This window comes from Pan troglodytes, chromosome X, assembly GCF_028858775.2.
Source record: "Pan troglodytes isolate AG18354 chromosome X, NHGRI_mPanTro3-v2.0_pri, whole genome shotgun sequence".
In the NCBI taxonomy this organism is placed as follows: domain Eukaryota; kingdom Metazoa; phylum Chordata; class Mammalia; order Primates; family Hominidae; genus Pan; species Pan troglodytes.
The window spans coordinates 23,908,541-24,052,719 of NC_072421.2; the positions used below are offsets into that span (position 1 = coordinate 23,908,541).

A 144,179-nucleotide genomic window follows, 5' to 3' on the forward strand; every position below is an offset into this window, starting at 1 on the left:
CTCCCCAGAGAGGCCTTGCCTGACCATCATGGCTAAAAGAGACCCCCTTCCTCTCCTTGCTAGTCATGTGCTAGACATTCAATAATTACTTGCTTACTGGTAGGCATGCTTTTTTAAAAGTGTAACTAACTGCATCCATGGCCAGAAGGATTGTGATTCTTTAGTTGGAAATTCTATTCATCACACCCTGACATGCTCTTCAGCCTTGAACCCATGGCTAGTTCTCTTTTCTGTTCGCAAAATGAGAATAATGATTAACATGAGTCTTGAGGCGACCTTCTGACTGAGGGCTCGATGTGGGTTAGTAATTAGACTCCCAGTGCCATATCCAGAAAGAGGGAGAACCCAGAGCCAAATCCTTTTCTTGCGCCTTTTCCTTTGCATTTGATGTTGGCTTTTCATTTAGCACATTCAGGGAGGAGGCAAATAAATATTACATTGGCTGACACTGTGTGAATGCTCATCACATCCAGTCAGGGCAGAAAGGCTGGAAGCAAACCATTACGAGAAACCCTCATAGGCTTGGACCAGACTCTAAGTCCATTAATCTCCTGCAAGATAACCAAGTCCACTGTCAATAAAAAATTAACAACACCATTTCCTGAGCTTGGCACTATCTAAGAGCCCAAACAGACGCAGGAAATGGAGTGTAGCTTCTACTCCAGATCCTTCATTAAAAAAAGGGATATTGCCCAGGACAAATGACAGAGCTGCCTCCATGGTGAGTGTCTAGTCTTCTGCCTGCCCTCCCTAATTGCAACACTGATCTGCTGTTATATAGTCCCCTCTTTTCTCCTCTCTGTAGCCAGAAGCTCTAAACTTGTAGACCCTCATGAGGCCTGTGCGTAGAATTCAGGAGTCTCTAACTTGGATGGGAAACTTTTACTTTTGTTCCCTCTAATCTCTAACTGAAATTTGGCATTTCCTTTAAATCAACGTAGGTAACAAACTGCAGCACTACTAGCAGTGCCTGTGACTTTGTCGCCAATAAAATTCAGTTATTTTCATATCACATTTCAGTTGTTGCAGATATCTCAAAATCCTGTTAACACTCACACTACTTCAAAAGTACTGAAGTTATTACAACTGTTGTTAGATCATGTTATTAACATGTTAATAAAGAAGCACCTGTATTACTGTTTCACAAACCTGTTTTTAAAATATATTTTGGTAGCTGTATTTTGATATGATTGATTTCCTTTGTTATCCAGTATATTTTATATTATGCTTTTAAAAACACTTTATGAGAGGGAATTCATAGGCTTCACTAGCCTTCCAAAGCTGTGCATGGCACCAGAAAGACTAAGAATACCTGCCCTAGTTCCCACCTTTGGTCACATGGTGAAGTGGCCAAGTCTTCTCACTGATGTACAAGAGAAGTTTCCATCTGAGGCAACTTGCAATTCAGACAAGGTTTGTCGTCTAACCTGTCTCCACGTGACGCCCCACTCTGCCCTGCCTCACTGTCCCTAGCAGTGTTTCTTAGCTTTTGTAGGCCATGCTGCCCTTTAATAAACATTTATGCCCACCTTTAATGCTCTCTGAAATGCAAAATCAACACTGTGATTAAAAACCACTCAATAGTCAGAAAGAATGAATAAGACCTACTATTTGATAACACAACACGGTGACTATACTCAACACTAACTGTACATTTTAAAATAACTTAAAGAGTGTAATTGGATTGTTGGCAACTCAATGGATAAATGCTTGAGGGGATGGATACCCCATTTTTCATGATGTGCTTATTTCACATAGCGTGCCTGTATCAAAACATCTCCTGTACTCCATAAATATATATACCTACTATGTACCCACAAATTTTTCTTTTAATTTTTAAAAAACCACTAAGTAGGGCAAAGTATTTCTTTATGTTAAATCCCCACATGTCAACTTCACCAGAAATTTCGATTCCCCAATCTCACTAGCAACTGTGGCTGAGAATCACTTCTGAATGAATCACTTTTTTTTTTTTTGAGATGGAGTTTCACTCTTGTTACCAGGTTGGAGTGCAATGGCGCGATCTCAGCTCACCGCAAACTCTGCCTCCTGGGTTCAAGTGATTCTCCTGCTTCAGCCTCCCGAGTAGCTGGGATTACAGACATGCGCCACCACGCCCGGCTAATTTTGTATTCTTAGTAGAGACGGGGTTTCTCAATGTTGATCAGGCTGGTCTCGAACTCCCGACCTCAGGTGATCCCACCCGTCTCAGCCTCCGAAAGTGCTGGGATTACAGGCATGAGCCACCGCGCCCGGCCTGAATGAATCACTTCTAAATGAATTCTACTGAGAGGACAGTAGAAACCACTCGTGTTCTTGGTTACCTCTAAGGTATTTACCTGACTAACTGTCCCATTCCTACCAGTATCCCAGGCTAGGATGGGTTGACTTCTATTCCTAGACTGAGATGTAAGGATGAGGGTCTAGATTGGCATGGGGCGGGCAATTTCCCTTTCTCTTTTAGTTCTGAGATAACAAGCATGGCGTTTCTGGAAAACAAGTCTACCAAGACACTAAAGGGAAAGGCAGAAACCATGTAGAAAATACAGAAGTCTGAAATCAAGCTTGTCTTCAGAGAACAGATTTCTTATCCCAGGGTGACTCCAGTCTGGCTTAACACTGGCCTGGCACTCATCACTGGGCACTCAAGCACCTGTTATTTTCTTCCTCTCTAACTGGGATGTGAGACTTGGCAACTCTAAACCCTATCCAGAGGGAGTTCACGGTTGGCACAGCTGCTAGGCCTGGCAGGAATCTCAGGCCCTTCCAATGTCAGCTTCCTGAATTCTCTCCAGGTGTGGGCAGGGTGAGAAGAAAAGAGGCCAATGGTAAAATCCGAGAAAAAGCTAACATATGAGAGGCAGGGAGAGGATATGGATCCATGGAAGGGATAGAGAAAGAATGATAGTGGAGAAGAGCTACCCCAAAGAATCATGAAATGAGCACCGTGTGTGGGCCCAGCTGAGTGGCCTTCTCTTTGGCTCCCCCTTGAGGGCAGCTCCTGGTACTGCACCTAGCCCCGGACTCCCAGCCTAGGCCACAAGTAACCCTGGCACCCCTACGAGACAAACATACACAAACACACATACGCGCACACACATTCCTGCCTGGTCCTCCAAACACTCATTTCCAACCTCCTTCTCCCTTCTCTGAGAAGCTGAAAAAGCTAATCTTCTCCCAATGTCTCTTGAGTGTAGGAGTGGCCATGTGCTACCAGTCTGACCACTCAGATATAAAAGGAAATTTACTGGAGTGGTACTGGAGAAAATATTACGTTTCCTTATTAAAGGAATAGACACAACTTTCCCCTTCCCTCATGTCTTAAATACAGACCTGATGTGTCTAGAACTGTAACAGTTATATTTTGAACAGAGGCAATGATCGTGGTGGGAAGGCCACAGGGATGGCAGGGATGCCAGCCCTGACATTTTTGAGCCATTGAACCAATACCACCAGACATTGGGCTATGCAGGAAAAAGCAATCCTTTTTTGTTAAAGCAATTCTTAGTTAGGTTTCATTACTTGCAGACAAAATCGTTCCTAACTCATATACCAGAATAGTCCTTTCATACCAATATCCCTTCATCAACTCAAAGTAGCCAACTACCCGCTTCCCATACCCATCTTCTATGAGATACCTCTCCATAGCAACCCCTTAACACACACATATACTGCTGACTCAGGTGACACCATTTAGACAGCAATACTAACTATCAGATTCAATGTCAAGCCCTTCTCTTCTGGCTAATTATATCTTGCTCTGACCATACTAGACCCCAAGCTTGTCTCATAACCAGAACTCCCTACAGAGAGTATCCACAATGCACAGGCACCACGCAGCAAGGTCTGTGAAGTTTCTGACATCAACTTTCACAGTGTATCTCAAGTCCCACTCCTCCATGAAGTCCCCCTTCATCACCCCGACATGAGGTGACCTCCCCCATCTTTGAATGCCACTTATGCCTGCACCCCTCTGTCAGAGATGAACACTTATGGCACTGGCATACATTGGTCTTAGTTATCTTCCACCTCCAGGCAGCCTCCATGTTCCCTCTCAGTCTGAGTTACATACCCCTAATACCAACTCTTATAATGCCCTGTGCTTCCCTCTACTAAAGTCTTTACCAAACTTTTGCCACCTTCTGTCAACTTCTCTACATCCTCCAGTAAACTATAACCTTCTTGAGATAAGGATGGATGATGGCTTACTTAGCATGTATATCAGTCCTGAAGTTGGGCCTGGAACGTATTAGTTGCTTTAAAAATATATTTGTTAAATGAATGAAGAATATTAACTCCCCACCAAGATATCAAGCTCCTTGAGAACAGGAATCTGGACTTGTGCCTCCTTGCATCCCCTAAGTGATGCACACAGTGGGCTTATAATAAATATTTAGTCAGTGATTTGTATAAAGAGGAAACCATGTTTTACTTCAATAACTTTCACTCGACACCTAAGGAACATGATTTTGTTTGTATATACCATATAAAAACATCTAATCATTAAATATGTATTTATAAACATATACAACACGTAGTCAAGAGTGTCAAATGGAAGCTTGGCCTGACAATTTTCTCCCACCAAATTGCTCGATGGTTTGACTTGACCCTACAATTGGTCCTGCATCACACAGACATAGCCTCTATTATTTTCTTATTAGATCGTTGCAACAAAAATCAGCAGTAATTAAAAGGAGTCACTTCTGAAGAAGCTGTTAAATGAAGGAGAGCAAGATGGAGGTGGTCATTACCACAGGTAAGAGCAAGGTGCCTTTTGAGGATAGCGTAATACTGATACATATATCCTGTGACATTACTCGCAAAAAGTCTACAGTCTACCAGGACACTGCTGGTGATTTTCTCAAGAAAGAGAGAGCCTTGCAAAGTGCAATCCATCACTTACAGCAAAGGCTGATCACTCAGACATGATGATGCTAACTAACCTAGGTGTTTAGGATACTTAAAAGGATGACTTGGGTCTCCTTTTTTCCAGGTGGGAAACAATAGCCAAGTGATTCTCCCAAATCCAGATACAAAGTCACGTTAGGGTAAGGATGGGATGGAGATGGCCATAGTGCTGGTGGGGCAAAAGGATGTGGCAGTTAAGCTGGGAAACTAGGGCACAGTTTTCAAATAAAGGAGAAGGGAAGATTCTGAGAGGGCATCTGTTAAGTTAAGAAAATGAAAATTCTTGCGAGGTGGGGAAAATACCTCCTGTAGCACAGAGCAGTTTTATACAAAGCAAAAGAAAATACCTGTGGGTCTTCTGGCACAAAACTTCAAGTTGGACTGGAAAATACGTGAACACCCGAAGTACGAATATTATCATATTATAATCTTCAAGCCTAGAAGAGACCTAAAGCACCCTCAAAAAACTGTGACAGTTTTGCCAAAGTTTGAGTTTCTCTCAGACCCCAAATATTAAAGCAACTTTTAGTCCCATTCCTCTGAAATGTGGAGAAGAGGTATCAGAGGGCATTAAGTAAAAAAATAGAATTATATGTTCCTGGCATACACTTGACAGCAGATTTATACAAAACTGATTAGTCTTTCTGCTTTGCCCTTATCTCCACCCCAAAACATCCAATCAAAAGTGACTTTTGCCAGAGATCACGGAGACTGCTGGGCCTCTGTGAAGGTGTTATTGATCTCTTACCCGATGTTATGGGTTGAATTACATTAAAAATTTATATTTATAAATTTATGTCCCCCCCAAAAATTTCTATATTGAACTCCTTACCCCCAGTACCTCAGAATATGACTTTATTTGGAAATATGACCTTATTTGGTTCATCACAGATGTAATTAGTTAACATGAGGTCATACTGCAGTAGGGTGGGCCCCTAATCCAATATGACTGGTGTCCTCAAAAAAAAAGGGTAAATTTGGACATAGACAGGCACACAGGGAGAACCTCATGTGAACATCAAGGCAGAGATCAGGATAATGAATCTACAAGCCAGGGAAAGCCAAAGCTCGCCAACAAACCACAAGAAGATAAGCAAGTAGCATGGAACAGATTCTTCCTCTCAGTCCTCAGAAAGAACCAACCCTACCCACACCTTGATCTCGGACTTCCAGCCTCCAGTACTGTGAGATGATCAATTTCCTTTTTTTTTTTTTTTTAAGCCACCTAGTTTTTGGTATTTTGTTATGGCAGTCCTAGGAAACTAGCACAACAGATTAACAACGAAGATCTCCAATGTTTGTATTGCCACGGGCTCTGTACCACAGGTAATTTTACCACCGCTGAAGAATTACCACTGCCCTGGTTTCCAGAGTTATCTTCTTTAAGTTACCTTCTCATAACATCATGTTGGAAATTTCAAGTATGTATAATCAAATTTATTTTAACAAAAGCTGCTTTTTGCTTATAGCCCCTTCTTATGTATGTACTTCTGTTCCATGGTTGGGAAAATCTGTGTTTACTAATTTCTAAGATGAGATTGATACGAAGCCATCTGTTAAATGGGAAATATTCCTGTATGTATGAGATAGTCAACAAATATGGTTCCAATTAATGATTTTTAATTAGTATTTAAATATTTACTTGGACTGTGCCCATATGATGTCAAAATAACTGATTTGCATGTGAATATTCCATTCAAATAGCTGTTTGTCTACATAACACTAAATAATGTGGCTGATTGTTGTTCTATTAAAAGACTGACTGGATTGACCAGTGGTTTTTGGCATCATAAAGCATAGCCTAGATTCCATTATGAATACCAGGAGACCAAGCCAGAGAAATAAAAAGGTTTTTCTTTTCTTGAAACTCCCAAGGACTATTAATAATGAAATATTACAGTGGAGGAGATGTTTCACTTAGGAAGTATCACTTAATAATATTAGTTAATAGTCCTTCCTGTGGGATTTTGTCACTACCTTATTTCATCTTTATTGTTCCATAGGGAAGTTCATTTCCGTGGCTTAGGTGATACTAACTGCTTTATAGAGACGAAAGTGTTATCTCTCCAGATAAGGCAAACTAAACAGTATGCCTACCAGACTGATAATAAATAGGGAGGCAAAGAGGTAGGGAAAGGGTCATGAACACGTTTGTTCTCATTTTCCTCTTTTTCCCACTCCCTACTTTTTCTCATCATGCACTGCCCACAGTGATGGGGACTGGATGGATAGATGTAGGGTGAAACCAAAAGAAGTAAATTGGGAAGAGTAGTTGGAACTGCAGAAAGAGGATGACATGAATTGGACAAGCTTCCAAGGGGGTCCAAACCAGACCCATGATTGTAACTCAGACATTGGCCTTCTGCCTACATCAAAGCCATAACAGTGGGCGTGTTATGTCTTTGTGGTCTTCTCACAACTTTCTCTGAGTCTTCCACTTCCTTTTTGCCTCCACCTCCTTTCTTTCCCCTTCTGACTATGAGTGGTCCCTAGAATCCAACTTTACTCCTTCATTAGAGATTCTATAGATGTGAGGTGCCACAGCAAGATGTGGACACGTGAATCTGAAATTCAGGATCCCTAAACAAATAGCTTCTCATATCTATCTAAGTAATACACTGGTCTAATCCAATACATTTTCTAGACAATCTCACTAATTCTTATTAGGATAGTATGGGGATTTTCAAGTAACATTTTAAGATATTTTTAAATGTTTTTTACAAGAAAGAGAATTTAAAGATATATCAAGAATGAGATTGCAAAGGTTTGTGAAATTAACATCTAGTAATAAGTAGAGAAAAATTTAGAATATATAATGATATAACAGCAAAAACATAGCTAGTGGGAATGTATGATGGTTCAGGTACTTTTGAAAACAGTTTGGCAGTTTCTTAAGATGTTAAGCATGGAGTTATGAAATGACCCAGCAATTCCACTCCTAGGTATATATCCAAAAGAAATGTGGACTTATGTCCACATAAAATGTTATTCACAAATGTTCATACCAGCATCATTTCTAATAGGACGAAAAATACGTCATTAAAATGGTCTCATATTTATAGTGCCCTGGCAAGGGGGCAATGAAACAATGAGTGTCTAATACTATAAAATGTTGGTCCTATTTTCTTCAATGTGATTGCTAACTGTGTAAATTAAAGCAAGCAAGCGTGTGTGTGTGTGTGTGTGTGTGTGTGTTTCCTAACAGAAGTATAAGCTGCCATCAGGTAATAATAGGGGCCTTGTGTATGGAGTGCATGGTGTTTGGTCACCTTCAGGGATGGATTCTAGCAGGTGATCAGAATGAAAATCCCCAATCCCCAGCTCAGCATTATAAAGATAAAAAGAATTGAGATGAACCAAAGACAGGAGGTTTTCCAGAGACTCTCACCCACGAAAGCCAATCATTTCCTCCCCCTCCTCCTTCTTCTTCTTCCAGATTTACCTCCTTTCCTTCTTCAGATGAAGTTGTCTCACGCAAGCAACTGGTCCTAAAATCTAACTCAATTCTTTGAGAAGGAAGGACATTAATTAACCCACATGAATCTCTACACTGTGGATTTGATCTAATGGATTGTAGCCTCTACCTTGTGGACTCTCCAGACCATTTTCCAGGATGCTGGTCCCCATTGTCCAGCTCTCATGCCCAAAATATCATAATCACCCTCTATTCGTCATAGTCTAGAGCTTAACACAGTCCACCTTTTTTCCTTCCTCACTCTGATAAGAAATTCTGTTCTTCAGTGGAATTTGGTAAAAATAAAAAATAAACTAATACTTCTGGGGTTGGATATGGTTTGGCATGGCTATTTGGAATGACATTATGTCATCAGAAATCATGATGCAGTATCTTAGCTCCATTCTTCAATAATCCAAGTCCTGCCAATTCTATCTCCCTAAAAACATATCAACTCTTCCCTTTCTCTCCATCCCACTGGCCTCTAGCTTGCTTCAGGCCCTAATCCTTTCTTGTCATAGCTATTATCATGACCTCCTAATTGGTCTCTTAGCCTCTAGTCTTGTTTTCCCTTATCCACCTCCTATGTGGCCACCAGATTTGTAAAACATAAACAAACATAAACCCGGCCATAAACACTCTTTAAAGCCCTGAAATGGCTCCCTGTCATCTCCAGAATAAAAACCCAGCTCTTTATTTGAACTTATAAGTTCCTTTTTAACCTAGTTCCTGTATACTTTTCCAAACTATTGCCTATCCATCCTGAGCTATTCATATTTCTGAAAACAAGCTAAGCCCTTTATCCCATCCTTATAATTTCGAATGTTATTCCCGCTGCCTGGAATATTCCTTCTCTCCATAGGTGGGTTAGCTAACTCTTTTACTTAACAGCTTTACTGAAATATAGTTTACATACCAGCACATTTATTAGGCTTAACTAACTGCTAACCTTTGAGACTCCATTTGGATGTCATCTCCTGTGTTTGGTTGGGTTCCACTAAAGACAGATCCTGAAATAAATATGTGGAAGCAAGAGGTTTATTTCAGAGAAGATTCCCAGAAAGCAGAGTAACGGAATGGAGAAAGGAGACAGAGAAGAGAGAAAAGTTTATAAAGGGTGTGTTAATGAGCATGAGTGTGTTATTGCTGTGGACAATGAGGGCTCCACTCCATTGGAATTCTTGGAGAGCCTGTGAGAAACACATCTCTGAGTTGTCCCACTGCAAGGCAAAGAAGCCTGGGTATTTATCCTATCCCTCATTAATTTAAGGTCATTTCTAGAGGTGTTAGCTCTCTGGCATTTCTAGTGTGTCTCATGGCCAGGAAACAGTTCAGACAGAGAGAGGCAGGAAGACTTCGGTGTAAATGGAAACTACCTAGAATGAACTTTTGGGGGTGGGGGGAGGGGATAAGGATGGAGCACCAGATGGCATCTGTGCACATCTTCTTTAAAACTTTTCCAACCCCGCCGCCCCACCCTGCCCGACTCTGCTTTTCAGGCTAGGTTAGAGGAACCTTCTCACTGATCGCATAGCACGACAAAGTCCTTGCCACACTACACAACTTTCTTGTTTCACTTGTTGGCCACACTCCACTGCACTGTGGACACCTTGAAGGCAAGGTCTTTACATCTCTTCATGCTCCGCATTTAGCAAAGCGTCCTGGACCTAGAAGGCCCAATAATGTATGTGTTTGTTTCAAAGCATTTTACATTTATCATCAACTTTTGCATCTGAAACCCTGCTTAGGAGGGAGATAGCATAATCATCATCTTCATTATTCTCATTTTAAGGATAGAAATCTTAACTGCAGTGATGTAACAGAGCAGATGAAGGACCTTATCTGTTGATGACTAGGCCAGTACCCAAACTACTTTAGTTCCTGTTGCTTAGCACACTGCAGGAGGTAATGGCATTCACCTGAGGCTAAACCTTTCAACCCATGGCAGAACAGAGCTTTCCATGTCCAGAATAATCCCCTTTACAATATTCAGAAGATGCCTGAAGGTGGAAGCAGGGCAGCCCTAGAAATGCCAAGTTCTGTGCTTTGTCTAAAAATGGAAGCTTTGATTTTTTTTTGGTCTTCCCTCACTTAGCCTCTCCTTGGAGCTGCCTCCTGATTTAACTTTTCTACAATTCTAATATTTGTGAATATGTAAATCAGATTTTACTATTAATTAATTCACCAACATAATGCCATTTATGAGAAGGAAGTGATCAGCCACGGGGAACAGAATGCCTTGTAGCTCTGTCATTTTTAAAAGTCAAAGCAAGAAGTACACAGTTCTAATAACAGAAAGGATGAAGTGCTTTGTTCTTAGGTTATGCTCTGGAGTACGAGTTTTAAAAGGATTAAATATATAAACATCAAAGAAAGACTGCCCCGAAGCTAAGAGTTGTATGAGGAAACCCCCTGCTTTCCTATGTCCCCTATGTTCAAACGTAAGACAATGGATCTGGTGATTAGAATGGTCTCTGTTCACTTTACACAGTAAAGGAAGAGAATTAAAGAAGCTTTCCCTTAGCAATATCACGACTACTGGTGAACAACTAAAAAATGGAAACATTTTAACATGCATAAGGTCAGAGTCTATTCAGTTCCTTTTTCTGTTATGTATTTTGGAACCACTTGACAGTTTTCCGTTTTAACATTTTGAGGGATTTTTCTTGGTAGAATTCAGACAAGGACTGCAGAAGTTTTGCCATCTGCAAAAAGAGTGGGTTGGATTAGATTAGCAAACACTTTGGGTTCCATACAATATTTTTGTTGGTCCACAAAACTCCTCTGAAGAATACCAACATTAGAAATGAATCCAAACACTGAAAACCCGATTAATGGATAGGCCACAATATTGCCATTTTACAGTACTATTAAATGAATAGCAAATGCAGAAATAACATTAAATTGTTTATAATATTCATGGCATATTATGTTTTCTGATTAGAACGATTTTAAATCTAGTCAAGGCATTTTAGAAATGGAATCAAGTAATTTTTTGCTTAACAGCAGAATGAGTGAATGGAAAAACATGGATTTTGATATCAGATAGTCCTGCACTCTATTTATACTTCCATTATGGTGTAACCCTGCACAAGACATTTAATCTCCTTAATCCTCAATTTCCTCTCTTTAAAATGGGTTTGACAATGCTTAATAGCCCACAGAGTGATTTTGCAAATTATATAGGCTAGATACTTGAAAGTGCCTAGGGCTAACCTTGGCACATGAAATGCATAAAAATATTCTTTTCCCATTTTCTAGCATTCCTGTAAATGTTCAGCATGATTACTCCTTAACTGCAAGAGATTATATTTTAGAGTCATTTCTAACATTTCTCTTTAAATGTCTCCCTCCTCATACAAACATCACAAGGGTATAAAAGTAATGGACACAATTTGAAATATGATCATATTGGATTAGTGGCCCACCAATTTAAATTTATTTTCATCTTAATTGGCCTGGCTTAGAAAAAGATGATCAACTCCTGTATTATATTACTTTATAGAATCTCTTTAGCTCTAAAATGTTTCTAAAACCAATTTACAAGTGATGGAAGTTGGAAAGGGTAGGGGTAGCTAGGTTATATCAGATCTGTCCCTGGTGCTGAAAGTGAGCAATGTACCTAAACTCTCCTCATATAGATGCAGTAGAGGGGAAACTAACGCGACTTAATGAAAATCCTGAATTGTGCCTTGTTTGCTATTAAGAAAGTGACATTACTCAGGCATCTCCAGAATACAGTGATCATCCTCTTTGACCAAGTTAAAACTTTAGGACCACCCCAAGGGAAGAAAGAGAAAGTAGACACCAGCCCAGCCCACTGATGGATGCAGGCTGATGCATGCTGAAACACAATTACGTGCCCATCCACTTGAGTTATAGATTAGTCTTTAAATGCATATACACTTTGCTGCTTTCAATGTCCCAAGCGCCTCTAAGTGTTCCTTGTAAAATGTGTCTGAACCAGTATCCCATTCAGCACAGTTTAGCAAAAAGATACTCATTTATAGTTAGCAACATTCCTTTGCATATTAAAATATGCACATCCAATTTAAAGGGTTTCTCTTAAATAAGCACTCCCCATCCATCTTATTTACAGCTCGAATTTCTCATGTGGACTAACAAATATTTCACTATGTGAAATCAGAATTGTGAACTACTTTTTAAAAAATAACTGATCATTGGTTCTAACAAAATGATTTTAAAAATCATTTGTCTGAATGTGGCAGCATCCTTATCTTCCTTGAGTGATTTGTGTATTTTACTCTAATAAGCCACTAACATGCATTTACTCAAGCCTGCTCTGTGCTCAATCCTAGCACCAAAGTTCTGAAGGTGAAATCAAAAGGTAAGGTTCTTGGCCTGTAGGAAATTAAAACATTGCTAAGAGAATAGGAAAAATATATAATATATATAGATATATATATGAAACATCAGACAACAAAGAAGCTCAAAACAGCAAGCAAGATGCTAACTCTAGGGCTAAAGGTATTCTAAGACCAGGGACCAGCCAGATATCATTTATGATTTCTATGAATCCCACACACTGATGGGACAGGACTTCTCTGAAATTTACCTTATATAAGTTCATATTTTAATCCTCTGTATTTTCATTCAACCATATTAGACTACAGATTTCTTGAGAGCAGGGAATTCTTTGCTCAATTTCTCCTAGTTGCCAACCACAGTAGGAACTTGCTCACTGAAATAATTCAAATAAAATTGCTCAGAGTTAATAGAGTTAAATTAATCAATGTTAGTTGTGGCAATCAGAGGTTTATTGGATGCGTGAGCTGGGATTTTGAGAGAACCTTGAAGGAAGGGAGGATTTTGAAAGGTAGAGAGAAGGTATGGCCATGCTTCCTGTTAGGAGAAAAAAGCAAAGCAAAGGTTTAGAGCTGGCCATCTCAACTCACCAGTGGCATTGTGAGCACAGACATCCAGAGAGTGTGTGCCAAAGTGTTTTCCCCTAAATCAGAACATGAAATACCTCTCTTTTGGCCCTGAGTCCTGTGTTTATTCAGGAAGATAATTTTGCATGACTTTTTTCCTTACATCATCACGGATCATTCTTCTAAAAGACTCATGATGCTTTTAAGAGCCTGCTGAGTTGGCAGAACATCCTGGAAGACATAACAATTAGCCCACTTTTCAGCAGGGATCATCTACACACAGCAGTGTGTCTCTTTATCTTAAGCAAACAATTAAGGCTTGCCACACGTTTTCTCTTTTCGATTTCAAGTTTAAACTATCTTTAGAAATCTCTTTGGGTACCATTTCAAGGAGTGCAGTGTTGCTGTGTGTAAAACAGCTTCTTGGTCAAAACATGGCTGAGACCCAGTAGATACTTGATGGAGACATCCCTACTCAAGGGAGCTCTGATGTTTGCCAGAGGAGCTTCCCTGCTTTGAAAGGACAATTCTTGTTATACTTTTACCTTCTCTGCATGCGATTCCATTCTCCAAGAAATCTTACGTAGATCTTTTAGGATAGCAGAAACACCCACCACTTGGCAATATGTCAGAACTATTGAGATTGGGATGGTATAAAATAATAAGCACACTACACTAAGTGCCAGCTTCAATTGCAGCCTCCCAAATATCCTTTGTATTATATCACTTGCTATGCATAGTGATTTCATGATTGACATAGAACTGTTTAGATTTAAGATATATGCATGAAAATATTTTGTTGTTTCTCAGGCAGAAAATGGTGATGTGATTAAAAGCTAATGCTTGAAACATTTGCTAGACAAGAGCAGGCCTTTTTTTTTTTATAACCTTATCAAACCAAATAATCTTTTCTTTGGAATCCCTACTCCCCATTATGATCAATCTCTCTGGCATATCTGAGCAGGACTGAGCCAAGAAAATGATTCCAAATGTAGCAAAGGATAGAAATCCCTGTAAAGTAGGACTAAGTCAGTATTTCATCAAAGAATTTAATCCCTGTGAAGGAATGCCCTTGTCCCTTCCAATTTAAAAATTATTAGAAAGGCATTTGTTAGGAGCTGTCTACTTAACATGTAGTGGCAGATATTTGATCCTAAGAAAATAGAGATACAGCCAGAGATTTATGTACAGGATGTTCATCTCAGTGTTACTTATAGTAGCAAAATTTCTAAAAACTAAATGACCAACAACATGGCATAAGTTAAATTAAGGTTCAGCCGTATGATGGAATTCTATGCAGCCATAAAATCTTTTATAGCAATAATAATTGAAATGAGAAACTGTTCATGGGAAATATTTAATGGGAAAAAATGGTTATCAAACAGAATTTTTACTATGATCCTCAATTTTAGAAAATAAAGTAAACATTGTATATACATTGTCAGTGTCCTCTTGCCAAACACCACCAGGACCACACCAAGTAGTTGGCCAAACTGGGTTTCCTTCGTGTTGCAGTGAGGAACACACACCATGGAGAACTAAGAGGTGTCTCAAGAAGGGGGTGTTAGAAAGCACTTATAGGATTTGGGCTTGTGTTAAGTAATTTGGGGGAAGGTTGTGGGTTGTGTATATGGGGGGCTTACACCAGATTGGGTGCCATTAGGAAGCAGGGGTAGTTTTATGTCTGAGTGTCTTAATCTTTTTTCTAGAGGGAGAAAAGACTAGAATGAGGCTAAAGGCTAAAGCTGTAATTTTTTTTTTTTTTTTGAGACAGAATTTTGCTGTTGTTGCCCAGGCTGGAGTGCGGTGGCGCAATCTCGGCTCACTGCAACCTCTGCCTTCTGGTTTCAAGCGAGTCTCCTGCCTCAGCCTCGCGAGTAGCTGGGATTATAGGCACTGGCCACCATGCCTGGCTAATTTTTGTATTTTTAGTAGAAACGGGGTTTCACCATGTTGGCCAGGTTGTTCTCGAACTCCTGACCTCATGACCCGCCTGCCTCAGCCTCCCAAAGTGCTGGGATTACAGGCATGAGCCACCGCGCCCAGCCGTAATTCGTTTTTAAAAGACCACAACTGTCCTCATATTAGCCAGGATAACATGCTTCGTCATTTTTTGTGGTTTGGACAGGGTTCATGTTTTGTCTGTTTTCACATATGATTATGGAGTGGTCCTAATTTTATCTTAAACCATCACAGTTACAGAATGCTCTTATCTGACATTAGTGTTTCAGGAAATGGTTTATGTTCGGTGGGAGAACACCAAACTCAGTTGTGAGTGCCAGGCTAGCTTCTGAATACCAGGGAATGCTTTTCTTTTCACACTTATGTATAGAATAAGATTATAACAAATATCATTTATTATATGTCTGTGATATTTCAGGCACTGTTTTAAGTGTGTTAATCTATTTAATCCTCATAGCAATTCTATGGGGTTGGTACTATTGTTATTCCCATTTTCCAGAAGAGAAAAATTGTGCCATAAAGAAGTAAAGTTACCCACTGCATTTTAGCTAATAAATAGTGGAGCAAGGATTCAACTCAGTGGCTACAGAACCAAAAGCCTCAACTTCTACATTATATTGCCTATGTGTACAATAAATGATCGACAAAGATTGAAAGGTAGTGTGAGTACACCGATACAGGTGTTTTTGTTTCCTTCTTTTTCTTGTTCTTACTTTCCAAATTGTCTAAAATTAATATGTATTAATTTTAAATCAGAAAAGGTAATAATTTGTTAACGTACTGGTGAAAGCTCTGATCACAAAGTCATTGGCCCAAATGCAAACCCAGGTCGTTGGTGGAGGCAATGCTCCCCAGAACTTCTACAAAAAGAGAAGAAAAATCGGGGGGAGGCAACACCCTTCCTGCACTCTTACGTGTGGGGTCTCTTTCTCTCTCTCTCGCCCCTCTCTCTCTCCCCTCTCTCCCCTCTCTCTCTCCCCTCTCTTTCGCCTCTCTCTTCCCCCTCTCTCGCCTCTCTCTTTCCTCTCTCCTCACTCTCACTCTCTCTGCTGCTCCAATTCAATTTAGACAACACTAACGGGATTGCCTGCAGTAAAAGGTGGCCCAAGGTCCACACTTAGTTGGTTCTGTCTCCAAATTGAAACATACAGGTTAGAAGCTCCTCCAAATATACATAAGGACAGTTAGGAATACAGTTGGGAGGACTAGAAACAAATGCCTTGGTCCCAAAGGAAAGGCCTTTTCTGTGTGGGAGGACAACACTCTCGCCCTGGCCAGCTGAGCAATGCAGTTTCTCCCGCTCTAAGATTCAGCCCAGGCACTGAGGGAGGGCACTCTGTTCTTCAGCCCTTGTGAGGGCTGACATTAAAAGGCCGGAAATTCTAGGGACGAGGGCGAACCGAGGTTGGAAGGGAGCCAATCGGAGGGTCAAAGACTTCAGAATGAAAACAGCTTCGCCAAAATGTTAAAGGCGCCTAAGCAGACCTGTCGGCTGGTTTTCCTTCTCTTACTTTTATCCCTGCGCTGGCATCGGGGCACATGAAACAGCTCTGTTCATTCCCTGTGCAGCGACCGATTTTAGGCCTCCTGAGAAGTGCCCACCCACTAGCTGCCGCTGGCTCAGTCGCAAAGAGCTGGGTTCGCAGTATTTCCCACCGCCACCCCCCCTCCCCGCCCTTCCATCTTTCCGTCTGCCCGGGCTGAGAGCCACGCAGGGCATCCACCCTGTCATTTAGCACCTCGGCTACGCAATGGTGGGTGGTTTCCCAAAGCGCGTGCCCTCGCAGCCACTCGCGCTCGCCTCGCCGCTTGCAGGGGCACAAGTCAATGAGGCTTTTCCCTCCGCGATCATGGTGAATCAGCAAAGCGCTGCAGAGCAGCGGCACCTCCACGAGCAGAAATTAAGATGCTGGGGGAATGGCACGAGTGGAGTGTGGCAGGGGAATTTCTAGCCCCTTCCAATGTGTCCCTCCCAGGGACGGCGGTACTGGGGGAGGGGAGTCAGCTGGAAGCTGCTGGACTTAGGCGTCGCGGGGAGCCTCTGGAAACAGAGCAGTGTAGGGAATAACGAAGATGAGCACAGAAAGTGGACGAGAAATGGGTGGAAGGATCTAGGGAGCACAAGCAGAGCAGGGCAGGTGCGCCCCCGGGGTGGGCAGCGCAGCAGGAGCAGGTGTTGCTGAGGAAAGGTAGGAAGGAAGTCCGGTATGGGGGAAGGGAGGACATCATCAAATAAGGAGGATTTCCCAAACCGCGACTTGCTGTTTCCAACGTGCAAGTTCCCAAGTTGAGTTTGAGAAGTGAAGGGCCACTAGGTGTAGGGGAGTCTGGAATGGGAACGTTAGGGAAATGCCTCCCCGAGGCGCATTCTCCTACCCATTCTCCTCTTTCTTCCCCCACCACTCCCCTTCCTCCTCCTGTCCCTATTCGTCTTCCTTCAGCTTCGATTAATATGCATGTCTATGCTCCGTAGTGCGGGCCACCGCCTCCCGTTCGACCCCTGGCACTGGGAGGCTGAGCTGTAGCGACCAAAGGCTTGGGATGGGGAGGCTGAGCGCTCAGAGCGCGGAGCCTGAGGACCCCTCGCCGCGCCCTGTATCCCACCCCCCTGGCTGGAGAGAGCGCCTCAGTGACCCAGACTCCGAGATCCCGCTCGGTCTGCGTTGCAGTGGACAGACCCAGGAGCTTGGAGCGCGAAATGAAACGCGCTAAATTGTACCTGTGCGTGGCCGTTCCCGCCGCCGCCGCAGGTCTATCCCGGGGCCGAAGCCGGCGCCCGCCTTCTCGGGGAATTCTCCGGAGGGGGAGTGCGAGGGGAACCACGGTGACTGCCTGCTAGCTCACGGCTGGCGCGCACACGCACACGCCCAACTTTGCCAAGCCGTCGGCGCCCCGCGGGCTCCCCCGCGCCCCCTGCGGCTCAACACGCTCGGAGACCTGTATCTCTCCTGCTCTGAGATAAGGTTCCCTCCACTCTCACACCTTCGCATGTAGGGGAGGAGAGGGCGGAGTGAGGCAGAGAAGGGGGTTAATGCTACTGACTCCCTGGCCAGCCTTTCTCAAACACTCTACGCCCGCAGGGGCGCCCGCGCCAGCCACGCCGCACCAGGTCCCCCAGACCTGCTGGTGACGACAGAGAGAGGAGGAGGAAGAGAAGGCAGGGCGAAGAACCGGGAGCCGGGGAGCCCCGGAGCTCGGGAGCCCGGGAGCCCAGGCGACGGACAGTTCCATCGACTGACCGTCATTATCAGCACTTTTATTACTAAAGGACTGGGTGGGAGGTTGGGGGGTGTGCAACAGAGCTGGCCAGCCCCAATCCACTCTGGAGCGACCCTAAATTAGAGCCAGAGAGAAAGATTCTCCACGGATACCTTTTGAGTGGACGTGCTCCAGACACACACCCGGACCCCGTGGTCCCGCCGAAGCTGCAGTGTTGGGGGTATTTTAAACGGTTCTTATTTGGAAGGAGGCGTGATTTCCACGTTCGAGCGTCTTCGCTCCCCACCCCCTCTCGGCACCAGCCAGTGCGCGCCACCACCTGAGCCTGGCGAGAGCCGGGACGCACGCAGTCTTCAGCCTGCTCCTTTCAGCCTCTGGAGAGACTCGGCTCTGAGCGGGTCCGCCCGACACCCGCCCCCTCCCCCCCTCCTGAGAACTCTTTACTTTTTGTTTGGAAAATCGGGGCCATTTCTTTATTTATCTCTGGGTCTTCCCGGAGGAGGGCAGAGAAGGGGAGAGCGAGCTCGGCGGGCCGGACCGGGGGAGGGGAGCGAAGGGAGGGGAGGGGACTGGGTGTAGCCTGGAATTCTCCGTCCTCGTGTTCCTGGGCGGGCGCGCAGAGTCTCCTGGCGATAGCGCCGTCGCCGCTCCCCGCGCCACCCCGTCGTTGGCCTTGGGGGTCGGGTGAGTGGGGTCATGACGAGCCGCGGGGGCTGCCCCGGGCCCCGCCCGCGCTGAGAGGGGACGCGGCCGCGCGGCGCGGAGCCCCCCGGGCGGGGAGGCCGCGGGGGGTGGGGAGGGCGCACGCGGTAGGGCGGAGTGGGGGCGGCGCAGAGGCCGCCAAGCTGGGGGGCTCTCCGGGAGGGCGCGGCCGCGGGCAGGAGGGCGTGTCTCCGGCTCGAGGGGACCCTCCCGAGGCGCGGCGCGGGACTCCCCGATGGTGGTGCCGCGGCTCCGGGAGAGCTCAGGGTCTCGCCGCCGCCGCCGCCGTCGCCGCCGCAGCGGGCGCCGCTGCCGCCGCCGCCGCCGCCGCCGCCGCCCGAACCCGCGCCGAGCGTGCGCCTCGCCCTCCTCCCGCGCCCGCTCTGCTCTAGGATGCTGCGGCAGGTTCTGCACAGGGGCTTGAGGACGTGTTTCTCCCGGCTCGGCCACTTCATTGCCAGTCACCCTGTCTTCTTCGCCTCGGCGCCGGTGCTCATCTCCATCCTGCTCGGCGCCAGCTTCAGCCGCTACCAGGTCGAGGAGAGCGTGGAGCACCTGCTGGCGCCCCAGCACAGCCTGGCCAAGATCGAGCGCAACCTGGTTAACAGCCTCTTCCCGGTCAACCGCTCCAAGCACCGTCTCTACTCGGACCTGCAGACCCCCGGGCGCTACGGCCGGGTCATCGTCACCTCCTTCCAGAAAGCCAACATGCTGGACCAGCATCACACCGACCTGATCTTAAAGGTGAGAGGGGACGGGTGCGGGCAGACTCCGCCAGCGCCGCGGCCGCGGTCGGGCTGGCTCTGCGCTGGGGTCCCGGCTGAGAGCGCCACCTCTCCTAGCCCAGGCAGCTGCCGCAGGGACTCTCCTGCACCGCGCGCCCCAGGGCGGCCGACTGGAGCCTCCCAGCCTCCTGGACAAGGAGCGTCGGGGTCCGGGTCCGGCCCTGCCCACGTCGCCTCTACCGCCACCCCGCAGCTGCTGCAACAGTTGGGGCGGCGGCGGCCACAGTGCTGTGGTCGGTGCGCTTGTTTTGGTCGCAGTGGGCTTGGGGGTGGGGAGGCTTTGGGGTAACTGGGCCAGGAAGGAGCAGAACGAGAGAAGACATTCTGGAAAGTCCTAGTACTTGAGAACAAAATACTGTGCTTGGAGGGGATTCCGAGATACCCCTCCCTGTCCTCAGTTTTGTTTCTCCCTTTTTCTGGCCCCCCGCAGTGTTTGGGGAACGGTTGTTGGTGTGGGATGTTGGGAAAGGACAAAAGAATGTGAGGCGGGATGGTGATGAAGATGCCTCCCACCCACCCAGAAAGAAGTGTGGTCTCTGGCGAGGACAGGGGGCTGCCCTGCTGCTCTCTTCTCCGGAGCGAGGTAGCCATCTCTATCTTCTAGGGTATGAAATTATGTTTGTAATTCGCAGTTACTTCGTCTTTCACAGTAGCTCCTCAAGAAACGCCAAAACTTTGGGAAAAGAGGGAACCGATCAATCCACTTTTATTTGGGTGCATCTGAGCATGGGGGTGAGGGGCAGAGCCCGAAGGGTGAGAACAGAAGCCAGGCTGTGTGGCCCCGAGAAGAGCACAGGAAACCGAGCAGCTGGTTAGAGGGTGACACTCGCAGAAACCGGTTGTGCCATCAGCTTGAGGTGGGAATTTGATGTGGAAAGTGAGGTTAATGGTGGTAACTTTCAGGAACTTCCTAAGAGAAGCAGAGGAGTGAGGACTAGAGATGGAAAAGTGGAGCCCTCAGGAGAGAAAAGTAAAAATAGGTGAGAATGTTCCATCTGAATCCCTGATGGGGACTGTGGGGCTTGTTTACTTAAGGTTCTCCTTTGGGGAGGGCAGACAAGAACCAGTCCCAGCTGGGACTCTGGTGCAGAGGGATGGAAGGTGATGGTTTTGTGTGAGTCTCTAGTCCAGATCTGGTACTAGAGGCTGGTTAGATTTCTAGTCTACTTATCCCAAGGGGAGTCTGCCGGGAAACCTGGGGAACTCTTTCCTCTTCTTTTCCTCTACAGGTAACAGTTTATCCCTAGAGACAAGCTAATTTTCATTATTTTCCTATGTCCGTTTGTTGACATGTTATCAATTAGCAATTAGTAATGAGGGGAATCTGACTAGGGGCTCAATGGAATTAGGATCTTCCCACATGGAGTGGCTCATGATATTTTTAATGGCACACAAATCACACATTTACTCATCAAAGAACCTTAATAACATTAATCCCGAGATGTTTGTTTTTCTCATGATTAGACTTCCAGCATCAAAGTGGTTTTCTTTTTTCTCTCAATACTTTAGTGACTATATTTTGGGACACAGATAAATACTGCTCCAAAAGCTTTCCCAAGAAAACACGTAGTAGATTCATCATGGGCATAAGGAAACTGTAATTTAACCCGTTCTGACAGTTGGAAATGCCCCGTCTTTTGATTGATGATCTACTAAATGATATTTCTCTTTTTGTGTTTTTTCAAGGTGACGTTTCCATTGCCTTTTCCCCCCCCCCTCACAAACCATCACACCACTGTGACAGGCAGTCACCAGTTACAGTCACTCTCAAGGTTAATGAGACATCAACAAGCATTATCAGATCTCTTTTCAACTGGATTACTTCTTCCCTATTTGATTTTGATCAGTTCAGGACAGAAAACAGCGCTATAGGAGAAGGTTGAGACTGGAGAGACGGAGGCTTGGTTTGCCTCCATATCTAAAGGGCAACTTTAAAGGACAATGGTCAAATCAGTGGATTGTTTTAAGAACAGGGATGGTTTTTCATCTTCTAGGTGTCTGAGTAAAATCAAAACCAAGCCTAACAGTGGTCCGAACTTATTTCTAGCTGATGACTCTCTGGTCAAATGAGTTCATACAGCTTATAAAAATCCGGACTTACGGAACCAAGGAATTAACTGTCTTCAATTTTAAATTATATGTTTAATTTTTTCTTTCTGCATCCAGCCCCTACTTTTGGTAGATATGGAGCCAGGGGACAGGAAGATGGACCTTCATTAGTCATGGTAATGTAAAGTGTGGGAGTGAGGACTTTTTTTTTTTTTTTTTTTTTCATTTAGAGACATGACCACTTGTCCTTTAGGAAAGGTGTCAGGAGTGAAAGAATCACTGTTATTGCTGTTACTAGTGTTATTCTGATACTTCGTTACTGGCATCAAGGATAGCATTGACAGTTAACACTACACAACACCGAACAGTCCCTGCCGGTTTTATGGCGTCACATTTGAAATGAAGTGAAGTGGACAGAGCATAAGCAGGTCTGAGGCTTTTTCAGACCCCAGTACAGAACTGAGGAGGTGACTTGTAGGGCTGTGTAAGGTGTTGCTTCAAGCATGAAGAGTAGACCCATTCTCTCCTCTTAATGTTTTGGGATTGTACCTGTGCAGTGAAGGAGATCCTTCTTGGGATATTGGTCCCACTATTTGCTGACAAAAAAAAATAGACTGGGAGGGAGTGATGACAGAAAACGAAAAGCCAGGTTGACGTTTTTAAATGTAATTGAGAGTATTACAGAAAAATATCTGTATTTCAAAAATCCAGCTGATCTGGTTTGGAGGAGCTTTCTCGAATATGCGCAAGTGATATGATTACCATACTCTGAACACTGTAGCGTAGAAGTTGACCCCACACTGTGAGGCATGACTCCCCCCAGCGTTGGTTTCCCCTGAAGGCTACAGGGCAACGATGCATTATTAGGCAAAAGTGGGTAGGACCTGGTGGTGCTGATAAGGGCTCATGCAGTAATTTCTGAACCTCTTTAAATAAATGCTGCTCTTCAAACATCTTCCTTTTCCTAGAAAATTAAATTTAGCTGATTATATCTTTTAACTGAAGATCCATGATGTTCATCTCAAAGCAAATTTCAAAGGAGGGCCTCACAAGCTTTTATAGATACGTTTCGTTGCGATCACCTAAAATGAAGTGTAAGTAGGTCCCTTTGATGATTGATCCAGGCTGTTAACAAAACAATTCTTGATTTATTCCGGAATCATCTATTTAAAGTGAAGAATCAGTACAGCCCAGTACTTATGATAATGACATCATCTTTATAGGACTTTATAGGTTATAAATATACAGTATGTTTAAATACAGTAAATTGCGAAAAAGGCTATATCCCATTTTACATATGAGAAAACTACTTCTTAGAAGTTAACTGACTTGTCCATGGGAAAAAATACAAGGCTAGAACCAGGACTGGACTGGACCCAGGGTTTTGGACTCCAAGCCCAGTGTGCTTTTCATTGTAATTTACTTTCATATGATACGCTACTGGAATGATTTAAAATGTACATTTTTGTTATCGAAATGAAGTACAGTTGACCAAAGTTTTATATCCCATCCCATCCAGTTGTTCTAATAGTGGTAATTGGATCATAAGAATATTTTTCTTGACTGATTCTGTCTAGTGTCAATTAAAATCCACATACAGAAACTCCAAATACCCAAAGTAAAGCATAAGATATTTATAATTAACAATATACAAGGATAGAAAGAAGATTTTTTTGGAAAAAAAAATCTCTGGATGATTGAATGTAGCTGCTTCCTGATTGAGTGCTGCTCACTGGCAGGGTCCAGGTTGACTGAACTTTAGTGCCTTACACAGTCCCTGGCACATAATAGCTACTCAATAAATACTTGTTGAATAGACCCTCCCTAGTCTACTCAGACATTTATGTGATGAGTTAAAGAAAATTCCATAAAAACGAATTTGAAATGTATTTACATAGTGAAATTTTTATTTTTACAACTTTACAGACAGTTACTAGGATTCTTTGTTTGCAAGATATCATTCTTCCCTCCTTGATAACCCCCGTAGTCATATCAAAGCGTATTTCAGTTTCAAAATTGGGTAGGGGAATTGCCTTTGTACAAAGTCCTCTTCTTCAGGGGAAACTCAGAATGTTTTATTCCAAACCACGGGACGGACGCATCCTCACATAGCAAACATTCTTCCATTTACTAGGAGATCTCATTTCGCTCAAATATCAAGTTTCTGTTTTACTTAAAGCTTTTATGTTTAAATACATTAAATAGAATTAAGTTGCAAACAAGGTTAATAAAATCTAACCTTAAGTTATTTACTTCAGGCTTTCCAAGAAGGGCAGCATAACTGCTAGCTCGGGGTCACAAAGAATGGGTAGCTAGATCAAGATCATAGTTTTTCCAAATGCTGTCTCAACACTTTCAATCACTATGGGAATCACCATCATTTCTTCCTCTACAATCTAAGGATCAGCAAATTTCAGCCTAGTTTTTAACGTAGACTGAGTTTTTACAGATTTAAAAGATTATAAACACAACAAAACAAAAACCAAGAAAGCTATATAGCAGAAATTGTGGCTCGCGAAGCCCGAGAGATTTGCTCTCTGTACTTTCAAAGTTCCTATGTTGTATTCTAAAATGTCATTACTAGAGCACTTTCAAGAAGTTAATAGTGTTAATCTGTAAGGCAGTAGTTCTCAACCGGGGCTGACTGTGCACCCACCCAGGGGACATCTGGCAATGGCTGGAGACATTTTTGGTTGTCACAACTTGGGGAAGAGGCATGTGCTACTGGCATCTAGTGGGTAGAGGCACAGCGTAGCCCACACAACAACAAAATTACCCAGCCCCAAATGTTAACAGTGCCAAGGTAGAGAAACTCTCTGCTTTGCATGTTTCTTTTGTTTTTTAAAGATTCTTTTTTTGCTACTTTGATTATGTAAAATGAAAAACTGCCAAAGAGAAGTTCATAGAACTCTGGGGACAAATATTATGACCTCCGAGGTGATGCTCTCTTGGGCAGTTGAGCAGAGACCAGATTTTCCAGTGTAATCGTCCCCAAAATGCAGTTATCTTGCTCTCTTCGATGGCTCTGTCCCTTCAGGTCTAAATCCCACCTGCTGTAGAGGAGCCCAAGAAACTGAATGCAGTATAACTGCTTGAATGACGAAGGGGCTAAGTTGACACTGGCCTTTGAGACTTGACCATTACTAGAGTGCCCATTATTGGCATGCCTTAAGCATCAGTCAGCAGCAGTCGCCCACTTAGGTCGGGCTTCTTCTGACAGTGTGTAAGACCCCACTGTGAGCAGCGGCCTGAGGAGGCAGGAGGCAGTGCTTTGTTGCCTATTCCAGCCTCTCTGCTTTTCCAAGTATAAAATGACAAGAGAAGAGCTTGTATCAAAGAAACACGGAATCAAAGAACCTTCGGTTTAGAAGGCACCTTAAAGGTCATCTCCACAGAGGCTGATGCTAGAATCTTCTCTTAGCATCTCAGGGTGCTTTGTTTGGTGACAGGTGCTATGAAGCCTTGGGCAGTCCAGTCTCTTCTGGTGAGTTATCCAAGTGGCAGATACTCTTAGAAAAGATTGAGCCTGGGCCTGAAAGGGCAGCATTTGTGTATTTGCTGGGTCAGTCAATTGACTTTTACTCTTTATTTTTGTACTAGGGGAAAATTAAGGAGAGACTGAGATCGGTTTTCATTCTCCTTTCATTTCGTAGGTAGTGTATCCGAATAATCTAAGCACAGTCTCAATCCTAGGGTTGTCTGACTTTTAAGTACATTTGATTTGTGCGATTAGTATGTCAAATGCCCACTTGTCTCATTTAGATTTGGGGAGCAGTCTTTTAATTCTCCATTTAGGTACACATTTGAGACAAACTTTGATTAAACTGAAATTTAGATATAAAGCCTTAGTGGGAGAGGAAGCCCACCTTTGTAATGACTCATGGCATCTTGATAGATGCCATATTAGAGTTAGGAAAGGATGATTCTATTTTAAATGACCACAACAACTGAGCCTCTCAGGATTCACCAGACCTATAAAGCTCACAGGACAGTCAAGCATTGAACTGATGACTCCTTAAAAATACGAGAAGGAGAAGTAAGCTAACAGAAGTTATTTGTTTTCTACCTGAGTGTTTCCAGTGCCTTGGCACAAAAGCCAGGGAAATGTGAGATGCTGGTGAGCTGATCAACTTTGACTTTGTGGGATGTGCCATCTGGTACCTGATTTCGGGGCTCAGTGTGAGCCCCAAGTGATACTTGAGATAGGCTTAAAGCAGACCTTTGAAGTCACCTGCTTGATAGCACATCACAGCAAGCAGGCCTGTCTGCAGCACTGCCTGTGTCTCCGCCACATACCCGGAAGGCCACAGAACTACCGAGGAATCCTGCCAGACTGATTTAATGACCAGCAGGGGAGGTGAGTAATCGCTAACCTTTAAAAGACAAGAAAAGGAAAAAAAGGAAATCAACACCAGTTGTTATTTCTTACGGGAAGCCCTGAATAATATGTTCTGCTTACAACTTCTGAATTCATATTTTGAACAAAAGGAGGCAGTGAGGAAATAGAAAAAGCTATTTTTATCTTCTTGCTCTCTAAGAAATCCTCTTGAGAATATTGTTTCTGCTATTTTGAAAGATCCCCATTGTTAGGTCTTCCACTTTGGGTTTAATTCGTAGGCTTCAAGTACAGTTAAGATGATTTATGTAAGTGCAGTCGGTTATCTTGGGAGGTGATATCAGAAAAGGCTGATAGGGGAGTGGGGAAGTAAAACAGTGTGTAGCAGGAAGCCAATCAAGAGAGTATTATTAAGCAAGTGTCTACTGTGGGCAACTGGGGCTCAGTCTCACTAGGGAACTCTGGGAGACACTGTAGAATGTGTTGGAGAAATCTCAGTTGTGGATAAAGAAGCTGAATATTTTCTCCCCAACTCCAGCCATCATCAGTTGATTCAACTACATTTAGAAGCATGAAATTTCCGGCATTTTCATATGCTGTGTTTCTCCATATATATATATATATATATATATATATTTTTTTTTTTTTTTTTAAAGAATTGGGTACAGAGCTACAGGTGTTTGTGGCAAGCAACCTTAGCATGGAGAGGTTAGTGTGAGCTGAGACTATATGGGTGGGACCCTGAGAGCATCTGCCCTAAGGGTCTTATATTCATCTAGAGTTATACATCGAGAGATTTAGTGCCCCGTTTCTAGGGAATGGATATTCATCCCTTTACTCAACAAGCTGGCTATGACCCTGTCTCCATGAAGCTTACAGTTAAGAATCATCCAGCATAGCTATTTAGTTATTCTCAAGTTTGACAAGTGCCAGTGGATGCTGGTAAAGATGACTCCAAACAGGGCCTAGACACCAACAGGATGTGTGGTTTTAGATGCCAAACCTCTACATTTGAGAGGCACATATTCATTCTCACCTTTATGAATACAGAAGTCTGCAGGCCCCCATCTTCACACATCTACTTTTGTTGTTCTCCCTAAAAGTGCCCTCCCTCCTTTCTTTAAGGACCAGTTCACATGCCTTCTACTTTATGAGGCTTTCTCAGATTCATGGCTTCTTCTCTCCCTTAAATCTATTGGGCTTTCATTCTTATACACATTCTTTAATGCAGACCTGTAGACTTTTATGTAATTTGCTATATTGTCATGTGATCGTTTCTCTTAAGAGAGATAATGAACTCTTCAGGGGCAGGAACAATGTCTGACACTGCCAAATCTCTCCTAGAGCCTAGCATAATGTGGAGTTTGCAGCAGGTGCTTAATAAATTGTTACTGGTTTATAGCTTGTAAGATGGAAAATGTGCTCTGCCTCCCTATTGATTTATTTTGGTCAAATATAATTTTGCCTGGTAGCATGACCATGTGATTTCTTGTGCTCTGTATTCATTTTTCATCCTTGACAAATCTTGGTTTCAAACTTGTTGATAAGCAATAAGCATCCATTCTGTTTCCAGATCTGCTGCCATTTATATGAGGAGAAATTCTTGGAAAACCAAATATCTGATGACCTTCTCTGGTCCAAGTACAGTTTGGGAGGGTATAAACTTGACCTCAGTCCCCATTCAGTGGTGCATTTCCATGTGGGAGGGTGGATCCCTGTGCAGTTCCCAGTGAGCACCCTGGAAACCAGGTCCCCACACTACACATTCCCTTATTTACTTAAAGAAAAGTCTCAAAACATTGGCCACACCCATATGCAAATGTAAATAGGAAACACACTTGAAAGAAAACATCAAGGACAAGTGGTTTTCCTGACCATAGCACCAGTGTTCAGGAGATCACCATTCTGATGTTGCTTAGTCCCACTCTTCTTAAAAGTTAGCCCAGAGTAACAGAAAGTATTGTTCTAAAAGGCAAACTTAAAAGAAAATGATACTGGTACAAAATCAGCATATTTCTGTGAGTTTAATGGAAACACTAAAACTGCTAATTTTTCAGCGTGGAAGATAAAGATTCCTTGACCCATTCCTCCATGAGGCTCTCCTGCTGTCACTAATACCATGGCTTTGTCAATTCTTTCTAATTGTCTCAAGAAAAAATAATGCATCTCTGCTATAGAGCTGTTATTATAAATGCTCAAGAACATTTTGTGATATTTATACCTTAATTGTATGAGGTTTGAGTTGTTGGATTTTGTTTTTGTTCTTGTGGTATAGGCAAGTAGTCCTACTGAGTAAAGATTGTTTGATTGCTCTCAGACTTTCTAACATGCACACACGTCACCTAGGCATCTTGCTAAAATACAGACTGATTCAAAGGGTCTGGGGTGGGACCTGCAAGTCTGCATTTCTAACAAGATCTGAGGTGATGCTGATGCTACAGATCAGCAGAACACACTTGGAGTACCAAGGCTCAAATTTAACTGTTGTAAACAGAAAACTGGATTTAGAATCAGGAAAGCCAAGTTCAAGTTCCAGTTCTCCTAAGTATGTATCTTTGGGCAAGTCAACTAACCTCCCTGAGAAACACGCTCCTTATTTGCACTGGGTGTAATAGCATCTCTTTCACCCACTTAAGGTAAAGATAGAATGAGATAAAGTATGTGAAGGCACTGTGTAACCATAGCCTTCTGTAAAGTGTGTTATCATTATTACTATTTACTTTGAAAATGACTGCTATTTCCTCACATGTGCCAGCTCTTTCAAAGCCATTATTGCCTGTTGAGTAATACACATGTAGCCACTTTTTTCTTTGATCCAACAGGCAATAATGGGTGCTCAATCTACATTCAATACTCATATTGCCAATTTCTTGGTCTTTAATGACTCCATCTGAGTCATTACAGACAATTGGATTCAACCTACTGCTGAGCATGCAGCTCCTCTTCCTGCAGAAAGTTCTTAGGCAGGCAGAGCTGCGGATGGGGATGGGTGCATTGCATTCCAGCACACCAGCGTGGTTCCTCTGGGCTCAGAACCTACTCTTCACGCCTGATGGGGCTTTGCACACAAAAAAAGCCTTCACTTCCTGCCCGGGGAAGTGCCTTTTGAATTAAAGGTTCTGAGAGGCTGCGGGCTCAGGTTTCAGGGCTCTCCTCACCACATCTCACAGCACAGCATGCCAAAGAGGGATTCTCCAGTGATTTAGGTGAGAACGTTAATCATTCTCTTCTCTTACTGAATTTACATGACTACAGTGTTTCCCTGGGAAATCTCGTCCACATAAGTAGATCTGCAAGCACTTCAGAGGGAAGAGTGTCATCAGAATTGCCAGAGATCAGGAGCACCAGGCAAAGTGATAATTGTAAAGTCCTTTGAAACTGGAATGTTGTGAAATTTTGCAGACTGTGAATTTTGATCATTTAGTTCAGTGTGCTTCCCCACCTACCCCTTTAGAAAATTGCTTTTTATACGATCCCAAAAGAAATCCACAATTATTCAGGCTCCACATCAAATCCACCAAAGAAGATTCCTCTGCCTATCTGGTTCTCTATCCCTAATCTCTTCAAACAAAATTAACCTCTCTGTAAGTGAGGGTTAGCAGTAATTCTCAAACTTTGTACTTCTGAATTCCCTGGGAATTTCAGCATGCAGATTCTGATTCAGTAGGTCTGAGGCAGTAGCCCTGACATTCTGCACTTCCAGCAAGCACCCAGGGATGTTGATGCTACTGGTCTGCAGACCACATTTTGAGTAGAGCAGTAGATTAGTGGATCTAAGGAACCTTGCTGAACCTTTGTATATCCTGACTACTCAGTTCTATTTAATTGCCTCTGTAAGCTAAAGTAGTGGCAATCCAACTTGAGCAGATAGGCATTGGAGAACTTGTTCAAAACAGATTGTGGTCTCCACCCCAGAGAGCTTCTGAGTCAGTAGGTCTGGGGTGGAGCCTGAGAATTTGCATTTCTGACAGGTTCGCAAGGTGATGCTGTTCTTGCTGGTCCAGGGACCACACTTTCAGAACCACTGCTATAAAGTATCCTAGAAATTAGCTACCAGGACTACTTCCAAAAATGCAGTCTCTCTCTGTGGAATCTGGCCAATAAGATACAAGCAGGATGAAAAAGTTGTTTGCTCAGCACTTAATTCTGAATGATGCTATAATAGCTCTTCTACAAAGGGTATTAAATAAATCTGAATATCTGAAGTTTGCACTGTAAGGCAAGCATGTTGAACAGAGGGCCGTACTCTACTGCCTGTCTCCTGGTGTTGGAATTCAGGAGAAAAGGGCTAAGTAGAAGAAAGGACACCCTGAGATGGAGGAAGAGAGATACACCTCCCCCACAATACACACACACCATGGATGTTGTTGCTACCATCTCCACATATAGGATTGCCAAAGCTTTCGTTCTTCCAAAGACTTCCCATACAGGGTCATCTGCCATTTGCCTTTTCCGGAACTTCCTTTAAAGCAAATCAGATGGTACAGCAGGCACAAATAGTAGCTACATGCTGCATTTCTGAGACAGGGTCCCAGTACTGTGGTTCTGTTAAAGAACAAGTTACTCAAAACCCTTGTTAAAGAATGGTAAGGCAGAGTTTATTCAGCAGGAGCCACTGAGATAGTATAGGGACTACTGCAGTGGGGTTTTGCAGTAGGGGAGAGATCCGACCCACTCGGAATATAACAGGGAAGAGTGGGAATTTATAGCCAAGGAGCAGGATGGGGTCAGTGGATACAACATTATTAAGAGGAAACATCAGGGGGAAGGGGCAGATTCTAGCTAAACCAATCCGACAGGATTCTTGCTGAAAGCTGGCCAGGATGATCAGATATCATCTGAGAGATGGTCAGAGATGAATAATTTAGTCAGATATCTAGAATGATCAGATACAAAGGGTGGGGGATTATGGTTAAATTAGAAGAAGCCTTCCTAAAATTGGATGATGTAAAGACAGAAAAGGAAATCTCAATGCCAAGGGTTAGTTGGTGAGAAGGTTCAGAGGAGCCTGACTAGAGTTTGGTAAAGGAGAGTCGTCAGTTGTCAAAAGTGAGGTGTCCACAGGGAGAACCCTGGCAACTAATGTTCAGTGTCAATTACTGTTTGATGTCAAGTGCTGTCAGAGAGAGGTGACAGTTGCAACCAAAATTCAGTGGGTACCAGTTTAGGCAGAGTGGAAAAAGCATTGCTTTAGAACCCAAAGTTTTTTTTTTTTTTTTTTTTTTTGAGACGGAGTCTCTGTGGCCCAGGCGGGAGTGCAGTGGCGCAATCTCGGCTCACTGCAAGCTCCGCCTCCCGGGTTCATGCCATTCTCCTGCCTCAGCCTCCCAAGTAGCTGGGACTACAGGCGCCCGCCATCACGCCCGGCTAATTTTTTTGTATTTTTAGTAGAGACGGGGTTTCACCGTGTTAGCCAGGATGGTCTCGATCTCCTGACCTCGTGATCCGCCCGCCTCGGCCTCCCAAAGTGCTGGGATTACAAGCGTGAGCCACTGCGCCCGGCCTAGAACCCAAAGTTTTGTGTTTGAGGCTGTGAACTATTAATGTGTCCTTGATCAAGTCAGTCACTTAACCTCTCTGGGAGGTCTCAATTTCTTCATCTATAAAATGGGATCAACAATATTGTCATTGTGAAATCCACCCAGTGTTCTCTATTAACAAATGCTTACTCTCCAGGAGAATGGACTTGCCAGAGCACGATTCTGAAACTTTATCCTAGGTTCTTTCCCATTTCAGCCCCCTTCAGCCTTTCTGCCTTACCTAAGAGTTGGTGGGGGGAGAGTCAACAGGGGTCAGGGATTCAAAGAAATCAATTTGAAGCACTACAGCCAGGGAAGGGAATAGAAGACAGGAAAAAACTATACCACTAGAGAAATACTTGTGAAGGTCACAGGTCTACTAAAAGACTGAGATTTCATTGGAAGATTATATAGCAATTTCCCCTTACCACACTTTACTACCACATCAGCAGAGCTCCAGTTTAATAATAGTGGATTACAGCTGAAAGAGCAAAAAGAAACAGACCCTCTCTGAGGAGAAGTATGTGGGAAAATCCAACGTAAACAAGAGAGACAAAAACAAGGACAGTAGAGGAAATTAAAGCTTCTGGTACCTATAGCTACAACAAACATTAAATACATTCTGACCCCTAGATTAACATAAATCTTCCCTGTAAAGTCCTGTTATCTTAGTTCCTATTAACTGATAGAACATGTCTAGCCTTGAAGAAAAAATTACAAGGCAAGCCAAAATAAAATATATATAGTCTGAAGAGACAAAGGAAACATCAAAATCAGACTCGGATATGGGAATTTAAATTCAATACCAGACAGGGAATTGAAAGTAACTATGAAGGCCAGGCGAGGTGGCTCATGCCTATAATCCTGGCACTCTGGGAAGCCGAGGTGGAAGGATACCTTGAGGCCAGGAGTTCATAACCAGCCTGGGCAACATAGCAAGACCCCGTCTCTACAAAAAAATTTAAAAAATATTAACAGGGCATGGTGGTACATGCCTGTAGTCCTAGATTCTTGGGAAGCTGAGACAGGAGGGTCATTTGAGCCCAGGAGTTCGAGGCTGCAGTGAGCTTTGATCACACCACTACATTCCAGCCTGGGTAACAGAGTGAGATCCTGTCTCAAAAAAAATAAAGTAACAATGATTAATATGTTAAGGGCTTTAGTGGAAAAAGTAGACATCAAGACCACATGGGTAATGTAAGCAGAGAAGTGGAAACTCAGGATGAATCAAAAGGAAATGCTAGAGATAAACACTGGAACAGAAATGAAGAAAGGCTTTGATGAACTCATCAGTAGACTTAACTGCCAAGGAAAGAATCAGTGAGCTTGAATATAGGGCAACAGAAACATCACAAACTGAAACACAAAGAGTTAAAAGAGAAAAAAAAAAAAAAACCCAAACGGAACATCTAAAAATTGTGAGACAGGGTTATCAAAATATATGACATACACATAATTGGAATACCAGAAGGAGAAGAATGAAGCAGAAGACGTTTGAAGTAACAATGGCCAAAAGCTTTCTAAAATTAAAGACACCAAACCACAGATCCAGGTAGCTCAAAGAACACCAAGACAGATAAGTACTCATAAAACCACACGTAGGTGTATCATAATCAAACTACAGAAAACCAAAGACAAAGAGGAAATCTTGAAAGAAGCCAGGGTCAGGGGGACACCTTATATATAGAGGAACAAGGAAAAGAATTACATTAGAGTTATCAGAGAAAAAACTGCAAGAAGAGAATGAAGATAAATAGTTAAAGGGTTAAAATGAAAAAAAAAATCAACCTAAAATGCAATAGCCAGCAAAATTATGCTTCAAAGTGAAGGAGATATAAAGACTTTCTCAGACAGAAACTGAATGAATTCATCGCCAGCAGTGTTGTCCCGCAAAAAGTGTTATAAGAAGTTGTTCAAGAAAAAGGAAAATTATATAGGTCAGAAACTCAGATCTATATAAAGAAGAGTATTAGAGAAGGAATAAATGAAGCTGAACTAAAATATTCTTAATTGATCTGAGACATAACTTCATTTAAATCAATAATAGTAACAATATATTGGATGATTATAACATGGATAAGTGAAATGAATGGCAGCCATGTCACAAGGCATGTGAGGGAGGAATTGTGAATACCCTGTTATAACTGCACCACATATAAAGCAGTATTGTTTAAAGGTGAACTTAAATTAGGTATAAATGTATATTGTAAGTGCTAGGGAAACCATTAAAAAATTTTTTAAAGAAGTAAAATTGATACACTAACAGAGGAGATAAAATGCTGAATTAAAACCAGAGAAGGCAGAAAAAGAGGAGGTAAAAAAAAAAACAGGAACAAATGCAAAAACAACAACAACAACAACAAAAAAACAGAACAGTTACCACCATGGTAGATATTAATCTAATTATATCAATAATCACTTTAAGTGTGAATGGTATAAATACACAAAGTAAAAGATGATGACTGTCAAAGTGGATTATGGGGAAAAAAAAGACCTAACTCTGTATTGTCTATAAGAAACCCACTTTAAATATAAAGAGTCATACAGTTAAAAGTAAAGGGATGGGAAAAGATATACCCTGCTAATTCTGCTAACCAAGAGAAAGCTAGAGTAGCTATGTTCATTTCAGACGAAGCTAACATCAGAACAAGAACAATTATCAGGAATAAAGAGGTGTATTACCTAATTATAAAGGGATCAATTCTCCAAGAAGATACAACAATCCTAAATATGTATGTACTTAACAACACAGCATCAAAATACATAAGGCAAGAACTGACAGAACTGAAAGGAGAAATAGACAAATCCACTATTATAGTTGGAGACTTCAACATTCCTCTGTCAGTAATGGATTAAACAAAAACAGGCAGAAAATAAGTAAGGATATAGATAATCAGGACAGAGTAAGGGACAGCATGTCTACTACTCTGGGAAAATACATAATCCAACTCTTGTCTACTACTCTGGGAAAATACATAATCCAACTCTAATAAGGGTACCTCTTACAGAAGTGTAGGGGTTAAATAGGAGAAGCAAGACACTGGAGATAGGGAGATGCCTTCTGTACACCCAAGGAGCTGTTAAAGTCTGCAGGCAGAAGGCTTGGAATACAATAGCTGCAGAAAGAGAAGAAAGGACATAGATCAGACCACCATTTTCCAAAATGTGTTCTAGGAAAGCTCCCTTTAGTGCTGTTAAAAAAAAAAAAAAAAAAAAAAGAGCTCTGTGGCCAAATAACTTTGGCAAACAACAGATGTGGTACCACCATATCAGATCTTCATACTGCATGCACGTTATCATAGTAAAAGTTCTAAAAAGTTCCTCTGTAAAGAAACCTATTTAACTCTGTCCAGTTTGGCATTTCTCAAATCTATTTGAGATGAATATTTTTTACTTTTTTGGTGGCCCCATCAACATCCCAAGAATCTAATGTGCTTCAGAACATACACTGAAAATACCAGCCCAAAGATTGGGAGATAGAATTAATAAGACTTCAAGATAATTGGATCTGGGAGTCATCAAAGGGAAAAGGGTGACGTTGGCTTAGAAGTTTCCCAGCTGGGTGAGTAGAAAGAGGATGATGCTGTGTTAACCATTACAGGAAACAGGTGGAAGAACAAATTTGGAGAAAAGGATTCAGCTGTTGTATATATGCCAGTTGCAATACTCCCAAACCATTTATTTGCAAATCTTCAGGAGGCAGATGGAAATTAAGATCCAGAGTTTGAAGAAGAGGTAAAGTGTTGATGTGAACTGGAGATTGGTCAGTGTAAAGCTGACAAGTCAAACCATGGAGGTGGAATTCATTGCCCGTGAAGAATATATTCTGTTATGACAAGATCAGAAATGCCAAAGACAGTCTTGAGGAACATCAGATTTACAAATAGGCAAAGGTAGAGAAGTCAGAAGAACACTGAGAAAAGTTAGGTCGAAAGATAGGAGGAGAGGAAAGAGTTGAGTCATGTAATTCATTATGGGAGAAAGAAAGGGTTTCAGTCAAACTACAAATATTTACTGAGTAACTTTGTTTGCCAGGCATATAGTAGAGGATGCAGCAGTGAAGAAACCATGCTCAGGCCTTACCAGAGCCTACTGGATTCCCATGAAAATGGAATCCATATTTTCATGGGAATCCAGTAGGCTCTGTCTACTTTTCCTATCCTGATTCAAATGGGATGCCAGTATGACAACTCCTATGATTTGTCATGAATGGGAAACCAAGTGCCATCTTCAAAATTTCAGGTCTTAAATCTGGAGGAGGAAGCCAACATCCTTTTGGAGCCATGAATACTGTCCAAACTCCATCTGTTGCTCAGATTGGAATTTTGGTGAAATCACTGGACAGTATGGCTCAGCAGACTCCTGTAGGTAATGCTGCTCTATCTTCAGTTGACTCATTCACTCTGTTCACACAAAAGATGTTGGACAACTTACACAATTTTGCTTCATCATTTGCTGTCTCTCAGGCCCAGATGACACCAAGCCTATATGAAATGTTCATTCTGCAAAATATGTTTCTGAAATGGTACGAAAACTTTCAAAGATGACTAGCACAGAACCCTGTCTTTTGGAAAACATAATTTGAATAAAATAGTTTTTAATGGATTCTGAAATTTGTCATGTTTTGAAGATAACTGACTCCATTAAAAAGTATGAAGTCAAAGAATCATGAAACCTAGGTTTAAAAACTTCTTAGTGACTGAAGCTTAATTAAAATCTTTATTAAAAATTAAAAACATTGAAAACGGAAAAAAAATGCTTAACCATCTCAAGATATTTTAGGTACTCCCTTGACTTTTTATTGTTGACTTAACTGTGTGCCTCTGCTCAGAGTTGAAGGAAATGAAGATTTAAAAAGTAGCCATTGAATTTATCTTCTAAGAACTCATTGTAGAGTTTTGGTTCAGCGCTAGGATAGAATCTAGACTGTAGTGGTTTGAGAAGTGAGTGGGAGGTGAGGAAATAAAGTTAGCAAGCACAAATCACTCTTTGAGGTATAGTTGGAGACATCAAATGTAAAGGGTTTATTAAAGAAGGGGAGATGTGGCAGAAGGTGGAAAGGACATGGGGTTAACGAGGCCTTTTTTAAAATATGGAAGAGACATGAAAATATTGTAAAACCCATGGGAAAGAATTAGTAGAGTTTGAGGACATGGGAGAAGAAGGAATGAACTGTACTAGAAAGAAGGAAAGGAAAGATAAAACCCAGTGAAAGCAATTGACCTTAAAAAGAGAGAGAGCCATGGGCCTTGATTTTCACAGGAGGGCAAGAAGGGGAGTAGGTTTAGGTATTTATATGGTGGCAGCGAGTTGGTAATTCCCATCTGGCTGGGGTTTGCTCTCAAGATAGAAAACAAGGTCAGCAGCTGAAAATGAGTCTTGTCAAGTGCTAAAGAAAGAACATTCTAATATCTGTGAGCTTGGCGACCAACTGACAAGGGAATGAGAAGAGGCTAGGTCCTAATGTGGAAGCAATCTCTTTTACAGAATTTGAGTATGAAAGCAAAGGGACAGTCTCTCCTTCCCTTTTATCTCAAGATGAGCAAAAGTATAGAGAAGAAATTTAAGTGGAAGTTTGTTGAGAGAGTTCACATAGGGTATATTTAAATTTCAGAAGAAGAATATGGATTATAAAGTAAGAAAGAATTATTAACTCCGAGAATTATTTCGCATTTGAATAGCTCATCAGAGGAGACTGGAATGACCTAGAATGGTTTAAATAGAGGTTGGGATGATGCGACTTCCGAGGATCACACAGCCTTTAAATTTCATCACATATCTCAATGGTTCTCAACCCTGGCTACATATTAGAATCACCGTAGTAACTCAAATATACTGTACCCAAGCCTTAAACCCATGGATTCTCATTTCAGTGGTCTAAAAACAGTGGCCTACTCCAAATACAGTCCACAGATTGGCAGCATCAGTAGCACTGGCAATCGCCTGGGACCCTATTAGAACTGCAGACTCTCAGGCTTCACCCAGACCTAGTAAATCAGAATCTGCATTTTAACAAGATCCTTAGTTGATTTCTACACATCTTAAAAGTCTGGGAAGCGCTAGACTAAAGCATAGTCTAAAGTCGGGCCCAAACTTAGGTACTTATTTGAAGCTCCCCTAGGAAACTCTAATGCACGGTTAGAGTTAGGAACTGCTGCTAGATAGAAAAAGAGATCATTTTACAACTGTATTAAGCGCATGTGATAAAATCTCATTGTATTCTATATACACACAAAAAAGAATGCATGTAAAAACTGGTGAAATCCAAATAAGGCCTGTCACACTGACCAAAGTCAGTTTTGTGGTTTTGCTAATTTACTATGGTAATGAAACATATTAGGGGAAGCTGAGTAAGGGATACATGGGAACTCTAAACTAATTTGCAACTTCTCATGAGTCTTAAATAAAAGGTTTTTTTGAAAAAATTTAAGCTAGGCCGGGCACAGTGGCTCATGCCTGTAATCCCAGCGCTTTGGGCGGCCGAGGCAGGCGTATCACCTGAGGTTGGGAGTTCGAGACCAGCCTGACCAACATGGAGAAACCCCGTCTCTACTAAAGAAAATGCAAAATTAGCCGGGTGTGGTGGTGCATGCCTATAATCCCAGCTACGCGGGAGGCTGAGGCAGGAGAATCGCTTGAACTCAGGAGGCGGAGGTTGCGGTGAGCAGAGATCGCGCCACTGCACTCCAGCCTGGGCAACAACAGCAAAACTCTGTCTCAAAAAAACAAAAACAAAAACAAAAAAAAAGTAAGCTAAGAGATCCTAAGATGAAGAGCAGCTGCTTTCCATCATCATCTGAGATGTACACGGGCTCCATCATTTATTCATAGCAGAGCCATTCAAGGATTTAAAGCAGAGGAAAGACAGATTTGGATTTGCGTTTTAGAAAAATAAGTCTGGTGGCATATGAAGGGTAGATGGAAAGCAAAAAAAGCTAAGTTAGGAAGCTGTTTCTGCCATCCACATAGATTATAAGGGCTAGAAACCAAATCAGGAGCAATGGAAATGGAGTAGCAGAGGATGGATTTGAGAGATTTGGGAGGCAAAATCAACAAGATTTTATGAATGATGCAAGGGTTCTCAATCTTGGCTGTGTGTTATAATCTTCTGGGACGCTTTTTAAAATACAGATATCTAAACCCTCACCAAGAGATTCTGATTTAATGGTATGAGGGTGGGCGCAGGTATCTGAGTTTGTAAAGTTCCTCAGGTGGTTCAAATGGTCAGCGCTTACAGGGGCTAGATCAGAGACACAGGCCGAGGAAGCGGGAAGTGCAGAGCAAGCCTCATAGGTTTTTAATCAAGTATTCCAGGAACCAGCATGGATGAGGAGGAGGTAGCAAAGATACAGCCTGGAAAAATTAGAGCGGTAGCCCTTCCTTTTCCATTTGTTTTATGTTGAGAAAAATCACAAAACTTTGAGTTAACATGTGTAAAGCCATAATCCTTGCACCTTATCTATCTTCCCATGGCCTGTCTAGACAAACAGATTAAAAAAAAAAAAAAGTTCAGTTGTTTGTGCCATCTAAACATAACCTCAGCTTATTTTACACAGAGAGAGAGAGAGAGAGAAACACACAACTTTCTTGTCAATCCCAAAATTTGAAATACACAAATGTATATATATAGAAATCATCCAGAAGCTAGGCTAGAATGGCTTGGGAACAAGGTGAAATTCTTTTTTTTTTTTTTTTTTTTTTTTTTTTTTTTTTTTTTTTTGAGACGGAGTCTCGCTCTGTCTCCCAGGCTGGAGTGCAGTGGCGCCATCTCAGCTCACTGCAACCTCCGCCTCCCAGGTTCAAACTATTCTCCTGCCTCAGCCTCCCGAGTAGCTGGGATTACAGGCGCCTGCCACCACGCCCAGCTGATTTTTGTATTTTTAGTAGAGATGCGGTTTCACCATCTTGGCCAGGATGGTCTCGATCTCTTGACCTCGTGATCACCCCGCCTCGGCCTCCCAAAGTGCTGGGATTATAGGGGTAAGCCACCACACCCGGCCAAAATTCTTATTTTTTTTAACTGCTGCTAGCCATTCTGCGTATTTCGGAAAGCCCCTCCCAAGTTGTCTCCTAAAGTCCACCCAGACATTGTTCCCATCTTTCTCCAGAGAAATCCTTCATTTTGTGTAGGTCTGCTTTTATTCATGTAAGGCTTTTTTGGGGGGAGGGGGTGGGGAGAAGCCAGCCAATTGCTGTGACAGGAATGGAGTGTGGTTGCTCCTACTCCCCGCCTACCGGGGCAGCAGGGCAGCAGGCACAGCAAAGCTTCCTCAGCACTCAGTGCTAATAGACCCCGAGATTCCACGGAAAGTGTCCTGTGAGTGCGCACCCTACCCTCAGATTCACACGTTGAAAGGAGCCAATGACTGACAGATTGTCTTTTAAAGGGTGATCTGCCAAAGCCACCAGTCTCTGCCTGATAAAAACAATCAGAGGTTTCCCTACTGAGAGTTGCTTGCCGCCTATTGGGGTCTCTGTTTATAAAATTGTGTGCAAAGCACCATGAAAATGTTTCCACCTCAAAATGGTCTGCTCTTTAGCATTTCACTTTTCCCTTTTAGGACATTTTTGCTCCTTTTCAACTGAGAAAAGTTACAAAGCTCTCTCATAGCCATTATAATAATGCATAAGCACCTCATAATATAAGCACATCACAGATTTTAACAATTATTTTAAGTGGTTAGTGTGAGATAGAAAACATTAAGGTGGCATGTCAGGGCTACTGCTATGTTCCAGGTTCTTCTATTACATTATGTCTCAGCTTTCTATGAGCTATGTTATTTACAAGGTAAAAGAATAACACCTAAGTTCATCCATTTCTTAAGTGAACCCAAACGTAGTTTGAGATCTGTAGGCCGGTTTAAATTGATTCTGGTAAACCTACTTCAGCCTGGAAAAGGAGAGAAGAAATGATAGACTGAGAATTTTTAAATATTTTATTCTCATTCCAATGTGCTAGCTATTTTACAAATGCATATATTAATATCTGCCTGTGTATTCCCTTGAGAGCTGGGCTGGAAAAGCGTTGCTATACTTTCTGGTTTGGTTTTGTTTTTAAACTGCCACAGTATCTTTGCTTTTACAAACATAAAAGTATATATACTTATTTTAACAATGATCCTTTCCCACATGTTCTGTTTCCTCTTGTTTGTTTGCTTTTTTGTTTGCTTGTTTTGCTTTTTTTCTCGAGTCTTTCAGAATTAGCTAGTACTTTTGCTTAATCACTTCTCAGTATTTAACAAGGTTTCAGGACATGCAAGAGGAAGCTGTTTAATGCACGCTGGTGATGCCAAGGAGATTGTACAAGAGTATGTTGGCTTGTCCAGAATGTTTCTATCTTGAGTATTGCGTGCCTACTCTCCACATGCACTGTGCTGGGAGCGGGGATATAACAAATAACAAGATTGAGTTCCTTTCTTCAAAGAGCTGAAAGAAGATGCCATTATAATATTTCAAGTGATAAAACAGATGTGTAAACACCCTGGGGACCAGGGAGGATCTAAAATGCATGTCTAGAGCAGGCTTCCTGGAGGAGGTTATGCCTAAGCTAAGCCCATCACTTCTCACAAGTCCAAACTCCTGCAAGGGAGGGCAGGGGACTACAACTTGGCTGCTCACTCTGCAGCCCTTTCAAAAACAGCCCCAGTTTCTTATTAGTGCTGATTCGCACCAGCTTTTTCCCCAGAATAGAGGACAGGGCTCTAAAGAGTGCCCGGTAAATTCCTTCCAGCCTCACATCAAACAAGTCACTGCAGAATATCACATCCAGTAAACCTTGCCATTGTACCTCCAACAAAAAGAGAAGGGCTGCTTCTCAAAAAGAATACCACCCTCACAGCATGAGAGAAGCAGTTGCTCTATGACAACGCCACTAGACAGCAAGGACAAATATGGGATTTCCAGGCATTAAATTAAAACCATCATGCACTTCACAAATAGCAACTTTTGGGTGAAGGTGCCAGCTACATTTTCTGATTGAGATGGGGAAATGTTTCTCAATGCACAGAGGAGTGCTGAAGAGTGCTGAACACCTGTGATGGGCTTTTCTGCCAGGCATTTCATCTATGTTGTCTCATTCGGGAGCCAACAACACTACAAGATAGTAATCCCATTTTGATGATGGGGAAGCTGATGCTCCAGAAGGGTGACTTGCCCAAGGTCATCAGGAAGTGACTAACTTAGTTTGATATGAATACAAGTCTGTATGACTGAGGTGTCAGACTCTTTCTACCATACCAGGCTGCCTCTGGGGCTCTTCTTTCTTGCAGTGTTTACAGTTTAGCTTACTGGTCTTGAAGTTAGATATTCTCCCACAGAACAGTAAGGAATAGACAAAACAGCCTAATATCCAAGGGTCAAAAGGCTTGATCAGATACTTTGGAAAAGAAGATAGCCACAGGGCTAATGAGCATGTGGAAAGGTGCCTAGTTTCAGACATGATGGAAATGTGAATTAAAATCAAAATGAGATACCAGTACACACCCATCAGAATGGTAAAAAGTAAAAAGACCGGCAGTACTGAGTGTTGCTGAGGATATGGGGTAACTGGAACTCTCATACATTGCTGGTGAGACTGTAAAATGTTATGATCACTTTGGGAAACAAACTAAATATATGCCTACTCTGTGATCCCAAAATTCCACCCATGAGTCTATATACCCAGAGATGTGCTGGGGCTGGCTCCTACTGACTCCTGAAATCTGACTGGCCACATCTTTTCCAAACTCCCACTCCTTTGGTAGAAGAAAAATGGCCATGGTGGGGTATTTACCAACACAAACCACAGCTTTTTTATTATTATTATTGTTATACTGTAAGTTCTAGGGTACATATGCACAACGTGCAGGCTAGTTACATAGGTATACACGTGCCATGCTGACTTTGCAACACCCATCAACCCGTCATTTACATTAGGTATTTCTCCCAGTGCTATCCCTCCCCTACCCCCCACCCCACGACAGGCCCTGGTGTGTGATGTTCCCACCCTGTGTCCAAGTGTTCTCATTGTTAAATTCCCACCTATGAGTGAGAACATGCAGTGTTTCGTTTTCTCTCCTTGTGATAGTTTGCTGAGAATAATGGTTTCCAGCTTCATCCATGTCCCTACAAAGGACATGGACTCATCTTTTCTGTGGCTCCATAGTATTCCATGGTGTATATGTGCCACATTTTCTTAATCCAGTCTATCATTGATGGACATTTGGGTTGGTTCCAAGTCTTTGCTGTTGTGAATAGTGCTGCAATAAATATACGGGTGCATGTGTCTTTATAGTAGCATGATTTATAATCTTTTGGGTATATACCCAGTAATGAGATCGCTGGATCAAAAGGTATTTCTACCTCTAGATCCTTGAGGAATTACCACACTGTCTTCCACAATGGTTGAACTAGTTTATACTCCCACCAACAGTGTAAAAGCATTCTCATTTCTCCACATCCTCTCCAGCACCTGTTGTTTTCTGACTTTTTAATGATTGCCATTCTAACTGGTGTGAGATGGTATCTCATTGTGGTTTTGATTTGCATTTGTCTGATGACCAGTGATGATGAGCATTTTTCCATGTGTCTGTTGGCTTCTTTTGAGAGGTGTCTGTTCAAATACTTTGCCCACTTTTTGATGAGGTTGTTTGTTTTTTTCTTGTAAATTTGTTTGAGTTCATTTAAGATTCTGGATATTAGCCCTTTGTCAGATGGGTAAATTGCAAAAATTTTCTCCCATTCTGTAGGTTGGCTGTTCATTCTGATGGTAGTTTCTTTTGCTGTGCAGAAGCTCTTTAGTTTAATTAGATCCCATTTGTCTATTTTGGCTTTTGTTGCCATTGCTTTTGGTGTTTAAGTCATGAAGACCTTGCCCATGCCTATGTCCTGCATGGTATTACCTAAGTTTTCTTCAAGGGTTTTTATGGTTTTAGGTCTAACATTTAAGTCTTTAATCCAACTTGAATTAATTTTTGTATAAGGTGTAAGGAAGGGATCCAGTTTCAGCTTTCTACATATGACTAGCCAGTTATCCCAGCACCATTTATAAAATAGGGAATCCTTTCCCCATTTCTTGTTCTTGTCCGGCTTGTCAAAGATAAGATGGTTGTAGATGCATGGTGTTATTTCTGAGGCATCTGTTCTGTTCCATTGGTCTATATCTCTGTTTTGGTACCAGTACCATGCTGTTTTGGCTACTGTAGCCTTGTAATATAGTTTGAAGTCAGTTAGCGTGATGCCTCTAGCTTTGTTCTTTTGGCTTAGGATTGACTTGGCAATGCAGGCTCTTTTTGGGTTCCATATGAACTTTAAAGTAGTTTTTTCCAATTCTGTGAAGAAAGTCATTGGTAGCTTGATGGGGATGGCATTGAATCTATAAATTACCTTGGGCAGTATGGCCATTTTCATGATATTGATTCTTCATGAGGATGAAATGTTCTTCCATTTGTTTGTGTCCTCTTTTATTTCATTGAGCAGTGGTTTGTAGTTCTCCTTGAGGAGGTCCTTCACATCCCTTGTAAGTTGGATTCCTAGGTGTTTTATTCTCTTTGTAGCAATTGTGAATGGGAGTTCACTCATGATTTGGCTCTCTCTTTGTCTGTTATTAGTGTATGGGAATGCTTGTGATTTTTGTACATTGATTTTGTATCCTGAGACTTTGCTGAAGTTGCTTATCAGCTTAAGGAGATTTTGGGCTGAGATGATGGGATTTTATAAATATACAACCATGTCATCTGCAAGCAGGGACAATTTGACTTTCTCTTTTCCTAATTGAATACCCTTTATTTCTTTCTCTGGCCTGATTGCCCTGGCCAGAACTTCCAACACTATGTTGAATAGGAGTGGTGAGAGAGGGCATCCCTGTCTTGTGCCACTTTTCAAAGGGAATGCTTCTAGTTTTTGCCCATTCAGTATGATATTGGCTGTGGGTTTATCATAAATAGCTCTTATTATTTTGAGGTACTTTCCATCAATACCTACTTTATTGAGAGTTTTTAGCATGAAGGGCTGTTGACTTTTGGTGAAGGCCTTTTCTGCATCTATTGAGATAATCATGTGATTTTTGTCGATGGTTCTGTTATGTGATGCATTACGTTTATTCATTTGCGTATGTTGAACCAGCCTTGCATCCCAGGGATGAAGCCCACTTGATCATGGTGGATAAGCTTTTTGATGTGCTGCTAGATTTGGTTTACTAGTATTTTATTGAGGATTTTTGCATCGATGTTCATCAGGGATATTTACCTAAATTCTCTTTTTTTGTTGTGTCTCTGCCAGGATTTGGTATCAGGATGATGCTGGCCTCATAAAATGAGTTAAGGAGGATTCCCTCTTTTTCATTGACTGGAATAGTTTCAGAAGGAATGGTACCAGCTCTTCTATATACCTCTGGTAGAATTTGGCTGTGAATCCCTCTGTTCCTGGACTTTTTTTGGTTGGTAGGCTATTAATTATTGCCTCAGTTTCAGAGCCTGTTATTGGTCTATTCAGGGATTCGACTTCTTCCTGGTTTAGTCTTGGGAGGGTGTATGTGTCCAAGAATTTATCCATTTCTTCTAGATTTTCTAGTTTATTTGTGTAGAGATGTTTATAATATTCTCTGATGGTAGTTTGTATTTCTGTGGGATCGGTGGTGATATCCCCTTTATCATTTTTTAATGTGTCTATTTGATTCTTCTCTCTTTTCTTCTTTATTAGTCTTGCTAGTGGTCTATTTTGTTGATCTTTTCAAAAAACCAGCTCCTGGATTCATTGATTTTTTGAAGGGTTTTTTGTGTCTCTATTTCCTTCAGTTGTGCTCTGATCTTAGTTATTTCTTGCCTTCTGCTAGCTTTTGAATGTGTTTGCTCTTGCTACTCCAGTTCTTTTAATTGTGATGTTAGGGTGTCGACTTTACATCTTTCCTGCTTTCTCTTGTGGGCATTTAGTGCTATAAATTGCCCTCTACACCCTACTTTAAATGTGTCCCAGACATTCTAGTATGTTGTGTCTTTGTTCTCATTGGTTTCAAAGAGCATCTTTATTTCTGCCTTCATTTCGTTATTTACCCAGTAGTCGTTCAAGAGCAAGTTGTTCAGTTTCCCTGTAGTTGTGTGGTTTTGAGTGAGTTTCTTAATCCTGAGTTCTAATTTGATTGCACTGTGGTCTGAGAGACAGTTTGTTGTGATTTCTGTTCTTTTACATTTGCTGAGGAGTGCTTTACTTCCAACTATGTGGTCAGTTTTGGAATAAATGTGGTGTGGTGCTGAGAAGAATGTATATTCTGTTGATTTGGGGTGGAGAGTTCTGTAGGTGTCTGTTAGGTCTGCTTGGTGCAGAGCTGAGTTCAATTCCTGGGTTTCCATGTTAACCTTCTTTCTCATTGATCCGTCTAATATTGACAGTGGGGTGTTGAAGTCTCCCATTATTATTGTGTGGGAGTCTAAATCTCTTTGTAGGTCTCTAAGCACTTGCCTTATGAATCTGCGTGCTCCTGTATTGGGTGCATATATATTTAGGATAGTTAGTTCATCTTGTTGAATTGATCCTTTTACCATTATGTAATGGCCTTCTTTGTCTCTTTTGATCTTTGTTGGTTTAAAGTCTGTTTTATCAGAGACTAGGATTGCAAGCCCTGCCTTTTTTTGTTTTCCATTTGCTTGGTAGATCTTCCTCCATCCCTTTATTTTGAGCCTATGTGTGTCTCTGCATGTGAGATGGGTCTCCTGAATACAGCACACTGATGGGCCTTGAATCTTTATCCGATTTGCCAGTCTGTGTCTTTTAATTGGGGCATTTAGCCCATTTACATTTAAGGTTAATATTGTTATGTGTGAATTTGATCCTGTCATTATGATGTTAGCTGGTTATTTTGCCCATTAGTTGATGCAGTTTCTTCCTAGCATTGATGGTCTTTACAATTTAGCATGTTTTTGCAGTGGCTGGTACCGTTTGTTCCTTTCCATGTTTAGTGCTTCCTTCAGGAGCTCTTGTAAGGCAGGCCTAGGGGTAACAAAATCTCTCAGCATTTGTTTGTCTGTAAAGGATTTTATTTCTCCTTCCCTTATGAAGCTTAGTTTGGCTGGAGATGAAATTCTGGGTTGGAAATTCTCTTCTTTCAGAATGTTGAATATTGGCCCCCACTCTCTTCTGGCTTGTAGAGTTTCTGCGGAGAGATCCGCTGATAGTCTGATAGGCTTCCCTTTGTGGGTAACCCGACCTTTCTCTCTGGCTGCCCTTAACATTTTTTCCTTCATTTCAACCTTGGAGAATCTGACAATTATGTGTCTTGGGGTTGCTCTTCTTGAGGAGTATCTTTGTGGTGTTCTCTGTATTTCCTGAATTTGAATGTTGTCCTGCCTTTCTAGGTTAGGGAAGTTCTCCTGGATAATATCCTGAAGAGTGTTTTCCAACTTGGTTCCATTCTCCCCATCACTTTCAGATACACCAATCAAACGTAGATTTGGTCTTTTCACATAGTCCCATATTTCTTGAAGGCTTTGTTCGTTTCTTTTTACTCTTTTTTCTCTAAACATCTCTTCTTGCTTTATTTCATTAATTTGATCTTCAATCACTGATACCCTTTCTTCCATTTGATCAAGTTGGCTATTGAAGCTTGTACATGCGTCACGTAGTTCTTGTGCCATGGTTTTCAGCTCCATCAGGTCATTTAAGGTCTTCTCTATACTGTTTATTCTAGTTAACCATTCATCTAATCTTTTTTCAAGGTTTTTAGCTTCCTTGCAATGGGTTCGAACATCCTCCTTTAGCTCGGAGAAGTTTGTAATTACCGACCTTCTGAAGTCTACGTCTGTCAGCTCGTCAAAGTTGTTCTCCGTCCAGGTTTGTTCCATTGTGGGCGAGGAGCTGTGATCCTTTGGAGGAGAAGAGGCACTCTGGTTTTTAGAATTTTCAGCTTTTCTACTGTGGTTTCTCCCCATCTTTGTGGTTTTATCTACCTTTGGTCTTTGATGTTGGTGACCTCCTGGTGTGCCATTTGCCACGACTGTTGGAAAAGCGCAGTATTTGGACGGGAGTGTCCCGATTTTCCAGGTGCAGTCTTTCATTGCTTCCCTTGGGTAGGAAAGGGAAATCCCCTGACCCCGTGCGCTTCCTGGGTGAGGCGATGCCCCGCCCTGCTTCGGCTCACCCTCTGTGGGCCGCACCCACTGTCCAACCAGTCCCAGTGAGATGTACCAGGTACCTCAGTTGGAAATGCAGAAATCATCTGTCTTCTGCGTCGATCACGCTGTGTGCTGCAGAACAGAGCTGTTCCTATTCGGCCATCTTGGAATGGAAGTCAAGCTATTTTTATTATAGAACTGACTGTTCAACATTTACCAACATACTGCTATGTACACCTGAGAGAAGTGAGTGCATATGTCTACCAAAGGCTATGTAAAACAAAGTTTATAGCAGTTTTAATTAAAGAACAACCAAACTGGAAACAACCCAAAGGTCCACCAACAGGAGAATGGAAAAGTAAATTGTGGTATTTTCACACAATGGAATACTACACAGCAAAAATACATAAAAATAACAGAGTATTGATAAGCACAACAAGATGGATAAATCTCACAGGCCAATTAAGTAGAAGATGGCAGACACAGAAGAGCGCATTCTACATGATTCCATTTTTAGGAAGCTGAAGAATAAGCAAGACTAGCTGAAGTTGATAGAGTCAGAATAGCTTTCCTCTGGGGATAGTGGGGGTATTGACTGGGAAAGGACATGAGAGGGCCCTCTGGGTACTGTAAATATGCTATGTCTTGATCTGAGCAATGTTTATGTGTATCTATCTATAAAAATTCATTAAATATGCACTTAACATTTATACATTGTACTGTATATAAATCATACCTTAATTATGAAGAGTGTAGACACACACACACACACACACACACACACACACACACCCTATTCAGTGACCCTGTCAGTAAGGTGGAAGAGTTAGACTACCATCCCAGCAGTACAGAACATCCAACAATGGTGAGTACCAAGAAGAAGAAAGGCAGCCTGAATCTTGGCAGACAAATCAGCCCAGTTTTACTGACATCCAACTCACTGCCATCGTGGGGACTTTCAGCACCTGTACTGGCAGCAATGCCGATGCATGGAGAATATGTCTCCATCAGCACATACTCCCCAGGCACATCACTGCCTGGGAAGGAATCCAGTGAACACATCAGCTGTCTCTCCCACACACCTACTGCCATAACAGCAGAAATCCAGAAATGTAAAGATAGGGACTTTCATCCAACTTGGGCAATATTCCAGCATTTGCTGTCAACAGAGAACACTGAAGCCTGAGACCTTACCTGTTGAGATGATCCGGAAGGTTGCAAAGAGGCTTCTAACTATGTCTCTAAGCTTTTATTCCAAATAAAGTAAAAGCCAAACAAATGCCTGCTTCCTTTATCATCAGCCAGAAGAAAAATAAGAGATCATGCCATCTCACAGCTCTCCATTCCTGGCAGGATGCAGGTCTAAGCACTTCTTGAAGAGTTACGGTACATTCTCATCAGCAGTATACCCTAGACCCAACATGTAATTAGCTTTAAGCCTTAATGAAAAGATTGGACTGTGTCCCAAATGAGGGTGAAGTGCAGTTGACAGCATCAGGCCATCTACACTCGTGAACTTGTTTGGGCCACTTGGAGAAATATTTATTGCATACCTACTGTGTTCATCATCATAAAAATGTGCCTACCATCAAAAGATTGAGTATGAAGAGAAGCTCACAAGATCCTAGCTTTATTCCCTAAGGGTTGAGTGTTGTGTATTCAAATATGGCTGTGTGAAAATAATACAAGACATTGGGGAGTTGGTTTTAGAATGGCTTAGTGTTTTGAGGACACTAGGAAACTCGAATTCCAGAGGCTATGAGAATTATTGGACATTTTCTTAGTTTGTGTTTCAGAAGCCAATCCTGAAACAAGAAATCAAGTAAAGGCAGCTTACTTGGGAGGTGTAGGGCAAACAGAAGGGAGCAGAGGGGAGAGAAAGAAAGAGGAAGGAGCCTAAAGGGGCATATAATTAAGCAGGCCACTTCTGTGGGCAACTAGAGCACAGTCACACTGGGGGAAGCTCTGGGAACCAGCTTAAAACACACTCACCCCAAAGTGATCCCACCCATGGGGAGGGAGCTGGGTATTTATAGGCCAAGTCCCATCTGTCATTGGTTGAGGGATGCTCCTAAGGAGTGTTAATTCCCCAGCACTTCTGCCCTGCCAAGCAGATGGTGAAGTGGGCTCTGTGACAAAGAAGTGTGGGTGCTGGCATTTGAAGTCGGGCAGGTGTGCTCTCAAGAGATAAGGGCTAGAGGATATGAGCAGGGTGCCAACTGCATCTGCTGCAGAGGAACTTAAAGCAATTGGCCAGGAACTTCTCTGCTTGTATAGTCTATGACTGCACTTTAGAAGTGTACATACAGAAAATTGAAAAGCCACACGTCAGCTAAATCTACATATCTATAAATCTACAGTTGATAGATGGCACATTAAGACCCAAACCTGGGAAATGCAGCCCAAATGTTTAATCAGTACCATGGAGCTGAAAGTTGTCATCCTGTTCTATTACCTGGCTTATTGCCTTGGCTAAGCTGTCCAGATCTATAAAAAAGTAAAGGCATAAACCTTCTGTCTCCTTCAAGCTAGTATGACCCCCACGGTTCAGACCTTCATTTCATCAGTGAACTAGTTGTTACATTGGTGTCTTATTTTGTCTCCCTGGTTACACTCTTCATCCTTTCCAATGTAGCTACCACACTGCAGGCAGAGTGAACTTCCCAAGACACACTTCTGATCATTTCATCTGCTGATAAAATCTTTGATTGGCTCGCAGTTGCCCACAGGACAAAGTCTGTCTTCCAAGTTCAACTAACAAGGCCTTGTGTGATTGGGACTTTGCCTGCCCCTCTGGCTTTCCTCTCCGTTTTCCTACCAGCCTGAATTACTTCCATTTCCCCTGACATCCTGTTTGTGCCTCTGAAACTTTGCCCATGCCTTAGCTTCCACCTGAAATACTCTCTCAACCAGTTCCACGCCCTGAGCCAAACTTCTGCCCTTAATTAACTCTTCCTCATTCTTGGGTCCTAATTTAGAAGTCAGTTCATCTAGAAATCGTCCTTGATGTCTGCAAGGCCAGTGTGGGTGCCCTTCCCTTAATACTCTGCACTTCTTTTGTCTTTGAACTCCACAAAGATTTTGTAATTGTCTTGTTGCTTGTCTTTATCTCCCACAGTTTGAATTTTCTGTGAGGGCAGAACCATGTTTGTCTTGCTCACATGGCTTCAGGTAAGATTTACTAATAGTAACTAATAAATTTCAATGAATGAATAAGATCCTCCGTCGTCTGACCCCTGTCTCCTTTCCAGCTCTTATTCTATTGCACACTCACCACTGCTACACACATGCTCCTGGTACACACACACACACACACACACACACACACACACACACACACCCCTGCATCCCCCTCACATATGCATATATCCTGGACACCAACATACTAGACTCCCTATACCCCTTTAGCTATTCCTATCATAGCACTGTAACACTCACTGGACTTTGTGGTTCGCTTGCGCTAATCAATTCTGAGAATCTGCCTGAAGTCCCTCCACTAAACTCTACGTTACTTGAAGATAAAGTTATGTCTTAATGTTCTTTATCTCTCCAGGGCTTACGTAATGCCCAGTATGGTGTAGTCCCTTAATATATGTTGAGTAAATGCATCATTGCTATAATTGGTGATGAAGTGCAGAAGACTTTATCAGCATGACTTCTGATTCTCAACAAAGCAAAAAACCCCTGGCCTCCCACCTGCCCAGTGTCTGAGACCCATCACAGACTTCACATCTGCAAGCCTTGAAAATTTTCATTAGCCAAATTAGCAAACCATTGTCACCATTAAAGCAAGATAGAATCACCAGAGTGACATCTTTGGACATGAAAGCAATCTTTGCTCCGGGCTGGGCATATCACTTCCAAAAGCCACATGCCAGTGAGACAGCTTAGTAGAAGCTATCTGTCAATTTCAGTAGTGCTGGCGTGCTCAGGGAAGGTAGATGAAATGTTCTGAGGGTCCTATGGATGCACGCCACCTCTAAAGTAGCAAGCAAAACCAGGCTGCAGGATAACTGAATCTTGCAAAAACATCCGAGTCTTGACGTGGAAGGAAGTTGCAATAGTGGGAGCATAGGTGTGGTTGGAAGTGATTACAGACAAGAGGAGTTTTCCAAATTATTTTCCTGGAGACCTTTATGATGACAGGATAGTGTCACATGCAATATTCTAGGTTCCATCAGCAGCAGTGGGCTACAAACCAAAGGACTGTCACCTCAGGTCAGCTGTGAGGCATAAGCAGATGAAGTTACATCAGTGCTTGCGTCGTCTGAGACATCCAGAGATAGGAAGGGTATACAACCTAGTTTGCCTGTGTGATAGTCCCATTTTATGCCTATTGTTCCTGTGAAATTAACACTGCCCTCTTGCACTCCCAAAAGTGTTCCAGTTTGGATGATAAATTATATGGTCACACTACCCATCAACAGCATTAACAGGAGGAGCAGAATCTTCAGATAGACATGGATGGTGGGTACATAGAAATTCTTATAATAGTCTCCAGACTTCTGTATTTAAAAAAAAAAAAAAACTTTTCAAAATAAAAAGAAACATGAAAAACAAATACACTTGAAAAATTCAAACTACCCTGTGATTAAGCATAGCACATAATTATTTCAGACCTCAGTCGCCTACCTAAATTGTTTCTCTGCTCTTATTTTTTTAGATTATAGTTTAACCATATCCATTTGTCTAATGAGATCAGCCATTTATCTGCAGCATGTAAGCAACAGGACCAAATTCAATGTCATCTGTTTATTTAAGATGTAAATGATATGCATGTAGCACAGTAGCCTTTGGGTACAAATGAAGTATCATTCAATGTCACCATAGAAATATAAATCAGCAAGAAGGAACAAACACTAAAGGTTTCATCAGCACATCTTTGTTCTGCTCCTTTTATGTGCCAGGCACTACTCTAGGTACTTGGGATAGGATTGAGCGAAACAAAATCCCTGTCCTCGTGAAGCATATATTTTCTAGTGTAAAACTCCCTGTGGGGAGAGATGATACCCAAGTCCTATAAGACCCCCAACTTCAATCTGATATTTTCAGTAAATCCACACACCGCAAGCCCCTTTATACAAATATGTTCTGTAAAGTTTTGTTTTGTTTTTTTCTTTTTCGTCGTGTGTTTCTGAGGTCAAGGGGTTATATAAGAAACATACATGGCCGGGTGCGGTGGCTCACGCCTGGAATCCCAGCACTTTGGGAGACCAGGATGGGTGAATCACCTGATGTCAGGAGTTCGAGACCATCCTGGCCAACATGGTGAAACCCCATCTCTACTAAAAATACAAAGAATTACCCAGACGTGGTGGTGAGCAACTGTAATTCCAGCTACTCGGGAGGCTGAGGCAGGAGAATCGCTTGAACCCAGGAGGCAGAGGTTGCAGTGAGTCGAGATCATGCCATTGCACTGCAGCCTGGGCAACAAAAGCAAAAATACTCCGTCTCAAAAAAGAAAAAAAAGACACATACATGATGCAAAAGATGCTATTTTGACTGATGAAAGTCTTCTCCCTTTTCACAACTGTTTTCTTCATCTCCAGCTGTTTGCGCATGCTTGTCATTGGTGATGGGCTTGTGGCTTCTTTCTGAGGTTTCTGTTGTAAATATCTGGCATTCACTGGGTTTTACTGTTTAGTACTGGTCGGAGTCTTGTTGCTTTTCTAGACTGCTTTGTCATGTTTGACCCCCGACTTTGCTACCTCATCACCATCTCCTGCTGTGAGTTGACCACGTTTAAGCCTAATACCAGAAAGCAAATTTATCAATATCCAAATGTCCAAAGCACAGAGATTAGGGGATAAAGTCTTTACTTTTCCAGAAGAACTCTCATTAGGGGACAATTTTCTGAGCCCAGGATTTAAATCTGGGGTGATCCACTTACTAAATTTGTGGCCATGGACAAGTTATTTAAGCTCCTAGAGGCTCAGCTTCCTCACCCGCAGATGGAGGGGTAATATCTACCTCCCTGATTTGCTGTGAGGGTTAAATAAGATGATAGATTGTAGCATTCTTTGCACAATGTCCGGCACTTAGCAAGCACTTAGTACCTTTTAGTTTCCCTCTTTTACCCCCACCATCTTTTCCTGCCTAGACGGGATTCCTTTAATTGATGTGCACAGTGATCTAACTAGAGAGCTAACCGGCAGATGATGGGACAGTTTTCAAACTTGGAGCTTATACTGGGATTAAGGAGTGCCAACTTTAAACACATACTACCCAGCTGTTCTCTTCAAATATTTGTACTGATCCATGCTTCTAACCCCATTTACCCCTTAGTCTTTCAGCAAAGATGAGAGCAAAATTCGGTCACCTTTACATTTCATTGAATATACTTTTCAAGAAAAATGGAGGAAGTTTCACTATTTAAAGGAAAAGAAAGTTGAAGTAGACAAGACACAACAGAAGATAGAAATGGGGTTTTCTGTTTGTTCATTTTGTCTTTGCTATCAGACATTTACTGGGTACCACCTGTGTGTCAGAGACTGTACAGAGCAATTTACATTCAATTTCTGATTTATCCTTCAACAGTCCTAATGAGATGGGTACTATTATTGGCCCCATTTTACAGATGAATAAGCTGAGGCAAGGGATAGCCATTACATAATAGCTTAGTGTCCAGGATCACACATCTCCTTAGTGCCAAAGCTGGGATTTGAGCCTAGGCAGTCTGACTCCATCATGCCAAACCATGCCACCAACATCAGCACCCCCCAGAAGGGTCGAGGCCTTTGCAAGCCGAGTCATAGAAACTATCATAGTTTGACCTTTTGCCCTGTGAGACCTCTTTTCAGATCAGGAAAGGGAGGGCAGTGGCTGAAATGCTCCTGTGATTTTTAAGGGCAGTAGCTTTGTATGAGAACCTTGAGAACAGAGAAGAATTATTGTCAGGAAAAAATGCACTGTCCTATAATACGTTCTTTTATGAATTACAAGTACTCATCCTTGGTAAGGCTTATGGTCCATCATTAAGGAGAGCTGTTACCATATCATTAGGTGGAACTTTCTTCTTATTTTTTCTTTCATCAGCCATAATTTCCATTGTTCTCAAGTTCAGTGCCCATTAGAAACATAGCAAATCCTTTCAAGGAAAAAATATTGCCAAAGAGCTCATCTGATGAAGACATTTATATATTTTTTGATTTAACAGTATTATTATTCAGTTTCAAATATCTTGGGGATGTGGGTTATATGGCATTTTGATTTTTTCATAAGTTAAAACTACGAAAATTGTGAATTCCAGTCGCATATAGGGACTCATGCCCACAATGTGTGCAGCCCTGTTTTTGCTTGTGGAAAAGGGAATGAGAAGATTTCTGAGATCCTTCCTAGCCCAAAACTGTTGTCTTTTTTCTAAAATCCTGCCCTGATACCACCAAACTGTCTCTTGGAAACCAAACAAAATTGTCTGATAGCCCCCTCAGGAAGCTCAGGTTCTGACAGGACTCTTGGGGAGGAGGAGAGGCAGGAGGGGAAAGAACAAACACTGACGAAAGCTCAGTTAGGTGACTCACATAAAATTGCCGCTATTCAACTACTTTTTAACCTATAGAAATGGCAATTTCATATGGTTTAACCTAATACTAAATGCCAGGCCAGACACCTTTTATAGGTAATCATAATGACTTTATGAGGTAAGGATTATTCCCATAATTCAGATAACAAAACTGAATTAAAAACCTAAATTCACTATCTTAGTTGGACCTCCCCCAGAAGCTAACCTGGAGTCAAGCACTTCATGAGAGTAGAATATGTGGAAGATAATCCCAGGAAGCACTGAGAAGAGAGCAGCATCATGAGGCAGGGAAGAAAAGCCGTCGGCTATGGAGGCATTGTCAAGCAAGCCAGCTACTCTGTGGGCAACTGGAGTTTAATCCTGCTGGGGAACTCTGGGAAACAGTGAGGAACACATGTTGTAGGGTTATCCCATTTAGGAGGACATGTGAGCTGGGCTGTTCATACACAGACTGTCTTTAGTCATAGGTCCAGCCTGCTTAGAATTGAGATAGTATGTTAGTGCCCCAGTATTTCCACATCAGGCTGGAAATAGGTATGATATGTGCACTGAAGTGGTAAGGATGAGGGGATATGCGCAGGGCCCAGCTGTGTTATGAACAGAGGCAGGATTTGAACTTGTGGCATTCTAACCTCATAACCCATGTCCCTCCCACAAAAGCACAAGATATTGTCAAGTCGGGAAGGATTAGGGGCTCCAGGACTCAATTGTAGATTACGTTTGGACAGCTGTAAGACCCCTCACCAGAGGAGCTAGGATCCATGCTTCCTGCTGTATCATAATACAATTGTATTTGTGTAGCTCTCAAAAGTTGACAAAATGCATGCACACTCATCATCTCATTTGGCTTTCATCATGCCCATGATGAGACAAACTAAAGTCCCTTTACTCATGAGATTATTATATTCATGTGTTTACTTCACAATTGTTATGTGTTCCAGGCACTGTTCTAGTTAATGGAAATGTAGAGGTGGACCAAACAGAAACACATTCTGGCATGACAGAATTCATATTTCACTGGGGGCAGCAGAATAAAAACAGAGAGGATGATGATGTCATGTCATGATGGTACCATGAAAAACTTAAAACAAGAAACGATGATGGTGATGGGCAAACATAATAGTTTTTTTTTTTTTTAATTAGGGGTGAGCTCAGGAAAGATGATTGCATTTAAGCAGGGAAGTAAAGGCAGTGAGAACAGAAGTTTTGTTAAGTGTCTGGAAGAAGAATGTCCCAGGCAGAATCAAGAGCAAGACGAGCACTGCAATGTGAGAATAGCGAGATGGGAGTCCAGAGAGGTCAGCAAGGAGAATGTTTCATGTCAGGGGCCAAAGTCAACGCTCTGAGCATGATGAGGAACTCTAGGGGAATTTAAAGCAGGGAAGTGACGTGTTTTCATAGGTTCATTGTTTTGTTTATCTCTAAGTCATGTGGTCAGCAAGACCCAGAACCAGGACTAAAATTGAAGCCTTCTGACTCCTGATACAGTGCTCCTCCCATTCAGGTCCATGGTTGGTCATTCTCTAGACCTGAATGTCCTTGGCATCCTGTTTTTCCTGTTCCTTGCATGGTTATTTGTGGTCTGCTAATCAAATCTTGTAACAGCTGTTGCCTGTTCCCAAGCCCAAACGTTTGGTTCCTTGGGACTTCCCTTTGCCATTTGTCCAGCCAATCAGCTTTAACATTCTCCTGTTTCTGTGAGCATCGGGTCCTCTTAGAGCTATCCAACAAAACTCTTCACCCACAAGCTAGCTCAACTACAGCTTAAGCTTGACCATGAAACTCAAGTGAGGATTTAGGGAATTTAAAAATAGCCACTCTATCAGCCACTCTAAACACTCTAATCAGAAAGTTCAACTTTACAGACTGCCAAGTATCTTCATAATATGAAGGATTTTTTCACAAATCAAGACCAAGTGAAATTTTCTCCCAGACTACGGGAATAAAGAGATTGTTGAACCTGTGGTTCACTGTACTGACTGTCTTATCCATACCAGTGTGGAATCAGGCAGAAGTTGCAGTGAGATACTGCAATTGCATTTTCCTTCACCATCACTATTTTTTGTTTCTAAAATCTCAGATTTCTCTGCTTCAAATCTAAAGCTGCCTTGTTTTTTCAGCCAAGCCTGCAAAGACAAACTCAGCTTGTTTGGAGAGTTACAATAAGGGCTGTCTTGGCTGCTTTTCAGTGTCAGTACCCGCAAGAAGAGTGTTTACCACCTTGTAGAGTAAGGAGCAAAACAGAACTATTCAACTCTCCCAGACCTGCACTAGCATTGCATTACTGACAGAGGTAACCATTTGTCTTTTGTCACTGGAGCAGGTGAGCATGGCACCAGGCACACATGTGCAGAGGAAGTGTGTGGATAGATAGTCACTTGTTTGGCTATATCCACAGCTTAAATTTGGTGTCCTCTGGAAATGTAATATTTCAAAGGCAGGATGATATTTCTGTTCACTTATTAAGGGATGACTAACTTGCTTTTGGCTGCACTACAAATGAATCACGGTAACAATCCCTAACTTGCGACTTCTGGTGTTCTGATGTAATGCATTTCTATTAAAAGAAGAGGAAAGAGAGTGGGTGAGAGTGAGATCATGCAAAGACAGAACATAACACCAAGGGAGCTAGCGTAATTTATGAACTGCTGCAGCCAGATCCATCCACTTCAAGGTGTTTTCTTGCGTCCTGAGTGAGGATACCTTGCCAGTTAGCACCTACCCATTTACAGTTGCAGAATATAGACCCAGATCAAGACATGTAGTTTGGAGGGATTCAGTGAAGGGAACATTTTATTTAGGGGTGAAAACCAGATATTCCTTGAAAGCATTTTTAAGCACTTTTGATTGTGTCACTTGGAAGGTAATATTTGGGGACGGATGATATAGGTTAAGAAGTCAAATCATAATCTTCCTTTTTACATTTTTTTAATGTATGCAGCTTATTTGGGAGTAGAAGAAGTGGGAAGGAGGTGGAAACGTGAGACAAGGAAGGGAAGACAGCCTATAAAGGGGGCGTCATCAGGCTAACTCCCACTGGAGGTGACTGGAGCTCCATCCTGCTGCGACATGGGGAACCCATACGAACGCCGAGTCTTCCCTCACAGATGAGATTGCTTGGGGACTGTTTGAGGCTGACCCCAGAGCATGTTCATTGCCCTGCATGGGCAGAGTGGCCTTCCTCCTTCCCTCCTCCCTTTTCAGCAAGAAACAAATACAAAAAAAAAAAAACAAACAAACCCAAAACCCTGCAAGGTATTGTATAAGATCCTCTAAACCCACAGGTATTTTTCCTGTGTTATGTTAATCACCACTCAGGAGCAGATACATCCTTCCTCCCTTCTGTACTGTCCTCTGCAAAGTGTCCCTGCTGTCTTCTGAGGAAGATCTAAGTGTGCCAAGGAGAGGCAGAGAGGAAATTAGACTCTGGCCTGTCGTGACCAAGCAGCCCACACTGGCTTTGTCCCAGGATCTGGCAGAAGGGGATTATAAGAGCCAACGCCTCCCCAGAATGGGAAATCACTCAGAGAGGGAAATCTTTTTTTTTTTTTTTTTCCCAGTAAACCTATATTCCTTACCGTTTTCCTTCTGGGTTTCATCTATCAGATCGGATTGCCCTGAAAAAGAACTTCAGTGTGTCAGAAAAGCATACCTCAAGTAGCTGTAATAATGTTCAATTTGATATTAAGTTAACTTTCTCTCACCTGGTGTCTGATTATGTAGTTTGTGGATATCACTCATCTTAGAATTATGTAGTGTTAAAACTGGAAGGGTCTGTCCTTAAATATTAGCTAGACCCACACCCTTTTTTACTGATAAATATGAGAACTGAAGTTTCAGACTTAAAGAAGCAGAGTGGGATTCCTGAAGTTTCTGACACTCTTAAGGTAGGTAGTGGAAGCGACACTGGAAGCCAAAACTTTTTATTACTGGATTCCATTGTGCCCCAGGACCGTTTTTCTTAGGAAGCCTGTCTTTGAAAAGTTTTATTTAGCAACACCAGAGGCTGGATGGAGATTAAGAAAAATCGTTAAACTCTAAACCCATCCCCTTCGTTACCTGTTAATACTGCCATGTAATGTTGCTGCTGTCTGAACATGAGTTTAGCTGTTTGGATTATTTCTGGTCTCTCTTATTGGACCCCAGATCTCCAATTGTGGCCATCCCATAGCTCAGTCATATCCACTGCCAGTCACTTGAAGCAGGTGGGCTGACAATTCTTTATCCACCCCCAAGTTGTCTTCATGCTCACTGCTGAATTTGTTGGTCTATGCTAAGTGTCCTGCTGTGGAGTAAGACTTGAGAATCAGGTCTGCCCTTATTTACTGGCTCTATTTACCAGCTATAAAATGAGGATAATAGTATCACCATTGCCACAGAGTCTGTTTTAAATACATTTTTCAACTGTATAGAAAGCACTTAGAAAACTAATTACTATTATCATTATCATTCTTAACCTGAAGAATGATGAGAGCAAAGAAGCTAATAATTTACATGATGTGTTCAGAGCCTTAAAACTAATCTCAATCTAACATTCAGTTTTGGCCTCTTTGGCAGCAAATACAATAATAATAAAAAATATTGTTATTACAATTGACACTGGTTCGGGCTTTACTAGTACAAAGCACTTGGCGTTGTTTACTGTTAGGATTTTCCCTTTGTTGTGGACACTGCATCTCGTGATGTCCACGCGCGAGTGCAAGCACGCTAAATTCAGGAAAATTATCCTATTATTGACAGCATAGTAGATTTGATGGGTACCTGTTGAATGTGTGTTGAATGAATAATCTAGAATCTATACATAGTTATAGAAACATGGATTATATGTTATTTCACACGACAGACTTAGACCACATTAAGGGTCAGGACAATTAGTTTGTGTCATTTTTTCCTTCGTTTTCTTTTCTGAGAAGAGCGTCTCTTACCTAGTTCAATAACAAGCTTATATGGATTGCAGTTGTCCATTTTGTGGATTATCTGAAGCATAGCTTCAAACCCTGGCTTTCTTTTCCTTCTGTGAATATATCTGGTACTACAGTTTAGAACATCCACTAATGTTTCTACTGCCTTGAGTGGGGTTCTTTTAGGAAAGTAAATCAGGACACTCTAAAACTCGGTATAGGTAGATGTTCAGGTAGCATGCGCAGTATATCTGCCCACGGCTATGTGGATTTCCATGAGTGGATTGTGTCTGTGCTTATGTGTATTCATAAGCACCAAAGATCAGAACTGAGCCACTGCAGAAGTCATAGAAGGGAGTCTCAACTCCTTATTATAACTCTTATTATCCTCTCACCTCTTATTCCACAGTAGAATCCTACAGATTCCCCCTGCTAGGTGGGTGGCCTCAGCCAACACCCTCTCTCTGGCTGCTTTGTCACTCTGCAGAACTCTGCCACTCAGAAGCAAGAGTGACATGTTCTACCCACCACTCTATCGGAAAGTCAAGGCAGTTGCATCTTACAGCAGCTCTGGAACTGAGTTAAGAAACCTTCCCTCTCAAACTTCATTAAGGTTCTCATTTTCCAAGATTCCCTCCTATGGTCTTGTAGTACACGGGTTAACATGGTGTCTGTTTTCTTCGATGTATGGTCCTGGGGTCATAGCAGTAGATCTGCACAGTTGGAAGATCACTAAAGAGTTTACAACTCCCCACCCAGCAGGGCATGGTCGTCATAGAGAATGGATGGAAAATATCCCCTTGCTATAATTGGGTTCAGCGCTGTGGCTTAACACCATCTTATTTGGCAATCTTTTTCTCTTGACATATTTAGTAATCACTTTAAGGGAGATTTATTACACTGCTCATGGGAACAAACAATGCACTAAATATTACACTTAGGCATGCTTTCAATACCACTCCTTTTCTAGCCTATTCTGAATCTTTTCCCAAAGTCTTTTTCAGTGCTTATCAAAACTCTCTCTTGTCTTTAAATTCCTCTAAGTTCTTCTTTCTTCCAAAATAACCTTTTATAATTTGAAATATTTTGTAACTAGGAGTTCTTTTAATCGAAAATCACTGGGCCATGCTTAGAGAAGAATTGATAAAAACACATTTTCACAGCTTAAAATCATTGAAGACATTTTGTTCACCATTAATCCCAAAGCATCAAAACAAACATTTAGCATAGGATTAGGCTGTGAAAATAGCCTCCTAGGGGTGTGTGTGTGTGTGTGTGTGTGTGTGTGTGTGTGTGTGTGTTTACATATTTATATAAAGGAATTCAAATTATTTCAGCCAAACATAATACAATGAAATGTTTTCTGATCCTGTGGGTTGGTACCCATGAAGAGATGTGGGGCAAGGGGCCACTGAGAATTAGGATTCTCCACTCATGCTCTGTGCTAATGAAAGCACTTTGACAGCTAGTGCCCCTCAGACATTGTTTTAAAAGCATAATATCCCACTCATCCAGGCACATGCGCAGCAAAATGTCTTAACAGATAGTCTATTTAGAACAGATTTGAGAGAAAATATATCAGGATCATGGAGAAGGTAATGAGTTGTAGTGGCACAGCTACAGTATAACAACTCTGTGCATGTTAAATTCTAGCTTCTTTACAGATGAAATGTCCTTCATTCATCAGATATGTCATAATGGCTATCTATACCCTTGAGAGAGTCCACTCAGTGCTAAGCACAGTCGTAGATGTACTAGTTTACTTAACACTCAACTACATGTCTGTCACTGGCCTCATTTTGCACACGGGCCACATTTTATACAGAGAAAGCAAATCCACCATGAGGATAAGCTACTGGTGAGTCAAAACAGTTAAACTAAGGACCCGTGTAGCTACCGCTGAAACAGTAACATGATATGCCATTTTCAAAAAGACAGTGATGAGCCCCGCCATTCCTCCTACCTACATGGCCTCCCTGAGCCCCAGTTTTCTTATCTGTAAAGTGACTTGTTGAGAGAATTTAAGGTGTGAAGCCCTGACACGTGGCAGTAGCTCATTTAACTCCCTTACTCCCACCACACCCCTCGACTACCTTGTTTTCTTATCTTAGACAGTAGATTACACATACTCGTACATATCTGAAATAGAGCATTTGTGACTTTTAGGAGTGGGGCAGTAAAAGCATAAATTCAGAAATTAGTTGCTAACAAGAACCTTAGGTACTCAGATGGCTAGAGGTGTATGGTGAGGGGCCAAGAGCACAGGATCTGGAGCCAGACTGCCTGGTATAGCCCAGCTCTGCCTCTTACTGTGTGTGTGACATTGGGCAAGTGACTTGGCTTCTCTGTATTGCCTCATCTGTAAAATGAAGCTAGTACTTGTACCTACTTTGTAATTTGCTGCAAGGATTAAATGAGTTTATCTGTATAAGGAGCCTAGAATTGTGCCTGGCATGTAGTAGGGGCAGTTAAATTAGTGCGTGTATTCTCATGCATATTTTGATGACAAGCATTCAGTACCTGGGCACAGCAAATTCGGTATAGAGCAAGGTGTGTAGAATAAATCCCATTGTTCTCCTTTAGCATGATTCCCATATATCCCAGCCAGGCTCTTACAGTTATAGCTCCCTTCCCATACATGTAGGCAAGGAAAGCCAGAGAAAACAAGGACCCTCAAGGTAAACCTCTTGTCTTATATGGTAGAGAGAGACTTAATGGGATGAAGAGATCATTTAGTTGCCCTGCAAATCGGCATCAAAGGACGAGCCAGCAGAGGATCTCTGCATTTGGAATTGCACCTTAGTTCACTTTCTATGTTACATTTTCAACAGGGAAACTGAACAGGGGACCTATATAAGACTTCCCAACAGTATAGACCAATTGGGTCACAAATAAAGAACACGTGGAAAGAATACTGGTACTTTAATGCAGCATTTCTCAAACGTCAGCTGCATCAGAATTCTTAAGAGGGCTTGTGAAAACCCAGATTCCTGGGCTCCACCCCAGAAATTCTGATTGACCAGGTCTGGGATGGTGCCTAAGAATTTTCATTTCTGACAAGCTCCCAGGTTATGCTGCTGCTGTTGTTCTAGGGGCCACATTGCGAGAACCACTGGTCAAATGTGTGTTTCACATTCCTACTACCTATTTCTGATCTAGGTTTATAACATTTGATTTGAACTGTTTAGCTTAGAGACGGAATGTCCACACTCTCCAAAAAATAAAAATAGAAATATTTGATTAATAAATGCTGTCATTTTTTTTCCCCACAGTTGCATGCTGCTGTCACCAAGATCCAGGTTCCAAGGCCTGGTTTTAATTACACGTTTGCCCATATATGTATCCTGAATAATGATAAGACTTGCATCGTGGATGACATAGTGCACGTCCTGGAAGAGCTAAAGAATGCTCGGGCCACCAATCGGACCAATTTTGCTATCACATACCCAATCACTCACTTAAAGGACGGGAGGGCTGTGTACAATGGGCACCAGCTTGGGGGCGTCACTGTGCACAGCAAAGACCGGGTGAAATCTGCAGAGGCCATCCAGCTCACCTACTACCTGCAGTCAATCAACAGTCTCAATGACATGGTGGCTGAGAGGTGGGAGTCCAGCTTCTGCGACACTGTCAGACTGTTTCAGAAATCCAACAGCAAAGTCAAAATGTACCCTTACACGTCCTCCTCACTGAGGGAAGATTTCCAGAAGACCAGCCGCGTATCAGAACGTTACCTGGTCACCAGCCTGATTCTGGTGGTTACCATGGCCATCCTGTGCTGCTCTATGCAGGACTGCGTCCGCAGCAAACCCTGGCTAGGCCTGCTCGGATTGGTGACCATAAGCCTGGCCACTCTCACTGCAGCCGGGATCATCAATCTTACTGGTGGGAAATATAATTCCACCTTCCTGGGAGTCCCTTTCGTCATGCTAGGTAATTACTACTCTTCTTTCTTCTGTTTCCGCCTGCTGGTGGTGTTGACTAGGTTCCTAAAAGGCCAGGAGTAGCCTTCTAACAACTTTGTTTCATTTAACAGTATCTTCATTTTGCCCGAAAGTCCTGGGACCCACTCTATAAAGTGCTGGTAATCGGCAAAAAACAACCTAATCTGGTAAATGTGCCAGAAGTTCAAAGTCCTGGGTTCTAGCGCTGACTCTCCATTGAGCAGCCATGTGGTGTCTAGCAGGTATTAATCTTCTCTGTGTCCCAGAGTCTTAGGTTGGGCTTCCCCATAAGCAGGGCCCTGAGAAAAAGATTTGGATACAAGTAGTGTATTTGGGAGGTGAGCCCAGGAAGCACCAGTATGGGAGTGAAGAAGTGGAAGTTGAAGGCACTTCAGTTGAAGGCAGGCAGTTGAAGGTATGTTAATGAGCCCAAGGTGTATGACATTCTGCCGGTTGCTGTGGGCACCTGTGGTTCAGCCCCACTGGGGACCTTTGGGAGACCTTGTGAAACACACCTCAGAGAGGTCCTCCCATGGGGTGAGGAATTTGGGCTATTTTCCCACAGACCCTTTGTGATTCATTGAGGGCTGCTCCCCAGGCCAGTTAACTGCCAGCACTTCCCAGGGAAGTGCTCCTGCAGCACACTCCTGCAGCCAGAGAAATCCTTCAGGTGACTTTGTAGTTACAAGCCTTCAGCAAGCTCAAGAATGGGGAATGGGAGGGCATGTTGGGTGGGCACTGAGAGTGTCTGCTACTCTCAGTTTCCCCACCTTATGAATAGAGTGGATGTGAGCATCACACAAAAGGACATGATAAATGTATAAGAACTTTGAAAGTGACATGTGAGATACCAGTAGGAAGTAACTTTTTTTCCTATTCTTACTATGAACTCAGGAGAATATTTTAAAGCGATGCTGATGGTGACAGCGTGCTTCCAGTGTGTCCACTCAGGGGGCTGCTGGAACTCCCTGATAGAGATTAATGGTCAAAACAAAGCCATAGTGGCCATACCATCGGTTGCCCTGTCCATCTGTTATCGAAAATGGCATGCCCAGCAAGCCTGATGGCAGGGTTCTTGCGGGCCAAGGATTCAAGAGGTTCACTTTCCCCCTTTTCTGTGGCAGCTTCTCATCAATTCCTTTAACAAAATTAAAATGTCATTTGGAATCAGATACTCACATGACAAATGAAGTGGCATTTTTTTGTTAACTAAGAAATAACCACTGTTGAGGTCATTAGTGTGCCTTATGCCCTGTTTTAGAGTAGTAGAAGAGAATTTCCTCAGGACATCTCCGCTGTGTTGTCGGCACATGATAAGCAGGGCTGGTGGTGCTGCAAAGCCACAGAATTACATTCTGCCCTCGATTCTCTGTGGCCTGAGGAATTGAAACCTAGTCAATAAACATATACTAGTAGCTTTTGTGAAGAGCTGGGCACCGTAAGGAGACTGAGCAGCCTGATAATTTGATAATGTACTTGTCACTGCTGAAAACAACAGAGAAGAAGGCTGCTGTACCTCCTCCTGAATTCGGTCTATTAAGAAAGCAGCATAACTTGCCGCTTTAAAATCACCCCAAGACCGTGTGGGTTGACTGTGGAATACAGAGTGGTTCCTTGAAGAGTGAGTAGGACTGAGTATTAGTAGCTTCCACAGAGGCTTGTATCAAGGTTGAAATTAAGATGTTTTGCTCATGATTAGTCACAATCGGGAATGTTTTGGGGGTTACGGGAAGGGTTTTCGTTTCGTTTCCTTTTTTAGCTTTTCATTTTCTTGCCGCTTTTGTGGGAGGAAGAGAAATAGGAATAAGAAAAGAGTGGGGAACTGAAGGGAGATCGTAAGGTTCTCAAGGTGAGGCAAAAGGACGCCGGAGCTAGGAAAAGGACAATCAGTGCTGATTTTATGACATTCCAGGTTGTTACCAGTGAGCTCAAAGCATGTTAGAATATTTAAAACTTGTGAAAAGTTAATTTACTAAGTAAAATAAAATTATAATATTTAAAGTTTCTTCAAATTAATTTTAAGTAAAGTAAAATAGCAGTATTCAAAACTTCGTTTCACTAAAAAATGAAATTGTAATATTCAAAACTTCTTAAAATTAGTTTTATAAAGTAAACTACAATATTTTAAATTTCTTAAAACTTACTTTTTTGTACTTTTTAAAGAGGTTTTAAATATTGTAAGGCAAAGTCAACACAAAACAGACCATGGCAGATAGTATTGGTGCAGGGAAGGATGTAAGAGATGGTAGGATGGAAAGATGCTGTTAGCAGGGAAATGTCTTTAAAAAACAAATCCAGAAATAGTAATGCCACAGATCCACAAAGACTGAGTATCACTGAACTTTACATCACAGTTCAATTCAGAAAAAATCTAGCATTTGCAGCGAAAGAGACCACGCACCACAGGTGCCCAATAAGCCCTTGTTTGCAATTTGTGAGGAATGTTACGTGCATTGATTTGATGGCAGTTTTCCCTGCTGACAATCAGTGTGCAACCTTTCTGTACATTCTCAGTCCAAAGAGTTCTCAAATTACTTAGTCATAACATGAAAGGAAACTACATGTTTTAGTAGCTAAGGCCCATTTACAATAAACACTTTGCACGATGTAATGGGTGCTTAATATGCTCATAAAGCTAACAGTGCCTGGATTTAGGATGGTCGCCCTCCTGTATTTCTCCGATAAACGCTTCATTTTTAAGAGTTTATAAAATGAAATATAAGCAAGAACAGCTTCATAAATGTTGCATTCAAGGCCATCGTTTAATTCTGGGGTTTTGGATGAGCAGTCCTAAAATGCCAGTAAATATTTCAAATGACCAAGAAGAAATGCAGTGCTAAGAGTTTTGGCACTACAGTAAACTGTCCAGTGTTTAAATTTTCCTGTGTATAACTTAAAATGGCTATGCTTAACCTAAGCAGATTTAAGCAAAACTTGATTTAGTATGTTATATAAATACAATATCAAATCAAAAAGTATATAGCCTCATTTAAAAGGTAAAGTATCTTAGAAAAAGTCTCAAACATGGACATTTCCTTGGCTGTCAATAGGTCTATACTGTGATAAACATTATAGATTTAAAATTCAACAAACTGAACATTGTCAGTGTGATTCTGGTCACATAGGCCAAATCCAGCCGAATGCCAAAATGACACTGGATTTAGAATGGAAAATTTTAAGATCACATGTGTCAAGCAGTATTAACCTGACAAAATTCCAGAAGAGGAAAGAATTTGGATAAACTCTTAAGAGTTCACCATAATGGGATGTGACTGTGTGTTTCTAGCCAAGATGATATGTGACAGTTCTGGCAATAAGAATGTATCCTACACAGATGAATCATTTTGGCAATGATGTAAGCTTAGATACATCATGATTTAGAATGTTTTTAATCAGTGTTGTGCATACTAGACAATCCCACTTCTGCCAAAACCTCTGTCCAGATGAGTCATATCAGTTTATTTAGAGCTGAAATCCTAAAAGGTCTACAGCGTTATAAATGTTCATCGACATTTTTTAGTTACTCTAATTTGGAGAAGAGGTTATTTGGTCTATACCCTTATCGTGCATAAAATAATAACCCTTTCCAAATATATTGATATCAAGTAGTGAGTTACTTGAATTGCTACTTGTGAATATATGATGCTAATTATTTTAATCTGTGATGGAATTTCCTTTAAAGGATGAAGATTTACACCATTATTCTCCAGTTGGGTATGATTTTTAAAATTAGCATAGGTTTTCTGTGTGCAAGCTCTCCTTACAGGCTTAATGTTTCAACAGCTTTGCTGATCAGATACAAATCAGGAAAGGGATAGAATGTTAGAGGATGTAGAAGGGAACCAAAAGAAAGTTTTCTCCCTTCTGCATCTGGAAGGTGTGTTGCTTCATGTACATCCTGTACAGCTAAAAAGGAGAATTGAAGTCGTAGTGAAAGAGTTCGGATATTAGTTTCTACATGGAATCTAGTTTATAAAGGTTGCTTTGCGTTTATCAAGATACAAGAGCCCCAGAGATTTATGAGATAAAAAATACTCTTTAAGCCCTTTTTCAAATGTTTGGGATTTTGAGGTCAGATGTCAGATCCAGGGTGTTCCCTTCCTTTTGAATTATCCAACCAGGCCACTCAGATTCAACGATGTGAAAGGAAGAAAGAATTAGTGGATTATCTCTAATTTGCGGATTAGTGCTAGGAAAAGAATAATAACAGCGACGTTTGGCTTCTTTTAGTTGTGCATTTTAAGATTATTCATATGTAGCAGAAACCAGAAGATTGGGTTGCATTCTTCAAGAATTTGCTCTCATATGATGCCACTTGAAATATAATGCAGTATATGGAGCTCATAAAAAGGGAAGGGCAAAAATTCTCATGCAAAAAATTTAGTTCCAACTGAAAAACTGAAATTCTTATTTTTTCTCTAAACTTAAGCAAACCTGAAAGAATTTGCTTTCCTGATGAGTATTCTGATACATTTCAAAAGTCATGAGAAAATGGGGGAAAAATCAGTCAGATAATAATAAAATTTAAACCATATGAAATTGCAAATATCCAACCATTTTTGGCCTACAAACTTGGTACCATTATCTGGTCATTTTTGAACTACAAAAATGGTAATTTTGTGTGGTTCAGCCTAAGACATTATTGTAGAAATCCATTATTTGCAACAATATGACAATTTTGCCTGATGGAGTAGAAGTATATTAGAATGCTATGGAAATACTTTCCTTAGATATAAATGAGTAATAGGTTCAGCATGTTCTAGAGAAAAAAACTGATTTATGAGGGTTGTGTTGTTCACATTTTTGTGTACATCTATTTTTTTAAAAGAGATAATTTATTTTACAGTATTTCCAAAGTCTGTCTCTCGAATATCTTTTTTTGTAATGGCCCATGGTCATTATGGGACTAATTTACAAGGAGATTATGTAATTTAGGCTTGTAATTCGTACTTGCCCTTTTATTCTTATGCTCCACCAATCATATTAGGGTGAGAGTAGGTGGAAATAAATAGGTTTAGGGGAATGGAACAAAACAAGTTTTATTGTTCTATTTTTAACCATAAAGTAAGACAGGAACAGGACTTGGGGGCACAAGTCCAGGAAAGCAGAACTCAGTCAGAGGAATACAAAGGGGCTTTGTCTTTGACCCAGGATTCCCAGATATCCCCTGGGTGGTCTGTCTACCCGGTCGTGCCCAGGGAATGAGGGAGTGACAGACCCTGTAAAGGTTGGGCAGCAAGAGGCAACATCAGGACACTGAACTAAACATAGACCCTGAGGAGAAATACCTAGTGTCTACATTTGGACTAAACTCTCAGAAAGTCACAGCTGGGCAGTCTTGACCAGATGGATATACAGAAGCTCACAACCAAAACAGGTTCACAGTTATTGTCAAGGAAACCCTGCATTTCACCAAGGTTACTTTATTACTCAAGAACCAAAATATAGACAGATGGAGCCCAACAGAGGGATTCTATAGCCCCTTCTCTACGCTGATTGGTGTAGCAACACTAACATTATTTTGCCTCATCAGTAAAATAAATTTCACATCAGCCTACTATTCATCTTGTGTGTATGTGTGTCTTTATGGCCTATGTGCATAATATATATTATATATCACATTAGCTGTATTATATATCATATGCAATATGATATGTGGTAAGCTCATGTTATGTATTTATATGTATACAATGTGTTTATAACATATATTATGTAATATATATTGCTTGAATATTTAAATAGAAGCTATTCTCTGTGTATACTATCTGGTGTATAGGAGTCCAACATTTTGTATGTAAATATATAAAATATATTTGAATAGGATATGCCATATATACATATGTTTATATATTACATTTGTATTCTATACGAAAAGAAATTAAGCAATGACCATAGCATATATTATGGGCCACATTTATACACACTGGTCTTATATAATGTACATACACACAATATCTAAATACTTTAAACAAGGAAGAGCTATAAACAAATTCATTTCTAGGGCTCTCTTTTACAGCTATCTAGTGAAGTAAAATCATTTCTAAGACTAAAACCCAATGCTCTGATTAGAATTTTCAAAATGTGACAAGTCTCTACTACAAAGAATAAGATGTGTGTGTTCCCCCTGATGTAAGCATCTGTCTTTACTTAAACAGAGTACACCTTTATTCTTACTCTTAACTCTGAGACAAAACAGGCTGCAATAAACCAAACAATTCAGCTTGTAAAGTAAATGTTTATAACTGGCAAAGTGTAAATGTAACCCAATTAATAAACTTCTCCCTGAAAATAGATGTTACTCAACCCAGACATATATACACTTTACATTTCTTCTCAAAAACACAAAAATCATGAATTTATGTGGATGACATTGAAAAACAGGCATCTTATAAACATGAGCTACTTAGTGAAGCTTTTCTAAGAATAAAATAGGCTTTAAGCAGATTTTGCTTATGGATTATAATCTATGAATTTTTGAGACGAATGTAGTAATTTAATTTCCATATATGAAATTTGGCACTGCCCAGGCATGCTATAAACAGCTTCATTGACTCATGATATTAAATGTTTTCACACTGAAACTGAAAGATCATCCATCAATCAGCAAGCCATCCCATTTCCTCCTTCTTAGCCATTCCTTACTTTGAGGAACTCAGGATGAGGAAATCCTGCTAGTGTGGAGAGGTTTAAAATGTGAGTAGCACCCAGCGGCGTCTCTCAGCTGCTGTGTTGTGGCTATGGATACTGGGACAGGTGGGAAAATCTGGGCCTGAAGAAAAATCTGACTTACAAAATCCAGAAGTATTATACAAAGTAGATCAATTTGCCTGTGATTATTCATTGAAAACCAAACAACAACAAAAAAATCACCCAGACTGTCTCCAATAGCAAAAGCACTAAATACATTTAAAAATATTATTCACTTTATGAGAAACTTTCCAGAAGTATATCTACTGGGTAAAGAAAGGTTAACTCTCAACTATTTGTTAGTAGATTCTGTCTTACTGGATTATAAACAACCCTGAAGGCTTTGGTCAGGCCCCAGAAAGTTCTGGGTGACAGAATTAATCTCTGAGGGTGCTTGATAGTCACCCTCAGTGATGGGAGGATTAGCCAGTTGATTTTTTTTTCCACCATTAGTGTTATTTATCATTTGTGCTTCTTTTTCTCTTCATTTGCTCCAAAGTCTGAGAGTTAACAAGACATTCAGATATAAAAATTCTTTTGAGAATAAGAAAAATTATTAGCCTAAATTCTTTAGTATTTTATTTTATTAGATGACAACCCCAAAGTTTACTGCAAATAAAATTAATAAAAGCAGTTTTCTTTTTAAAATCACACTCCCGGCCCAAATTTTGCCTCAACATTAGTGAAGAGCCCTGCTGGCCTGACAAAAACCTCGAGCTGCCTCAGAGTATTCACTCATGAATAATTAGAACTTGGCGCTCTCTTCAATCTCTCCCTCTCTCTTTCTCTTTATGTGTGTGTGTATGTGTTTTTACATACTGATATGCATTTGTTCTTATGCATGTAACAATACAGACATGCAGGGTAACAAAAATAGAAACAAACATCTTGAATATGCTTTTAAAGGACAAGAGAATGCTTTAAAAGCATTTTTATCTTCAAAATCTGATAAAATCAGTATGTGTTTAACAGTTCCCGTTGGCAACTCCTCAGTCTTGCACTGTGACTGTAAAAGAAGGAATCCCCTGGGATGTTGTATCATCCAGGGTAATCCTTGGAATGTGAGGATGTCAGGATGTTGAGGTTCCTGATATCCTCACTATGATATATAGTCTTTTTACCCCAAGGTCTCAGGCTGTGACCTGGCCCTCAAATGATGAGTCATGACTTCCAATAACACCACAGGGTCCCTAGTGACCAAAATCAAAATCTGTATTTAGGTAGCTCTGCCCTGGCCCCACCCCATGAGTTCTGTCACCAGGGAGTCCTTGTGAACAGACTTGGGACTTTGGAGATGGGAAATTGTTATTTGCCAAAGTGATGCTTTGTGCCAATGACATAGGCCCACTGGTCAGATTTAACAGAGAAGCTTATAGAACTCCTACTTTGTAGAGAAGTTTTTAAAACTAGAGTGCAAAGCAAACAGCAGTACTTTTGCTTTTAAAACACCTTTTTAAAAAGTAGGAAACAATAGTCAGACCTCTGAAAAGTATCTTCAGTCCACATGCAATATCTGTTTGCCTACGTCTGTAAGATTTGGCGTCAGAGTTCCGCTTGCTGAACTACAGCCCCAAAATTAGGAGAGTGGGTTGGGCGTGGCGGCTCATGCCTGTAATCCCAGCACTTTGGGAGGCCGAGGCAGGCAGATCACCTGAGGTCAAGAGTTCAAGACCAGCCTGGCCAATACGGTGAAACCCCATCTCTACTAAAACTACAAAAATTACCCGGGCGTGGTGGCATGTGCCTGTAATCCCAACTACCCAGGAGGCTGAGGTAGGGGAATCGCTGGAACCCGGGAGGCCGAGGCTGCAGCGAGCAGAGATTGTGCCACTGCACTCCAGCCTGGGAGACAGAGTGAGACTCCGTCTCGAAAAAAAAAAAAGCAATGAATGATGATGATGCTAAAGGAGGGAGCCATCCACTGAAAGAGGAAAGTGGAGAGGAACAGAACCTACCAAAATCTATCTTCTCTGCCTCTCCTTGACTCCAGGTGGCCCAGTTTCTGGAGTGCTAGTAAAAGATAAGGTCAGACCTGACTGAAGGAAAAACTGAAGAAATTCGTCTCTGTGAAATTCTCCTACCTGCCATTTCCTCTTTCTTCCATTCCCACTTCCGTTCTCCGTCCGATTCCCCAGACCTAAGGGAAGCTGCTTCAGTAGACCACTGTCCCAGAGGAGTTTGCATTTAAAAGGATACCCTTGAAAGTTCCAAGGGGAACTCGGATATAATTCCGGCATTCTGGAGGGCAGGATGGTCCTCGTGTCCTAGGGCTTTTGGAATGTGTCTCCCCTTGAATCCAGGCCAGAACACAAGAGTCCTCACCGATGGCCTTTCCTATAGGATAACAGGCCGACCTCTTCAGCAAAAATACCCAGCTATGAGCCAGGACAGCTGCCAGCCAGGCACTCCAGGCTGTTAATCCTTAAGAGGTGACCACAGCTATGTTAGCACTTGTCCCTCCCTTGACTGACAAACCTTCAGGAAGGAGGCCCAGTTATGGTATCAGCAATTGTCCCAGAAATCCAAAGGGCTCTTGTAAGATGCTGTAGGACTCCAGTGTGGGGATTCGGGTGTAGGAATCTGCTCGAGAGGTGTGGCTTGAGAAAGGAATCTAACCTATCAGGAATGGTGGTCGGGGCCTTTGGAGGCAAAGCCAGGGACAACTAGCAACAAATGCTGAGTGATCGGTTAGAACAAATTCTTTCACAGGGCCTCTTCTGATTTCTGTGAGTGGCTGCATGTACACACCTGTAGCAAGAAGGAAGAACTAAGGAAAGGCATCGTTTCCAAAAGCCCCTAAGAATAAAATTAGAATTCTCTTTGGAGCTGCCCCCAAACCAAGAACATATGCAAAAAGAGCCAGGACTCAATATAAAAGATCAAACTATAGAAGGACAAGGCATTTAAAATGCAGCAACAGAACTCAAGAGAGAAGCTAACAGCCTACTTCCACCTTTCCTTGATTTTGATTATTTTCATTCTTGGCCCTGGAGCCTCAGTCTTGTCACCTAATATCTCTGTTAATTCAAATTCCTTTTCTCAATTAGCTTCTAAGATTATTCAACAGCAAGGTATGAAATTGATTCTTATTGTATTTTCCAAGAATCAGGGTCAGATAATGTCATTATAAAACATCACACTGATTTTTTTTTTTTTTTTGAGACGGAGTCTCGCTCTGTCGCCCAGGCTGGAGTGCAGTGGCGCGATCTCGGCTCACTGCAAGCTCTGCCTCCCGGGTTCACGCCATTCTCCTGCCTCAGCCTCCCGAGTAGCTGGGACTACAGGCGCCCGCTACCACGCCCGGCTAATTTTTTGTATTTTTAGTAGAGACGGGGTTTCATCGTGTTAGCCAGGATGGTCTCGATCTCCTGACCTCGTGATCCGCCCGCCTCGGCCTCCCAAAGTGCTGGGATTACAGGCGTGAGCCACCGCGCCCGGCCACTGATTTTTAAAAGAACTGCAAAACAGATTTAAGTTCTATTATATGACTAATTCTAATTCTGCTATATGCTTTATTTTCTTGCCATATTTAATAACTCAGTACTAAAACCCTGTTTAAATTTTTTGTGTGTTTCTGGCAAGTAAATATCATTAAAAAATTATTTGCCATTTATAGTGATCCCCTGAAGTGTGCTTTGCCCACCAAAGCTTACTTGCTCTACATGGCCCCAGGAAAAAAAAAAAAAAAAAGTCAATATTATTTCTTCAGGGACAGTGCCTCAGAAGTATTCTCTTTTTACCCTCATTGTCAAGAGAATGGTTACTTAATTAAAGGTCAGTGGGTCCATCTTGAAAATATACTAGAAACAGATTTAATCATGTTCCCTCTCCAGACTAGATGTTAATACCTAAGCATAATTAACAACAGGATGCCAGTCAATGAGTGTACTTTTTACTTCATGTCTGGGGAGTTTAGGTGCCTTCAATTTAATAGGGGCCTCGGTGCTAGTTAACAAATTGACAGTCTTGACCTGACTTCTAAAAGTGGCTGTAAAACGATGCCTAGTCAATTAAGATAAATGCCAAATTCCTCTGAGGAAACAGGCCTAAATCATTACTTTGAAATGGGCATTTCAGGTATGAGGCCAGGACTTCACAATAAGGATATAAATACTAGCTTGGGCATGAGGGAAGATGTGCACCTAGCTATTGTACACACAAGATAACAGTGACTCACTTTATTGAGCATTATGCTTGGCTGGAGATTTTAAATTCCTTTTTAAAAACAAGACTATTGTACCACAGGGTAAAGATTTCATTATCCTCAATAATGGGATTGAATATGCCAAGGCATGGAAGCAGGAAATTAGATCTGCTGATCCCCATTGCCAAGACAGGAGTTATCGAAATCCACAACGGGTCACTTTGGTGAGCCTTCCAATGTTGCAGTGGCCTGGAAACACAGGGACTCGAAGTAGGGAAATGTCTGGCTCCAACTAGGAGAGGTGGTAGAAGTCATGCTAGATCAGGTTCCAGGCAGCAGAATGGAGTTTAGAACATGGGCATTTACTGAACCTCTGCTATTTCAGTATTGCTGAAATACTAAACCAGGAGGCGAAGGCACTAAGCAGTTACGCAGCGGGGTTACTGATCTGGCTCTTTCCCACAGATGCCACTATCAAATAGTGCGGAGAAGCTAGCAGACTCGCTGCTGACGTATTATATCACTGCTTGATAAGTCATGTATGAATAACCAAAATTGGTCAAACAGATCCCTGAAGACAAATTGCAAGTCATAAACCTTCAACCTGAATCCTAATTTTTATCAATAACCAGGAGAGTTCATATTTATCTTATTTTTTCTATATTTTCTTCACTGAAACTTCTTCACTCCTACTTATTTTGCTTCCCTCTTTCTAAGATTTATTGCTTCCTGCCCTGATATTTGGGGAGGGAAAACAGAGGGGGCTGTGATTTAGTTTCCTGTCAAGACTCAAATGAAATACACTGCCTCTTTATCACTAAAACCCTCCAGTTGGCCAATTTTAAATGAGGTGACAGGACATTATCTCAGAACCCTCTGCCCACTATCTTCCTCTGCACTGACCCCTAGCCAGACTTGTGGGGACGAAAAGCAAAATGATGAGTGTCCAGACATCTTCTCTGGAGCGTTCCACCAACCAAACTGCACCAATAACTCTAAGCTATTAATGGGAAAAATCCCCAAGAGACATATGCACAAGTCTAATCAGCTTTTATTCTTTTTAGAGTCAGGGTCTTGCCCTGTTGCCCAGGCTGGAGTGCAGTGGCACAATCATGGCTCACTGCAGCCTCCAACTCCCAGGCTCAAGAGATCCACCTGCCTTAGCCTCCCAAGTAGCTGGGACTACAGATATGAGCCACTATTCCTGGCTAAGTTGTTTCATTTTCTTTCTTTCTTTCTTTTTCTTTCTTTTTTCTTTTTTTTTTTTTTTTTTTTTTTTTTTTTGAGAGATGAGGTCTCACTACATTGCCCAGGCTGGTATCAAACTCCTGGTCTTAAGTCATCTTCCTTCCTCAGTCTCCCAAGTTGCTAGGATTACAGGCATGAGCCACCATGACTGGCTCTACTCAGCTTTCGATAGGCAAAAGTTCATCTAAGTGCTGTTTGTTTGGTGGAACACTCCAAAGAAGAGAACTTTCTTAAGCCAGAGGGAATATGAAGATCTTTGCTTCTCTAGCTGCCCTTTCATTATCCGTTAACATTTACGATTCATAAAAACATGGGTCTCTCTCCGCATAGGAGAAATCATTGGCATTTACATACCCGTCACCACTAGGGTTGATTACGTTTGCTTTGACCCAGTAGTCCCTCATAATCAAGTTGATTTCCCTCTTAAGAGGTTAGTTCTTTAAACTTCTGCTCTGGTCTTTTTCTGCCCCCTCAGGTCATGGATTATATGGGACTTTTGAAATGTTATCCTCCTGGAGGAAAACTAGAGAAGACCAACACGTCAAAGAGAGAACTGCAGCAGTCTATGCAGACTCCATGCTCTCCTTTTCTCTCACCACTGCCATGTACCTGGTCACCTTTGGCATAGGGGCCAGCCCTTTCACGAACATTGAGGCAGCCAGGATTTTCTGCTGCAATTCCTGTATTGCAATCTTCTTCAACTACCTCTATGTACTCTCGTTTTATGGTTCCAGCCTAGTGTTCACTGGCTACATAGAAAACAATTACCAGCATAGTATCTTCTGTAGAAAAGTCCCAAAGCCTGAGGCATTGCAGGAGAAGCCGGCATGGTACAGGTTTCTCCTGACGGCCAGATTCAGTGAGGACACAGCTGAAGGCGAGGAAGCGAACACTTACGAGAGTCACCTATTGGTATGTTTCCTCAAACGCTATTACTGTGACTGGATAACCAACACCTATGTCAAGCCTTTTGTAGTTCTCTTTTACCTTATTTATATTTCCTTTGCCTTAATGGGCTATCTGCAGGTCAGTGAAGGGTCAGACCTTAGTAACATCGTAGCAACCGCGACACAAACCATTGAGTACACTACTGCCCAGCAAAAGTACTTCAGCAACTACAGTCCTGTGATTGGGTTTTACATATATGAGTCTATAGAATACTGGAACACTAGTGTCCAAGAAGATGTTCTAGAATACACCAAGGGGTTTGTGCGGATATCCTGGTTTGAGAGCTATTTAAATTACCTTCGGAAACTCAACGTATCCACTGGCTTGCCTAAGAAAAATTTCACAGACATGTTGAGGAATTCCTTTCTGAAAGCCCCTCAATTTTCCCATTTTCAAGAGGACATCATCTTCTCTAAAAAATACAACGATGAGGTCGATGTAGTGGCCTCCAGAATGTTTCTGGTGGCCAAGACCATGGAAACAAACAGAGAAGAACTCTATGATCTCTTGGAAACCCTGAGGAGACTTTCTGTCACCTCCAAGGTGAAGTTCATCGTCTTCAATCCGTCCTTTGTGTACATGGATCGATATGCCTCCTCTCTGGGAGCCCCCCTGCACAACTCCTGCATCAGTGCTTTGTTCCTGCTCTTCTTCTCGGCATTCCTGGTGGCAGATTCACTGATTAACGTCTGGATCACTCTCACAGTTGTGTCCGTGGAGTTTGGAGTGATAGGTTTCATGACATTATGGAAAGTAGAACTGGACTGCATTTCTGTGCTATGCTTAATTTATGGAATTAATTACACAATTGACAATTGTGCTCCCATGTTATCCACATTTGTTCTGGGCAAGGATTTCACAAGAACTAAATGGGTAAAAAATGCCCTGGAAGTGCATGGGGTAGCTATTTTACAGAGTTACCTCTGCTATATTGTTGGTCTGATTCCTCTTGCAGCTGTGCCTTCAAATCTGACCTGTACACTGTTCAGGTGCTTGTTTTTAATAGCATTTGTCACCTTCTTTCACTGCTTTGCCATTTTACCTGTGATACTGACTTTCCTGCCACCCTCTAAGAAAAAAAGGAAAGAGAAGAAAAATCCTGAGAACCGGGAGGAAATTGAGTGTGTAGAAATGGTAGATATCGATAGTACCCGTGTGGTTGACCAAATTACAACAGTGTGATAATGTCTGCTTGGCATATTTTCACCTGAGGTCTTATCAAGACCAAAGAGATTATGTTAATGAAACAATTAAATTCAAAGTTGTTCCCTTTTTTAAAGATAGGAAACAGGCATTGCCAAAAAAAAAAAAAAAAAAGGAAAGGACAGTGGGGAGAAATGGGCATGGCATATTTTCAGTCTTTAAAACAAAAGAGTTGTTATGAGAATTCACACACACATAGACACACACACACACACACACACACACACACAAACACACACACACACCCTGGGAGACCTATAGTCTCTTAAACTAAGATCAAGTAGAAGAAAGCTTATTAACAAGCAGGATCCTGCCTTATCCAAACTGCAGATGTTGCTGGCATTGTGACAAAACCCACTGACTGAAAGGTCAACTGCCAAGGCAGAAACAGCTTTAAGCATTGTTCAAACAATACGGCTTCCAGAACTTCTGTAGAGCAGTAGCTCCAGTCATGGTCTGTGGTTTGAGGTTTTAGCTGTCTCACCTAGCTCCCTAACACTGAAGGAGATACTTGTGAAAGTTTTGACCAGCAAAAGCAAGCCAGAGCCTTGGAAACTGATATGTGGTAGAGTGGCCATCACTCATGGACTAAAATTGATTCACCGCTAAATTCACCCAGGTGAAGCAGTTTCGTTGTCTAGAATGAAATTATCATATTCCAGCATTGGTATGCTTTTAACATTTGTATAGTTTGGTTTGCTTAAAACACCTTAAAACCAATGACAGCTCCAGCACTGCAGAATTGGTGTGATTCTACTTTGGAAGAGCTTGTCACTTGTCACCAAATGGGTCTGCTTTATTAGTTACAGCTCTTCGCAGGAGGATCCAGGGACCCAAAACCACAGGGCCAAACCCAAATACCTGGCATGATGGAGCAAAAGCAGGTGTCTACTTGGACCCAGATATAGTGTCTCCATTTTAACAACAACAACAAAATAGCCAGCTGGTACAGCTGTTTGCGTTGGCCCTACATGCGTTTTTTGCATGGATACCCAGAAACATCTGCCCACACAAAACTGCGGGGAAAAAAATGAACACTGAAATAGTTATTTGCTGTTGCTTCCAACTTATAGTGCCAGTCTGCCTTTGCTGTGAAACACACCTGCTCAGAGACAGAGAGGGGAAGAAGATCTTTGGTAAGTCTAAGTCCTGACACAGAGAAGCTTTGTAAAAGTGCAGGGAGATAAAGGGCCAAAAGGGAGATAGATGGAAAACACTGGAAAAAGTATTCACTAATACAAATTTATCAATGATGGCAGTCCAATTCTCTTGCTAAAGTGGCTGCACCTCACCTTACTGGTCCCCCCCACACCTTTTTTGATGTCATTCTACGTCATCATAGCAAGGCCCTTCTGTAAATTAACAAGCCTATATATTTATACTCTTGACTTCCAGTTTCTACAGAAGAATGGTTCATAGATCTAAACAGAAATGGTTTAGATCTAAAAAGGCTGTATATGTTGCCCAGGCCCCAGCATTTCTTTAAATTTGTAAAAATGAAGCTAAAACCTGGTTACATTTGAAGCAAATATCTACAGTATTTTTCCCTTTTAGAGATGTAGCTTCCTTAGACATCTGTAGTGGTAAGCATTTCCCAAAAGCATCTTACCTTTCTGAACCTTAGCAGACATACTGTGCAGCTTACCTATCTTCTGCAGAGGAGGAAACTGAGACCTAGGAGAATAAAGTGACTCACTCAGGTCACACCACTAAAGGGTTTTCATCATTTCAGCATACCTAAGACAGGGCAGGCCAATTTTCAGTATTCTCATAAGATGGCTATTACTCCTCTCAAAATGCATTTCCAAAGTAGGAACATAGGACTTCGTTGGCCACAGGGCGGACATTTTTTTAGTGTCTGGAATTAAAATGTTTGAGGTTTAGGTTTGCCATTGTCTTTCCAAAAGGCCAAATAATTCAGATGTAACCACACCAAGTGCAAACCTGTGCTTTCTATTTCACGTACTGTTGTCCATACAGTTCTAAATACATGTGCAGGGGATTGTAGCTAATGCATTACACAGTCGTTCAGTCTTCTCTGCAGACACACTAAGTGATAATACCAACGTGTTATACACTCAACTAGAAGATAATAAGCTTTAATCTGAGGACAAGTACAGTCCTGACAAAAGGGCAAGTTTGCATAATAGATCTTCGATCAATTCTCTCTCCAAGGGACCCGCCACTAGGCTATTATTCATAAAACACAACTGAAGAGGGGATTGGTTTTACTGTTAAATCATGTGTTGCTAAATCATTTTCTGAACAGTGTGTTCTAAATCAGTCATTGATTTAGTGTCAGCCACGTGGAGCACCTCGGCTTAAAGCAACTCCACAAAACCTGACACAACACACACACCAATTAAATGGATTTTGTTGAGAATTTAATCATTCAATTTGGTCAACCAGAATGACTTGCTGTGGAACTTCGTTTTATGACAGATAATAGTTTTCCAACTTGATTGAGTCTCTGTATACCCTGGGATATTGTATTTTTTAATGAAGGGCATTTTGAAACTTGTCAACTTCTCTTTTCAGCACTTGAAATGAAGGCTTATGGAATTCTGACTGTGAAATGAATTTTTCTATTGGGAGATTATGCATGCCAAGATTTATTATTTATTGTTAGATAATTATTATTTATTTGTTAATACTGATTATTGATTATTGCTCTGCTGCATTGGTTTAGCCCCGCTACGGAGAAGACACTTTAGAAGTAACTCAGAAACACATCCCCATAAAATCTAAGTCTTTACTTCATCAAGTTTTACTTTTTGAATTGCTATAAAGAGGGAAAAATTGATCCCTGCAAACACTTGAAGAAGCTGTGTTTTTTTCTTTCAATTAATTCCAACCAAGACATTAACGTCCACTTTACCAAAGAAACTTACTTGGTTGGTTTTTAGTTGGTGTTTGTTGTTTGTTTACCAAAGAAAATATTCCATTCATCAAAAATATTGCTCCTGGTCAACTAAAAAACTGTGATACTGGGACTTTTTTGGCCATTCATTAGGAAAATTTTTAAAAGTCAGGGTAAGGGTGATAATCTCTCATTTAGTGGAAGAAGGAGATGTCAACTCACAAGGAATGTGGCGTTTGCAAGAAAGAAAATGATACTTGAAATAGGGCATTATTGTTTAGCCTACAGCAATATTTCAACAAGCAGTATCAGGGCTCCTCAGGTTAAAAGAAGTACAGTTTGTTCCAGAGAAAAAGGAAGACAAACCCTCATGAAATGTTTCTCCATTGTTCCAGCTCATAAGTTTTACTTTGTTTTGGGTTTTGGAGTTTTTAGTTTCTTTGACGTTTGTTTTGCTTTAATTTGGTTTGTGGTTTGTGTTTGCTTGTGTTTGCTTCTGCCTTTCCTACCTTCTGCCTTTTACTCCCTCAGTTTTCAGTCAGAAGTGTGATAATCAGATGCCATCCTCCATGGCCACGCTTATGTATGCAATATACTGCTCCAAATGAGGCCCTTGGTAACCCTTATGACCCTTTCATTCTAATCATCACCCAATCGTGAGTGGCATTATGGGACCATGACACCACTTTTCTCCAGTGTCAATGACAGAGCTCAGCTGTGTCCATCACAAGAAAAGGTGCAATGGGCAGCTGTCTTGGGGGTGTGGCAAGAGGCAGAACCTCTTCGCCACAAATGTTATCTTCCTCATAATGGCTTTATTCTTTTGGATCCTATTAAAGTACCCCTGTAGCTTATAGTAGTGTTTGACCTCTGTGACTCTGTTTTCTCATCTGTAAAATGGGGATAATATCAGTAAATGTCTTTAAATTCAGCAAATACTTATCGAGTGCCAAATATTGCCCAGCTACTGTTCGAAAGGCTGGGGACACAACAGTCAACAAATCAGATTTTTTAAAATCTGCTCTTGTAGAGCCTACCTTTGAGTGACATTGCAGGTATATTGTGGGGATTGAATGAGATGAGAGATGACATTTGGAAAGCACTCTTGGAAAGGTCTGGCAAAGAAAAGAGACTCAAGACATTATTTGTAATTCATCAATCTCGCACAGTAGCATTAGGGCTCGGGATGTAAAGCTACTGAGAAGTAGATTTGAGGCTGAGATTAGGGCTACAAATACAATGAGTTGCCACAGAAGGTAGTTAATTACAAGTCATTTTAGGACATCAAAATGAAGCTGATCACCACATAGTGGGGCTATTGTAAAGGGGCTGCAAGTCCTGGATGTTGGCATCATACTATGATCTTTGAAAAAAACGGCTACAGGCACTTGCTTTTGGGGATGGGGAAGGGACACCACTGATTACCGAATAACTGTGGCTGGCTTGTCTGAGGGAATGTAAACATTCCCTTTAGGTAATTGGCTTTTAATTTTGTGTAAAAAGCACCAGGTATGTAGAGACATAAAGTTCCTGTTTTTTAAAAGAATAGTAAAGCTGCAATACAAAGAAAAACATTAAGTTAGTGGATTTGCTGGCAAAGAACTAAGAATGGCTGCAGCCAACACATTGCAGAGTTCCTCCCTGTGGTGGTTACAACTGTTATTTCTGTTTCATGCCAGTCCAGGAGAAAGCAAAGAGGAAAGAGGATGAGCTATAATCCGTTCACCTGAATAGGCAGTGCCAGGATGTCCCCCCCAGCTTGCCTCTCACCCGCCCCGCTGCTGCCCAGCTGATTTGTTTGAAGTCCTCTTTGATATCTATGAGAGCACCGTGGAAGGAAGAGGAAGGGAGGCGACCGGAGAGCTATGGCCTCTGTGCAGATTTTTGAGTTAGATTAAAATTAGTACCACCTGATTAGGAGCCTACCTGGGGAGGAAAGAAGCCTTCTTTTCAAAGTACAAAAAAAGCGATGTGTACCAAGGAGAAAACCAGCAGAGAAACCTTGGTGGAAGAAGTGAAGTTCCTGTGGAATGTGCCAGCAGCTTCTCCTTCCAGAATGCTGACACCAGATGCATCTTTGGTTAGAATTAAGCCTACCCCTTTGTTTTTCACATGAGAAAACTGAACCCTGGAGTAATGAAATTATATTCACAGAGATAGGAGACTATAATTGAAATCTAGTTTTTAGCCTCAATTCTTTCTCCATTTTGCCACTTTACTGCCAAATTCTATTCATCTAAATTATTGGGGTCTTCACCTGGGGGCCAAATGAGTTCATGGGAGGGGTCTCTTGAGTTTCCTACAATTAAGTTACATGCAAAAATGTGTGTATATGTTCAACATGTGCATTTTCCTAAACTGAGGGCTCAGATTTCAAAAGAGGTCTATGACCGAAAAAGGGTGAAGAACCACTGTCCTAAATTAATACAGACCTCATTGGGAGTGTGATCCTGGTGTCCTCATTTTGGCTAATGAGCAATCAAGAACTTTTGAACTATCTTTTCTCTAAGGATCCAAAAATGCTTCAAAATATTGGTTTCTTCATCCCAAGCCAAGTGCCTACTTCTATTCATTTATTCTTCATTCATTCTTTCATTCATTCATTTCTTTATTCTGCAAATGTATTTGCAGTGCCAATTCATGTTCTAGCAGCAGCTAAATATGCCCTCCACAGCAGGACCAGGAAAGGAGCCCTCTGTACTGTGCTCTTGTTGGCAAGAGGAACACCAGGTTGCTACCACATTCTCACTGTTGCAACAAATTATATATAGCCTCAAATTTTCAGTAACCATCCCACACACACATACACACATAAAGGCAGCAGCCAACCAAGCCAACATATAGAAGTGTGCCCTGTCAAAGAACCAGGGAAGAGCAGCCTATTTCCAGGTTATATATAGTGATATGCTGTTTGCAACTGCATACCACATCCTTAGAAGGCCTGCTCCCAAATGAGCCCTACTCTGAGATGTCTACACCAGGCATGCTTTCACACGCGTGCAGTACCCTAGTCTCAAGCAAGTATGGAGAGAATAAGTCTCATTCATCTCGTTAATATTTTTAGTGGGCAAAGAAGCAACTGTGGCCATGGACAGATGGGTGCATTTAAGGACAGGTGTGGCCGGGCACAGTGGCTCAAGCCTGTAATCCCAGCACTTTGGGAGGCAGAGGCGGGCAGATCATGAGGTTAAGAGATTGAGACCATCCTGGCCAGCATGGTGAAACCCCGCCTCTACTAAAAAATACAAAAAAATTAGCTGGGCGTGGTGGCACGTGCCTGTAGTCCCAGCTACTCAGGAGGCAGGAGAATCCCTTGAACCCGGGAGGTAGAAGTTGCAGTGAGCCGAGATTTCACCACTGCCCTCCAGACTGGCAACAGAGTGAGACTTCGTCTCAAAAAAATAAAGGACAAGTGTGTTTTATACACAAATATGCAGATGCCCAGTTCTCTTGACTCCAAGTCAGAAGCTAGATAAAATAGAGGTTGCTGGAGGAAGTTGGAAAATAAATGACTATACTGTACTTGTTGGCTCTGCTGCTGCTGATATAACTTCAGGCACAACGGAAGCCACCTCGGTTGGCCTATGGGAAGGGCTGGGTGAATCACTGCTTGGCCTTGCATGAAGCACAAAGGACACACCAATGGCTGATCAGTGGCCCTTCCATCATCTTCTGCCCAGCCATGATAAGGAAAGCCTTCTATTGAGATGGAGGAATATTAGCTCAACTTTGTAGCATCTGATGTAAAGTTTGAGGGGTTTGTTTGTTTTTTTTGTTTTTTGTTTTTTTTTTTTTGAGATGGAGTCTCACTCTGTCACCCAGGCTGGAGTGCAGTGGCGCCATCTCAGCTCACTGCAAGCTCCACTTCCCAGGTTCACGCCATTCTCCTGCCTCAGCCTCCTGAGTAGCTGGGACTACAGGTGCCCGCCATCGCGCCTGGCTAATGTGTGTGTGTGTGTGTGTGTGTGTGTGTGTGTGTGTGTGTGTGTTTAGTAGAGACGGGGTTTCACCGTGTTACCCATGATAGTCTCGATCTCCTGACCTCATGATCCACCCACCTCGGCCTCCCAAAGTGCTGGGATTACAGGCGTGAGCCACCGCGCCCGGCAAGGGCTTTGTTCATTAGGATCAACAAAGTGCTTTGTCTAATTCCTCCAAAATGGCAAAGACCCAGCCCATTTCCATTACTCATTCCAGGCTCATGCTCAGGAAAACTAATAACGTTCTCTTTGACAAAACAATTTCCTTAATTTTCTAGGATGAATCTTGAACATGTTTAGCTCAGCCTTTCAGATATTTATTCTTTAAATTACCATCCTGTCAAAATTGCCTTTACCCACTGATCCAGAATAACCAAGGCAGTTGCCATGATGCCTCCCAGGACTGTGGGTGACTGGGCAAACTGGTAATGACCCGTTGGCTCTGCTTCACACACACACATACACATTGACACACATAAATGTACACATGCATATATGTGTGTACAACACAACTATAAAACATAGAAACATATACCTGTACATATGCACATGCTTACATACACACATATCACAGATGTGCATGCACACATACACATGCACACCCCCTTTTACAATATGCCTGACACATTTGAGGCACATTAAAATGCCTTGGCAGGCCCAGCCCTATAGTTCTGTAAGGTTTGGCAGGCCAAAGGCTTCGGATGTCTGCAGGATACCATTGAAAAAATGTTATCTTTCCCTTCTATATGTTTCTTATGCACGAGCACAGCTAAGAGCAGCCAAATAGTAAGCTTTAAAGAAAAGAAACCTGGAAAAGTGAATGTGCCTTGCAATTTAAAAATTGCTAACAGTTTCACAGTGGGAAAATTGCATTTGTTGGAATTTTCCAAGTCATAAGCAAGAAGAATAGCATAGACCCAAAACCACAGAGATCTCTTCCAAGGTATGGAATTGTGGACATTTATTTAGAATATTTGCTTGGTGATCCAGAGAAGGGGGAAAGAAGTGGTGAGGAAGAATATATGGGGTGATCCCTCCAAATTGCCAACTCCTCGTCTTAGGAAGAAGTGGGCAGTTTCCATTGATCCCTAGCATCAGTTTGATGGGAAAACCGGTGCATTTCATCAACCTCAAGGAAAGGAAGTGCCATGCATGGAGGCCTGGTGAGAGGCAACATCCATTTAGAAGAACAGTCACACAAGCAACAGAACAACTATCCAAGACTAGAAGCTTAGAAGCTTATACCAAACTCTCTGTCTCTCTGTCTCTCTCTCTCACACACACATACACAGAGTAGATGGGAGGGGACATTAAGAGGAACCCTAGTGCAGTTCCCCCAAAAAACCTTGGCATAGAGTATAACAGGGAAAAAGTAATTACTGGGAAGCTGAAAACAATCAAATATGTGAGGAATGACTGAATATGAGCTGAGGATAATGTAAATTGTTCTGGATTGTCTATAAGATAAAGATACAGAGCCTGAATCTATGTTTTTCTGAATAAAGAGACCCCATATTTTCTTTTGAATTATTGACCTATAATTCCTCTTCAGCAGCTTTGAATACACTCAAGTTCTCTTCCTATTGTTTATGATCCCATAATACAACCATCCACTATTTGTTGTGGTTTACAATCCAGCTTAGAACCCTTGAGCAAAATTATTGAGTTATTGAATGCTAGGCCCAAACAAAAGAAATTTCAGCTTGGTTTTAGTAATTTCTTGATCAAACTTCTCTCATTCCTCTAAATGTGCAAAGGTTTCAAAGTTGTAAAAAGTATGTCTACATAGCCAATGCTCTTAGTATTTTTAACAGCAAAGATAATCTCTGCCAATAATTATTAATGACAAAATAGTGATAACTGTTCAATGTTCCTTTAACAGTCCAATTGTAGTAGGTGAGAAAACAAAAAAGAAGAGAAGCTACGTTGAATATTTAGTCATGTTGGAAAAGATCCTCACCCTAGACATAAAATAGTTTAAACATTTAAACATGGCCCCTCTCTTACTGTCATTGCTAGTGAAAGAAGTTCCTGAAATTGCATATTACATTGTAAAGTTTTGGGCTAAATCACAATACATTTTTAAGTTGCTTCCATGGCAATAGATCATAAGACCACAGCTTGTCAAAGTAACCACTAATTCAGTATTCAGAAACCTTATCATCTGTTCCTCCAAAAAGACCCCATAGTTAATGTTGTGTTTCCCAGTATTTTGGTTGGGTTTCTTCACACTTAGGCAAGTGGGTGATTCTGGTCATAATAAACTATTTTCAAACTAGGAAAAAGTATCCAAATGCTAGAGCACATAATGAGTTCAGCTTGGTCAGTTTTGAGACAGATAAGCATAAAACCCTACTAGAAAAAAATAATAGTCAAACCTAAAGCTTTACAAAATGTGAGTCACATCACTTTTCTCCAGGAAAGGCAGGGTGGAATTTAATCAAAAATGTATCCAGAACAATTTCCCACAAAGAGCTGTAATACTTTGCAGCAAGGGGCATTAATAAACTCTAATTTTTACCTAAAATCAAGAGACACACAGATCTTTTTTGGTACCCTCTACATCATCATAGCAAGGCCCTTCTGAACATTAACAAGCCTAGATGTTTCTACTGCTTATTTGCATTATCTACAGGGGAATGGTTCGTGGATATAAACAGAAATGTTTTATCTGAAGAGGCTGTGTATGCCACCCCAGACCCCTGCATTTCTTAATATCTATAAAAATATGACTAAACTTGTTACATTTGAGGCAAATGTGTACAGTATTTTTCCCTTTTAAAGATAGTTTAAAAAATCAAGGTAATAAAAAATGGCCAACCCTTTCAGGAAAAAAAAAAATCCGGTATTTTGTACTACTTGAGTTTCTCTAATGCCTAAAATATGCATTTAAATCATCCCACACCTACACAGAAACAAAATCAGCAGGGAAAACCATCCCACTGATGATTGGCAATTCCACCGTTCCTCTCCATCTGACCAGCTTTCACCAGAGGGCGATCTTTCATGCTTGCACATCGAGTTTATACAATGTAGAAGCCCCCAAGTCACCTGGGAAATGGCTCTTGCCAAATACATGGAGTCCTTAGTTGACTATCTTTTCATATTAAAATCCCATCTTCCAATGAAGCATCCTGTTTTCAATACTGATATCAAATTTCGAATGCAAAGGAGATTTCAAATGTATTGCTTTCACCTTTTCTTTTTTATTCATTTATTTTTAATTGACATAAAAATTGTATATATTTATGGGATACAATGTGATGTTTTGATATATGTATGCATTGTGGAATGATTAAATCAAGCTAATTAACATATCTATCATCTCACATATTTCTTTTTTTGCTTTCACTTTTTTGGGTTTATTTCTAATCCTCTACTAAGCACACAACAAAGAGTCAAATGTCGGTGGGCCAGGGGAATATCTCCAGTTTGATATTTTTTGGGGGGGGACAGAGTCTCACTCTGTCACCCAGGCTGGAGTGAAATGGCGTGATCTTGGCTCACTGCAACCTCTGTCTCCTGAGTTCAAGCGATTCTCCTGCCTCAGCCTCCCAAGCAGCTGGATTTACAGATGTGCACCACGCCCAGCTAATTTTGTATTGTTAGTAGAGACGGAGTTTCACCATGTTGACCAGGCTGGTTTTGAACTCCTGACCTCAAGTGATCCACCCGCCTCGGTCTCCCAAAGTGCTGGGATTACAGGTGTGAGCCACCGCGCCTGGCCTTTCCTTTCTTTTTTATGTCCAGGTATTTCATTTCTCTTTAAGAGTAATTAGTATGGGTTCCTTTGTGTTGTTTATGTTTTGTTTTGTTTATACCAGATGAGCAATCAAAAAAAAGTGTATATGACTCAATATCCTACAGGCAGAGGTTTGGGGTTTTTTTGTGTTTGCTTGCTTGTGTATTTGTTTAGCAGCAGATGTCTTTTTATAAAACCTTGTATATGGTGCCTTCTTTGGCTTAACAGTCGCAATGTTACACCTCTGTCTCTGAAGTAAGAAAAGAGAAACCAGTTCCTGGCCTTAGTTTAATATATAATCACAAATGGGGAAATAAAATTGTAGTGGGAAGCACCCTATATGCGTGCCTGCCTGGGCTTACAAGAAGTCAGCAGAAGCCTAAGAAAAAATATAAGCTTGGCCTCTTCTTTCTGTAGAATTCTGCTTTTCCCTGGGTATTTAGGGTTGGGAAGAGGAAATGTTGGGTGTATTAGTTATAGGTCATCACCTGTATGGAGAGAAAGGGGAAAAACTTAGGAAGAAAGTAACAAAGCAGTATATATACATGGGGTGTCAAAACAATTGTCGGGAGTTCCTAGGTGAGTGTTCTTTTTTAGTTCATTTCACAGGACTAAATAAATGGATGAGTGATTATCACTGTCACAAAAGAAAGTTTGAATCAAAAATTATATGTTACAGGTACCAAATTACAATATCATAATGTAAAGAACTGGGATTATTTCAGATTTTGTTTCAATAGTGCTGAGCTGGAACCCAGCAGCTGGGAACAGTTAAAGGAGAAGTAGCACTCACTCCTGTCTGCTAAAGTCCTTATTTAGCCCATTTCCATGGAAACTGAAATCAGATCTCTCTCTCTCTCTCTCTCTCTCTCTCTCTAACACACACACACACACACACGCACACACAAACACACACACACACGCTGGTGGGGAATGTCTAGAGTTTGTGTGTGTGTGTGTGTGTGTAAACATACACAGGATAATTTCTGCGTGAACATTCTCTCATCAGAGGTAACTCTCCAACAAATGGAAGAAGGGTCAGCAATCCAGGCTGACTTCCTTTTTTAGAAGCCAAACCTGTAATGCAGATGAAAAAATCGGGTTAGAAAAGTAAATATATCACACCAGGCCTTTGCTACCAATTCCTTGGGGCATTACATTTCATAACTGCATATTCAATTAATTTAGCTAACTTGGAAATATTTTATGGTGAGCAGACAGCCACTGAAACTAAATTTAATCCCTTGGATTTTTGCCCACTTTGCTTTACTCTGAAGCATTGACATTTCCCTATATAGCCCGGAAAATAAAGGCTAAGGGAAAGGAGAAAGTGAATGAATTTATTTTAATTTTTCAACATATACTTTAAGTTTCTATCCTAATGGAAAAATGATAGGTGCATATTCCAGATTTCTGGGGACATTTTATATTAAATGATTCCATCTTAGTCCACATCTCCCTTGAAGACAGGCCAACATTCAAGTTGCTGCCTATAAAAGGGTACTGATAAAACCTCCCCATAAGGGTGGAAGAAGAATGAATACTGTTCCTTTCAATGAGGTCACCAGGCAACCTGGATGACTTGTATGCATGGAAAATTTTCGATAGGCGAAAATATTTTACTTCCCATTTCTGTCCTTTTTTTCTATGAGAAAAGATAAAAATAGGATTTCTTTTTAAAGAATTTTCACTTTAAAATGGACTGTAGATGAGGATTTTGGATCTTAAATTAGGTTATTTTACCATACCCCTTTGCAAAATTGGTGAGTGTTGCAGCTCATAAAATATTTAGCTTTTGCTGGAATCTAAAATGGGATGAAAAGCTGTATGTTTCAGCTGGCACAGATCAACAGGACAATAGGGCTTGATCTTAAACACAAGTGGCTTATTTTATTTTATTTTACAGACAGAATTTCATTCTGTTGCCCAGGCTGGGGTGCAGTGGTGCAGTCATGTAGCCTCGAACTCTTGGGCTTAAGCTGAAGCAATCATCTTGCCTCAGCCTCCTGAGTGACTAGGACTATGGGCACACACCCCCATGCCTGGCTAATTTCTTTTTTAATTTCTTGTAGAGATGGGAGTGTCCCTATGTTTCCCAGGCTAGCCTCAAGTTCCTGGCCTCAAGATGATCCTCCTGCCTCAGCCTCCCAAAGTTCTGGAATTACAGGTGTGAGCCACCACACACAGCCCATAGGAGATATTTAAAAAAAAAAAAAACCTCAATATAGCATATTCTCATTTGTGCCTCATACTTGAATAGGCAGACTTGTGAAAGAATGAGGGTGTTGATAGTCTATATTCAAAACCAGGGTGGGGGAAGCAATTGTTCTATTTTATAAAATTTAAATACTTTTAGAATTAGAAAATTGACGAAGGGCTAAAGTCTATTCAAAACCACCATGGGGAGCAATGATTTTACTTTATAACATGGAAGAGTCATTTCTTAGAATAAAAAATAATCAACAGTAAAGAGTGAGAGGTGAGAAAACTAACATTTCTTATATTAAGGCATGGCTCAAGATGCCAGACCCTGCCCTCTTGGAGGCAAGTGCTATCTCCCCCGAGGTGTTACACTGAGATGACATTTCATCATCTACATGAAAATCTTCATTTCTGCAGAGAGCATCACTGACTCACAGAAAATAAACACAACAACAGAAACAAAAAACCTTGAGTCACAGTACCTAAACCAAGTTCAAAAACATCCATTGGGAGAGACCCCCAAAAGAATGTATAATAAGTACCCATCACTATAGCTTGAACAGGAATACAGATGTTGAATCTGTAAGAATAGAGTCCTAGAAGCCATCAAATAAAGGATCCCAGGCTTTCATATTTGTCTGCATTTATATGAATTAAAAAATGTATGGTTGTTAGAAAAAGGGGCCCACTTAATTTTTCGCTTGACCTTGCATCATAGAAGAATTATAGAATGACCAAAAAAAAAACCCCCAAAACCAGGAAGTAGTACTAAATATGTTTAACAGACCTTGGCAATTGATGTTCCATGGCTAAAAGGTAAATTCTAGAATGATCTAGTACTACTAAATAATTTCTGTATATATACACACTGAGTCCAAAGCTTAAACTTGAAATAACTATAGTTGTGAGATTTGTATCCCAGCATTTCTTTTGTAGGTGTGAAAAGAAAATCTGGAAATTCAGCAATGTCATTAAATACAAATTCACAGTAGGACTTTACTTTCAATCCTTCTAGGGTCTGGGCATTTCCTTTCCATTACTAAAGAAATTGGAAATCTTAGCAAGTGAAAATATTTTTATCATTGTATTAATTTGAATGTTTTTTCTCTCTCTAAAAGTGTTCTCCCTCCTCCCTTATTCTTTTACTGTTTCAGAATACTCAAAAAACAATCCATAGACTTCAGCTAGTATGGCTCAAATGTTTCCCAAACTTTTGCGATTTTAAGGACTCCTGGGTTCCACTAAAGGGTGGCTGATGCGGCTTCCAGATTAACTCTTTCCTAAAAGTTACAGAATTATGTATCAACAGCTAAAGGACACAATTACAAGCTGAAATACTGTCACATACTGTGTAATGTCATACAATCTTGCAGTGTTTAATAAACAGACACCTCTATCATTTCATATTTATACAGATTTTTAAATTAAGCACACAACTAAAAACAACTATGTATGTATCCCTATTGCATTACTTGGATCGTGGCAAAGGGAAAACACAACAAACACTACTGCAAAACGTTTGGCCATCACACAGCATTAAAAATAAAGCGGATGCCGAGTTGAACATTTACTAGTGTGTGATGTGCTAGCCAAGAATCTTCTAATTCAGGTGTTATAACTCAAGCATTTTTCAGAATTTGGTTCATAAATGTCTTACAATCTGTTATTGACATAATGATGAGGGAGATGAGTGTCTCAGAATGGGTCTCCCCCAGAATCAGACTAGGAGACAATATGTGCATGCAAGTGGTTTGTTTAGGAGGTAATCCCAGGAGTACCAGCAGGGGAGAGGCAAAGTGATACAGGGACTGGGAAGAAGACAACAGGGGATGTATTAATGAACAGGTTACCTGTATGGGCAGCTGGAGCCCAATCCCATTGGAGACTTCTGGGAGATGGTTATGGAACATACTTCAGAGTTCTATCTGGGTAATCTGGGGTATTTAACTTCCACTTCCATCAAATATTGGATAAAGGTTCCTTATTAACTCACCATTATTAACTCCTCATTAACTTGCCAGCACCTACAGCCTGCCCCATCTGTGACCTGAAGAAGAGGCCTCAAGGAGAGAGCTACAGGTGTCTGCAGTAGATGCTCTTGGCATATAGTAAAATGGTAAGTGTTAAAGGATATGGACAGAGTACCAGCAGTCTGGTACAATGAGGCATATTTTATATACATGTATGCATATATATATATATATGCAGACACTGAACAGATTCTTTAGCTCTCTGAGACACCACGAGGTTGGGTCTGCAGGGATCTAAGCCAAGACTAAAGGCAGGTAAGCTAAGGTCTAGGTAAGGTCTCCAGCAGAATAAGACCACCAGGGGAAAAGTAAAAGCTGGTTAACAACACTGAAAAACTAAGGCCATAGGCATAGTAGATGCAGATAAACATCATAGCTCACGAGGTACTCTGGAAGCTACGTCATTCTAAGGTATGAACAGGATTAAGAAAACAGATGACTGGAGAAAAACTGGGGTATAGTGTCAGCACCAAGAAGAGCTCTGATTCTAGTTTATCTTCGTTTGTACCAGAGGCTTCATATCCAATTGTGTGCTGATAAACTTTAACAACTGGCTGCCAGGGGAAGAGGGGTGGCATGGCCTATTCCAACCTACTCATGGTTTAATAATTGGCTTGCAAAACTCCTGAAAATGTAACAATGGGTTCTCACAAATTGGAATGAGCCAGCTTCAGCATGCCATTGCCTGTATCTCTCCACCCAACATCCAGCCACTTTTTAAGGGCTATTGACTACAACTAAAACATATCCAGTTCCTGGTGTTGAAAGTTGTGCCTGTAACTACCTCAATACATGTGTGGGTGGGTAACACCATTGATTTGGGTCTTGGGGATATTTAGTGGAGGCTGAACTCTTGAAAACCTCTGACTCTCCCTCATTCTTGTCTTCCTCGGAGCCTTCGACATTCCTTGAGTCTGGAATTAGGATTTTGGAAGAAGTGCTTCTAGGTCAGATTCTGGCAGTCCTTTACCACCTGCAGATCGGCATCTATAATGTGTCTTATCCATTCCATATCTATTCCAATGGCTTATGCGCTAACATTTGCTCCATGTATTTATAGATAAAATCAAATTATACTCATATCCAAAAGCAAAAGAACCTAGAACTGTCATAAGTACTTCAGTTAATGAACACATCACAGAACAGTCATATACTCAACTCTCTTCCAGATATCATAGTTAATGCAGATTACGGCTGCCCAAGCCATGAACGAAATGTTACACGTGAAATCAACAGAAACGCATGTTCAGTTCATACATTGGGCTTCCTCTCCACCCAGAGTTCAGGGAACCCTGTATCTCCCCCATTAAATCTTAACAAACAGACGTAATTGTCAACCATAGCTACAAGAAGCCAGCCCTCGTCTGCAAGCAAGCTACTCACCATTAGTCGGCATTTACCATGACCTTCATATTTTTAAATATTAAGTGCTACACTTCTATAATCTCCCTGATAGCCACATGAGTTCTACTCTGGATTCATGCTGAATTGTGTTCCATTCTCTTGATTGTTTCTTCTGTGTTCAGAAAGAATGGCAGATCCATTTTCAAAGTAAAATATCCCCCTTTCCCTGTCTTCCTCTGGTCATACATAAAGAAGTTAGTAAGACATCGCTCATGTACTCTTTGAATTTCTTTTCACTTCCATGAAACTTCCTCACAACTTGCTGGCCCTCTTCACTGCGAAGGTGGCAAATTTGAGTTGGGTTCTTCTGCGTCTATGTTTTATGAAAAGAAGTCCTTAATTATGTCAATTGTAGAATTAGAGTAAAAATGAGTATAAGTTTCCAATTATTTGGACACGCTACTCTGGAAGTTCTTGTATTCAGAAGGCATCTCAAGGAAAGTCTGGAGAAGAAGAAACTATTTGTGGCTTAAAACTTGTTCTCTTTATAGGGCTTCTCTTTGTGGTAGCTACCCCTTGGCTCGGATCAAGGCTATGATTTTAAACTCCTTTGTTCAATTTTGCACTGTCATCTGAAGACTAGAAGCAGAAAGTAGCAATTTGAATAACAACAGTCTTTCAATGTAGTTCTAATATTTCTTCAAGAGATATCCAAATAGAAGCATTTCTTTAATATTCCCTGACAGGTTTTCCTTTGAAGAAGTTGTAATCTACACAATATTTTATTTTCTACTATAGCACATCCCATCCTTCTGTCCACAGCAGCCAGATGGTACTTCTTATTAGCTGAAGAAATAATCAGACAAGAAAAACTGGCCATTGAACAATTAGGAATACTACTTGATATATTTTTCCCAGGTATACATTCTTGGTTCTCACTAACAAGAATGTGCCAGCTTTCAACAACAAATGCTGGCAAGGATGTAGAGAAAAGGGAAGAGGGAATCCTTGTATGCTGTTGGTGGTAATGTAAATCACTACAGCCACTATGGAGAACAGTTTAGAGGTTCCTCAAAAAACTAAAAATTGAGCTACCATATGATCCAGCAATCCCACTCCTGGGTATATACCCAAAAGAGAGGAAATCAGTATATCAAAGAGATATATGCACTCCTATGTTTGTTGCAGCACTGTTTACACTAATTAAGATTTGCAAAAAAAGAAGATTTGCATGCATGTGCATCAACAGATCAATGGATAAAGAAGATGTGGTACATACACACAAATGGAGTACTATTCGGCCATAAAAAAGAATGAGATCCAGTCATTTGCAACAACATGGATGGAACTGGAGATCATTATTCTAAGTGAAATAAGCCAGGCACAGAAAGACAAACATCGTATGTTCTCACTTATCTGTGGGATCTAAAAATCAAAACAATTGAACTCATGGACATAGAGAATAGAAGGATGGTTACCAGAGGCAGAGATGGGTAGTGGGAGGGTGGCGGGGGGGGTGGGGGAGGTGGGGTGGTTAACGGATACAAAATAAGAATATTTTAAAAGAATGAATAAGACCTACTATTGGACAGCACGACAAGGTAACTATAGTCAATAATAATTTAATTAAGTATTTTTAAATACCTTAAAGAGAATAATTGGATTGTTTGTAACTCAAAAAATAAATGTTTGAGGGGATAGACACCCCATTTTCCAAAATGTGCTTATTTCACATTGCATGCCTGTATGAAAACATCTCATGTACCCCATAAATACATACACCTACTATGTACCATAAAAATTAAAATCTTTTTTAAGTACCAGCTTTAACATTTCCCAGCATCATAAGTCCCAACACAATATTTCTAATCGCTCAGTTTCATCTCATAATGGAAGAGTGCCAGGGACAATGATAGGATTTAAGATGGCAGCCTGCCACTTCGAAATTACCACGAGAGGCCGGGTGCTGTGGCTCACGCCTGTAATCCCAGCACTTTGGGAGGCCGAAGCGGGCGGATCACGAGGTCAGGATTTGGAGACCAGTCTGACCAACGTGGTGAAACCCCGTCTCTACTAAAAATACAAAAATTAGCCGGGCATGGTGGCGCACGCCTGTAATCCCAGCTACTCAGGAGGCTGAGGCAGGAGAAGCGCTTGAACCCAGGAGGTGGAGGTTGCGGTGAGCCGAGATGGTGCCGCTACACTCCAGCCTCGGGAACAGAGCGAGACTCCATCTCAAAGAAAAAAGAAAGAAAGAAAGAAATTACCATGAGATTAGAGTACCTGAACCGGCAAGAGGTAGATGAGATAGGAGATGGGGGTGAGAAGGGGAAGAATGGAGTGCCTAATCTGTATCTGAGTAGACTTCATTTATTTAACACAGTATTTTTTTCATAAGGTGCTTGGCTGTTTGAAACTGTCATTTCTAGCTATCCTAGAACTTGTCAATGGTAGGGAGTATACCTCTTTCTTTAAAAATCATATTATAAAAAGATGCCTAAAGGTACTATTTTTCTGTTGTAACCCTAATTTATATTATCATTCCAGAAAGTTTTTCTTAATTTCAAACTAATTTTTGATAAATTAGATTTAGGTTTAAATTGTTCTGCTCGCCAATCTTTGACTAATGATTGCCAAAGTCCTTCTATTTCAAAGAATCCCTTGGTCGAATGGTATCACAACATATCTCACTGTGAAAGAGAGGATTAAGGAACAAGGTTATTTCCTCAACTGGCAAAAAAAGATTGTTGATTTGATTATAACTTTTATATGCTGAATTGATCTGTGTGAAAAATGGTATTTCTGGCACTGTGATCCTCGATAAGGAACAAACTTGAGTATTAACTGTGGCACACAAATCATGATGTTCTGTTACTATCGATTATCAATTATTCATTTCCTTGTAACCATTTTCCCTTCAAATATTCCAACCGCTTACATAAAAGTCACCTAAATTTTCCTCAAGTCACCTGCCAAGGACAACAGAGGATATTCAGAACATATGAGACAGGTGAGGAAAGTGGTGGGAAATCAGGTGGGATTTAAATATTTCCCCTGCCCATACTGACCTCTAATTCACTACCAAAATAAGTTGCTTTAGGTGATGAAAAGTGGGAAGTAATTCTATAAAGACAAAGACATTTTAATATCTCATAGAAAAGGATATTTGTAAATGGTTGCAACTACTTGGAAATGACTCAAGTTTTAGCTCATTTAATTGCAGTAATGTTATCTTTTATGTATGTCATCATTTTTGGTACATTTGTATGTAACTATTGGGTATAACACAAGAAATCAAAATCAGTAAATTAGAGACTAGGCATGGTGGCTCATGCCTGTAATTCTAGTACTTTGGGAGACTGAAGCAGGCAGATTACATGAGCTCAGGAGTTCGAGACCAGCTTGGGCAACATGGTGAAACCCTGTCTCTACTAAAAATACAAAAATTAGCCAGGCATAGTGGTGCATGCCTGTAATCCTAGCTACTCGGGAGGCTGAGACATGAGAATTGCTTGAACCTGGGAGGCGGTGGTTGCAGTGAGCTGACATCATGCCATTGCACTCTAGCCTGGGCAACAGAGCGAGACTCTGTCTCCAAAATAAATAAATAAATTAGAACAAACAAATCATTAAGACTTTTATTTAAATCTTGTATTAATGCTTTCTCTGTTTTGTTTCATAAATGGTTTCTCTTACAGACAAGAAAATTTATTAAAACTTCAAATCACACAGGATTTTGATGGATGCCGTATGTATTAAAAGTCTTTAAATTGTTGCTTACTTCTAACCGGATGATTCTGTGAAAGAGATCACATTCATTGCAGCTTTAACTGGATGGCCTACTATAGAGTCTGTTATAGAAACAGATATTAAGTAGATTATTTTTAAAGGCAAGTATACTCAGATCAACTGTTGACCCTACATAGGATGGGCATGAATTGTAATGGGACCCATGATGGGGCCAAGAAATTATGAAGAGTAACATGGGACCCCCTTCCTCAAGAGAAATACCTCTCAATCATCTTACTGGCAAGTATGTACCATCAGCTTCCTTTATGAATGAACAATGTGTTATTTGTTCTTGATTACGTAAAGTGAAAGTTCCTTGACATGTACTCATTCTGGAATAATAAGTATATGATATAAGTAACACTGAAAGATACAGAGGTCAAAGCAGCTTAGAAAGAAACTGAAGAGGGCAAGGGAGTGTCAAAACATTTTGGAGGCAACTGCAGCAATAATAAAGGCTTAATTTGTGCTGCCTGCCCTTCCTGTGCTCTATGGCACTGTTTCCAGTGTCCTGCAAAAGGCCATCACCCATAATCCCAAAGATCCACTCTTCAATAAAAGGCCCAAAGACTCAAGATCTGATGAACTGTGAAAATATGACCTCTTTATGACACTAGCAAATTTACCAAGAAGTGAGTGGAAGAAGTATACATGCTTTCTCAGTAGTATAACATTGCTTTTATTCAATTGGATATGACAGTCATTAAGTACCTGCCCAATATCATGCAGCTATGGCAGAAACTCATCTTACTGAGGGACTTGTAACTAGACTGAAAAAGAAGATAGGCATATCAATACTAGCATCCAAGAGACTCCTATATGTCTGCAATGCCTTCTACCTATCTCTGAATTCCACGACCTCCAAAAGGTCTCATCTGCTAATTTGAAAACATGATGAAAACTGTCTTCATTTAACCACCCCACTCAAATGCCATTTCTATTCACTGTATTTTTAGGGTCAATTAGGTTGTAAGTAACAGAAAAGCCAACTCAAAATAGCTTAAACGATAAAATGCCAATGTAATTTGAAAGTTAAGGGTTAGGGCAGACAGGTTTTAGGGTAGATTTGATTCAGTAGTTCAACAATGAAACAGAAGGCCCAGATTCGTTCCTCCATGAGTCAACTTTATCCTCAGGATGTTTCCCCTTTCTAGTCTGAAACTAGCCACAGTTCCAGTGGCTCCTAGAGATACATACTCTTCAAGGGAGGGAGAGAATCAATCTAGCTTTAAGATCCTAGAAGCTTCTTACCCAGGAGTTGCTAGTATTACTATGATATCACAAATCCATCCCTGAACCAATATGTATGGTCAAGGAATGGGATTACCCTCAGAATCTCAGGCCTAAGAAAGAGATCTCACTTCCAGACCCATGGGTGGGATCAGTTTTCCCAAAAGCAATTGAAGGAATGGAACCAAAACCTCAAGGTTGAAGAAAAGCTGCACAGAAATACACTTGTGATTACTAGGCTGGAGAAAGAAGACCTCAGAGGAGAAATTTTTCCCTACAAGGGGAAGCCACCGGCCACACTCCATCCTTTCTCATTGCTGTTATGGCACCATAAGGCTGGGTGTTGTGCATTCTGAAAGAGAAGGAATACGTGAGGGCATGACACTTACGGGCCTGAAGTCAGAAATCTTTCTTTCCTTTTCAACAAAATGAGCCACTTTTTAAGCTGAACAATTTTAGCCAATGGAGATCCACAGGCTAGACAGTGTCATTTGTCAGGAGCTGTAGCCACAACAGGGCTAAGATCAACACATCCATCACACCAGACAATTCTACACGCTGGTTATTTGCGGAACATGAGCACACAAGAAAAGAGCTGCCCAATAGAATGGCTGTCAAAGGACTCAAGAACTGTTTACACCATAGCCAAGGATAGAGGAGAAGACCCTTGAAACATAACTCCCAAAATGCAAGACTTACCTGAGAACAATCACTTCCATTTGTGGCCATCACGAATTCTCTACCTCCTTGCCATCCCCACCTCTTCCTGCTCCTTGGACTTCACCTCTCAGCAGCAAGATCACAAGAGCACCCAGATGAACAGAGCAGGCATCATTCTTCTATCTCTTCTTCTATCTATCATCCTTCTATCTATCTAGTCCTCTCTAATCAGGCACGGCACTGCTTTAGACACTTTAATTCTTGTACTTACTTTTAAAGCAAAAACTGGGGGATCTATAGGTGGCCCATTTTACCAAAAGATTAGGTGACTGAGGAGCAAGTTATAAGAATATCTCATTGGCAAGAAGGGCGAAGCCCCTCTTGTGGTTTCTGCCACTTACTGTGATTTCTCCAGTGTCCACAGGCCTTGCTTCTGAGACACTTCCCACTGAAAGGAGTTAAGTCAGCTGGTCCTGAGTATGCAAGCCATAATTTATGCCCGTATTTCTATGTCCTAGCCCTAGAAAAATGACTCAAATGGGCTGTCCTAGAGTACTGAGTGGGTCACCAACAATATCTCTCTACATGGAGGCCAGTATGTTACAAAGCCATAAGATTCCTTCTTTTAGGGGATTTTTTTCTATGGTTTTTTTTGTGTGTGCATCACTCCATATCCTCACTTGCCTTTCACATTTCATAAATGGAAGAATTTGTGGTCAGAATAGTTATTTGCCATCAGCAAAGTTTAATAAAACTCAGTTAATTTCTAGGAAATAATAGGCTTCATTAAATGCTGAAGTCCGCCAGACCCTTCACCTCTTCAATAGACGTATGCTTGGCAGCTGATGGGTTGGTTTTGTTTTGCTGGATTGTGACAGGCTGCCCTGAGATTACGTATTCCACCAAAGGAGTGAAAGCTAATTCAAGAATGATCTGTACCATGATAGTTCAATACGCTAGGTATATACTTAGTTCCATTCAGAATTATTTATCATTTCTGAGAAAAGATTTTATATTATGAACTATAATTCTACAGTTTTCAATTAAGTGTGGATTTAAAGAGAAAAAGAAGTACAGTCATATATATGGGTACAATTAGCCTTAAAATCATAAAATTCATCTGGCCAATATTGAAGACAGTGACTCTCAGACTTATGAAGTTTTGGCCTCCTTTTATTTGTTTAGTTTCCAATGGTTCCATATTCTGCCCCAGGATGTCATAGTTTTAAAAACTACATTAAAACTTATTTTGTTTTGAGGGGCTTATTTTTTAGAATTCCATGACATCCTTCAAGGGTACTGAAAGATAGCCCAGGGTTGTGAAAAAATATAAAGTGAAGAATAAGTGATTCAGGGCTTCAAAAATTAAACAGTACAAATTGTAACTTAGCCAACATTTTTGTTGTTGTTCATTTGTTGTTATTGTTTTCTTAGAGCAGAATCTCCTTCTGTCGCCCAGGCTGGAGTGCAGTGGTGTAATCATAGCTCACTGTAACCCCAAACTACTGGGCTCAAATGACCCTCCTGCCTCAGTCTCCTGAGTAGCTGGGACTACAAGCATGTGCCACCATGCCCAGCTAATTTTTTTTTTTTTTTCTAGAGACAGGGGTTTCACTATGTTGCCCACGCTGGCTTCAAACTCCTGGTCTCAAATGATCCTCCTGTCTCGGCCTCCCAAAACACTGGCATTACAGGCATGAGAAACTGTGCCTAGACTTAAGCCAACCTTTTAAAATTTCTATGCCTAAAAGTAGAGTTTACCTCTTTTTTAAAGCAGTTTGTTACAAGTCATTCAGAATTTGACAAGACTCTAGTGAGCTGGGCTTCTCAAACTCTGGCATAAGAATTACCTGGAGGGTTTCTTAAAACAAATATAGTGGGCCTCAGCTCCAGAGATTCTAAATAAATAGTTCTAGGGTGCAGCCTCAGAATGTGTATCTCTATCTACCTCCTAGTTGATGCTGATGCTGCCAGGGCCCAGATCACAGACTGTAGGGGTTTTTTCACAAATCTGAGGTCTATGTTATGTAGAAAGATAAACATTTAAACTCCTTACTGTTTCTTCATGCAGTATAAGGACCAAAAAATCAACCTCAATATTTGATCTTATTGTCATGAAAGCTATAGGGATGCTTCTGGAGACAATATCCACATCCACTGAGGATTTGGAAACAATAACAAAATTAAAATCACGTTTCAGAATCAGCCACTTAGGTTAATTCCACAGCCCCAGGGAGCAACTGAACATTCAATTCTGGTTGATTTGACTACCCATTTTGCTGCCTCCAATTCACAAATACGTATTCTTTAATTTAGGGCAGGAAATTCTGTGTACACAAGAATATTACTTGGGAATGTAGATGGTCTCTAGAAATAAGTAAACCTAGACAATAATGCAAGCAATGTGAATCCAGGCTGAAGAGTGAAAAAAATCAACAAGCTAGGTGATTCAATCTCCAAGATGCTAAATACACAGGTTGATTAATTTTTTAGTTCACCAAAGTTTTGCTGAATTAACTAATTAGCAGGGTTGGGAGATGATGGGAAAGAAAATATTAGCTTGATTAAAATAAGCAGTCGTTATTTTTATTGAAAAGTTAGGGAGGAAGAAAATAAATATTTGTCAGCACCTCCAAGTACAAGCCTTATGTTTATTCCCTAGCAGTTCAGCACAGAAGTTAGTATATCTATTATTATCTCTATTTGCGTATTAAAAACTAAGGTTATTTTAATTGATAACTTAGGGAGGAAGGAAATAAATATTTGTCAGCACCTCAAAACACCAGCATTGTGATTATTCTCTAGCAGTTCGGCCCCGAAGTTAGTATATTTATTATTATCTCTATTTGTATATTAAAAACTAAAGCTCAGAAAGTGTAAGTGACATCCCCAATATCACCACGCAACAAAGCTGCAGATATGGGTTTCAATAAAATCATGCTCTTTCCTCTACACATGCTTCTCCTGCTGATGTAGCTTCTCTTACTATTTAATACTAATAACTAACATTTACTGAATGCTATCTGAGCATTTGATATATAGACTCTTCAATGCTTACAACCCTATAAGATAGGCACTGGTAACAAACTATAGAAATGATCCCTGAGGAACTCAAACAACTCAACCACAATCTCATTAAAAAGTGGGCCAACCCAGGTGCATTGGCTGACGCCTGTAATCACAGCACTTTAGGAAGCAGAGGTGGGAGAATCACTTGAGGTCAGTAGTTCGAGACTAGCCTGGCCAACATGGTGAAACCCCATCTCTACTAAAAATACAAAATAAATTATATGGGCGTGGTAGTGCATGCCTGTAATCCCAGCTACTTGGGAGGCTGGCAGGAGAATTACTTGAACTCGGGAGGAAGAGGTTGCAGTGAGCCAAGATTGCACCACTGCACTCCAGCCTCGGCGACAGAGTGAGACTCTGCCTCAAAAAAAAAAGTGTACCAAGGTCAAAAGTAGACATTTTTTTCAAAAGAAGACATACAAATAGCCAGCAAGCATATGGGGAAAAAAAATGCTCATCCGCACTAATCTTCAGAGAAACTTGAATCAAAATCACAATGAGATATCATCTTATACCAGTCAGAATGGCTATTACTTAAAAAAGACAAAAATTACAAATATTGGGAAGGATGCAAAGAAAAGGGAATGCTTACACACCGTTGAGGAGAATGTAAATTAGTACAACCTCTATAGAATAAAGTTTGGCAATTTCTCAGAAAACTAAAAATAGAACTACCATTTGATATAGCACTTCCACTACTGGCTATCTACAAAAAGGAAAATAAATTATTATATCAAAAAGATACCTGTACTCATATGTTTGTTGCTGCACTATTCACAATAGAAAAGATATGGAATCAATCTAAGTGTCCACCAAAAGACAAATGGATAAAGAAAATATGGTATGTATACACAATGGAATACTATTCAGCCATAAAAAGAATAGAATCATGTCACTTGGAGCAACATGGATAAAGCTGGAGGCCATTATCTTAAGTGAAACAACCCATGTTCTCACTTATAAGTGGGAGCTAAATAATGTGTACACATGGACAAAAAGTATGAAACGATAGACAGTGGAGACTGAGAATTATGGGGGAGGTTGGGGGGATGAATGATGAGAAATTACTTAATGAGTACAATGTACATTATTCCAGTGATTAATACACTAAAAACCCTGACTTCACCACTGTACAATATAACCATGTAACAAAATCACACTTATATACCTTGTAAATTTGTACAAAAAAAGATAGGCACTAATATTATCCTCAATTAACAGATGAGAAAACTGAAGTTCTGAGAAGTTGAGTAATTTGCCCAAAGTCACACAGCTAATGAGTGGTAGGGCTAGGATTGGATTCTATGCAGTTAAAATTCAAGCCCATGCTCTCAACTATTGTGATATCACCACACTGGACAACAGAAAAGATGCAGCTTGGCAATTATTTAACAAACAACCACTTATCAATAATACACCCATCAACTAAAGATTTGAGAATTAAGAGGACTCTGAGTACGGCAATAATAGAATATAGAGGAGGTTAATCTTGAAAGAGTTTTTGAAGAGTTAAGAAAAGGTAAGTTTTCAACCAGGTGTAAGAGAGTTGAAGAACATGATGGGGTGGGATAAGGCCCAAAGGCAGACGCGGGAGTTTGTTCCATTTTGAGGAATATTAAGAAGGTAAGGAAACATGGTTAAATAGGCAAGAAAAATCTAGGAGATTTTTGTTCTTGTCTTCATCAGAAAGGTATAAAGTGAACTGAAATACTGTATTGCAGCCTCTGAGGAGGAAATATTTTAAGACTACTAGTATAGTTTGGATGTTGTCCCCCATAAATCTCATGTTGAATTGTAATCCTCAAAGTTAGAGGTGGGGCCTAGTGGGAGATGTTTGGGTCATGGGGGTAGATTCCTCATGGCTTGGTGCTGTCCTCAGGATAGCGAGTGAGTTCTCTCAGTTATCCGATTGTTTAAAATTATGTGGAACCTCCTCGCTACTCTCTCTCTTGCTCCTGCTTTCACCATGTGATATGGCTGCTCCTGCTTCTCCTTCTACCATGAGTTAAAGCTTCCTGAGGCCTCACCAGAAGTCAAGCATACGCTGCTGCCATGCTTGTACAGCCTGCAGAACCATGAGCCAATGAAACATCTTTTCTTTATCAATCGCCCAGACTCAGGTATTCCTTTCCAGTAATGCAAGAACAGCCTAATACAACTACCAACTCTCCTGAAAAAACAAAATATTTTGCAGACATTCTACTGAGATGTAGCCTACTCAATTTCTATAGCGCAAAGTGACCTTTCAATACAAACAATAGTTTATTTGCAAAGTCACCAATTCAACTTGTCTTTCTGGAGACTTTCTTTCTCTCTTCTCCTTGGGAGATACTTCAGTGAGCCTGCATATGTTAAGAACATGCTATGTTCTGCATATAAATCAACAGAAGCAAACTCACACTAAATATTCAAAGCTGAAAAACAATTTGTCAGAAAGAGCATCAATCAGATGTCACTGTCTATCTTTCGGATCTGTACTTTGACTGTAAAGAGCAGTGATTTCCGTAAGTCATTTTTCTCCATTGTTTGTCATTGGTTACCAGTTTACACTGCATTCCTAAAATTTCATTTGAGTTATCATGGGACAATAATCTTTTTGCTTGTAATATTTGCATCCCCTCACCTGGAATGTCCAGCTTCAGGAAGTGAGAGATGTGATGACCACAATCCCAAATGGTTGGATCAGAATATCAAATTCAATAAGGCAGAATAAAGCATAAAAACATTATGCAATACATACTGGAATAAAGGCAGGATGGGTAGATCAGACCGAACACTTAGGGGAGATACTTTCATTTAAGGACAAACCATTAACACCAGAATTCAGCCCTACCACCAGTCTCACTTACAGTCCTTCCTCCCTGCTAATTAACTCACCTTGTTTTGTCCTGCAGGACATAATTTGTCCTGCCCTAAAGCTAGCTTTTGCCCTTAGGAAAGCACATATAGCCTTTTGGCTGTTTGGTTATTATGGCCTTGTAATACATTTTGAAGTCAGGTAATGTGATGTTTCTACTTTGTTCTTTTTCCTTAGGATTGCTTTGGCTATTTATTTCCTAAAAATTTTATAATTTTTCTAATTCTGTGAAAAATGACATTGGTATTTTGGTAGGGATTGCATTGGATCTGCAGATTGCTTTGCACAGTATGGTGCTTTTAATGATATTAAATCCTCCAATCCATTAGCATAGGTGTTTTCCATTTGTTTCTGTCCTCCACAATTTATTTCATTAGTGTTTTATGGCTTTCCTTGCAAAGCTCTTTCACCCCTTGGTGAAATTTATTCCTCGGTATTTTTTTCATATTTATTGTAGTAGGGATTGTCTTCTTCATTTCTTTCTCAGCTACCTAGTTATTGGTGTAGAGAAATGCTACCAATTTTTGTATGTTGATTTTGTATCTTACACCTTTATTGAATTTATGTATCAAATCTAGTAGTATACTTGGGTAGCAGGGGGTTTTGTTGTTGTTGTTGTTGTTTTTTAATTTTAGCACCTTGAATATGTCATCCATCTTCTTCTGGCCAATAAGGTTTCTGCTAGAAAACTCCCTGTTAGTCTGATGGGGATTCCTTTATGGGTGACTAGATACTTTTCTCTTGCTCATTTTAGGGTCCTCAGTTTTGCTTTGACTTTAGACAGTTTGGCAATATGTGGCGTAGAAAAGACTTTTATGCCTCATGTCTAGGGATCTTTGGGCCCCAGAAAATCTGAATGTCTAGGTCTCTAGCTAAACCTGGAAATTTTTCATTTACTATTTCATTAAGTAGATCTTCTAAACCTTTCTTTCTCTCTTTGCCCTTGGGGACACCAATAATTTGAATATTTGGTCACTTTATGTTGTCCCAAATGTCATAAAAGTTTTGCTTATTCTTTTTTATACATTTTTATTTTTGTCTAACTGGATTATTTCAAAGGACCTGTCTTCAATTTCTGAGATTCCTTCTTTTCCTTGATCTAGTCTATTGTTGAAGTTTTCATGTGTATTTTCTGTTTCATTTGATGCATTCTTTAGCTCCAAAATTTCTGTTTGGTTATTTTTTAAAATATATATCTCTTTGGTAAATTTTTCTTTCATATTCTGAATTGTACTTCTGAATGTTCTGTATTGGTATTCAGAATTCTCTTGTATGTCACTGAGCTTCTTTAAAATCAGTTTTTAAAATACTTATTTTTTTATATGTTAAGTTTTACGGTACATGTGCACAACGTGCAGCTTTGTTACATATGTATACATGTGCCATGTTGGTGTGCTACACCCATTAACTCATCATTTAGCATTAGGTATATCTCCTAATGCTATCCCTCCTCCCTCCCCCCACACCACAACAGTCCCAGGTGTGTGATGTTCCCCTTCCTGTGTCGATGTGTTCTCATTGTTCAATTCCCACCTATGAGTGAGAACATGAGGTGTTTGGTTTTTTGTCCTTGCGATAGTTTGCAGCGAATGATGGTTTCCAGCTTCATCCATGTCCCTACAAAGGACAGGAACTCATCATTTTTTATGGCTGCATAGTATTCCATGGTGTATATGTGCCACATTTTCTTAATCTAGTCTATCATTGTTGGACATTTGGGTTGGTTCCAAGTCTTTGCTGTTGTGAATAGTGCCGCAATAAACATACGTGTGCATGTGTCTCTATAGCAGCATGATTTATAATCCTTTGGGTATATACCCAGTAATGGGATGGCTGGGTCAAATGGTATATCTAGTTCTAGATCCCTGAGGAATCACCACACTGACTTCCACAATGGTTGAACTAGTTTAAAGTCCCACCAACAGTGTAAAAGTGTTCCTATTTCTCCACATCCTCTCCAGCACCTGTTGTTTCCTGACTATTTAATGATTGCCATTCTAACTGGTGTGAGATGGTATCTCATTGTGCTTTTGATTTGCATTTCTCTGATGGCCAGTGATGATGAGCATTTTTTCATGTGTTTTTTGGCGCATAAATGTCTTCTTTTGAGAAGTGTCTGTTCATGTCCTTCGCCCACTTTTTGTTGGGCTTGTTTTTGTCTTGTAAATTTGTTTGAGTTCTTCGTAGATTCTGGATATTAGCCCTTTGTCAGATGAGGAGGTTGCAGAAATTTTCTCCCGTTCTGTAGGTTGCCTGTTCACTCTGACGGTGGTTTCTTTTCCTGTGCAGAAGCTCTTTAGTTTAATTAGATCCCATTTGTCAATTTTGGCTTTTGTTGCCATTGCTTTTGGTGTTTTAGACAAGAAGACCTTGCCCATGCCTATATCCTGAATGGTAATGCCTAGGTTTTCTTCTAGGGTTTTTATGGGTTTAGGTCTAACATTTAAGTCTTTCATCCATCTTGAATTAATTTTTGTATAAGGTGTAATGAAGGGATCCAGTTTCAGCTTTCTACATATGACCAGCCAGTTTTCCCAGCACCATTTATTAAATAGGGAATCCTTTCCCCATTGCTTGTTTTTGTCACGTTGTCAAAGATCAGATAGTTGTAGATATGCTGTATTATTTCTCAGGGTTGTCTTCTGTTCCATTGGTGTATATCTCTGTTTTGGTACCAGTACCATGCTGTTTTGGTTACTGTAGCCTTGTGGTATAGTTTGAAGTCAGGTAGCGTGATGCCTCCAGCTTTGCTCTTTTGGCTTAGGATTGACTTGGCAAGGCGGGCTCTTTTTTGGTTCCATATGAACTTTAAAGTAGTTTTTATCCAATTCTGTGAAGAAAGTCATTGGTAGCTTGATGGGGATGGCATTGAATCTATAAATTACCTTGGGCAGTATGGCCATTTTCACGATATTGATTCTTCCCACCCATGAGCATAGAATGTTCTTCCATTTGTTTGTATCCTCTTTTATTTCATTGAGCAGTGGTTTGTAGTTCTCCTTGAAGAGTCCTTCACATCCCTTGTAAGTTGGATTCCTAGGTATTTTATTCTCCTTGAAGCAATTGTGAATGGGAGTTCACTCATGATTTGGCTCTCTGTTTGTCTGTTATGGCTGTATAAGAATGCTTGTGATTTTTGCACATTGATTTTGTATCCTGAGACTTTGCTGAAGTTGCTTATCAGCTTAAGGAGATTTTGGGCTGAGACAATGGAGTTTTCTAGATATACAATCATGTCATCTGTAAACAGGGACAATTTGACTTCCTTTTTTCCTAATTGAATACCCTTTATTTCCTTCTCCTGCCTGATTGCCCTGGCCAGAACTTCCAACACTATGTTGAATAGGAGTGGTGAGAGAGGGCATCCCTGTCTTGTGCCATTTTCAAAGGGAATGCTTCCAGTTTTTGCCCATTCAGTATGATATTGGCTGTGGGTTTGTCATAGATAACTCTTATTATTTTGAGATATGTCCCATCAATACCTAATTTATTGAGAGTTTTTAGCATGAACGTTGTTGAATTTTGTCAAAGGCCTTTTCTGCATCTATTGAGATAATCATGTGGATTTTGTCTTTCGTTCTGTTTATATGCTGGATTACGTTTATTGATTTGCATATGTTGAACCAACCTTGCATCCCAGGGATGAAGCCCACTTGTTCATGGTGGATAAGCTCTTTGATGTGTTGCTGGATTCTTTTTGCCAGTATTTTATTGAGGATTTTGCATCAATGTTCATCAAGGATATTGGTCTAAAATTCTCTATTTCTGTTGTCTCTCTGCCAGGCTTTGGTATTAGGATGATGCTGGCCTCATAAAATGAGTTAGGGAGGATTCCCTCTTTTTCTATTGATTGGAATACTTTCAGAAGGAATGGTACCAGCTCCTCCTTGTACCTATGGTAGAATTCGGCTGTGAATCCATCTGGTCCTGGACTTTTTTTGGTTGCTAAGCTATTACTTATTGCCTCAATTTCAGAGCCTCCCATTGGTCTATTCAGAGATTCAACTTCTTCCTGGTTTAGTCTTGGGAGAGTGTATGTGTCGAAGAATTTATCCATTTCTTCTAGATTTTCTAGTTTATTTGTGTAGAGGTGTTTATAGTATTCTCTGATGGTAGTTTCTATTTCTGTGGGATAGGTGGTGATATCCCCTTTGTCGTTTTTTATTGCGTCTATTTGATTCTTCTCTCTTTTCTTCTTTATTAGTCTTGCTAGCGGTCTATCAATTTTGTTGATCTTGTCAAAAAACCAGCTCCTGGATTCAGTGATTTTTTGAAGGGGTTTTTATGTCTCTATTTCCTTCACTTGTGCTCTGATCTTAGTTATTTCTTGCCTTCTGCTAGCTTTTGAATGTGTTTGCTCTTGCTTCACTAGTTCTTTTAATTGTGATGTTAGGGTGTCAATTTTAGATCTTTCCTGCTTTCTCTTGTGGGTATTTAGTGCTATAAATTTCCCTCTAAACAGTGCTTTGAATGTGTACCAGAGATTCTGGAATGTTGTGTCTTTGTTCTCGTTGGTTTCAAAGAACATCTGTATTTCTGCCTTCATTTCATTATGTACCCAGTAGTCATTCAGGAGCAGGTTGTTCCGTTTCCATGTAGTTCAGTGGTTTTGAGTAATCCTGAGTTCTAGTTTGATTGCACTGTGGTCTCACAGACAGTTTGTTAAAATTTCTATTCTTTTACATTTGCTGAGGAGTGCTTTACTTCTAACGATGTGGTCAATTTTGGAATAGGTATGGTGTGGTGCTGAAAAGAATGTATATACTGTTGATTTGGGGTGGAGAGTTCTGTAGATGTCTATTAGGTCTGCTTGGTGCAGAGCTGAGTTCAATTCCTGGATATCCTTGTTAACTTTCTGTCTCGTTGATCTGTCTAATGTTGACAGCGGGGTGTTAAAAGTCTCCCATTATTATTGTGTTGGAGTCTAAGTCTCTTTGTAGGTCACTAAGGACTTGCTTTATGAATCTGCGTGCTCCTGTATTGGGTGCATATATATTTAGGATAGTTAGTTCTTCTTGTTGAATTGATCCCGTTACCATTATGTAATGGACTTCTTTGTCTCTTTTGATCTTTGTTGGTTTAAACTCTGTTTTATCCAAGATGAGGATTGCAACCCGTGCCTTTATTTGTTGTCCATTTGCTTGGTAGATCTTCCTCCATCCCTTTATTTTGAGCCTATGTGTGTCTCTGCACGTGAAATGGGTTTCCTGAATACAGCACACTGATGGGTCTTGACTCTTTATCCAATTTGAGAGTCTGTGCCTTTTAATTGGAGCATTTGGCCCATTTACATTTAAGGTTAGTATTGTTATGTGTGAATTTGATCCTGTCATTATGATGTTAGCTGGTTATTTTGCTCATTAGTTGATGCTATTTCTTCCTAGGTTTGATGGTCTTTACCATTTGGTATGTTTTTGCAGTGGCTGGTACCGGTTTTTCCTTTCCATGTTTAGTTCTTCCTTCAGGAGCTCTTTTAGGGCAGGCCTGGTGGTGACAGAATCTCTCAGCATTTGCTTGTCTGTAAAGGATTTTATTTCTCCTTCACTCATGAAGCTTAGTTTGGCTGGAGATGAAATTCTGGGTTGAAAATTCTTCTCTTTACGAATGTTAAATATTGGTCCCCACTCTCTTCTGGCTTGTAGAGTTTCTGCCGAGAGATCCGCTGATAGTCTGATGGGCTTCCCTTTGTGGGTAACCTGACCTTTCTCTCTGGCTGCCCATAACATTTTTTCCTTCATTTCAACTTTGGTGAATCTGACAATTATGTGTCTTAGAGCTGCTCTTCTCGAGGAGTATCTTTGTGGCATTCTCTGTATATCCTGAATTTGAATGTTGGCCTGCCTTGCTAGATTGGGGAAGTTCTCCTGGATAATGTCCTGCAGAGTGTTTTCCAACTTGGTTCCATTCTCCCCGTCACTTTCAGGTACACCAATTAGATGTTGATTTGGTCTTTTCACATAGTCCCATACTTCTTGGAGGCTTTGTTCATTTCTTTTTATTCTTTTTTCTCTAAACGTCCCTTCACGCTTCATTTCATTCATTTCATCTTCCATCGCTGATACCCTTTCTTCCATTTGATTGCATTGGTTAATGAGGCTTGTGCATTCATCACATAGTTCTTGTGCCATGGTTTTCAGTTCCATCAGGTCCTTTAAGGACTTCTCTGCATTGGTTATTCTAGTTAGCCATTTGTCTAATTTTTTTTCAAAGTTTTTAACTTCTTTGCCATTAGTTCGAACTTCCTCCTTTAGCTCGGAGTAGTTTGATCTTCTGAAGCCTTCCTCTCTCATCTCGTCAAAGTCATTCTCCGTCCACCTTTGTTCTGTTGCTGGTGAGGAGATGCGTTGCTTTGGAGGATGAGAGGTGCTCTGATTTTTAGAGTTTCCGTTTTTTCTGCTCTGTTTTTTCCCTATGTTTGTGGTTTTATCTACCTTTGGTCTTTGATGATGGTGACGTACAGATGGGTTTTTGGTGTGGATGTCCTTTCTGTTAGTTTTCCTTCTAACAGTCAGGACCCTCATCTGCAGGTCTGTTGGAGTTTACTGGAGGTCCCCTCCAGACCCTGTTTGCCTGGGTATCAGCAGCAGTGGCTGCAGAACAGCAGATATTGGTGAACCACAAATGCTGCTGCCTGATCATTCCTCTGAAACTTTTGTCTCAGAAGGGTGCCCAGCTGTGTGAGGTGTCAGTCTGCCCCTACTGGGGGATGCCTCCCATTTAGGCTACTCGGGAGTCAGGGACCCACTTGAGGAGGCAATCTGCCCGTTCTCAGATCTCAAGCTGCGTGCTGGGAGAACCACTACTCTCTTCAAAGCTGTCAGACAGGGACATTTAAGTCTGTCTTAATTTAAGGTTATTGCTGTCTTTTGTTTGTATGTGCCCTGCCCCCAGAGGTGGAGTCTACAGAGGCAGGCAGGCCTCCTTGAGCTGTGGTGGGCTCCAGCCAGTTCGAGCTTCCCAGCCACTTTGTTTACCTACTCAAGCCTGAGCAATGGCGGGCACCCATCCCCCAGCCTCGCTGCCGCCTAGCAGTTTGATCTCAGACTGCTGTGCTAGCAATGAGCGAGGATCCGTGGGCGTAGGACCTCCAAGCCAGGTGCGGGATATCATCTCCTCATGTGCCATTTGTTAAGCCCGTTGGAAGAGCGCAGTATTAGGTTGGGAGTGACCCGATTTACCAGGTGCTGTCTGTCACCCCTTTATTTGACTGGGAAAGGGAATTCCCTGACCCCTTGTGCTTCCCGGGTGAGGCGATGCCTCGCCCTACTTCGGCTAACACACGGTGCACTGCACCCACTGTCCTGCACCCACTGTCAGGCACTCCCCAGTGAGATGAACCCGGTACCTCCATTGGAAATGCAGAAGTCACCCGTCTGCTGCATCGCTCACGCTGGGAGCTGTAGACTGGAGCTGTTCCTATTCGGCCATCTTGGCTCCACCTCCCTTAAAATTCTTTATCTGGGGATTTTATGAATTTCTTTTTGATTGAGATCTGTTGCTGGAGAATTATTGTCTTCCTTGGGAAGTGTCATATTTCCTTGCTTTTTCATGTTTTCTGTGTACTTAGATTTATATCTGTGCATCTGTTGTAATAGTCACTACTTCCTGTTTTTTTAGATTGCTTTCATAGAGGAAGACTTTTTTTCTGAAGATCTATATATGTTGTTGGTTAGGTAGGGCATTTTGGCTTTTATTTTGGGTGCATGCAGTAGTGTGATTTCTGTATGATTTATTCATCTGTAAACGGTGTCAATGGTATCTGTGATTTCTTCAGTGGCTTAGTGTGTTCTTATTAGTGGAGGCTATGGTGAAGTTTTACTGGGGAGTAGGATGCCAGGAGGGCCAGTGTTTGGGCACCAGCGGTGGCAGCAGTAGGCCGAGTGTGCCTGCCTTTGGCCTCCAACATGACTTACACTGGTACCAATGTTAGGCGGCCTAGATGATTCAATTCTTCGGCTTTCAGATGGCTTGTTTCAATCTGGTAGTGGCAGTGGTAAGCCTGGCATGTGGATAGGTTCCCAGGTCCTTGGGCAGCGAATATGATATGGGTGATGGCAGTAGCAAAGGTGGAGCAACCTACTGAAACCCAAGCAGTCCATGCTAGTCCTGGTGGTGGCTATGACAGGTTGGGTGTCCATAACATATTGGTTATGGCCATTGGTGGTGTGTGTAGGTGGGCGCCAGCTGTGGTAGTATTGGTAGGTTGTGTCAGCCTGACCTCAGATTCCAGGAGGAGTGTTAGGTACCAATGATGGTGGACTGGGCTGAACAATTTCCAGGCTACTACACAGTATGCTCAATAACTCAGGGGAGGGGGATGGGAAGGCACGAACAGGGCTGGCAGAGCTGGCCGCCTGGTAGTGTGTTCAGGTGCTGTCTCTGATAGGCAAGGGTGAGGTGACCCCAGGCCACTGGCAAAATGCTCAGGTGTGGGCAGTGGTGGCTGTGCTGCAGGCCTGCCACCATGTAGGATGAGGCCACTTTCAGTGGTTTCAATGTAGGGAGGTAGCTGTGTGATGTGCAGTTTTCTCACACTTCATTCCCATAGTAGCCTGCAGCAGCACTGGGATTTGTCCTCAAAGTGCAGTAAAATGCCTGGTCTCCACTCTCCCTTCTTGGCCAGGCAGCAGCAGCAGCAGCAGCGGTTTCAACTCTAACCCCATGGCAACACAGAGAACTTTGGAGGTTAGGCTTTAAAAATCTACATAAATAATTTTAAGTTTGACTTTTTTTTTTTAACTAAGCATTACAACATAGCATTTTACCATCATGGTGATTTTAAAATATATCCATAAATTCTTTTATACTCTTCCATTGAAAGGGTAGAACCTAACCAGCCTTATTCCTATATTTAGTGACTTGCTTCCAAAGAATAGAATATGGCAATACTAGAATATATGACTTCCGAGACTAGTTCATAAAAAGCATATTGGCTTTTTGGCTTATTCTTTCACACCAATGGCTCTGGAGGAAATCAGCTGCCATGACATGAGAACACTCAAGCAGCTAAGTGGAAGTCTCCTGACAACAACCAGCACTAACTTGCTAGGCATGCAAGTGAGCTATGTTGGAAGTATGTACTTCAACCCCATTCAGGCTTTTAGATGACTATAACATAGGCCAACACCTTTACTTCAACTTCAAGAGAGACCCAGAGCCTGAACCACCCAGCTAAGTTGCTCTCAGGTTTCTAGCCCACAGAAATTGGGTTCAGTAATAAATGTGCATTGTTTTAGGCTACTACACTTTGGGGTCATTTGTTATATAGCAGTAGATAACGAGCACAACTATGTTATAAATTTCTCACAAACATTATTTTAATGGCTATACTTTATATATATTTTTAAATATGCATGGAAGTGTAACAGGAAATTTAACAGGAAGTAATCTATGTTGAGAGGTGTAATGTCAACAACATGAAAAAGTTAGAGAAAGTCTCACTTTTTCCTAATAACTTTTATGTTTTATTCAATTCAAAGGAATGAAGAGGTACTTTTCTAAAACGCAGGCTGAGATAGTCAAAAATTTCTTCTTTCTCATGCTATACTTAACATATAAAGAAAACTACATTCTTCATATCTGCATAGAAGAAAACTTAAATAATTTATCTCTTAAAACATTTCCTTTATGTTATAATCAGAGAAATATTCTATTCTTCCTGTTCTCCTTTCAAGAGCTGAGGGTATGTGTCGCTTTTGTGATAATTGCACTGTAATTTCAACATGCAAATGATCCTAAAGAAGAAAAAGTATGGATCACATAAATACACTATTTCTGGAATTGCCGTAGATGAATATTGGCCACACGAACTATTGGGATAAAACATTATCCACTCACACAATCACTAAATATTTTTGAACAATTATTTATGTAATAAGCACAGGGATATCGTTAACATGGTAGACGTGTTGTTGCCATCACAAAGCTTACAATTCAGCATAACATGCAAATAAGCAAACAGGTTATCAAAACAGAGTGCTCAAACTATAAAAATCCTAGAAGAAAACCTAGGAAAAACTCTTCTACACATTGACTTAGACATTCAAAATCACTAATCGTCAGAGAAATGGAAATCAAAACCACAATGAGATACCATCTCACACCAGTCACAATGGCTATTATGAAAAAATAAAAAAAGCTGGGCATAGGGCTCACGCCTGTAATCCCAGCACTTTGGGAGGCCGAGGCGGGCAGATCATTTGAGGTCAGGAGTTCGAGACCAGCCTGGCCAACATGGTGAAATGCTGTCCCTATTAAAAATACCAAAATTAGCCAGGTGTAAAGGCATCCACCTGTTGTCCCAGCTACTCAGGAGGCTGAGGCAGGAGAATTGTTGAACCCAGGAGGCAAAGGTTGCAGTGAGCCAAGATCGCACCACTGCACTCCAGTCTGGGTGACAGAATAAGACTCCGTCTCAGAAAAAACAAAAAGAAGAAAAGTAAAAAAATAACAGATGTTGGCAAGGTTTAGGAGAAAAGGGAGCACTTATACACTGTTGGTGGGAATGCAAATTAGTTCAGCCCCTGTGGAAAGTAGTTTGGAGATTTCTTAAAGAACAACAACAACAAAAAAGGAATTACCATTTGACACAGCAGTCCCACTGCTTGGTATATACCCAGAGAAAAATAAATCATTCTACCAAAAAGACACCTGCACTCATATGTTTATTACAATAGTATTCACAATAGCAAAGACATGGAAGCAACCCAGGTGCCCATCAATGGTGAACTGGATAAAGAAAATGTGGTACATATACAACATGATATACTATACAACCATAAAAAAAAGAATAAAATCACGTCTTTTGCAGCAACATGGATGCAACTGGAGGCCATTACTCAAAGTAAATTAATGCAGGAAAAGAAAACCAAATACTGCATGTTCTCATTATAAGTGAGTGGGAGCTAAGCATTGGGTACACATGGACACAAAGATGGGAGTTATAAGCACTGAAAATTCCAGACTGGGGGAGGGAGGGAGGGGATAAGGGTTGAAAAACTACCTGTCAGGTATTATGTTTCCTCAGGGGCTTAGTGTGCTCTTATTAGTGGAGGCTATAGTGAAGTTTTGCTGGGGAGTAGGATGCCAGGTAGGCCAGTCTTCAGGCACCAGTGGTGGCAGCAATAGGCTGCTGTGCCAAACCTCAACATCAGACAACATACCCATGTAACAAACCTGCACATGTACCCCTTGAATGTAAAATAAAAATTTAAAGTATTTTTTATAAAACAAAATATGGAGTGTTGAGTATTACAATGTGGAAGGAGTGGAACGCTATGAGGGCACACAAAAGATGAACGTTATCCAGGTTTAGCAATAAGGTAAGGCTTTCGAAGTGGAATGACCTATAAACAGAGGTTAAATATAGTGGTATGCTAGTAAAATGGCTTTCCAGAAAAAGGAACTAAAGTCTTTATTTGCAATGTTTGCCAATTTCCATAGCGTAAATGTTCACACAATAGACAATTTTAAGCTACTAATATGAAAACACTGATCATGAAATTTGGAAGACAAGTATAGAATCAGCTCTCACAAGCTAGTACAAGCTAGCTCCAGTGAACCACTGGAAATGCCTCATGAATTGTGATACACTCTCTTTCTTATCCCTCCACCCTAGCCTTTGTTTAGGTCTGTATGATGCCTCATCCATGTTACTGCAATAAACTCGAATTGACCCACCATGGCTGACTCACTCCTGGGTCTTCTCCTAGCTCCCTCCCAGTTACATGCCCATCACACCTCTTCTGTGCATAAAACTTTGAGTGATGTACCATTGCCTATAAAATCAAAACTTTATAGTCTGTCTAGCCTGCCTATTCAACCTCAACTTACACCACCTCCTTCCATGCCTGCTATACACTAGCCATGCGAAATGGTCATCACTGACCTGTTAGTCCTAGAATACACCATCTACCCACACCTCAAGACTAATAAGATTTGGGACTCAAGGAGGAGCAAGATGGTTGAACAGAAGGCTTCAATGATCGTCCTCCCTACAGGAACACCAAATAGAACAACTATCCACACCTTTGTAAGAAAAAAAGCACCTTCATAAGAACCAAAAATCAGGTAAGCAATCAAGGTACCTGGCTTTAATTTCATAAAACAGAAACAGGCACTGAAGAGGGTAGGAAAGGCAGTCTTGAATTGCCACCACTCGATGCCACCACTCCCCCATCCCCTAGCAGTGGCATTGTGGTATTAAGAGAGAATCTGTGCACTTGCAGGAGGGAGAGCACATGATTGTGGGACTTTGCATTGAAACTCAGGGCTGCTCTGTCACCATGGAAAGCAACGCAGGGCAGAATTCAGCCAGCATCCACAGAGGGAGCATTTATGCGAGGCCTAGCCAGAGGGGAAATATCCATCCCAGTGGTCAAAACCTGAGTTCTGGCAAGCCTCAGTTCAGTGCTCCAACTAAAATGCTCTGGGGTACTAAATAAAGTTGAGAAGCAATCCAAGCCACAAAGGACTGCAATTCTTGGCCAAGTCCTGCTGCAGTGCTGGGCTTGCAGCCAGTGGACTTGAGACATCAGCCAGGGGCAGCCAAGGGAGTGCTTGTGTCACCCTTCCCTCAACCCCAGGCAGCACAGCTCACAGGTCTGGGAATAAAGAGGACTTTGTCTTGAACCTTGGACACCAGCTCAGCCACAGTAAGATAAGATATTGGGAAGAGTTCCAATACACCCATTCTAGGCCCTAGCTCCTGGATGATATTTCTACACACACCCATGGCCAGAAGGAAAACCACTGCCTTGAAGGAAGGGACGCAGTCCTGGCAGGATTAATCGCCTGCTGACTAAAGAGCCATTGTAGTATTCACCATGGGCCTGGGATAAGACTCAGACATGCTGGCTTCAGGGATAACCCAGCACTTTCATAGCTGTGGTGGCTAAGCAAAGAAACTTCTTCTGCTTGAGAAAATGAGAGGGAAAAGTAAAGGGGCCTTTGCTTTGCAGGTTGGGTACCAGCTCAGTTGCCGTGGGGTAGAGTACCAAGTGGACTCTGGGGGTCCCTGATTCCAGGCCTTGACTCTTAGACAACATTTCTGCATTTGCCCTGGGCCAGAGGGAAACCCACTGTCCTGAAGGGAGAGTCCCAGGCCTGACAGCATTCACCAAAAGCTGACTAAAAAGCACTTGGGCCTTGAGTAAACATTAGCAGTAGCTACACAGTACTTGCAGTGGCCCTGGGGCAGTGGTAACCATAGGAAGAGATTATTCTACTTGTGCAAAGAGGAGAGAAGAGTGAGAAGGACTTTGTCTTGTGGCTTAAGTGCCAGCTCAGATACAGAAGAACAGAGCAATAGATAGATTCCTGACATTTCTGATTCCAGGCCCTGGCTCCCAGATGGCATCTGTGGGCCTGTCTGGGCCTAGGGAGAACTTGCAACACTGAATGGAAGGACACGAGCCTGGCTGGCTTTGCCACTTGCTGACTGTAGAACCTTAGGATGTTGAGGAAACATAGGCAGTAGCCAGGCAGTGGTTACTGTAGATCTTAGACAAGATCCAGTACCGAGCTAGCTTCAGATATGGCCTCAGTACAGTCCCAGTGGTGGTGACCACAGGAGTGCGTCTATCACCACTGTCCCAACTCCAGGCAGCTCAGCACAGAGAAAGAGACTGTTTGGGACTAACTCTGCCTGGTAATCCAGAGATTTCTTCTAGATCTTATCCAAGCCGATCAAGGCAGTACCTCTCCAAGTCTATACAAGCCATAGCATTACTGGGCTTGGGGTGCCCCCTAATGCAGATACAGGTGTAGAGACCAAAAACTTAGATTACAACACTGATATAGTTTGGATATTTCTCCCTGCCTAAATCTCATGTTGAAATGTAATCCCCAGTGTTGGAGTTGAGGCTTGATGGGAGGTGTTTGGATCATGGGGCCAGATCCCTCATGAATGGCTTGGGCCATCTCCTTGGTGATAAGTGAGCTCTCACTCTGACTTCACATGAGATCTGATTGTTAAAAAGTGTGTGGCACCTCCCCCCAACTCTCTCTCCCTTGCTCCTGCTTTAACCATTTGATGTACCTATTCCTCCTTCACCTTCTACCATAATTGAAAGCTCCCTAAGTCTTCACAAGAAGCTGAGCAGATGCCAGCACCATGTTTCCTGTAAAGCCTGCTGAACCATGAGCCAATTAAACCTTTTTGCTGGCCAGGCATAGTGGCTCATGCCTTTAATCCCAGCACTTTGGAAGGCCAAGGTGGGAGGATCACTTGAGCCCAGGAATTCGAGACCAGCCTGGGCAACATAATAAGCACCTGTCTGTAAATAAATAAATAAATAAAAATGAACCTGTTTATAAATTACTCAGACTCGGGTATTTCTTTATAGCAATGCAATGACTAATACAAGGAATTGCTACCAAGGAGTTGGCCATTGCTATAAAGATATCTAAAATGTGGAAGCAACTTTGGAACTGGGTAATAGGCAGAGGCTGGAAACTTTGGAGGGCTCAGAAAAAGACAGGAAGATGAGGGAAAGTTTGCAACTTCCTAAAGCCCGGTTAAATGGTTCTGACCAAAATGCTGATAGTGATATGGACTGTGAAATCCAGGCAAACAAGGTGTCCGATAGAAGAACTAATTGGGAACTGGAAAAAAAGTCACACGTTGTGCCTTAGAAAAGAATTTGTGTGCATTCTGTTCATGCCCTTGGGATATATGGATGTTTGAGCTTGAGAGTGGTGACCTAGGGTATGTGGCAGAAGAAATTTCCAAGCAACAGTGTTCATAAAGTAGGGTGGCTGCTCCTAATAGCCTATGCTCAGACAAAGAAAGGACTTAAAATTGGAATTTATATTTAAAAGGGAAGCAGAGAATAAAAGTTTGAAAATTTGGGTGCCTAGCTGTGTGGCAAACAAAGAAGAAGCTTTCTGGGGAGAGAGATTCAAGCAGGCTTCAGAGCAACCACTTGCTAGAAAATTTTGCATAGCTAAAAAGGAGTGAAGTACTCTTATCTAAAACAATGGGGAAAAGGCCAGGAAGGCATTTCCAAGACTTTGTGGCAACCTCCCCCACCACAGCCCCAGGGGCCTGGAAAGGAAGAATGGCTTCTTGGGGCAGGCCCAAGGCCCTGCTACCTTTGTTCAGCCTTGGGAGTCTGCTACTTGCATCCCGCCATTCTAACTCCAGCCTTGGCTCAAAGGGGGCCAGGTACAGCTCAGGCTGCCACTTTGGAGAATGTAAGCCATAAGCCTTGCTGATTTCCACATGGTGTTTAGCCTGTAGGCATGCAGAATGCAAGAATGAAGAACACTTGGCACCCTCCACCTAGATTTCAGAGGATAAATGGAAAAGCCTGGGTGCCCAGACAGAGGACTACAAGCGCAGAGCCTCTTCAGAGAACCTCTACTAGGGAAATGCCAAGGGGAAATATGAGATTGGAGCCCCCATACAGAGTCCCTACTGGGGCATTGCCTAGTGGTGCTGTAAGAAGGGAGCCACCATCCTTCAGATCCCAGAATGGTAGATCCACTGGGAGCTTGCATCCTGCACTGGGAAAAGCCACAGTCACTCAATGTGTGAGAGCAGCCATGGGGGCTGTATCTAGCAAAGCCACAGGAGTGGAGCTGTCCAAGGCCTTGGGAACCTACTCCTTGCACCAGTGTGCCCTGGATGTTGGACATGGAGTCAAAGAAGATTATTTTGGAGCTTTAAGAGTTAATGACTACCCTGTTGGGTTTCAAACTTTCATAGAGCCTGTAGCCCCTTTCTTTTGGCCTCTTTCTCCCTTTTGGAATGGGAATGTTTACCCAATGCCTATGCCCCCTCATTGTATCTTGGAAATAAATAACTACTTTTGATTTTACAGGTGGAAGGGACTTGCCTTATCTCAGATGAGACTTTGGACTTGGGACTTTTGAGTTCATGCTGGAATGACTTAAGACTTTGGGGGACTATTGGGAAGGCGTGATTGTATTTTGCCATGTGAGGATATGAGATTTGGCAGGGGCAGGGGCAGAATGATATAGTTTGGATGTTGCTCTCTGCCCAAATCTCACGTTGAAATGTAATCTCCACTGTTGAAGGTGGGGGCTTGGTGGGAGGTGTTTGGGTCATGGGGCCAGATCCCTCTGTCTCACGTGTCTGTGAGAAGAGACCAAACAGGCTTTATGTGAGCAACAAAGCTGTTTATTTCACCTGGGTGCGGGCAGGCTGAGTCCGAAAAAGGAGTCAGCAAAGGGTGGTGGATTATCATTAGTTCTTATAGGTTTTGGGATAGGCGGTGGAATTAGGAGCAAAGTTTTGGGGGCAGGGGGTGGATCTCACAAAGTACATTCTCAAGGGTGGGGAGAATTACAAAGAACCTTCTTAAGGGTGAGGGTGATTACAAAGTACATTGATCAGTTAGGGTGGGGCAGAAACAAATGACAATGGTGGATTGTCATCAGTTAAGGCTATTTTCACTTCTTTTCTGGATCTTCAGTTGCTTCAGGCCATTTGGACGTGTACTTGCAGGTCACAGGGGATATGATGGCTTAGCTTGGGCTCAGAGGCCTGACACCCTCATGAATGGCTTGGGCCATCTCCTTGGTGATAAGTAAGCTCTCGATCCGAGTTCACATGAGATCTGATCATTTAAAAGTGTGTAGCGGCCAAGTGCGGTGGCTCATGCCTGTAATCCCTGCACTTTGAGAAGCCAAGGCAGGCGGATCACGAGGTCAGAAGATTGAGACCATCCTGGCTAACACGGTGAAACCCTGTCTCTACTAAAAATACAAAAAAAAAAAAAAAATTAGCCATGCGTGGTGGCACATGCCTGTAATCCCAGCTACTGGGGAGGCTGAGGCAGGAGAATGGCATGAACCCAGGAGGCAGAGCTTGCAGTGAGCCAAGATCACGCCACTGCACTCCAGCCTGGGCAACAGAGCAAGACTCCGTCTCAAAAAAAAAAAAAAAGGTGTGTAGCACCTCCCCCCAACTCTCTCTCACTTGCTCTTGATTTGGCCATGTGATGTATCTATTCCTCCTTCACCTTCCACCATGATTGTGACCTCCTTGGGGCTTCACCAGAAGCCAAGAAGATTCTTGTAAAGCCTAAAGAACAATAAGCCAATTAAACTTCTTTTATTTACAAATTATCCAGTCTCAGGTATTTCTTTATAGCAATGCAAGAATGGCCTAATACAAACAACAAAGTCCTTTCAAATACCTGGAAAGCCAAGAAGGATGGATACAAACAAGCCCAAACAACAAGCACTACAATAAATAATGTAATTCTTCAATACCCAGATACCAATGAACTTCTACAAGCATCAAAACCATCCAGGAAAGCATGACTTTGCCAAATGAACTAAATAAAGTACCAGGGACCAATTCTGGAAAGACAGAAACATGTGACTCTTCAGACAGCGTATTCAAATAGCTGTTTTGAGGAAGCTCAATTAAATACAAGGTAACACAAAGAAGGAATTGAGAATCATATGAGATAAATGTTTAAACGCATTGAAATAATATTAACAAAGAATTAAGCAGAAAATCTACTTAAATGCAATCTGAATGTGCATTTGACATACTGGAGAATGCATCAGAGTCTTTCACCAGCAGAATTAATCAAGCACAAGAAAGAATTAGTGAGCTTGAAGACAGGCTATTTGAAAATACATAATCAGATGCAAAAAAGAAAAAAGAATAAAAAGGAATGAAACATACCTACCAGATCAAGAAAATAGTCTTGAAAGGGAAAATCTAAGAGTTGTTGGCCTTAAACAAGAGGTGCAGAGAGAGATAGGGACAGAAGGTTTATTCAAAGGGATAATAACAGAGAAATTCTGAAACCTACAGAAAAATATCAGTATTCAAATATAAGAAGGTTATAGAACACAAAGCAGATTTAACACAAAGAGGACTGCATGAACGTATTTAATAATCAAATTACCAAAGGTCAAGAATAAAGAAAGAATCCAAACAGAAGCAAAAGAAAAGAAACAAATAACATACAATGGAGCTCCAATGCGTCTGACAGCAGACAAAGTACTGAGGGAAAAATTTTTTTACCCTAGAATAGTATATCCAGCAAAAATATCCTTCAAACATGAAGGAGAAATAAAGACTTTCCCAAACAAAAGCTGGGGGATGGCATCAACAACAGACCTATCCTACAAGAAGTGCTAAAGAAAGTTCTTCAATCTCAAAGAAAAGGACAATAATGAGCAATAAGAAATCAGCTGAAGGTGCAAAATTCACTGGTAATTTCAAGTACACAGAAAACACAGGATAGAATAACACTGTAACTGTGGTGTGTAAACTACTTATAACTTAAGTAGAAAGAATAAAAGATGAACCGATCAAAAATAATACAAGAACTTTTCAAGACATAGCACAATGAGATATAAATAGAAGCAAAAAAATTTAAAAGCAGAGAGATGAAGTTAAAGTATAGAGTTTTTAACATTGTTTTTGCTTGTTTCTTAGTTAGATTATTTTTTAATGCAATCAGTGTTAAGTTGTCATCACTTTAAAATAATGGGTTATAACATATTATTTGCAAGCTTCATGATAACCTCAAATCAAAAAAAATGCAACCGATACACACACAAAAAAAGCAAGACTTTAAAACACACTGCCAGAGAAAATCACCTTCACTAAAAGGAAGATAGGAAAGAAGAAAAGAAGGAAGAGAAAACCAAACAATAACCAGAAGGCAAATAGCAAAATGGCAGGAGTAAGTCCTTACTTAACAATAAATTCATTGAATTAACTATCCAATCAAAAGACATACAGTGGTTGAATGGGTTAAAAAAAAAAAAACACAAGACCCAGTGACTGGTTGCCGATCAGAAACACACTTAACTTACAAAGAAACACATCAACTGAAAATAAAGAGTTGAGAAAAGATTTTCCATGCAAATGAAAACCAAAAACAGAGCAAAAAAATAGATTTCAAGACAAAAACTATAAAAAGAGATTAAAAATGTCATTATATAATGATAAAGGGGTCAATTCAGCAAGATGATGTAAAAATTGCAAATATATAAGCATCCAATACTGGAGAACCCAGACACATAAAGCAAATCTTATTAGAGCTAAAGAAAGAGATAGACCCCAATACAATAATAGCCACAGATTTCCACACCCCACTTTCAGCATTACACAGATCATCCAGACAGAAAATCAAGAAAGAAACATCGTACTTAAACTTAACTGTAGACCAAATGGACCAAATAGATATTTACAGAACATTTTATCCAATGGCTGCAGAATGTACATTCTTCTCCTCAGCACGTGGATTATTCTCAAAAATAGACCACAGGTTAGGCCAAAAAACAAGTCTTAAATCATTTTTAAAAACTGAGATCATATCAAGTATCTTCTCTGCCACAATGGAATAAAAGTAGAAATCACTAACAAGAGTAATTTTAGAAACTATACCAAAGCGTGGAAATTAAACAATAAACTCCTGAATGACCAGTGGGTCAATGAAGAAATTAAAGAGAAAATTGAAAAAAATTTTGAAACAAATGATAATGGAATCACAACATAGCAAAACCTATGGGATACAGAAAAAGCAGTACTAATAGGGAAGTTTATAGCTATAAGTGACTACATCAAAAAGAGGAAAAACTCACCATGAACAAGTTAACCATGCATCTTAAAGAACTAGAAAAGGAAGAGCAAACCAAACTCAACATTAGTAGAAGAAAATAAATAATAAAGATCCGAGCTGAAATAAAATTAAAATGAAAAAATGATAAAAAAAAAATCAATGAAACAAAAAGTTGTTTTTTTCAGTGTGGAGATTCCTTAAGGAAAAAATAGTAGAACTACCATTTGATCCAGCAATCCCATTACTGGGTATCTACCCAAAGGAAAAGAAGTCATTACATGAAAAAGATATTTGCACATGCATGTTTATAGCAGGACAATTCGCAATTGCAAAAATGTGGAACCAACTCAAATGCCCATCAATCAATGAGTGGATAAAGAAACTGTGGTATAATATATATGATGGAATACTACTCAGCCTTAAAAAAGGAATGAATTAATGGCATTCACAGCAACCAGGATGGGATTGGAGACTATTATTCTAAGTGAAGTAACTCAGGAATGGAAAACCAAATATTGTATGTTCTCACTCATAAGTAGGGCTAAGCTATGAGGATGCCAAGGCATAAGAATGCTACAGTGGACTTCGGGGACTTGGGTGGAAAGGGTAGGAAGGCGGACAGGGATAAAAGACCACAAATTGGGTTAAGTATATACTACTCAGGAGATGGGTGAACCAAAATCTCATAAATCACCACTAAAACTTACTCATGTAACCAAATACCCCCTGTTCCCCAAAAACCTATGGAAATAAAAACTAAAAAAAAACAAAACAAAACATTTTTTTAGAAGTTGGTTTTTTAAAATGTTAAAACAATTTAACAAACCTTTAGCAAAATGAACTAACAAAAAAAGAGAGAATTTCTAAATAAAATCAGAGATGAAAAAGGAGACATTAAAATTGATACCACAGAAATTCAAAGGATCATTAGTGGCTACTTTGAGCAACTATATGCCAATAAATTGGGAAAGCTAGCAGTAATGGATAAATTCCTAAACACATACAACCTATCAAGATTGAACCATGAAAAAATCCAAAACCTGAACAGATGAATAACAAGTAATGAGATAGAAGCCATAATTGAAAGTATCGCTTCTAAGCCTTTTGGCTAAGACCAAGTATAGAAGCCATAATAAAAAGTCTTACAGCAAAAAAAAGACAAGAACCCAATGGCTTCACTGCAGAATTTTGCTGAATATTTAAATAGGAACTAATACCAATCCTATTCAAACTATTCTGAAACATAGAGGAGTGGGGAATACTTCCAAACTCATCCTATGAGGCCAATATGACCCTGATACCAAAACCAGACAAAGACACATCCAAAGAAGAACACTACAGGCCAATATCCCTGATGAACATTGATACAAGAATCCTCAACAAAATACTAGCAAATCGAATTCAACAACACATTAAAAAAATCATTCATCATGACCAAGTGAGATTTATCTCAGGGATGCAAGGATGGTTCAACATACAACAAATCAGTGAGACACATCATATAAACAGATTAAAAGACAAAAACCATATGATCATTTCAAATGATGCTAAAAAAACATTTGATGAAATTCAACATCCTTTCATGATAAAAACCTTCAAAAATACTAGATTTACAAGGAATATTCCCCAACACAATAAAAACCATATATGACAGACTCACAGCTAGTGTCATACTGAATGGGGAAATACTGAAAGCCTTTCCTTAGATCTAGAACATGATGAGGATTCCACTTTCACTACTCTTATTCAACATAGTACTGGAAATCCTAGCTAGAGCAATCATACAAGATAAATAAATAAAGGGCATTCAAACAAGAAAGGAAGAAGTCAAATTATCCTTGTTTGAAAATGATATGATATACTTGGAAAAACCTAAAGATTCCACTAAAAACTACTAGAACTGAAAATCAAATTCAGTAAAGTTGCAGGATACAAAATCAACATGAAAAAATCAGTAGCGTTTCTATATTCCAAAAGCAAACAATCTGAAACAGAAATTAAAAAGTAATCCAATTTAAAATAGCTATGAATAAAATATAATATTTAAAAATTTACTTAAGCAGACAAATGAAAGACGTCTACAATGAAGAGTATATAAGACTGATCAAATAAATTGAAGAGAACACCAAAAAATGGAAAGATATTCCAAGTTCATGGATTGGAAGAATCAGTATTGTTAAAATGTTTATACTACCTAAGACAATCTACAGATTCTATGCAATCCCTATTAAAATAACAATGACATTCTTCACAGAAATAGAAAAAGCAATCCTAAAATTTATATGGAACCATAAAAGAACCAGAATAGCTTTGGCTATTCTGGTGAGGATATGGAGAAAAGGAAACCTTCATACACTATTGGTGGGAACGTAAATTAGTATGGCCACTATGGAGAATAGTTTGGAGGTTCCTCAAAAAACTAAAAATAGAGCTACCATATGATCCAACAATCCCACTGCTAGGTATTTTCCTTCCAAAAGAAAGGAAATCAGTATATTGAAGAGATATCTTGATGCCCATGTTTTACTGCAGCACTGTTCACAATGGCCAAGATTTGGAAGCAACCTGAGTATCCATCAACAGATGAATGGATAAGGAAAATTTGGTACATATACACAATGGGGTACTACTGAGCCATAAAAAAGAATGAGATCCTGTGATTTGCAACAATATGAATGGAACTGGAGGTCACTATGTTAGGTGAGATAAACCAGGCACAGAAAGGCAAATTTCACCTGTTCTGACACATTTATGGGAGTTAAAAATTAAAACAATTGAACTCGTTAAGACAGAGAATAGAATGATTGTTACCAGAGGCTGAGAAGAGTGGTGCAAGGGGGATGGTTAATGGGTACCAAAATATAGTTAAATAGACTGAAATCTAGTATTTGATAGCACAGCAGGGTGAGTACAGTCAATAATGATTTATTGTCCATTTTAAAATAACTTTAAAAACCTGGATCGTTTGTAACACAAAGAAAGGATAAATACTTGAGATGATGAATACCCCATTTACCGGATGTGATTATTATGCATTTTATGCCTGTATCAAAATATATCATGTACCCCATAAGTATGTACACCCACTATGTATCCGTAATAATTATAAGAAATGAATAATGACATAGGCAATATTCATTGAATACTAATTAAATGCCAGGGAAGCTTTCAAGCACTGAAAATACAAATATGAATAAGAGACAATCTCTGATCTCCACAATAGTGGAATGGGCAGACAGACATGTAAATACCTTATTATAATGGTTTGTGATGAACACATCTACCTACAAGGATGGATACAACGCATAATCAGGAACAGACAATAGCACTGAGTCCTATAATAGAGCCTGAAATGTGGTAGCTGTGAAATAAGTATTTGTTAAATACATGAATTAGTGACATAATGCAGAATCCGGGAACACTTCATACAAGAAGTACCATTTGAGTAAGGCAGTGCTCACAAGAATTATTTTAAGCACTCACAGAAGAGAGAGCTCACTGCTTATTGGAGAGAAAACCAACAAAATAATTTTAAAAGACGATGTATAAAGACAATGAATTCTGAAAGACACATCTAGAGACCTACAGAGCCTCCAGGTCTTCAAACCTTTGCAGACTTATGCAATGAGCTATGGTTTGCCAACACTCACTGACCATGAGAATCATCTAAGGAGTGTTTAAAAATGAAATATATTCCTGTGACACAGCCTGATCTCTTAAAGGTACCTCGGCAGGAACCACTAGTTTCAAAAATCTTCCCACATATCTGATATTCATCCCTGATTGAGAACCACTGCATAGACCCTACCCCTCCACAAAAAAGGCTGTATTGGGATTATCTACTGAGCAGAGAAGGGAAGAGATAGAGAGAAACTCAGCAAGGCCAACCTTTGGTGACATCCTTTCTCTAATGGCAGCTATTAACAAGTCTTCCCGGCAGCAGAAGCTTACCTTTGAGAGCTCTGCCCACCAATACTTCAGGTAATATTCGCTATCATTCCAGCTGCCTTTATTGAAGTTGATGTGGGTTATATATTTATTTTGGTCCCCTATATGCACAAAACAAGGTATTGTTCAGAAGTCCTTGAGAAGAATGTCTCACATATCTGTTCTTGTCATAATGTTACCGTCTAACAAGGTACCAACAAAGAAATGGAAAAGTGGGGAGGCAGTGGGGAAGGAAGAATTGAATTACTTCCCTCACTGCTAAAAAAGAAGCCACAGTTGAGGTGTGTGTACACCACCCTAATCTGATCTGAACAAAGATATAAATGTCCTTTATAAAGCCTTGAGCCGAGGGATCCTCAAATGACTGGGTAAATTTCTGGTACTTCACAGAAAACAGTTTATCCTTAATTTTCAATTTTATTTAAAATGCAAGCCTTCAGTGTCTTTTCACGGTTCAAAGTAATACAGTTCACTGGAAAAAAAATTAAACCACACAAAAATGAAACAAAAAATAAAACAAAGTCCTATACACCCCTAAGAGAAACCATTCTGCTATTTATCTTGTGTTAGTCTGGAAAACTTTGATATACATGTAAGCTAAAATGCTATTACCGCATACATACTATTCTGTAGCCTTTTAAAAATCACTTACTAGCTTGTGGTATTATTTCTATGTCAATGCCTATAAATATAGCCTGTCCTTTAAAATAAACACCTCTTTTTCCATTGTATGGATGGATATTTGGGTTCATGACAGTTTTGCTCTTATACACAACACTGAAACAAAACACCCTTTGGATACTAATGTGATTATCTCCTTTCACTAAGTGAATTCTTGGGACAAAAAAATGGTGAGTATATTTTAATAAAGCTTGTCTTCTAGAAAAGTTAGTCAATTTAGACTACCTCCACACTGTAGGAAATTGCCTGTTACCTCATATCTTCATCCATTCTTGGGCATTAGCAATCTTTTGAATCTTTGACAGTATGGTAGCTAGAAAAAAATGTACCACCTTATTGTCATTTTAATTTGTACTTCTCTAATTTTTGTGAAGTTAAGCAGCATTTTTCTCTTGTTTACTGACATTTATATGAATTTCTCCTTTTGGAAATCACCAACTTGAGCCCTTTGCCCATTTTAAAATTTATATTTTTGTCTGTTCTATTAATTTGTAAAAGTATATTTGCATAAGAATATGATCCTAACATTGTGGCATCTTTGTTATACGCTTTTTAATCTTGTTTTTACTGTTGATGTGCCAATTTTATTATTTCTATGTGATCAAATTGATCCATTTTTTTTCTTTAATGGAGTAGGACTTTAGGGCCAAACCAAGGAAATCTCTCATACCCTCCCAATATTCAAACTGATTTTTCTATTTTTCCTACAGTAATCACATGGTGTCATTTTTCACATCTAAATTTTAAATCCATCTGGAACTTATTTTTGTTAATGGCATGAGGAAGAAGCCAACCTTGTGAGCCACCCTCCTCTCATTTTCAGACAGCTTCATGTGTTTAGCTATATATATCTTGTAGGTAAATGTTCAGCCTCAGTGAATTTAGTTTCAGATGCTGCTTTTTTTTTTTTTCTTGTTTTAAGCTCACATCCTTTGAGTTATGGGAAGACAGGAATAAATTTAGTAGATTTACTCATTACACACTGCATTCCACAGAGGTAAATGGTCCTATATAATCCATTTGTACCAGGTATTGCTCAGTAGAAAGAACACTTACGTAGTCTACTCCACTGCTTTTCAAACTATTCTAAGAATATACCAGACCCCTAATACAAAGTAATGAAAAAGAAATTATATTGATACTGGAATCAACTGCAGTGTTAAAGTAGCTTAAAATCAGACATTCTATCTTTAAAAAAAAGAAAAAAAACTTACAATTTTCCTTTACTTACCTGACCAAAGAAGGCTTCCCATTCTCAAATATGAGATATCTTAAAGCAAGATTTGATCAAAGCAAGTGTCAAAGATCAAGTGATATTATGATAATTTATAAGTACCTATAATAAATTTAGTGCATCAACTAGTGTATTCAGGAAATAATTCCTGGAAATATATAAAGATGAAAATAATCACAGCACTTATTTTTGAACAGCATAAAATATATGCATATATATTATATATAGAATGTCTACGGCCATACCATCCTGAACGCACCTGATCTCGTCTGATCTCGGAAGGTGGATTTTTTTAATGTTGAATTTTGAATAAAAAGTTTACTGAAAAGTTCATTCCTATAATTAATAATAAAGTGTATTATAATTGAAAATTGCTAAGAGAGTAGATTTTAAATGTTCTCATTACCAAACTGATAAGTATGTGAGGCGATTGATATGTTAATTAGCTTTATTTAATCATTCCACAATGTATACCTAAGTAAAAACATCACATTGTACACCATAAAGATATATCATTTGTTGTTTTTTCAATCAAAAGTAAAAATAATAAATAGTTTCACCTTTAGAAGTCTGAAACATACTATTTCAAAGTCCACTGTTTTGGTTATCTATTGCTGCATAAGTAATTACCACTAAAATTCGTTAGCTTAAAACAGTACCCTTTAAAAAAATACATCTCAAAATTTTGAGGGTCACAAATTCAAGCAGGACTCAGCTAGGTGATTCTTCTGCTCCATGTGGTGTCAACTGAAGTCATCTGGTGGGATTCAGTTGGCAAATAGGCTGGTCTGGAGGGTCTAAGAAGACTTCACTCACATATCTGTCACCTTGGCAGGGATGCTTTAAAGTCTGTGTTCAGCTAGAACTGTCAACCAGGGTGCCTACATGCAGTCCTTCTAGCATGGTGGTCTCAGGGTAGTTGGATTTCATATGTCTTCAGTCTTTTTATGGACTTCATACATATTCAATCTTTATAAAAAGATTTATAGGTCTGTTAAGATTTTCTATTTCTTCTTAAGGAAGTTGAGGTAGTTTTTGAATTTCTGGGAATTTGTCCATTTTATCTAAGTAATTTCATTCATTTGCATATGAATGTTCATAGTATTCTCTTATAATCTTCTTTCTCTCTATGAGTTCTGCAGTAATGCTCCCACTTTAATTTCAGAATTTATCAATTTGAGTCTTCTCTCTTTTCTTCTTGATCAGTCTACCTAAAGATTTCTCAATTTTGTTAATATATTCAAAGAATCATCTTTCGACTGCACTGATTCAGTATTTTAAATTCTACATATCTCCATTCTAATCTTTCTTCCTTCCTTCCTTTTTCTATCTTTTGGTTTAGCTTGGTGTTCTTTGCAGTTCCTCAGGGAGCACAGATATATTCTCAATGTGGAATGTTTCTTCTTCTTTTTTTTTTTTTTTTTTTTTTTTGAGACAGAGTCTTGCTGTGTTGCCCAGGCAGGAATGCAGTGGCATGATCTCCGCTCACCGCAATCTCCAAATCCCAGATTCAAGCAATTCTCCTGCCTTGGCCTCCCAAGTAGCTGGGACTACAGGCGCTCGCCACCATGCCTGGCTAATTTTTATATTTTTAGTATAGACGGGGTTTCACTATGTTGGCCAGGCTGATCTTGAGCTCCTAACCTCCTGATCCGCCCGCCTCAGCCTCCCAAAGTGCTGGGATTACAGGCGTGAGCCACAGCACCCAACCTTTTCTTTTTCAATATAGTCATTTAAAGCTATAAGTTTCCATCTGACGATTGCTTTTGAAATATTCTATAAGTTTTAGTATATCGTGTTTTAATTTGCATTAATCTCAAAGTACCATATAATTTAACTTGTAATTCCTTATTTCACTCATTTGTTGAGTGTGTTGTTCAATTTCCACGTTTGTGAATTTTCCAGTTTTCTTCCTGCCATTTCATTTCTATTGTGATCATAGAAGATATACAGCAGTGTGAAAAATGGACTAATACACTGACTTAAAAATGTACTACAAATCTATAGTAACCAAAATATCATGGTACTGAAATTAAAACAGACATATAGACTAATGGAACAAAATAGAGATCCCAGAAATAAATCCACACACTTACCCACAAAACAATTTTTGACAAAAATGGCAAGAACACAGTTTGGGGAAAGGACTATGTCCTCGATATGTCTTCAATAAATGGTACTGGGAAAACTGGATAGCTATATGCAGAAGAACAAAGCTAGACCTGCATTTCTCACCATAAACAAAAATCAACTCCAAATGGTTTGAAGACTTAAATGTAAGCCTTAAATCAATAAAACTAATAGAAGAAAGCATAAGGGAAGCACTTCATGACATTAATATGGACAAGGATTTTTTAAAATAAGAACTCAAAGTACAGGTGACAAAAGTAAAAACAGACAAATTGGATTACAACAAACTCACAAAGTTCTGCACAGCAAAGGAAACAATAAAGTGAAGACAAAATCTACAGAACGGGAAAAATATTTTCAAACTGTGCATCTGAAAAGGGGTTAATATCTAGCATATACAAGGAACATGAACAACTCAATAGTAAAAAAGAAACTAATTAAAAATGGTCAAAAAGACCTGAATAAATATTTCTCCAAAGAAGACATACAAATGACCAACAATAAAATGAAAAATGCTCAATATCACTAATCATCAGGTAAATGCAAGTGTAAACTACAATGAGATGTTACCTCATCACAATTAGAATGGCTAATACAAAGAAAAGAATAAATAACAAACACTGGCATGGATGTAAAGGAAGGGAACACTCACATACTGTTGATGGGAATGTAAATTAGTATAGACATTATGGAAAATACTATGGAGACTTCTCAAAAACATTAAAAATAGAACTACCATATGATCTAGCAGTCTCACTATTGAATATATATCCAAAGAAAAAGAAATCAGTACGCTGAAGAGATATCTGCACTCCTATGTTTATTGCTGCACTATTCATAATAGCCAAGATGAAATCAAGCTAAGCGTCCATCAATGGATGAATGGATAAATAAAATGTGGTATACATACACAATGCAATACTATTATTTAATAGTATTTTAAAATAATACAATCCTGCCATTTGCAGCAACATGAATGAACCTAGAGGTTATTATGTTAAGTGAAATAAGCCAAGAACAGAAAGACAAATACTGCATGATCTCACTCATATGTGGAATCTAAATAAAGTTGAACTCATAGAACTAGAGAGTACAGTAGTGGTTACCAGAGGCTGGAGATGGGGGAGTGGAGAGCAAAATAGGTAGGGATAAATCAAGGGTTACAAAGTTACAGTTAGATAGGAGAAATACGTTTAGGTGTTCTATTGCACAGTAGGATGACTATGATTAACAACATTGTATTGTATATTTCAAAATAGCTAGAAGAAACTATTTTGAATATTCCCTCCACAAAGATATGATAAATGTATGAGATGATGGATGTGCTAAATACTCTGATTTGATTATCACACCACATATACATGTATTGAAACATTACACTGTACCTCATAAATATGTACAATTATGTCTCCATTAAAACAGAAATAAAAAAAGAAAAACAAAATAAAATATATAATATCCTTACTTGTCACTTATACCACTTTCTATATAAAATCCTATTATTCCATCTAGTACTAGTCCAGCCACCCCAGGTGTCCTGGTTAGTATTTGCATAGAATGCCTTTTCCCATTCTTTTACTCTCAATTTATTTTTGTCTTTGGATCTAAAGTGTCTATTATATCCAGCATATAGTTAAATCATATTTATAATCCATTGTGCCAATCTCTGCCTTTTGATTGGAGACTTTAATACATTCACATTGAAAATAATTACTGATTTAAAAAGAGGACTTACTTTTGCCATTTTACTATTTGATTTTTATGTGTGTTATAACTATTTTGCTGCTCAATTCCTAAACAATTACCCTCTTTCGTTTGATTAATAGTTTCAGTACACTCTTTATCTGTCTTCATTTCTCTTGATTCTCTATTCATTTCCTCTCTATATATCTTTAAGGGGTTGTTTTAGTGGTTACTCTGGGAATTACAACTAACTTCTTCACTTTAAAATGCTCAAACTTGAATTAATATCAACATAGTTTCAATAGCATCTTAAAAATCCTCTTTTATTCCTCTCTCCCATTTGGTATTATCACAAATTATATTGTTATACATTGTGTGCCCATCATGCACTCATATTTCAAATAATCTAGGAAAAAAAGGAGTTATAAACCTAAAATCTAAGATGACCGGCTTTTATGTTTAGCTGTTCAACTACCATTACCATTATTTTTTATTCCTTTTTATGGCCTTGAGTTCCTTTCATTTCAACCTGAATGAATTCCTTTAGCATACCCCTTAAGGGAGGCCTACTAGTGACAAACTCCCTCCGTCTTTGTTTATCAAAAACAATTTAATTTCTCCTTTATTTTAGAAGGATAGTTTTGCAGATACACAATTCTTGATTTTTTTTTTTCTTCCAGCACTTTAAATATGTCATCCCACTCTCTTTTGGACTCCACAATTCTAATAAGAAATCAGCTTTTTCCCTGTCTTTTGCATTTTATATTGATATATCATAGTTGCATGTATTTTGTGGGTACATGTGATATTTTGATACATGTATACAATGTGTAATAATAAAATCAGAGTAAATAGGATACCCATCACCTCAAACATTTATCTTTTCCTTCTGTTGGGAATATTACACTTCTTCTTATCCAGCTATTCTGAAATTTATGACAAATTATTGTTAAATGTAATTTCCCTGCTGTACTATTGAATACTAGAACTCATCCCTTCTATCTAATTGTATTTATGTACCACTAAACAACTTATCCTTTGCATATGAAAAGTTGCTTCTTTTGCTACTTTCAAGATTCTCACGTTGTGTTTCAAGAGTTTTATGACAGTGTGTCTTGGTGTAAATATATTCTTTTAAAATTTTTTCTTTTAATTTTTGCTAATACATACTACGTGTATATATTGGGGTACATAAGATATTTTGGTACAGCAATGCAATGCATAATAATCACATAATGGAAAATAGAGTATCCATCACCTCAAGCATTAACCCTTTGTGTTACAAACAATTCAATTATATACTATTTTAGTACTTTTTCAAAGTACAATTAAATTATTATTGATTTTAGTTCCTCTGTGGTGCTATCAAATACTAGGCCTTATTCATTCTTTCTAACTTTTCCTGTACCCATTAATTAACCATACATCCCTGAGATTCCCACTACCCTTCCCAGCCTCCGGTAATTAACATTCTATTGTCTATCTCCATTAGCTCAATTGTTTTGACTTTTAGATCCCACAAATAAGTCAGAACACGTAAGAATTGTCTTTCTGTGCCTGGCTTATTTCACTTAACATGATGACCTCCAGTTCCATTCATAATCTTGCAAATGAAAAAATCTCATTATTTTTTATGGCAGGATAGTATACCATTGTGTATATGCACCACATTTTCTTTATCCAGTCATCTGCTGATTGACACTTAGGCAACCTAAGCAACACTTAGGTTTCTTCCAAATGTTAGCAGTTAAAAACAGTGCCGCAACAAACATAGGAGTACAGATATCTCTTTGGTATACTGATTATCTTCTCTTGGGTATATACCAGCAACGGGATCCCTGGGTCACCTGATAGGTCCATATTTAGTTTTATGAGGAACCTCAAAACTGTTTTCCATAGTGTTTGTGCTAATTGTAGATTCCAACAAACACTGTATGAGGGTTCCCTTTCTCCACATCCTCATCAGCATTTGTTATAGCCTCTTTTGAATATATGCCATTTTTAACTGGGGTTAGATGATATCCCATTGTAATTTTTATTTGCATTTCTCTGATGAACAATGACATTGAGCACCATTTCAGATGCCTGTTTGTCACTTGTATGTCTCCTTTTGAGAAATATCTATTCAAATCTTTTGCCCATGGTTTAATCAGATTATTAGATTTTTTCCTATACAGTTGTTTCAATTCTTCATATATTCTGGTTATTAATCCCTTATCAGATGGGTAGTTTGCAAATATTTTCTCCCATTCTGTGAGGTGTATCTTCACTTTGGTTATTGTTTCCTTTACTGTGAAAGAAGCTTTTTAACTTGGTGAGCTCTCATTTCTCCATTTTGTCATTCATTGCCTGTGTTGGTGGGGTATTACTCAAAAATTTTTTGCATAGCCGAATAAGCTGGAGATAAATCCTACTTAGTCATAATGAATAATTTTTTTGTTGTTATACTTTAAGTTTTAGGGTACATGTGCACAACGTGCAGCTTTGTTACATATGTATACATGTGCCATGTTAGTGTGCTGCACCCATTAACTCACCATTTACATTAGGTATATCTCCTAATGCTATCCCTCCCCACTCCCCCCACCCTACAACAGGCCCCAGTGTGTGATGTTCCCCTTCCTGTGTCCATGTGTTCTCATTGTTCAATTCCCACCTATGAGTGAGAACATACGGAGTTTGGTTTTTTGTCCTTGAAATAGTTTGCTGAGAATAATGGTTTCCAGCTTCATCCATGTCCCCACAAAGGACATGAACTCATCCTTTTTATGGCTGCATAGTATTCCATGGTGTATATGTGCCATATTTTCTTAATCCAGTCTATCATTGTTGGACATTTGGGTTGGTTCCAAGTCTCTGCTATTGTGAATTGTGCCGCAATAAACATACGTGTGCATGTGTCTCTATAGCAGCATGATTTAAAGTCCTTTGGGTATATACCCAGTAATGGGATGGCTGGGTCAAATGGTATGTCTAGTTCTAGATCCCTGAGGAATCGCCACACTGACTTCCACAATAGTTGAACTAGTTTACAGTCCCACCAACAGTGTAAAAGTGTTCCTATTTCTCCACATCCTCTCCAGCACCTGTTGTTTCCTGACTTTTTAATGATCACCATTCTAAATGGTGTGAGATGGTATCTCATTGATACCATCTCATTAAGGTTTTGATTTGCATTTCGCTGATGGCCAATGATGATGAGCATTTTTTCATGTGTCTTTTGGCTGCATAAATGTCTTCTTTTGAGAAGTGTCTGTTCATCTCCTTCACCCACGTATTGATGGGGTTGTTTTTTTCTTGTAAATTTGTTTGAGTTCATTGTAGATTCTGGATATTAGCCCTTTGTCAGATGAGTAGATTGCAAAAACTTTCTCCCATTCTGTAGGTCGCCTGTTCACTCTGACGGTAGTTTCTTTTGCTGTGCAGAAGCTCTTTAGTTTAATTAGATCTCATTTGTCAATTTTGGCTTTTATTGCCATTGCTTTTGGTGTTTTAGACATGAAGTCCTTGCCCATGCCTATGTCCTGAATGGTATTGCCTAGGTTTTCTTCTAGGGTTTTTATGGTTTTAGGTCTAACATGTAAGTCTTCAATCCATCTTGAATTAATTTTTGTATAAGGTATAAGGAAGGGATCCAGTTTCAGCTTTCTACATATGGCTACCCAGTTTTCCCAGCACCATTTATTAAATAGGGAATCCTTTCCCCAGCACTTGTTTTTGTCAGGTTTGTCAAAGATCACATAGTTGTACATATGTGGCATTATGTCTGAGGGCTCTGTTCTGTTCCATTGGTCTATATCTCTGTTTTGGTACCAGTACCATGCTGTTTTGGTTACTGTAGCCTTGTAGCATACCTTGAAGTCAGAAAGCGTGATGCCTCCAGCTTTGTTCTTTTGGCTTAAGATTGACTTGGCAATGCGGGCTCTTTTTTGGTTCCATATGAACTTTAAAGTAGTTTTTTCCAATTCTGTGAAGAAAGTCATTGGTAGCTTGATGGAGATGGCATTGAATCTATAAATTACTTTGGGCAGTATGGCCATTTTCACGATATTGATTCTTCCAATCCATGAGCATGGAATGTCCTTCCATTTGTTTCTGTCCTCTTTTATTTCATTCAGCAGTGGTTTGTAGTTCTCCTTGAAGAGGTACTTTACATCCCTTGTAAGTTTGATTCCTAGGTATTTTATTCTCTTTTAAGCAATTGTGAATGGGAGTTCACTCATGATTTGGCTCTCTATTGGTCTGTTATTGGTGTATAACAATGCTTGTGATTTTTACGCATTGATTTTGTATCCTGAGACTTTGCTGAAGTTGCTTATCAGCTTAAGGAGATTTTGGGCAGAGACAATGGGGTTTTCTAGATATACAATCATGTCATCTGCAAACAGCGACAATTTGACTTCCTCTTTTCCTAATTGAATACCCTTTATTTCCTTCTCCTGCCTGATTGTCCTGGCAAGAACTTCCAACACTATGTTGAATAAGAGTGGTGAGAGAGGGCATCACTGTCATGGGCCAGTTTTCAAAGGGAATGCTTCCAGTTTTTGCCCATTCAGTATGATATTGGCTGTGGGTTTGTCATAGATACCTCTTATTATTTTGAGATACGTCCCATCAATACCTAATTTATTGAGAGTTTTTAGCATGAAGGTTGTTGAATTTTGTCAAAGGCCTTTTCTGCATCTGTTGAGATAATCATGTGGTTTTTGTCATTGGTTCTTCTATATAATGCATTATGGTTATTGATTTGCGTATGTTGAACCAGCCTTGCATCCCAGGGATGAAGCCCACTTGATCATGGTGAATAAGCTTTTTGATGTGATGCTGGATTCAGTTTGCCAGTATTTTATTGAGGATTTTTTCATCAATGTTCATCAGGGATATTTATTTAAAATTATCTTTTTTTGTTGTGTCTCTGCCAGGCATCGGTATCAGGATGATGTGGCCTCATAAAATGAGTTAGGGAGGATTCCCTCTTTTTCTATTGATTGGAATAGTTTCAGAAGGAATGGTACCAGCTCCTCCTTGTACCTCTGGTAGAATTCGGCTGTGAATCCATCTGGTCCTGGACTTTTTTTGATTGGTAAGCTATTAATTATTGCCTGAATTTCAGAGCCTGTTATTGGTCTATTCAGAGATTCAACTTCTTCCTGGTTTAGTCTTCGGAGGGTGTATGTGTGCAGGAATTTGTCCATTTCTTCTAGATTTTCTAGTTTATTTGTATAGAGGTGTTTATAGTATTCTCTCATGGCAGTTTGTATTTCTGTGGGATTGGTGGTGATATCCCCTTTATCATTTTTTAGTACGTCTATTTGATTCTTCTCTCTTTTCTTATTTGTCTTGCTAGCGGTGTATCAATTTTGTTTTTTTTTTTTCAAAAAGCAGCTCCTAGATTCATTGATTTTTTGAAGGGTTTTTTGTGTCTCTATCTCCTTCAGTTCTGCTCTGATCTTAGTTATTTCTTGCCGTCTGCTAGCTTTTGAATGTGTTTGGTCTTGCTTTATTTCTGCCTTCATTTCGTTACATACCCAGTAGTCATTCAGGAGCAGGTTGTTCAGTTTCCATGTAGTTGAGCGGTTCTGAGGGAGTTTCTTAATCCTGAGTTCTAGTTTGATTGCACTGTGGTCTGAGAGACAGTTTGTTATAATTTCTGTTCTTTTACATTTGCTGAGGAGTGCTTTGCTTCCAACTATGTGGTCAATTTTGGAATAGGTGTGGTGTGCTGCTGAAAAGAATGTATATACTGTTGATTTGGGGTGGAGAGTTCTGTAGATGTCTCTTAGGTCTGCTTGGTGCAGAGCCGAGTTCAATTCCTGGATATCCTTCTTAACTTTCTGTCTCGTTGATCTGTCTAATGTTGACACTGGGGTGTTAAAGTCTCCCATTATTATTGTGTGGGAATCTAAGTCTCTTTGTAGGTCTCTAGGGACTTGCTTTATGAATCTGGGTGCTCCTATATTGGGTGCATATATATTTAGGATAGTTAGCTCTTCTTGTTGAATTGATCCCTTTACCATTATGTAATGGCCTTCTTTATCTCTTTTGATCTTTGTTGGTTTAAACTCTGTTTTATCAGAGACTAGGATTGCAACCCATGCCTTTACTTGTTTTCCATTTGCTTGGTAGATCTTCCTCCATCCCTTTATTTTGAGCTTATGTGTGCCTCTGCACGTGAAATGGGTTTCCTGAATACAGCACACTGATGGGTCTTGACACTTTATCCAATTTGCCAGTCTCTGTCTTTTAATTGGAGCATTTAGCGCATTTACATTTAAGGTTAATATTGTTATGTGTAAATTTGATCCTGTCATTATGATGTTAGCTGGTTATTTTGCTCGTTAGTGGATGCAGTTTCTTCCTAGCCTCGATGGTCTTTACAATTTGGCATGTTTTTGCAGTGGCCGGTACCAGTTGTTCCTTTCCATGTTTAGTGCTTCCTTTAGGAGCTCTTTTATGGCAGGGTTGGTGGTGACAAAATCTCTCAGCATTTGCTTGTCTGTAAAGGATTTTCTTTCTCCTTCACTTATGAAGCTTACTTTGGCTGGATATGAAATTCTGGGTGAAAAATTCTTTTTATTAAGAATGTTGAATATTGGCCCCCAGTATCTTCTGGCTTATAGAATTTCTGCCGAGAGATCAGCTGTTAGTCTGATGGGCTTCCCTTTGTGGGTAACCCCACCTTTCTCTCTGGCTGCCCTTAACATTTTTTCCATCATTTAGACTTTGGTGAATCTGACAATTATGTGTCCAATCTTTTTTCAAGGTTTTTAACTTCTTTGCCATTAGTTAGAACTTCATCCTTTAGCTGAGAGTAGTTTGATCATCTGAAGCCTTCTGTCAACTCGTCAAAGTCATTCTCTGTCCAGCTTTGTTCCATTGCTGGTGAGGAGCTGTGTTCCTTTGGAGGAGGAGAGGCGCTCTGATTTTTATAATTTTCCATTTTTCTACTCTGTTTTTTCCCCATCTTTGTGGTTTTGTCTACCTTTGGTCTTTGATGATGGTGACGTACAGATGGGGTTTTGGTGTGGATGTCCTTTCTATTTGTTAGTTTTCCTTCTAACAGTCGGGACCCTCACCTGCAGGTATGTTGGACTTTGCTGGATGTCCACTCCAGACCCTGTTTGCCTGGGTATCAGCAGTGGAGGCTGCAGAACAGCGGATATTGGTGAACAGCAAATGTTGCTGCCTGATCGTTCCTCTGGAAGTTTTGTCTCAGAGGAGTACCCGGCCGTGTGAGGTGTCAGTCTGCCCCTACTGGGGGGTGCCTCCCAGTGAGGCTACTCGGGAGTCAGGGACCCACTTGAGGAGGCAGTCTGTCCATTCTCAGATCTCAAGCTGCGTGCTGGGAGAACAACTACTCTCTCAAAGCTGTCAGACAGGGAGGTTTAACTCTGCAGAGGTTTCTGCTGCCCTTTGTTTGGCTATGCCCTGCCCCCAGAGGTGGAGTCTACACAGGCAGGCAGGCCTCCTTGAGCTATCATGGGCTCCAGCCGTTTCAAATTTCCCGGCCGCTTTATTTACCTACTCGAGCCTCAGGAATGGCGGGCGCCCCTCCACCAGCCTCGCTGTGGCCTTGCAGTTTGATCTCAGACTGCTGTGCTAGCAATGAGCAAGGCTCCAAGGGCGTAGGATCCTCTGAGCCAGGCTTGGGTTACAATCTCCTGGTGTGCCGTTTGCTAAGACCGTTGGAAAAGTGCAGTATTAGGGTGGGAGTGACCTGATTTTCCAGGTGCCGTCTGTCACCCCTTTCCTTGGCTAGGCAAGGAAATTCCCTGACCCCTTGCGCTTCCTGGGTAAGGCGATGCCTCGCCCTGCTTCGGCATATGCTCAGTGCGCTGCACCCACTGTCCTGCACCCACTGTCCGACAATCCCCAGTGAGATGAACCCGGTACCTCAGTTGGAAATGCAGAAATCATACGTCTTCTGCATCGCTCACGCTGGGAGCTGTAGACTGAAGCTGATCCTATTTGGCCATCTTGGCTCCACCCAAATAATATTTTTAATGTACCGTTGAATTTGGTTTGCTAGTATTTTGTTGAGAATTTTTGCATCAATATTCATCAGAGATATTGGCCTATAGTGATCTTTTCTTTATGATGTGGCTTTGCCGGGTTTTTATATCAGGGTAATATTGGCCTCATAGAATGAGTTTGAAGGTATTCCTGCCTCCTCTGTTTTTCAAAACAGTTTGAGTAGCATTGGTGTTAGCTCTTCTTTAGACATTTGGTAGAATACAGCACTGAAGCCATTGTGTCCTGGGCTTTTCTTTACTGGGAGACTTTTTATTTTGGTTTCAATCTCATTACTGGTTGTTGGTCTGTTCATATATCAGATTTCTTCATGGTTAAATCTGGGTAGGGGCTGGGCATGGTGGCTCACGCCTGTAATCCCAGCACTTTGGGAGGTGGAGGCAGGCGAATCACGAGGTCAGGAGATCGACACAATCCTAGCTAACACAGTGAAACCCCGTCTATACTAAAAATATAAAAAGTTAGCCAGGCGTGGTGGCGGGCGCCTGTAGTCCCAGCTACTCAAGAGGCTGAGGCAGGAGAATGGCATGAACCCAGGAGGCAGAGCTTGCAGTGAACCAAGATCATGCCACTGCACTCCAGCCTGGGCGTCAGAGCTAGACCCTGTCTCCAAAAAAAAAAAAAAAAAAAAAAAAAAAAAAAAAA

General features: G+C 40.6%; 1 protein-coding gene and 1 pseudogene across 2 annotated transcripts; both read left to right on the forward strand.

The window, feature by feature from the left end:
• The first annotated feature begins 18,151 nt into the window (after positions 1 to 18,151).
• Positions 18,152 to 88,660, forward strand: PTCHD1 (patched domain containing 1). Of its 2 annotated transcripts, XM_063804583.1 has the most exons (4): positions 18,152 to 19,119; positions 19,530 to 19,881; positions 63,604 to 64,264; positions 76,830 to 88,660. In XM_063804583.1, the coding sequence occupies exons 2-4, from the start codon at positions 19,531 to 19,533 to the stop codon at positions 78,482 to 78,484; spliced, it is 2,667 nt and encodes an 888-aa protein (XP_063660653.1). In that variant the 5' UTR covers positions 18,152 to 19,119; position 19,530; the 3' UTR covers positions 78,485 to 88,660. The 2 variants fall into 2 exon arrangements, with proteins under 2 accessions (XP_063660653.1, XP_016799368.1); XM_016943879.3 differs by lacking the exon at positions 18,152 to 19,119 and having other exon boundaries at positions 19,452 to 19,881.
• On the forward strand, positions 35,617 to 39,490 carry LOC107970927 (protein Hikeshi-like; annotated as a pseudogene).
• Positions 88,661 to 144,179: the final 55,519 nt, after the last annotated feature.

Bases quoted from the DNA above. Each gene is read 5' to 3' on its own strand.
- PTCHD1 (XM_063804583.1), top strand. From the start codon at position 19,531: ATGCTGCGGCAGGTTCTGCACAGGGGCTTGAGGACGTGTTTCTCCCGG. The intron at 19,882-63,603 runs GTGAGAGGGGAC...TTTTCCCCACAG, and splicing joins ACACCGACCTGATCTTAAAG to TTGCATGCTGCTGTCACCAA. The intron at 64,265-76,829 runs GTAATTACTACT...CTGCCCCCTCAG, and splicing joins AGTCCCTTTCGTCATGCTAG to GTCATGGATTATATGGGACT.